The 143,373-nt window shown below is 46.3% G+C and overlaps 2 protein-coding genes and 1 pseudogene across 8 annotated transcripts; 2 read left to right on the top strand and 1 right to left on the bottom strand.

Moving 5' to 3' along the window:
• Positions 1–60,014: 60,014 nt before the first annotated feature.
• On the top strand, positions 60,015–64,662 carry LOC109697059 (large ribosomal subunit protein eL27-like; annotated as a pseudogene).
• A 284-nt stretch (positions 64,663–64,946) lies between these two features.
• Etv4 (ETS variant transcription factor 4) lies at positions 64,947–80,154 on the top strand. Of its 6 annotated transcripts, none has more exons than XM_074045499.1 (13): positions 64,947–65,152; positions 65,655–65,765; positions 65,953–66,046; positions 66,290–66,337; positions 73,201–73,254; positions 74,533–74,659; positions 75,239–75,382; positions 75,608–75,876; positions 78,058–78,129; positions 78,267–78,335; positions 78,499–78,671; positions 78,931–79,032; positions 79,296–80,154. In XM_074045499.1, exons 2-13 carry the CDS (start codon positions 65,706–65,708, stop codon positions 79,518–79,520), a joined length of 1,437 nt encoding a protein of 478 aa, XP_073901600.1. In that variant the 5' UTR covers positions 64,947–65,152; positions 65,655–65,705; the 3' UTR covers positions 79,521–80,154. The 6 variants fall into 6 exon arrangements, with proteins under 6 accessions (XP_073901600.1, XP_073901599.1, XP_073901595.1 ...); XM_074045498.1 differs by having other exon boundaries at positions 75,221–75,382; XM_074045493.1 differs by lacking the exon at positions 64,947–65,152 and adding an exon at positions 65,383–65,519 and having other exon boundaries at positions 75,221–75,382.
• Positions 80,155–83,356: 3,202 nt separating this feature from the next.
• Dhx8 (DEAH-box helicase 8) lies at positions 83,357–114,021 on the bottom strand. Of its 2 annotated transcripts, none has more exons than XM_020157692.2 (23): positions 113,787–114,021; positions 111,534–111,619; positions 110,928–111,000; positions 109,866–109,951; positions 108,587–108,696; positions 107,672–108,043; positions 106,891–107,035; positions 106,593–106,796; positions 105,676–105,763; positions 103,584–103,681; positions 102,677–102,824; positions 99,507–99,688; positions 97,747–97,941; positions 97,256–97,441; positions 96,935–97,145; positions 96,299–96,480; positions 93,947–94,087; positions 90,777–90,932; positions 87,778–87,915; positions 85,993–86,121; positions 85,611–85,807; positions 84,950–85,129; positions 83,357–84,019 (listed from the first exon to the last, which is right to left on the bottom strand). In XM_020157692.2, the coding sequence occupies exons 1-23, from the start codon at positions 113,932–113,934 to the stop codon at positions 83,800–83,802; spliced, it is 3,675 nt and encodes a 1,224-aa protein (XP_020013281.2). In that variant the 5' UTR covers positions 113,935–114,021; the 3' UTR covers positions 83,357–83,799. The 2 variants fall into 2 exon arrangements, with proteins under 2 accessions (XP_020013281.2, XP_073901593.1); XM_074045492.1 differs by having other exon boundaries at positions 107,672–108,037.
• Positions 114,022–143,373: the final 29,352 nt, after the last annotated feature.

The following is a 143,373-nucleotide window of genomic DNA, read 5'->3' as shown; positions in this document are numbered from 1 at the left end:
AGCCCAGCCAACAAAATTCTTTTTTGGAACTTTATGACCAAGTCTTTTTTTTTTTAAGTGGTGCTGGGGATCAAGTCTTGACCTTGTACAGGCCAAGCAAATGCTCTATCACTGAGCTATTCTCTAGCTTTTTTTTTTTTTTTTGCCCAAGCTTTAAACATGCACTTACCATATGATTCAGCAATTGCGAGGCAGGCTAGCAGTAGGGAAAGTTTGAGACTTCTATGTAGGTTGCCCAGGAACGGCCCAGATCACCCTCACCTAGCTGGGAACCACCATGCCCCTCCCCACTCATTGATTATTGGATGGAAATCACCTGGTTCCTCCTTTCCCATAGATTAGCTAAGTTTTAAAAGCACCTGAAAAAGAAAAGCACACTCTCTTTGCCAGCAGACTCCACCTACACCCCACCGGTGCTCCCCTTGGTATTTCCCTTCCCTAACTTTTAATAAATTCTGTTTTCACCCATGTGTCCTGCCATGGATTCTTCCCAGTGGAACAACTGCACTCCTGAGTGTCTGAGTGTCTACCTTAAAGAAATGAAAACTTACCTTCCCTCAAAAACCCATACGTGAATGGATAGTAGCTCTATTCCCAAATACCAAAGCCTGGGAACAACCCAGTGTTCCTCGGGAGATGAATGAATAAACAAACTGAGATGTCCACACAATGGCACACTATTCAACAAAAAAGAACAAACTGCTGATAAAAATCCTGCTTGGATAACATAACGCTCAAAGATATTATGCCGAGTGCAAGGAGCCAGTCTTAAAACCAACCACATATTGTATCCTTCCATTTACACGACACTGTCACAGAGAGAAAAGGACAGGGACAGAGAACAGATCAGTGCTGGCCAGCAGTAGTGACCGGGGAGGAGATGTACACAGGGGCAGTACCAGGTTATTCCCTGTGCTGATTATGGTGTGTTTACACGGATGGACACTGTTGAAATTCATAGAACTGTACACCAATGGGAAAAAAAAGAGCCAACTTTAATGTATGATTTTTAAAAAGAGAGGAGGCTGGGGATACAACTCAGGGGTACAGGGGTACAGGGCTTGCCTAGTGTGTGTGTGGCTCTGGGTTCCATCCCTAGCCCTGCAAAAACAAACCAAAAGAAGAAAGAGAAAGAGATGGCAAAAGAGGAAGGAAGTGAATGGCAAAATATTGACTGTTGTTGGGTGTACATTGTGGGCATAAGGGTATTTATTGTATCAGGCTTTCTGGTTTTTTGCACATTTGACATTTTTAAGAAGGAGGAGGAGGAAGAGAAAGAGGAGGAGGAGAAGGAAGAGGAGAGGAGGAAGAGAAGGGCTCCTGAAGAGCCCTAGGAAGCACCAGCCCCTTTTCCCCTGGGAGCAGCCACTCAGCTAGATCAGGGGAGGTGTGACCCTCTCCTCACATCTGAGCCCTCAAGAGAGACAAGTGCTTGCTCTGCTAGTCCCCACCAGGTGGCTCAGTGTCTTCGCCCACCTTCACTGGCCTGGGAACAGCAGGTCACATCAGAGACCCTGCAGATCTAGTCCCAACTTCTCCCACATTCACTCTGGAAACAAGACAAGTCACTTCAGGAATCCCTGTTGTGTGATGTGCTCCCCAGAACCCACTCAGCAGCTCTCCTCTGGGCCTTCCCTCTGTGGCACACTTGCAGCCCATTGGCCTTTGCCACCCTCTGTGGCTGCCTCCTCTGGAACAGGAAGGAAATCCCCTTGTTCTCATGAGAGAGGCTGTGGTCTGTGCTGGTTGGCAGAGGACAACACTTCTCTGCAGACTCTGGAAACCACCGCCTCAGTCATAGGCACTGATTGGCAGGCAGACTCCGCTTCCCCCACACCCACTAAGCCAGACTCCTTGGAAAGAGGCCCAGGAATCTGCAATCAAGCCAACTCTCCATACTGGTATCTAAGAACCCCTGGCCCAGGGCAGCCTAGAATTCTACCCCAGGTGAGAGATGCTCTCCTACACAGCCTGTGGGGCCTCTCCCTAACCCATGCAGGGCTCAGCCTAAGGAGAGATCAGAAAACTTTTCTGCCCGGGCTTGTGCATCACAGTCTTTGCGGCAGCTACTCAACCCTGCCCTTGTAGCACAAAAGCCACAGACAATATGTGAATGAGCAGGAGTGGCTGTGTTCCCATACACTTGATTTGTGGACACTAAAATGTTAAATTTCATATGATTTTCACATGTCATGAAATATTATTCTTTTGATTCTTGTAACCACTTAAAATATAAAAACCACTCTAAGAGACAGAAAGTGGGGTTGATTAGGACTGGGAGGATGAAGGAGGAGGAATAAAAGGTATGGAGTTTCTTCTTAGGATGATAAAATAGTCTAAAATTGGTCATGATGGTGGTCACACATACCTGTGATTATACTAAAGAACACTAAATTGCACACTTCAGGTGCGTTAATTATTTAAAAACAAGAACACTCTTTGTTCACAGACCATACACAGATGGCAGGTTGGATTTGGCTCATGAGCAAAAGCTGGTTGACCCCTAGCCTGAGAAGAAAAAATTTAGCATAACAATATTTAAGTGCTCTTCATAGTAAATTAGCAGTGATCTGAGGGTCATATCTAGGCCTGAGGGGGTAGGGACTAGGAGGGGCCACATGAGGACAGATCCAGCCCTATGCCAAAGAGCCTGGTAGGAAAGCAGGGGATCGGCTGATAGTCTAGGACAGGTGCTGTGGTTTGAATATGCTCCCCAAAGTTCATGTGTTGGAAACTTAATCCCCCAAGAAAAAGAAGAGGAGGGAAAAAAAAGGAGGAGGAGGAGGGACAGCCAAGCTGGCATGCTTCTGTAAGTGCTTGCACTCTTGCCTTTCTGCCTTCCACCATGGAGTGATGCACATGAGACCCTTACAGACGCACCCCCTTGACCTTGGATTCTCAGAACCATGAGTCAAATAAACGTCTACTGTTTAAAAATTAACCAGTCTTGGGTATTCGTTTACAGTACTATGAAATGGACTAAGACACCAGAGGTCAGCACGCTATGATCTACTGGCCAAATCTGATCCGTGGTATGTTTTCATAAGGCCCGTGAGACAAAAATGGCTTTCACAGATGCATATTTACAAAATGATAGGAACACAACCTTTGAACCCTTCGTGGTTTGGATAAGTGACCCCCAAAGGTCCATCTATTAAAGATTTGGTGTCTGGAATGGTGCTGTTGGGAGGGTGAAAACTTTAGGTCTACTGAGAGGTTCCTAGATCACTTGGGACATGGTCTTTAAGGAAATTATGGGACTCTGGCCTCTTATTCTTCCTTTTCCTTCCTCCTCATGAGGTGAGCAGTTTTGTTCCACCATGCGTTCCTGCCATGGTGTGCTTCCCTCGCCAGAGACCCCTGAGCAATGGGGCCATTTGATCTTGGAAAGGAAACCTCCAGAACCATGAGCCAAAACAAACTTCTTGTCTTTATAAGTTAATTGTTTGGAGTATTTTATTATAGTGATGGAAAGCTAATACAAACCTCAATTAAGCAAAATGCTACACCTCCAAAATAATTGTATTCTTCTCATTAACAGAACTGTATTACAAAAAATAAATTCTTTATTATTATGCTTTGAATTTTGTTGATTTGTGGAAATTTTTTTCTATTATTAGATAAGTTTATACATAATACTCGACTTTTCCCTTAGCCAACCAAGCCTAAAATATTTACCACTTGGCCTTTCTCAGGAAGAGCTTGGTTACCCATGGTCTAGCAATGGTGGTATTCCCTTTCAAGTGGCACCTGCCTGGAAATCCCATAGTAGGTCAAATCTGTCAAACACAATGGGGCAGAGGAGGCACAGCCAGGGCAGAGCTGAGGGAAGGTGCACAGAGGAACGGCTGACCCAGAAGCTGGTGGGAACAGCACCACCATGTTTCCTGAATATTCAATAGGCAGGGGGTTCTGAAGAGAGGAGGGGATCTGAATGGAGCTGTTACCGGTGGGCATTCTCCAAAGACCCTGATCAAGATGTCAGGTGCTTGGCATCCTGAATAAAGAGCTGGATAGAGACACACAGATTGCAAAGTAGCAGCAGGGTTTCACTGAGAGTGACAGAGAGTAAGTGAAAGTAGGAAGCACACTCCCCAAGGAAGAGTGGGGAACGGGTTCTGCGTGAGGTGGCTTGAGAGCAGCACCTGTGGCTCAGGAGCGCCAGAGCCTCTGTTTGGATGGATGTTTACTCACTACAAGGGTGAGGGGGTGGGGTACCTGGGGGGTACTTCGGAGTGGCTTGTGGTGATTGCACATGTGACTTTAATTAGGGGCACTTGTGTGCAAGCCCCAGCTCGGGTCCAGATGAAAATGCTATTTCAGAGGGGCATTTTGGGGCAGTTCAGAGTGAAGCTAGATCTGTTCCTCATGAGAGGATCTGAGAGGAGACCACCTGTTCCCCATGACGTGGTTTTAGTACTTTCCCTAAATTTCCTGCCTCAGAGCCACCTGAGGACAGGTAGTCAATTACTCTCTCACTGGGAAGTCAGCACCTGAGTTTCCACAGCATGCACAGCGTGGCACATGGTGGGTATTTAATAAACGATGAATGACTGAATGAGCTGGTGGACTTGGTTGACTGGACAGTAGACTTCTGATATATGTTCCCACCCTCTCTTCCGGCCTCTGGCAAATGTGAACAGCATTGCCCAAGCTGTGATCCTCAAGGTGTTAAAAGTGGGAAAAATGTGTTGAGAATAAATATATTTGGTGCGCTGCCTAGTGAATCTCTTCTTACCTGGAGAATTGCAGTCCATGAAAGGCCGAGAAGTCCTGTGCCACTAGCTGTTCAGAGGACAGGCGAGGTCAAGGTCTTCTAGGGCTCTTTCTCAGGTTTCTAGCCAATCTGCCTTAGTTGAGCCTTCTTCCATCCTCCAGAGTTTTTGGAGCTTCCCAATACCACTATTCGGGAAACTTCTGGGATTCCGCAGTGAGAACTGGATTGGTTCCCAGCTTGCCCCACGGACTATGCAAGATTGAGCTCTCTTCATTCCATTCAGTCCACCTCTCGCCTTTCCATATTCCTGTTGCTTGTTGTCGCCTCTGTCCCTGTGCTTGTGGGTTTATGCCTGTTTTTTTTTTTTTTTAATTACATTGTTTCACTGAGATCTGGGTTTGGAAAGGCATAGCTGGAAAGACTAGGAGATGGCAGATGAGAAAGGAGAGCTCGGGAGGAATGTCTGACTTCCCCGAAGCAAGGCAAGAGCCGTCTAGGGTGTGGGAATGGTCCATCCTTCAGGGAGCTTAGTGGGAGAGAGGCAAGTGGCTAACTGGGGGAAAACTGGTCAATGTACCTGACAGAAATAAGCAGAGGGGACCAGAGGATCCCCAAGGAGAATGGCCAGGACAGCGCCAAGGAGCCTGGCCTTGTTGAATTGTACTGAATAGTAAGGTGCCAAGAGGAGGTTGTGAGCACGGAGTCCAAGAGAAGGCAGTGAGGGGACAGGGAAGGCCTTGGTGCCACACAGGAGCCTGGGCTTACCCTGAGGTGCTGCAGAGCCCTGACAGGTGCCCTGGGGGAATTCTTGCTGGGTGGAGAATGGGCCCAAGAGGCCCAGCACTGGAGTCTGGGAAGTCAGTGAGGCAGTTCTGGCGAAGTCCAGTGGGAATCAATGAGCCTGCACTCAGGCAGCAGAGCATCCATGATGGATCACTGGGGGCAGAGTCAGGGAGGCAGAATCAGTGGCACATGGACCAGAGAGGAGAGGAGGGGAGAGGAGGTGGGCTCGCAGAAGTCTCCCAGCTTTCTAGCTCTCTTGGCTGCTGGGGAGGGGTGGGTTACCCTTTGGGCTCCCCCTCTCCTGCCCAAAGCCCCTGATGACCTCCCACCATGAAAGGAGAGTGTTAGCTCCCTCCTCCAACTGTTTTCAGGATCCCCTGCCCCCCAGGAAGAGAAGGAGAGACAGACGAGATGAAATCATGGAATAAAGGGGATTAGAGCCGCATTTCTTCCCTTCTCCACAATGGAAACTCACAGCTTGTTGGGAGACAGAGCTTTTGGGAGGGGCCCTTATGAGGTTATAGTTTTGAAACCGGAGCTGTCCTGAACAGCAGGGCAATGAGCAAGGGTCTTGATTTCCTTTCTTCTAAGCAGGCGCTCTTCTTGGTTGCCCTCAGAGTACAGCTCTCTCCACTAGGGTGACTGTTCTACTGAATTCCCAGCTGGCCTGTTTCCCCTTCCACCTGGCTGACCAGTTAGCCTGGGTACTCAAAGAGGTCACCTCATACCTGTAATCTCAGGTGGCTCATACCTGTAATCCCAGCTACCGGGAGGCAGAGACCAGGAGAATCATGGTTCAAAGCCAGCAGGGGGAAATAAATAAATAAATAACTTTGTGTGCTGGGTGCCTGTGACTCATACTTGTAATCCTATCTACTTGAGAGGATCATGGTTTGAGGTCAGCCTGGGCAAAATAGTTTGTGAAACCCCATCTCCAAAATAACCAGAGCAAAATGGACTGGAGGAGTGGTTCAAGTAGTAAAGCACCTGCTTTGCAAGCAAGAAGCCCTGAGTTCAAACCCCAGTCCCACAAAAAAAAAAAAAAAAAAAAGCAAGATCCTAACTACAAATAACAAGTTGGGTAGGGTGGTGCATGTCTGCAATTCCAGATAAAGAAGACTGCGTAGGTAGGAAGATTGTGGTCTGAGGCCAGCCCAGGCAAAAAGTAAAGAAAAATAGCTATCTGAAAAATAACTTAAAGCAAGAGGGTTTAGGGACATGGCTCAAGTGGTAGAGCACCTGTCTATTAAGTACAATGTCCTGAGTTCAAATCCTCCCCAAAATAAAAGAGGCTGGGGTCCCCGAAGCAGGATGGGGTCAGGGGAGTAGGAAGAGTCAGATATGGGTTGAAGGCTCTGATTTCATGTCCAAGTTCCACTTCTCAGCTACATAAACTCAGACAAGCACCTTAACCTCTGAGCCTCCAAATCTTCATTTGTAAGGGAAAATGATTACAGTTGTAGCTCTTCAACTGTGGTTTTACTTTCTGGGGTTTCATTTACCCACCGTCAACCATGATCCACAAAGATTAAGTAGAAAATTCCAGAAATAAATAATTTATAAGTTTTAACTTTTATCATAGTACATTGTTATTGTATTTTTATTTATTGCTGTTACTCTCTTACTGTGCCTAGTTTATGAATTGAACTGTCTCACTGACATGCATACAAGGGAAAAACACAGAGTGTTTGCTACCATCTACAACGTCAGGTACTCCCTGGGGTCTAAGAACGTCTCTTCCATGGACAAAGGGGAATTACTGTGCCGACTAAGGGAAATTGTGTCTATGGGGCATAGAATGGAATGTGGAAACCAGGAGGACCCTGACAATTGAAGAGCCTGGGGCAAGTGTACAGATGGAGACCTACGTAAATGTCTAAACACTTAGGAGCCAAAAGTCAAGTTTAACGACTTCTTAAGTGTTTTATCCTCTAACTTTGACAGCTAGTCTAGCACACTTGGAAGGCCAGGTTTGACTTTGGAGTTCCTGGACTCCTTGGAGTTCAGTTTTTAGCTCTTACCCATGGCCCATTTGCCTCTTCTCTTCCCACCCAACCTGCCCCATTCTGCATGACAAGGCTTCATGCAAATGTATGAAGAAGCTACACACACTCACACACACACACACTCACACACACACACACACACACACTGCAAACAGCTGTAGGCCCAGAGGTGCACACACTGGGAGAGATGGATTCTAGGAAAAAGCCCACACAGATCCTGGAAGAGGGCTCAGGGATACTGAGGAAATTCCAAGGGCCTAGGTACACCCAGAATGGCGTAGAGGGGATGCTGCTGCCTCAGGTGGGCATGGCCTCTTGGTCCTAAAGTCTCTGTGCCCCAGGGAAGGGCGCATGGCAGAAAGAAGACAGCATAGAACCTAAACTGAAGACTTGGATCAGGGCCCCTCTCGCCTACTGGGTCTCAGGCTGAGGGTTCCGTGCTAAGCTACAGAAGGAGAGTGAATAGGATGGATTATACTTTTCTCCCCAGGCTTCAGTGTTTCTTTCCTTACTCTCTGATTTCCACTCCTCACTATTATTTTTTCCTTAGGAAGAATTTGGGAATAATTTACATGCTGGAGGGCCAAAGAAGTGGGAGAGTAGATGTCTTTGGGGACAGAGGAACCAGGATGCCAGGAACTCTTGGGTCAGGTCCAAAGCCTCTTCAGGCCTGGGAGCTGCTAAGCCTCTCCCTTCCCACATCTCTGGAAGACTTAGGAAAATGTTATTTATTATCTGAAAACAGAGAATCCTTAGAGCCTTAAACAAGACCATGGCCAAAAACTGGGGGGCAGATGCTCCAAGTGCTCTCTAAGCACAATGAAAAATGCAGTGCTGGGCAAGGGGGCTTGGAGAGACAGTGACACCCATCTGGACAATCCAAGGCTCAGCTTAAAGCCACCATGTGCCATGCCCTCACACATCCAGGACCTGGTAAGGTCACAGAGAACCATGCACACAGGGCTAGGGCTAGGGCTGGGCCAAGAATCAAAAGCCAGGTAGGTGGGGCTGGCTGAAGGGGTGGTGAGTGTTCTGGGAGTAAAAGAATATTTAATCCCAGCTACCAGCTGTGTGAGCTGAGGTAAAGTCTTTCCCCTCTCTGAACCTCAATTGTTTCATCGGTAAAACAGGGTAACTCTGTGTTTTCTTCACAGAGTATTGGTGAAGACTTTTTGTTTTGGTGGTGGGGGGGTTTGAACTCAGGGCCTCACACTTGCTAAGAAGACACTCTACCACTTAAGCCACTCCAGCAGCCCTTTTCTTCTGATGGGTTTTTTCGAGATGGGGGTCTCACAAACTATTTGCCCAGGGCTGACTTCGAACTGAGATCCTGATCTCTGCCTTCCAAGTAGCTAGGATTATAGGAGTGAGTCACCTGGCAAGATTTAATTCTATAAAGTATTGTACCTGGAACATAGAAAGGAATCAATCAATGGTACCCTATGATTCTTACTATGATCACAAGGCCTGAAAGGTGTCCATGAGATGCTAGTTGAACTTTGACCTTCAGTAGGCCATGACCTGTCTATGAGCTTTGCTTTCCTCATCTAAGTATGCGAATTTAGTCATGTGAAGCATTTTGCTGTCAATGCCCAGAGTTCCCCTGCCACACATAGAAGCTGCAGAGCACTTGTTGGGGGCCTGATGACACTCTCACAATGATACATCCCCTTTAAGGGACCTCCGTTGTTCCGGATTGGGCAGGTGAGGAAACAGGAATCAGGAGGATTAGGAAATTTGCCCCAGGTCACCCAGGAGGACTAGGCAGGCTGGTTGGAAGTTTGTCCTCCTTACCTCTAAGCTTCCTCCTCCCTGTCCAGATATGGGCTGTGTCCCTGTTGGGGTCATCAGGCAGCTGCGTTGACTGAGGCCTCGGGTCAATCTGTCCACCTCACTGGAGTGGCTGTTTCCCACTCCAAACTGATCCCTGGTGTTTAGACTTTCTGACAGTGACACGGACCCTCCAGATCTGGATTTGAATGCATCTGTGGTAGGGAACACTGGCTTTTGACTAAAATGGTAAAATGACCATTCCTGAGACCATTTACCTCCCAGCCCAGGACACTGACCCATTTGTCTCATGGGGCCTTTGAAATCATGTGATGACACCCACAGCTCTGGGATTGCTATCCCATTTCACAGATGAGTAAACCCAGCTGTGGGCAGAGGAGTGGAGTAAGTTGCCTGGGAGTTTCACTAATTTCTAGCAGGGGGGCCAAAGCAGGATTTCTTTTTTTTTTTTCTTTTGGTGGTACTGGGGTTTGAACTCAGGGCCTCATGCTTGCTAGGCAGGCACTCGATCACTTAAGCCATTCCACCAGCCCCTGAAGCAGGATTTGAATCCACACTTTCAACATGCCGGCCTCTGTATCTCCGACAGCCTGGACCCGTTCTGGTGACAACATCCTTTGAGGGACCCCTGAGCCCCTGCCACTTGGGACATCACCATGAAGGGTGCAGACAGCTTCAGGCCATTTGGCCCAGTTACTCATTTGCTCTGCCTTTTGGCACTGATCTATAAAGTTACATTATGCATTCTTTTCCGAGTCATTTGTGGGCAGGAGAAGCCTCAAAATTCTGATGAACGGAGGCACCTGGCTCCCCAGGGACAATTTCTGAGTCCATCTCCTCACCTTGTTTATTTGCAAAATGGGAACACAGACTCAAATGGTGTATGTTTTACATTAAAGCAAATAAGAGCTTGTGGCATTTCTGTCTGCACTTGGGACATGTTTATACTGCTGGGCCCATTATGAACCTGTTTAATATCCTTCAAATTCGCTGAGTCCTTCCATCCCTGCAGCCAGGAAGTTGGTAATGTGCACACAGGGAAGAAATTTCCAGGCACTCAGGCCTGTAGGCAAATGAAGACTCTCTTTCTCTCTCTCTCTCTCTCTCTCACTCTCTTTCTTTTTGTTAAAAGGGGAAAGTCTGTTGCAAAAAAAATTAATAATAATAATTCCTGTTCAAAATTATTTTTCCAGTTATCCTTTCCTTATATGGAAATGGCAAGCCAGAAACTAGTGGCTCATGCCTATAATCCTAGCTACTTGAGAGGCTGAGATCAGGAGAATAAGGCCAGCCTGGGCAAATAGTTCTTGAGGTTCCATCTCCAAAATAACCAGAGCACGGCTGGCAGAGTGGCTCAAGTGGGAGAGCGCCTGCCTAGCAGGCATGAGGCTCTGAGTTCAAACCTCAGTACTGCCAAATAAATAAATAAATACATAACCAGAGCAAAATGGACTGGAGGTGTGGTTCAAGCAGTAAAGTAACTGCTTAGCAAGCACGAAGCCCTGAGATCAACGGAAGTCCCAACAAGAACAACAAAAATTGCATAGGTCCTAGAGGGATGGAGTGGGGGGGAGTAGCCCCTCAGGGGCTGAGAAACACATTTAGGTATTTGCCACCAAGAGTTCAAGGTCACCCAAAGGCTGCCTTAGTTGCTGGGGGCTTCTGGGAAGCCAGCATCAGCTTAATCCTACCGGGCTGGGAATGGGCTTCCCACAGCACTGTTGGCAGGAGCGGCTCCCTGCTTGTTGGCAGAACAGAGAGGTATTATTTTAAGGAGAAAAATGAGATTTCCATTATTGCTTGATTCCTCCTGCAGAAGTGCTGGTGCATCCCAGCCAGGGCGAAGCTGAGAGGCAGTGGTGCCAACTGAAGGGTGAGCTTACTGCACGAGGGAGTGTGCAGTAAGTAAGTAAGTGTGGAGGCAGAACCCTTGACCTCCCCTCACCTCCTTCATCATCTCTTTGCCTGTTATCTGAGCCCAATCCCATTGGTCTCTCTGTGTTCTTGCATCTCTGACCAAACACTCATTCCTTACCATATTATCTTGGCGGTGGATCAGAAAGCAAATGGGAAAATACCTGGCACATAGTAGATGTTCATTTAGTATTCCCTTCCTCCCTTCCTTCCTGTGGAATCAAAGGATATTGTATAATTAAGGAATTGTGAGACTCTGGGATTTACAAATGTCAAATTCCCACAGGACTCTGGGAAATATGGAGTCATAGGTCATTTGTTGGGCCTGTCATCAGATTACTGGCAATGGCCTAGGGATGCCACAAGTCACTCTGAACTAAACCCAGAATTAAGAAGAATTGCAGGGAACTTGGGGACCATTCCTGGTCTTTGACTATGGCCAGAAGCCCAGGTCAGAGGGCGGGAAGTAAGATGATGCTAATTGGAGAGAAGCAGCCTGAGCCGGGGACCAAGAAATTTGTACCAGTTGGAAAATCTACAAGGTGAGCGTGGAAAGTTGCAGGGCCCATGGAGTGAGTCATGTGTGGAAGGACACAGAGCTCTGGCATTTTGGCTGCCTTCAAACAAGGACCTGAAGCAAATCCTCAAGCCAACTGTGATTTTTCCATCCATGAATCACATAGGGGGTGTTATTAACAACAGGCCCCCTGGAAGCCTCCTATGGAGGAGCCAAATCCCTCTCTGTCTGTGTCAATGCAGAGGTACATATGCTAATCAGTACGTAAATATTGTAACATTTTACATTTTATCATTCTTTATTGTTATTGTTTCAAATTTCACAATCTCTACATTTCCAGCCTCCTAAGCAAGAACCCCAATCAGATGGCCTGAGGGCTGAGGTATCTCTGTGATATAAATTTGAGGGGTTTGGCTACTCTGACTAATCTTTGTAGTTCATGAAATCTTTTTTTGGCAGCACTGTGATTTGAACTCAGGACCTCATGCTTGCTAAGCAGGCACTCTAACCACTTGAGTCACTCTGTCAGCCCTTTTATTGTCATGGGTTTTTTCCAGATAAGGTCTCATGAACTATTTGCCCAGGGCTGGCTTGGAACCACGATCCTACTGATCTCTGCCTCCTGAGTAGCTACGATTATAGATGTGAGTTTACCAACGCCCAACGTAGTTCATGAATTTTTAAAAATCCATCCTGCCTCAGTTTTGCAAAGGAAAAACAAAAGGGATTTGGGCCCACACTTTGGTGAATGAGAGACAAAGGATGGACCAGAGGCCCTTAGGGGCTGGGGTAGGAATGGCACGCAAATGACCTTCCAGGGACTAAGGCACAGGCTAAGCTGCTAGAACAAATGAAAATACAGCACAGGAGACAATTCTGTTCATGCTCACATTCAGATCAGGGTTAGACCAATAACCCTGGCAAACTTAGAGCTCATGTGGCCATCAGATTTAGTCCATTGTGCTCTTTGTCATCCCTAAGAGTGTTTTCCTCATTCGCATATCCACTTCACCAACCAGGTAAGGCTATGTTCAACCCAAGCCAAGGAGGACAGAGGAGAGGAGGGGAAGCATATAGCTGTCATCAAAAGGTACCTGTGGCATTCAGCATCCTCCCATTAGCCACACTTAGTCACCCGGCCACATCCAACTTCAAAGGGGGCTAGGAATGTGGCCTGTAGTGGGTACCATGTATTCTACTAAATAAAACCTGGAGTGTTTTGTTACTGAAGAGAAGAGAGCAAAAGGGTAATAGGGACAGTTGTCACTTTCTGTATAACCACCAGAGAAAAGTGATATCAGTACCATAGCCACTTTCCTAGAGACTTTCGCTGGGGGAATAAAGGAAGTTCTGGACTTTGTTTAAGGAGGCTGTAGTAAGTTGTCTGCCCTTCACCCTCATTTATCTTGTGGCCTTGGGGTAGGAGAGCGGGGAATATATTCCCAATGCCAGTAACATTGGACTTGGTCATTTGGCCTGTGTTGGCCAAAAGGATGAGCAGAAGTGACAGCATGCCAATTCTAAGCCAAAGCCTAAAATGGTTTGCTATAGTGATGACATTATAGCACAGAACGCACTGTGGTCAGGGTCTGTGCCAGCTGCCCAGGGAAGGGGATGCTCACACAAGGCTGTGCAGAATGGGAGGACCAGGCAGCTTTCCTGTGCTTTGTTTTGCTCCCAGACCACACTCCCAGTCTGCCATTCCACCCAAAAACTTGAGGCCTCATCTCAAGTGAGTGATAGGCCACAGGAAGTGTAAAGAAGCAACTGTAAATCACAATTATCATCCTTCCACAATAACAACCAATGTACTTCCTAGGTGCTTCCAGAGAGAAAAGGCACATGGCCTGCCTTCAAGACATCAGTCCCCTGGGGACTGCCCTCAGTAAACAGCTAGTATTTCTCTCTGCAGGGTGATAGGCATGGACTTCTAACTGCTACTTTGGTCAATTTATTTTGCGTGTCAGTTTCTGGATCTGTAAAAGGGTGCTATGACCCCTTGTATCCATTCTTCCCTTCTTCTTTCAGCAAGAGATCCTAGAATTTCAGCCTAGCACACAGCAGCCCAATAGAGACTGCATTTCCCAGACTCCCTTGCAGCTAGATATGGTCATGTGACTGTTATACACAATGGGAAGTGAGCAGAAATGTCAATGGAATATTCTGGAACGGGAGTACTTTGCCCAGTCCCCTTTTGTTTTGTGACCACCTACAGAGACAGAATGGAGCCTTAGCCAAAATTTGACTCATATGTCAAGATAGATGATGTCACGCTCTCCCCAAAAGGATGTGAAAATGGTTATTTACTCACATAATGCAGCTGTCAGGCTTTCTAGAGGAAAGAACAGAGACTAACTTGAGGGTTTTATGGTGGGTGGGGATGGGCCGGGATGAGAGTTCCTATATGTGGTTGACATTTCCCGCTAGCACCAAATGAGGGCACACCCAGGATTTTCATCAGCTTGTCAGAATATGGGGTACAAAGGGAAAAAAGGGATGGGGTTTAAAACTGTCTACAAACACAAAAGTCAGAGCTTTTCCTGAAACCATTTCCTATCTGGAATGGGAATGCAGAAGTGGTAGGGAGCCATCTGGAACCGTGCAGACAAGAACACCGTTCTGTGAGTGGCTGAATGACAGACAAAGGGCAATGCTCTAGGGATTGATGCACAACAAGAGAGAAGGAGCCTGTGCCCCCATCACTTTGACTAACCCCGTCAAGCCTGAAGGCTTAGCTTTTGGACTGCTACTGAAAGGAAAAGTCAGCTCGCAGTCTGTGAAGGCAACCAAGCCTATGTTCTCATATGGAAGACCTATGCCCCAGGGTCCTGAAGCCCTAAGGAGAAAATGGCGGAGGGGCTTGATAAGGTACAAACTCATTCACCCATTTCTTCACTCGGCAAACTGGCACCTGCCATGTGCCTGGCCCTTCAGTTATCATAATTACTTAATATGGGGTCCAGAGCCATCTGCCCGGGTTCAAACCCTGACTCTGACTCTGCTGAGTCTTAGGAGTGTCAGCCAGTGATAAACATTCTCTGAGCCTCTGCTTCCTTAATTACCAGGTGGAGACAACAATGGAACCTCCATCCAAAATGTCACTCTGACTCCTAACATTCCATAGCACAGTGGGACAACTACGGCTGACAACAATGCATTGTACATTTCAAAATTAGCTTGGAGAGAGAACTTTTAGTGTTCCCCACACAAAGAAATAAATGTTCAAAGTGATAGATATGCCAACTACCCTGATCTGATATTACACATTCTACACACATATTGAAATGTCACACTGAACCCTATTCATAGGTACAATTGTTATGTAGGTTAAAAACAAAAAATATATCTTCCCTTGGATTTTGTTCTAGGCGAAAGCATGTATATGGGATTTTAAAATAAAATTAATAAGCTCCAAATGCCAGATTCGTGACTTACAGGACAAAGTGAAGTGAGAAAGACAGGGGAGATGACCAGCAGACCAAACTGTTAAGTTAAAATGAGTAACAATGGGGAGGAATGTGTTGTGCACATAAAATGAACCCACGGCATCTCCAGGGCCCTGCCCTGTTATCCAGTCAAGATTCTAGGGGAGCTGGCACGAGTGGTTCATACCTATAATCCTAGCTACTCAGGAGGCAGAGATCAGGAGAACTGCTGTTTGAATACAGACCCAGGCAGATAGTTCTTGTGGGCCTATCTCAAAAAAACCTTCACAAAAAAGAGCTGGTGGAGTGGCTCAAGTGGTACAGTGCTTGCCTAGCAAGCATGAAGCCCTGAGTTCAAACCCCAGTACCATCAAAAAATTAATAAATAAATCAAGATTTTTTTAGGGGGACTACTATGTGCTAAACCAAGGAGATCGCTGTGAATGAGACTTACTCTCTGCTGGAGGGAAGCTTGTGGTCTGGCAGGGATCATAAGTGAGCCTAAAGGTGAGTCTAGTCCAAGGGCCTGGACTCTGTGGAGGGCACCTCCCCCAGCTAGACAGCCAGCTTAATGCTAGAAGTCATGTTGAGTCCTCAGGTCTGAATGATGGCTACTCACTGTTCTACTGTCCAGGAGAGCCTGAACCCCACCCCTGACCTAGGGCCCTGTTGCCCACTCAGGAGGGGCCCAAACAGCCTGCCTTGCCCTGCACTTGCTCACTGTCATACCAAGTTAACCAGGTTAAGTCCCAACTCAGCCACATCCCAACTGTGCGACCTGAGCAAATCACTTCACCTCTTCTAGCCTGGATTTTCCCGCCAGTAAGATGTGATACTTGTTAGGAATAAATGACACCTGCCCAGCCTATCACAGGGGCTCCACAAGGGCTGCTTCTGCTAGATACCTGCAGCTCACACCTGCAATCCTAGCTACGTAGAGGCTGAGACTGGGATGGTGGAGGTTAAAGCCCAGCCTGGGCAAATAGTTCACAAAACTTCATCTCCAAAAAAATAACTGGAGCAAAATGGGCTGGAAGTGTGGCTGAAGTGGTAGAGGGCCTGCTTTGTAAGCACCTGCTTTGCAAGTGCAAGGCCCTGTGTTCAAGCCCCAGTCCTACCAAAAAAACCCAAAACAACAACAAAAAACACACAAGGGCTGCTTCCTCCCTCTTTTTGCCACTTTATAAATTGATTCTTTTTCTGTGTGTGTGGTACTGGGGTTTGAACTCAGGGCCCTCACCTTGAGCCACTCCACCAGCCCTTTTTTGTGAAGGGTTTTTTTTTGAGATAGGGTCTCGAGAATTATTCGTCCAGGCCGGCTTCGAACCATGATCCTCCTGATTGCTGCTTCCTGAGTGGCTAGGATTACAGGCGTGGCCAACAATGCTGGCTGACTCTTATTTTTAAAAAGAATTAAATCCTGCCAGGCAGTGGTGGCTCACGCCTATAATCCTAGCTATTCAGGAGGCAGAGATCTGGAGGATCTCGGTTCTAAGTCAGCCCAGGGCAGATAGTTTGGGAGACCCTATCCTGAAAATAGCCACCACACAAAATGGCTGGCAGAATGGCTCACGTGGTAGATAGAGTGCCTGTGGCTTCTATCTCACTCTCTCTTCCTCGGTCTCAAAACCTGCAGTCTAGCTGCCACGTTGTGAGTTGATGTCTTTGGCTAACAACCACAGAGTGAGCTTCAAAGCAGATTTTCCTCCCTGGTAGGGTTTTAAGATGACCCCAGGCCTCGGTGCACTCTTGGGGTTCCTAAGCAGAGGACTCAGCTAAGGCACACCCAGATTCCTGACCCATAGGAACCATGAGATAAAAAATGCTTGGGATTTTTTAAGCTACTAAGTGTTGGGATAATTTGTTACACAGCAGTTAATAACTAATACATGGCCTGACATCTCATTCCTTCAGCCTCCATTTATTTCCGGAACCTTCCCCGTCCTTTCTCTGGCCATATGCCAATAGATCAATGTTGCTCCTAAAATATGGTGCCTAGAATGGATCACAACACTCTAGACGTGGTCATGCAACAAGAGCTATTTCCTCTTGTGTGATGGACACTGTCCATTATTCCTGCTCAAGAGTCCATTATCATTTCAGTGGACGCTTCTCACCGATAATTAACTTTGACCTTGTGGTTGACTGAAACCTTCCATATCCCATGAACTGCAAGGAAAGCCTAGCCACTCACTGTTGTGGACTTGTGTCAGCGATTTTTTAAAGGCAAACGTACTTTACAGTAGCTTTAGAAAATAGTCATTGTCGGTCCTGGCCAGGTGAGGATCCTGCAGATTCAATTATGTATTCATTCCTCCCCACTATTCTGAGCCATCAGTGTATGTGGTTATTTTACCAGTGGTGTTTCATAGGCTCTCATCTTACTCTCAGTGCAACCCTACAAAGCAGTCACTGTTTACAAAGAAACTGAGGCTCAGAGAGGAGAAATCATTTTAGTTTATGCCAAGGGCAATTTTCTTTTTTGGCAGTACCAGAGTTTGAACTCAGAGCCGTACGCTTGCTAGGCAGGCACTCTACCAATTGGGTCACTCACCCAGCCCTTTTTGCTTCAGTTATTTCTCACAAAGGGTTTGAGAAATATTTATGCCCCAGTCAGCCTGGACTGACTGGGACGCTCCTATGGATACTTCGTTTGTAGCCCAGATGACAGACATGAGCCACTGCACTCCGTTCTAAGGAAACGCTTTTTAAAGGCTGGTGGAGTGGCTCAAGTCGTAGAGTTCCACCCTGAGTTCAAAACTGCCAACATATATGTATATATTGAGGCTGGAATCAGCGTGTGAATTTTTGCTGTGGTAATTATAATAATCAGACACAACCAGAAAGTATACCTGTGACTCAGGGCAAATACCTTACATACTCTGAGGCTCCATTTCTCATCTTTAAAATGACATCCATTTCACAGAGCTTGGGGAAGATTTGACAGGTGCACATACATAGCATTCAGGCTAAGCATGGTGGCTCATGACTGTAATCCCATCTACTTGAGAGGTGACGATCAGGAGGATTGCAGTTCAAAGCCAGCCTGGGCAAAAAGTTTTAATTTTTGAGACTCCATCTCAATGAATAGCTGCATCTGGTGGTATGTGCCTGTCAACCCAGCTACTCAGGGAAGCATAAATAGGATGGTCAAGATCCAGGCTGGCCTGAGGAATAAATCAAGACTGTAGCTTAGAAATAACCAAAGCAAAAAAGGCTGGTGGTGTGGCTCAGAAGGTACAGCACCTGCCTAGCAAGTGGGAGACCCTGAGTTCAACCTTCAGTTCTGCCAAAAAGCAAAAGGAGAGGATATTCTTAAGAGGACAGAGGGATGCAGTGCAGTGGTAAAGTCCAGGCTTAACATGTGTGAGGCACTGGGTTGGATCCGTGAAGAATTCTTAGCAAACTCGTGTAAGGCAAGTGATAAAATCAGGTGACAGGAAATCATAGAGATGTAGTCAAAAGATCTCAGGTTTAAAGTCGAGCCTTGCCTCCCACTCCTTCTATAAATTTGGTGCAAGTGTCTGCTCAGCTCACAGTGTAATTGTGAAGGGCAGGAAGAGAGTGAAATGCAGGGTATTCACACTGGTTATTCTCATTACCAGACCCTAGGCTGTGGCCTACTAGTGTCACTGTTGTACCACTTATTTCCTTGGGACAAATTCAAAATCCTTTCTCCACCTCTTTCTGCAGTTGTCAGATCCAAGAAAAGCAGGTAGCAATAAATCCCACAGCAGCTGAGGCCTAGGATGGAGTCATGGCAGCCTCCCGCTGGGAGCTGCCTGCTGTGGTGCCCACTGCTTCTTCTAGCTGAGGCTCCTTTGTGCCAGAATTATGTCACTGGGCGGAACAGGTCCTCAGCAGTGGGAAGGGATGGTTGTGGTTGGCAGCGGGGAGGACTGGTCCAAATGCAGAATAACAGGCTTGTCCTGGAGTTGCTTACAAACAGTCCAGAAAGTTCTCACGAGAGTGCCTGGGTCACATGTCACAGTGAGTCAGGGGGGGCCTCAGCCCTGGAATCTGCTGTATGAGAAAAAATATGTGAATGAGAATAAGAGGCAGACCAGAGAAAGAGACAGGATACAGGACGGGGGCTCACCTCTGCACGGATTTCAGAACACCCTGAAGTCCCCGAACTGTGTGCAATATTTTGTGTATGTAATTTAGGTGTCAGTTAAGATATTCATTCTGAGTTCAAATAAAATCCATGCCCACCCATTCCATGTGCCACCACCTGCCAAAGGTTCCACAGGGATTCTGGCTAATGACTGTCCTGGCTCCACTACCTTCCAACGTAACTCAGTTTGTGTGTCATCTTGCCTCCTGTAGGTACAGAACATATTCCAATGCTCTAAGTAGACCCAGATAGAAATCAGGCCCTCTTCTTTGACTTCAATGACAATAAATTAAACATTTTAAAAATCAGTTAGCCACGGTGATGCACACCTGTAATCTTGGCACTCAGGAAGGTGAGGCAGGAGGATCACAAGTGCCAGGCCAGACTGGCTGCATAGCAAGACCCTATCTCAAAAAATAAAAAATAAGTCACTCATATGTTTTAGACTTGACTAAATGTTCAAGGACCCGCAAGATAGACTATTCATTTTGTTGTTGATGTCATTGTATTTGTGTGTGTGTGTGTGTGTGTGTGTATGTGTGTGAGATCTCCCCAGTGTGTTCTTTTCACTAACTGGTAAAAACAGAAAACTAACTCCCTTTCTCCAGTTCAATTCTTTGTTTCTGGAAGTATTGCCATATACAGAATCCCAGCCCACGCAGCCTCAGGGGTGGGGGTTAGTACCTGACCCAGACCTGGCCCAATCCAATTAAAGTCATTCCCCTCTCCCTTTCTCCCCTGGGGGCTGGTGTGAGGCAAACCCAGGCTGCTGGGCCAACTGTCTTCCCAACTATGTGGAAGAGGCCTCTCCTCAGGGGAAGAGAATGAAGCCACAACCAAAAGAAGTCAAGCCAAGAGACACATGGAGACAAGAAGAGATGTCCTTTGAGTCCAAACATGAGACCCAAACGTGAGAGCTGCCACCTTGTGAATGGTGCCCCCTGGAGTCATACCACTCAGTGAGACCCTGGCTCCGCTGGCCACTTCTCAGTTAGATGTGCCAATGTCTTTCAGCTTTCCTGACTCCTTTTTTTAAAAGAAAGAAGTTGAAATTCAACCACTCACTCCCAAAAGATGGCACACACAAGGGATTTCCATCTACTCCGACCCACTGGCCCTTTTGTTCTAGCCAAGGCTGTAGCACAGTTTTTGGTACTGAAGTCAGGGGGGAGGGGCCAGCTTCCATGTCTAGTCAGCAAGAACAGAACTCCAGCCGTATCTGCAGAGTAGCAGGGTGGTCCAGAGCGAACCGTTTTCTTCTTACAAAGAGCTGTATAGTCCAACTCATCAAGTCATTTTTCTCAAACAAAGGCAGTTTCTTTCCCAAAAGGGATTTGGTTGCTCAAATAGTTACATTTTCACAGTACGTACATGTTGGGCAGGCCTAATCCTAAAATAAAACATGCTCCAAATCACCCTAGTGCCTGTGGTTCACACCCGTAATCCTAGATACTCAGGAGGCAGACATCAGGAGGATCAAGGTTTGAGGCCAGCCCGGGCAAATAGTTTGAGAGACCCTATCTTAAAAATACCCAACACACAAAAAAAGGGCTGGCAAAGTGGATCAAGTGGTAAAGCGCCTGCCTAGCCTGAGGCCCTGAGATCAAACCCCAGTGCCACCAAAAAGAAAAAGAAAAAAGTTCAAAATTCAAAACTTTTGAGTCCCAACATGACATCACAAGTGTAAAATTCCACATCATAAAACATTGTTTCATGCACAAAATTATTTAAAATATTGTATAAAATTGCTTTCAGGCTATGCATATAAGATGCAAATGAAACCTAAATAAATTTCATGTTTAGATTTGAGTCCCACCCCCAAGATTATCTCACTGAGATAATCTCACTAGGGATACACAAATATTCCAGAATCAGGAAAAATCCAAAACACTTCTGGTCGCAAGCATTTCAGATAAAGGAAACTCAATCTGTATATATATATATATTTTTTTTTTCCTATGTGTATTTTTCCAGGCAGAGGATGGGCAGCTTTCATCAGATTCTGAGTTCCAAGACTCAGAAAACAGATAGAAAAAAGAAAGATGGGAGAAGGGAGGAGCCAAGTTTCCTGCACTACTCAAGGAGCAGTTGCCAGATAGGAATCAGAGCCAGAAGCTAAAGGGCAGATCACAGACCGTTCCAGCCAGAAAAGTCCTCAGAGGGTTTTGAGTACTTTCAGCCTCAGCACCTTTTGTTCAAACAAAATCTTAGAGGAAAACCCAGCCTGTAAATTAGACAAAAGGAGCCAGACACTGGTGGCTCACTGCTGTAATCCTAGCTACTTGGGAGGTTGAGATCGGAAGGATCACAGTTCAAAGTCAGTCTGAGCAAATAGTTCAAGAGACCCCCATTTCCAAAATAACCAGAGAGAAATGGACTGGAACAGTGGTTCAAGGGGAAGAATGCCTACTTTGCAAGTGCAAAGCCTTGAGTTCAAATCCCAGTCCCACCAAAAAAAGAAAAAAAGAGGCAGGAAATCTTGGCCCTCAAAGACTCCTGAGAGGACCAGAGGAGGGCTTTATGAGATCCTTAAGACTCCTCAGTGTGCCCTTTGGAAAATCCCTGATCTAGATGCTTCAACTCATTTTACAGATGGGAAAACTTAGGCCCATGAAGAAGTGACTTGTTCATGTTGGTAATTGTGATGCCATGGGACCAGAATACAAGACTCCCAGGCTCCAAGTCTCTTGTGCTCTTCTCTGCCTGGAAAAAGGTGAAAACTACATTTTCTGCCCCCAAAAGCCCAGGATACTCAATCCCGTTCACAGCCCACACACAAGGGCCTACTTCCAGAGCCACAAAACAGTCCTCACACCAGTTCCATGACCCTGCTGGCCTTATTAGGCAGGACACTGAGACTCATCTCCTTCACCCAAGACAGAGTTCAGAGGAGGAGCTGGAAGACTCCTTCTCCTTCAGCTGGCAGCACACACCAGCCTGTGTCTCCTCCATCAGGGCCTGAGGAGGAGCCAGTGTGACCCTGGGGCCCCAGGGAGCAAGATCTGCCCGGGGGCAGAGTCCCAAGATGTCTCACTTTACAAGGATGGAATTTCACGACTTGTGTATTTTAATTAAATTTTTATTTTTATGGAATCTTAGCAAAATTCCCTCTACTCCTGCAGCCTGCTCCTTGTTATTAAAAACCTTGACAAGATGAAGGGAAAAAATGTCCGAGTGACCAAAATGAGGCCATATTTTAGAAAAGATCTGACCATACTGCACACTTGAAACCTGCTCCCCGTCTTCCGATGCTGGTTCTGCCCCCGTGACCTCACAGATCAGATTTTAAGTCCATGGCTTATTGCTTTCTGAGCCTCCTGGGGCTTATAGGATTATTCTGGATTTAATCCTTTAATAATTTTTCCTCCCTCCTGTCTGAGGTCTGGGTTTCCAGCTAAAATCAGGCTGGGTGAAATAGCTGGCTTGCAATCCTAAAGGACCCCTTTGCAGACCTTTGTTACTGTCAGAAGATTAGGAGTGGCTCTACCAAAACCTGACCACTTATAGAACTTGTAAAGATAAAATTTAAAGTCTTTGTTTTAAAGCTCTGGTTAGAGCAAGAGGTAGCAGGTGCCACGCCCTATACCTGGAGCCTCACATTATCCCTTTGTTCCCCACCCAGACTTGGAAGGGAAGGCTATTTTCTTCAATTTACAGGAAAAGAAACTGAGGCTCAAAGACAGCAAATAGCTCAGCTTCAGTTTGCTCCAGTGATAAAAAGCAGAACCAGGCTTTGAACCCTCTCCCACTGGGCTCTGGAGTCCCTGCTCTCTGAGCCAAAACAGCTGCCTGCCTCTTCCCTGCTCCACCCCAGCCTGGGATCCCTTTTAGTTGCCAGTTTCAGACAGGGATAACTCCAAGCAACCCCAGCAGCAATGCCCTGACTGATCTCCCTCACCAACACAGTCTTCGAGAAAGCTGCAGGTGTCATCTGATTCAAAGTACCCTGGTCAACCACGCACAGCGCTGGTTGGCTGGAAAGAGAGGGAAAGGAACAAAAGATACACTGGGCTGGTGCAGGAAGCAAACCCATGGTAGTGAAGTCGAGGCCATGTGAAAGAACCAGAGCAGTGGGCCTCTGCAGCCAGCACACAGGTGGCCACATGTGGACTTCGCCTTTAAGCAGATGGGTTGAATGTTGACCAGCCAAGAAGGAACGAAGGGAGGGCTGAGGATGGGAGGCACCATGAGCAAAAACATGGAGCACCAAAGATGCTACAGAAGGGGCAGGGCAGCTACAAAGATGATTAAGAGTAGGATGTGGTCAAGCACCAATGGCCTAGCTACTTGGGAGGGGGAGATTGGGAGGATCAAAGTTTGAGGCCAGCTCAGGCGAATAGTTCTCCAGTCCCTATCTCCAAAAGAACCACAGGGAAAAATTAAAAAAAAAAAAAAAAAGGGTTAGAGGAGTATCTTAAGTGGTAGAGCACCTGCTTTGCAAGTGTGAAGCCCCAAGTTCAAACCCCAGTCTCATCCCTCGCACAAAAAAAGCTGTGGGATGTGTCAAATGACAAAAGTATAATTACAACAAATTTAGTTATAGATCAAATTGGCTTTTTTTTTTTTTTTTTTTTTTTGGCAGTACTGGGGTTTGAACTCGGCCTTGTGCTTGCTAAGCAGGTGATCTACCACTTGAGCCACCACCAGCCCTTTTGGCTTTAGTTATTTTTTAAATGGGGTCTCAAGTTTGTGCCCCAGCAAACCTGAACCACAATCCTATTTATTCATCCCATGTGGGTGGAATGAAAGGCATGCACCACCATGCCCAACTTTTTTTCTTTTTGGTGGTAGTAGGATTTGAACTCAGGCCTCACACTTGCCAGGTAGGCGCTCTACTGCTTGAGCCACTTCACCAACCCACATCTGGCTTCAAATTGGCTTTTATTCATGATTCAGCCTTGGTTCTATAAAATAAATGGGAGATCTCTCTGGACAGGAATAGAAGAGTGGGCTTTGTAAGATAGGAGCAGGGACTAGAACAGAAAAAAAATGGATTAGTTAGTATCAGTTAACTTCAGACTACTTTTTTATAACACTTAAAGCAAAGGGAATTTCCTTTTTACACTAACTCCGATAGACTATAAACTCCTGTTTTCAGGAAAAGCTGATCATTTTTTGAAATCTATCTGCCTCTTTAAAGCTTCAGTTTGATTATGCAGTACTTAGCTTGAGTGACTCCATTTTGTTTGGGCTGGTCAGTTGGAGCCTAGTGCAGGAGCTCAGTATGAATAACAGCCCCCCATAATTTTTGTCTAATAGATGTGTCCTCTAAGAGTTCATAGTTTGGGCAGAAGGTGAGATCTCACCCAACTGTGTGGCTAAAGCATTTCGTAGCAGGAAAGGAGGTTGGGGCTCAGACCTAACTCAAGGGAAAGGCCAGGTCCCTCAGGGTCATCATTGGGCATCTCTTGGAAGAAAATCAAATTGAACTCCAGAGTCCCCATTCCTGCTCTGGCACCTCTAATTGGCAGCTGAATCAATGATCCTCCCATTTCAGATTTCTGGGAGACTTGTGTGGAGGCAGAGGGTGGGGGGTTGCACTCATTCACCTTGATGGAGGTGATCCCAGCTCATGGCCCCATAAACCTGCCAAACCAGTCCTTCTGCCCAGCAGCCCCCTCTGGAAGACAGCAGCTGTGCCTCCTCCCTTAACTGAGCTCTGCAGTCAGCCAGTCTCTTCTGTATCCACAATTCATTCAATCAACAAACCTCCAGTGAGCAGTTTCACTGTGCCAGGTACTTTGCCATGCCAGCAGGACAGAAAAATGGAAAGGACAATCCCAGCTGTCCCAGTGGGAGGGGACAACAAATAAACCTGTAATTATAAATCAGAAGGATGCATTCTATCAAGGGAGGTGGTCACAGAGGGCTGTAGCAGCCTCCCATCTTATTAGAAATGCACATTTGCAGGCCCTGCTTCAGACCAATTGATTCAGAAACTGGGAGCAGGCCCAGCAATCTGTATTTCTGTATTTTAACAAATGCTCCAGGTGCTTTTTTTGTTTTTTTTTTTTTTTTTTTGCGTTTTTTAGTGGTACTGTGGTTTGAACTCAGAATCTCACTCTTGCTAAGCAGGTTCTCTACCATTTGAGCCACTCTGCCAGACTTTTTTTTTTTTTTTTTTTTTTGGTGTTGGGTAGTTTTGAGATAGGGTCTTCAAAACTCTTTGCCCAGGCTGTCCTCCAACCTCGATCTTCCTGATCTCTGCTTCCCAAGTAGCTGGGATTACAGGAGTGAGCCACTGGTGCCCAACTTCCAGGCACTTCTGATGCCAGCTAATGTCTGAGAATCAATGAATTATAGGAACCCAGAGGAGAGAGTGGTCCTTAATCCTGAATGGGAAGATCAGAGAAGGCTTCCTGGAAGAAGATACTCCTGCAATGAATGAGGAGCCAGAGAAGAGTTCACACAACGTCTCAGAATACACAGAGGTTGAGGGAATTTCAAAAGTTACAGAGGTATAGTGAGTACCCTGGCAGATGAGAGGCTAGAGATGAGGAGGGAGCTGGGGAAAAGAAAGAATCAATGATGTCAGAATTTCTAAGGAAGGAAGGAGAGAGTGTGTGGGTGCTCGGTAGACCCCACTACAGTAAACAGCTCTGCCTGAGCCAGGCAAGACAGATCCCCCAGCTTCCCAGGGGCCAGGAAGCCCCCCACCTCGCCTCCGCAGCTCCTCAGCTTGGTTAACCAAAGCGCATGCATGACCTCATGTGTTATGGCTGAGAAGGCGCGGGGGAGACCAGATCCGGTGTTTGTATTGAAATTAATTGGAGGCTCGTGGATGATGGAGGCTTTAAGGAATGCACAGGCCCCCCAATGTGATCCCTCAAACAATGGTGTCACTTACGACCACCACGGCCCCCAGTGGCCTGTATCTGCACGTCCACAGCTCTTCTGGATGAAATAATAATCGTAGACAGATACAAAGATTTAAAATATGAAGCAGATACTGCAGGGGCTTTCAATGCAGAGGACTCAGGCAAGCTCCCCCCTCCCCTAAAATAGCTATTTTTAGCCTAGGAAGCAGAGCCCCATTTTACCAGGGCAGCTTGTCAATCAGGAAAATCCCACTGCTCACCCCCAGCCCTGATTTATGGTGATTCAGAGGGGAGATGCTGCCAGGAACCGGCCAGGGCCAGGAAAATTTCATCTGTCTGGAATCCGACAGGAAAAAAGAGGCCTGGAAATTTCAGAGGAAGCTGAGCTCTGCGCCGTCACAGCGCCTCTGTTTGTGTCCGCTCAGCTGGCTCCTGTTAGCAGTTAAGGGTCCGCGGAGGAAAAGCGTCAGGCCAGGTTTTTCCATCTCTCCAGAACCTTGAGCTTGATCCCCAAGCAGCAGCTGCTTCTGCGACCTCTGACTCCAAACAACAGGAGCCTTCTGCAGGTTTTCCCCAAGTCCCTAAGCTCCCCAACCTGGGGCTATTTCTTAAATCAACATCTTTGTTTTGTTCTCTTTTCTCTTACTAGGAAAAATGACAGCAAAGTGGTTCTATCTTTTTGGTTGTTTGTTTAATCAGACATTTAACACACTCAAGAAGCAGGGTTCAATGAGAAAACTAATAAATTCAATTTTGTTTTAATTTCCTCCCCTGGAATGGCCCAGCTCCCCCCAAGGTGGCCTTCTCACCCATCCTCCCCAAGATGGAGCACCGGGATCCCTAACCTCCAAACCTGATGTTATGGGTGCTGCACTGAGACCAGGGATTAGAGCTCTGCTCAAAACCTTGGTGCATGGCAGATCCTAAAGGAGGAGACAGGATGGTGACAGAGTTCAGGACGCATCACCCCAAAATCTGGACCCAGTATTCATAAAAGAATTCTCTGACCTTTCTTCAATCAGGTCCTAAGACCCTCACGCCAATGAAAAAAAAAATTTACTTATTTATATATTAATTTATTCCCCTGCTGGGCACGGGACCCCAGGCCTCAAGCTGCCAGGCAAGCGCTGAACCACTAAACTACATCCAAGACCCTATTACCTTATTATATCCCTGTTGCCCAGACAAGAGAGTCTAAACACAGGCCTTGCTCTGCTGCTCCCAACTAATTATGCAGCATTACATCGCATGACATACTTCTGCATGACTGTCCCCTCTCACCAAATCTTAGCACAAATAGACATTTTTCCTGTTACTTTGGGTTTTCATTTCGTTTATGACATATCTCACGTCACATTAAACCTATTCACTAAATCTGCATGTGTTTCTCTTAATCCATGCATGAAGTGTTCCGGCCATTAACACTGCAATGAGTAAAGAAAAGATTTTCTTCCTCTTTCCATTCATTCATTTACTCGGTGCCTATTTCATGCCAGGCCCTGCACTGGGGACTGGGGACTGGGACGATACAAAGCAGGCACAACCTGCCCTCAAGGGGCTCACAGTGTGGCTGGGACTCACAGCCCAGTGAATGAATGACTGTACTGTAGAGGAACAAGTGGAATAACTGCGGTAGGCAGAGAAGAGTCTGGAAGCAGAGAGGACTCAGAGGGACACAATGGGCGGGGAGGCATCGGAGCAAAGGAACTGTGAGTGCAAAGACAGAAAAGCAGAAAGAAAGGCGACACACGCACCGCACACCATGATGAATCTGGGGAGACTGGAACAGAGGATCCTGGGCAGGGTCGGCTCAGAAAGGCAGTTTGTTTTGTTACAGAAAAAATGATTCAGGCTGGGGTTGTAGGTCAAGTGGTAGAGTGCCTGCCTAGCAAGTGTGAAACCCTGAGTTCAAATCCCAGTACCGCAAAAAAAAAAAAGAGAGAGAGAGAGAAAAAAAAAATTTGTGACATTGTTAAAGATGGTAAAGGGGCCTACGTTGGGGGGGCCGGCTACTCTACTGAGGGGTTTGCAATGGAGAGGGATCGGGCTCAACTCCAACTACCACAAGGACAAGTGCCAGATTTATAGCCAAAGAGCAGGGTGGGTCAGCAGATGGAAAATAACTCATCAGAAACATCAAGGCAAGGGGGATTCTGGTGAATGCAGGTCAGGGTGACAAGATGTCAAGGGGGGAGAAGGAAATGGAGATTTGAGCAGACATCAAGGGTGGGGGATTTTTGCTAAACTGACCCAGCAGGACTCTTGCTACAACTGAACTAAATGGTCCAAGCACAAAGTCCAAGGTCAAGGCTTGGTCACAAAGGAAGAGCCTGACTCAAGTTTGGTCAAGGAGAGAACATGCTGGACTGGCAGAGTGGCTCAAGTGGTAAAAGGCCTGCCTAGCAAGTGTGAGGCCCTGAGTTCAAGCCCCAGCACTGCCAAAAAAAAAAAAAAAAAAGAGAGAGAGAGACTATGTCAGTTCTGGGCACAGGACTTTGTGCGGAGGGCACTGGAATATTTAGCCAGGAAACACAGAGACAAGGTGTGCACTTTATCTACGGGCCCCTAGTGGAAACTGGGGTGCAAAGGTGTGAGGCTGGGGGCAGGGGACCAGTCAGAAGAGAGAGCAGGGGCAGCTAAGCAAGACATTAGGAATGGTGGACAGACAGGGTCTAGAAGACAGGCAGAATCCCAATTTTGTGACTTCTGGTGGTGGCTCATCACAGCTGTCCAACAAAGAACTAGAATGGGAGACCTAATTTCCTAAAGAAGACAAACCAAAGCCTCAAGCCACAGTCCTAGAGGGCACAAAGTGACCAGGCTACAGCTACTTCATCTAGTCTGCTTGAAGCTGTGGTCAGCTAGGCATGCAGGGAAGGTGAGCCCCAAGGGTCCAGTGCTGGTCTGCAGCCTCCCATCTTGGTCTATAAGTACACTGGGTGAAGGCGCTGAGAGACCAGTGAGGTGCTTGCCTTGGGCACACAATTTAAGGGGGTGCCCCAAAACTCAGAAGGCAAGGTAGATACTATCTTAAGTTGGGAGGGGGCGGTACTGGGGGAGTTGAACTCAGGGCTTTGAGCCTAACACAATTATTTAAAATTTAAAATTAATGCAAAAATCCACAATGGTCAAAATATCAAATAAAGCAAGATCCAGTCCTGTCCTCCACACTGACTTGTCCATGTCACCATAATCTCAGCCTCAGTCCACTAGAACATTATTTTGAAAAAAATAAAACAGGCAGCTGTACTGGGAGTGGGGCTCAAATGTAGAGCAAATTTGAGGCCCTGAGTTCAACACACAGTATCACACACTCACACACACTCACACACTCACACACACACACATACACACACACACACTCACACACGGGAAGTAGTTTATTGATTTTTTTTTTGTGTTAAATTTTATTTATTGCTGAGATCAAACCAGGGTTTCAAGCATTCTACTAAGTGCCTGCCACTGAGCCACACACTCACCACTAAATTTTATTTATTTATTTTTTTGGCATGACTGGGGTTTGAACTCAGAGCTTCATGCTCTCAAAGAAGGTGTTCTACCCCTTGAGCCACACCTCCAGTCCATTTTGTCCTGGTTATTTTGGAGATGGGATCTCGTGAACTATTTGACTGGGCTGGCCTCAAACCTGATTCTCTTGTGATCTCAGCCTCCCAAGTAGCTCAGTTTATAGGCATGAGCCTCCGGCGCCAAACTCTAAATTTTACTTAACTTACTGAGTTTTTTGGGTGCTCCTTACATTTTGAACCTATGGAGAGCTCCTTACTCCCCTCACCTGAAATCAGGTCCTGCAAAAGAGGCCCAGTTCTGGAATACAAACCGCAGAGAGAAGAACAACAGGCTGTAAAGAACACAACCTGCACATGTGAATTCAGTTGTAGGTTACAAGAGCTCCATGCCCACTGGTCAGCAGTCCCTAACAAGGGGCCCCACAGAAACTGGAGCCCCATCCCATGCAACCTCGGATGCTACCTCACACTTGTGCAGAGGTGTTTAAACTTCCCAAGCTCTGTGGCTTCATCTGTAACATGGAGAAAGGAGTGTTTATTTGATGGTTTTCATGCCAAATAAATGTAAGTTGGCCCAAACGCCAGGACCTTTGCACAACCAATTCACCAATGCCTGGCACCGTTCTGAGGAAACATTGATAAAATAGGATGTGAGCTGTCTATTCCCAACATATATGCCCACAGATTAGACAGATCAGACCAAGGGACCAAGATTTATTCATTTGTGCATTCATTTATTCTTGCAAAAATAAGCATCCACTAACTACCTACACCTGCCAGACACGGCCAGGCATTGGTTGAGTGAGACATGTTGAAGATATTACAAACTGGTAGAGTGAGACAGACATGGAAAAAAAAAACTGTGATACAGAGTGATGTGTGCTCCTTTGAGATGAAGGATCGCAGGGCTTCAGAATGGACAACCATTTAGCCGATAGTAGGGAGAGGTTTTGCAGAGCCTTGAGTTCTGTACAAGTAGAATTGTGCCAGTCAGAGGGACTAGCACTTTTCAGACAAGGACCAGTGTGTGCTAAGCCAGGATGTGAAGAAAGGTCAGTGGTTAGAGGCCAGGAGCCAAGTGTACAACTGAAGGGGGCAGGGTGAGATGAATCCAGCACAGACTACAAATGGCCTCCCTTTCTGACAAGATAAAAATTTGGATTTTATTCTGCTGGCAATGGAGAGACTCTGGAAGCTTTTAGGCAGAAAATGGCATGTGTGATCTGTTTTTAGAAAGAGAATATAGCAGTCATGGACAAGAGAGATTGAAGTCAGAAGGGTCTGGAGGTAGAAAAGCCAGTTGAGATATTTTGCAATAATGCAACAAGAAATGATAAAGGGCCAGGCACAGGTGGCTCACAGCTGTAATCCTAGCTACTTCAGAGGCTGAGATTGGGAGGATCACCACTTGAGGCCAGACGAGGCAAATAGTTCATGATACCCCATATCCAAAGTAACTGGAGTAAAATGGAATGGCTCAAGTGGTAGAGCACCTGCTTTGGAAGCACAAAGCCCAGTCCCACCAAAAAAAGAAAGAAAGAAATGATAATGGCCTGAGCCAAGGCAGTGGTGGTGGGGATGGAGGGCAGGGATGGAGTGCAAAGAGATTTCTGCTAAGAAGCTACGCAACCTGGCAGTGAGGAGCTGTGAAAAAGACAGATGGTCTATAATAAAAGGTAGTTTGGCTCTGTCTTTTGTAAGAACACCTCTTTTGTCATGTAATGCCCTGCTGTCTTTTGTCCCCACCAACAAGAAGACCTTCACCAGATGCAGTCCCTCAACCTTAGACTTCCCAGTGGCTGTGCATGGTGGTGCAAACCTATAATCCCAGCTACTTGGGAGGCAGAGGTGGGAGAGTCTTTTCTTAAGGTCAGCCAGGGCAAAAAAGTTAGCAAGACCCCACCTCAAATAAGCCAGGCATGGTGGTACACATCTGTAATCCCAGTTATACAGGACAGAAAGGTAGGAGGATAGTGGTCTGAGGCTGACCACAGGTCAAAATCTGAAAAACAACTAAAGCAAAATGGGATGGGGGTTGGCTCAAGTAGTAGGCCATTTGCCTAGTACACAGAAAGCACTGAGTTCAAAACCCCAGCACTGGGAGAAAAAAAAAACCAAACACCGTGAGCTGAGTAAGCCTTTATGTTTTATACATTTCCCAGTCTGTGGTGTTTGATTATAGCAACAGAAATTGGATGAAGACATCACGGACTATCACATCCTTCTCCATGGAATGCTGGGAAGAGGACTGAGGAATCCGTAGGAGGTGAGCCATGGAGGCATAAGTGTGGCTAGCTAGCTCCTTCAAGATGTTCTGGGAGAGGAGGAAAGGACCGCCTGTGGGATAGGCTGTAGCCAGACCTGAGTAAATTTACCAAGTGAGACTTGGGTCTGGGATTGGGATGGAGAGGAGAGACCATGGGGAAAGAAGTCAAGCACAGGAGCACCACACTCACACCCCAGCCCAGGATTCAACATTCATTTTCCGAGGTGGTGCCCGAGTCCCAGTCAGCCCCAAACCTGTCTCAGCCACAATCCAGCAGAAGGGCAGCAGCCCTCGCCCTGCCTTCCCCTGACATCTGCTCTGCAGCTCTGATCTCGGCCACCCAGGCTCCTTTGCTCTGTTTTTTCTTGCACAGCACTTTGGCATCTCATCCTCAGCCTCACAGAATCCCTCAGCTACCGTCCTAGCAACCACCAGTCCAGCCTGTTACCCAGAGGAGATTCAAGACACGGAACTAGTTCAAGACAAGGCTTTGGATCATTAGTTAGTTGAAGTTAAGGGAGATCAAATTAGGCCATCCCACATTCTGCTTTGTTTTTTTTATTTGCAGTACTGGGGTTTGAACTGCTTGTTCAGCAGTTGCTCTACAGCTTTAGCCACTCCTCCATCCCTTTTTGCTTCCGTTATTTTTGAAGATAGGCTGGACTAGCTCATGATCTCCTATTTTATGCTTCCCATCGTAGCTGGGACGACAGGCATGCCCCACCATGCCCAGATATCAGTTGAGATGGGGTCTTGCTAACTTTTTGCCTGGCCTCGCCTCAAACCTCAGTCCTCTAAATCTCAGCCTCCCCAGTAGGTAGGATTACAAGCTTGTTCGCATATTTTGAGGTAACTGTTCAGTCGCCACAGGCCCAGAAAAAGTCGTCCTTCCGCAGGGGAGACTTGTGGGTGTGGTAGATTCAAACACCCCACCAACCCCAATTTGCCTAGGAAAGACCTTTCCATAGGAAGAGACTTGGGGACTGACAGCTGACCCAAAGATGACCACAGGTGGTCTCACCGGGACATTTCTGTACATAGTAAGACCACCTTTGCTCACAGTCGTCACTGACTCCAGGAGCCTCGAGCCCCTATTTCTTCCTCTAGCTCAAAATGCTATCTAAGCTTCAACCATCGGCCCCTTCCTGGAGTCTCACACTTTGTGCCCGGCTCCCAGGTTCCTGTCCACTAATGCATACTAATCTGTCTGTTGCCAGTATATTTCACAGACTGAAATTATCAAACCTTCAGATGAAAAGCTGAAAAGTGGAAACTTCTCCACAGGATCAAGTGCTCACCCCTGCTCCAACCACTGGGACAGTAAGTGGGGACCCAGGAACTCAGGACACCACCCCCGTGTAGCCCAGCACTTCCTACAGAGGCTGGGTGTGCAGGCAGGTGGCCCAAAAACACATCTAGCATGATAAACCTTTGATCCTTCCTAAACCAACTGCCTGTTTGATGTGCTGTGGATGAGGGCAAAACAGGGGACACCAAGTGACAAGGTTTCAAATCACCACTCAAGGCTTCTTCAACCAGGGACCACCTATTAAGAACCTTTGCCATTCTTATGGAAAAGACCAGGAAGTGCTGGGCACCCTTGGCTCACGCCTGTAATCCTAGCCACTCAAGAGTCAGAGATCAGGAGGATCGCAGTAAAAGCCAGTGTGGACAAATAGTTTGAGAGACCCTATCTTGAAAATTCCCAACACAAAACAGGGCTAGTGGAATGGTCCAAGCAGTAGAGCGCTCCCCCTTACTGTGCTGTGCCCAGGGCCCCCTGCTGCGTTTGACTTCGTGAGACTTCTGCAGACCTCTTCCTCCAGTAAGTGCAAGACCTGGGGGCACCTGGGCTTGGAAGCCTGAGGGTGTGCCCTGGACCTCTGGCCTCAGGCCTATGCAGCAGGGTGTCCTGTCCCCAGCAGGGTGGGCTTCTCTAGCCTCAGCTGCTCCCTGTCCTCCAAGTCTGTCAGCCCAGCTCCTCACTGAGACAGACAGCCTGCGGAGGGCTCTCCCAGAAGTCACTGGCTATCCTTCCAAAAGTAACTCCAAAACCAAATTCCAAATGCCTTACCTCCCACTGCCACCCCCCTCCACCCCAGCCTGCCCACCTCTTGGAGCAACGAGAGTTAGAAGGCAGCAAGAGCGGAAGATGACATCAGCAGACATTGTTCTGAAACCTGCACCAGAAGGGGAGCTGGTCTATGGAGAGGGCCAAGGAGCAGGGACCTTAAGTGACCCCTCACCCCACCTGCATTCCGGCTTCTTTCTCCTCTAGCCTTTTGGGGCCTCCAAAGACTTAGCTCCACAGGAAGATCCTGTCTTCCTTCGAGCAGGTTGGAATGTTCGCCTCTGTTATTAACAGAATATCTGGTAACATTTTAATTGAAAATTTAACTCTAATGACTCCAGTTTACCAGGAATGCAAGCAAAACCAAAAGCAACTGTGATGCTGCAAATAGATACACACAAGAGGAGACAAGAAGGAGACAAAGGCTGAGAGCCCACTGAAGCAGAAACCTAGGCCACCCAAGCACCAGGGCTGCTTCCCAGGGGATCCAGGCTACTACCTGGAGGGCCATCTACCCCCGTAGATCCTCCCCTAAAGTACTTCCTTTCCCACCCTCCATCTGCTTTTCCCAGCACCCTGCTGGCCCAGTGATCCCTGCTCCTGCTCAAATCAAATCTGTGGGCAGCAGATTGTAAAGTCATGAATACTGAAGATGAGCTGAAATTTGTCCTTTCAAAATGGTGCTTTGCTTCCTGAAAAGCACGTAGCTCAGCCTGAGGAGTGCAAGAAACAAGCAGAGTGACTATTAGAAGTTACCAGAATATTTAGCTCTGAGAACCTTTCTGTATTCTTCCTTGTGGAACTGGGGTTTGAACTCAGGGCTTTGTTCTTGCAAAGCTGGTGCTCTATCACTAAGCCACACCTCCAGTCCATTTTATTCTGGTTATTTGGAGGTGTGTGGGGGGAGTGGATCTTACAAACTATTTGCTTAGGCTGGCCTCAAACTGTGATCTTTCTGATCTCAGCCTCCCAAGTAGCTGGAATTCCAGGTGAGAACCTTTAGTCTTACACAAAAACAACTCAGATGGGTTATTAAGAAGAAAGTAACACTAACATGATTTTATTTATTTATTTGTTTGTGTATTTATTTATTGTGGTGCTGGGGATGGAACCCAGGGCCTCAGGAATGCTAGGCGAGCGCTCTACCACTGAGTTACATCCCCAACCTGCTGTGTGAATTTTTAAATAAAGCGTCTTTGTTAAAATCATGTGTGCTGAACACACTGTGGCAGCCAGGATCAGATCTGGAACAGACAAAAAGAATCTTGATGGGAAACAAGTGAAATTGTAAATGAAGACTGAGAAGTCACTAGTGAAGTTTTTCAGTTCTTTTGTTTTGTTTTGAGGTACTGGGGTTTGAACTCAGGGCCTACACCTTAAGCCACTCCACCAGCCATTTTTTGTGATGGGTTTTTTCCGAGATAGAGTCTAGCTGACCTATTTTCCCAGCGTGGCTGTGAACCATGAGCCTCCTGCTCGCTGCCTCCTGAGTAGCTGTAATTCAGGCCTGAGCCACCGGCCCCCAGCAAGTTTTCAGTTTTGACCAAAATGCCATGGTTGTGTAAGATGTCAGTGTGAAGGCAACCTGGGTAAAGGGTATGTGTACTATCCATAGACCTAAAATTATTACAGAATTAAAAGTTTATTTTCGCCAGGTGCCAGTGGCAAAACTACTTGGGAAGCTAAGATAGGGAAGATGCAGTTTTGAGGCCAGCCCAGGAAAATAGCTCATGAAACCCCCATCTTCAAGATAACCAGAATATAATGGAGAGGAGGTGTGACTTGAGAGGTAAAACATCTGCTTTGCAAGTGTGAAGCCCTGAGTTCAAATCCCAGTCCCACTTAAAAAAATTCGTGTGACAGCTCAGGCTTCTGCTCCTCTCCACCCCATAGACACACTCTCTGGTGTCACAAGTCCATGATTTTCTCCATCAGGGTGCCTTGTGTGGCAACCACTGGGAGCTCCACAAACACAAGCTGGGACCAGAGTTGTGGGGTCCTGGGCAGGTCTGAGCCCTGTCCAACACAAGGTAATCAGCTGCAGAACTGCACACAACACAGACCAAAGCCCTGGGACCATAGATCATTCCAGATCTGCAGGTCATTTGTTCGTTCAGTAAGTAATGGTCATGGTACATCCCAGCAGCGTGCTAGCCACCCTGAGAATGGGGATGTGGGAAAGAGTGGTGCTGGTTCAGAGATGCATAAGGAGGACCGGAGTGCGGCTCAGCAGGTGGGGTGCAGGCAGGTGTTTCATCCCCAGCACTGCACACACTCAAAAACAAACAAACTCATAAGACCCAGAGTAACACAGTCTCCTCCACTAAGGAAACAGTAATAGGGACAGATGACAATGCCAGGCAGGGACTGCAGGAGGAGGGCATGCATAAATCCTGCCCAAGTGGATCAGGGAAGACTTCACAGAGGAGGTGGCATCAGCAATAGCAACAGTTGTTTCCTGTGACTCAAAAATAGCTCTGGCTCACAAAGCTCAAAGGAGTTTCTGAGAAGGGAGGGGCATATGCATGTGCTCTGCAAATATCAAGAGCTTAGGTATCATAAAACCACCATCACCATCTCCATCACAATGCTGGTCCAGTGGGAGACTGAGTCCCTTAGTGGGCCCAGGATGAGGAGAGAAGAGCCGGGAGGAGGCAGCTGCCTTCTTTCCCCATACCTCCAGCCCAGTCCGCAGGGCCACTGGGGCAGGGGCTTGTTGACACAGCTGGAGAAGAAAGGTTTTGTCCCACCTCATTAATCACTTCGGCACAGGCACTCAGAGGCAGGGACGCCCCAGGGGCACTGGGTTTGCTCTCACGGGGGCTCCTGGAGCAGTGAGAGAGTCCCAACCACAGGTCCAGGGGCAGCCCTGAAGAGGCAGGGTAGCATGGAGGGAGGCTGCCCCAGGCCCTAGGGACCTGCAGGCTGGGGGATTTCTCAGCCAGGATGTTTGTCCACAGAGCAGCAGTCTTCCTGCCCAGAGGTGAAAACACTTCCAGCAGCGCTGGTAACCCCCTAACACGCAGGTCCCCAAGAGGAATTTTTTTTCTTTTTCATTTAGCCAAACCATGCAGTTCTTGATGCTCCCTAAACCCTGCCCAGGGTGTTCCCGTGTGTGTGTGTGTGTGTGTGTGTGTGTGTGTGTTCCTGAGGAAGAAGCCATCAAGGGTCACCAGGCTTTGCTGAGAACAGAGAAGAGCCATGACTTTGCTCTGAATGCAGGAAAGGAGAGGATGGGAAGGATGAGGACGCTGCAGAGCTATTTCTTCATCACTGTTTGTTACTCATGCCACGATCACTTATTGAGCACCTACTGTGTGCCTGGCACTGTTGTAGCTGCCTGGAATACAGCAAAGAGCAGAAAGAAGTTCCACTCCCTGAACCCCACTTAGAGGGGCAGAGGAGGGAAAACAGTACATTCCCAGAGTGGTCAGGAAGTCCAATGCCTTGAGCCCAGCCCTGGCCCTCCCTGGCCATCCTCTTCCTCTCTGTGCCACCCTCGCCCCCAAGATCTGAACCTGGAAACTGGAGGGTGGGAGGGAGCTGGAGGGAGTGGGGACTTCCTGGAGCCCCTGTCTGTGCAGAGGTACAGCAGGCAGGCAGCTCTGGGCAACTCCTGTTGAGTTTAATCTTAAACCCTTCAGATTAGCAGGTGGCCATGTGGCCCTGGGACTACTGTGCTCTCTCTCTGCCACTGGGGAGGAGGTGCCCTCTGCCTGTCCCTCTCCCACTTCCTTACTCCTTTTGCCCCCTCCTGCCTTCTTTTATTCTTCCCTCCTTTTCTTCTCCTCCCTCCTTCCCTCTCCCCATCCCGTTTTCTCTCCCACTTCCCCCCACTTCCTGTCTTACATTTTCCTGTCCAGGAATCAGACCCCAGATAGTACCTAGGAAGTCTGCGGCCTTGCCTAATAGAACTGTAATAGTCCTCAGGGAGGTGCAATAATGACATCCTCCTTAAATAAAAGGACTTAATGGAGATTTCCCAAATTTGAAAACCACATTTCTACTAGCAACCTACTCAACGAGTAACTGCTCCGGAAAGGAACCAGGGAAGCTGCAGTGGGGAGCAGGCAACCAGGGAAGAGACACAGAGATGGACAAAGAATGTTCTGTCTAGCAGGGACTTTCCCTGGCAGGACAAAGAACTGGCTCAGGTCACAAACCACAGAGGTGAGACATTTCAGTCTCTCCCACTCTAGCTGGCCATTTCCCAAAAGCAGAAGATCAGAGTCAGCAAGTCCTGCGTGATCGTGGCTGAATCGCTTCACCTCTCTGAACCTCAGCCTTCTCAGCTGTGAGCTGGGTATAAATCTCCCAATGTCACCCAAGAAGGGTGAGGGCATTAGCACTTATCTACTTCCCAACATGGAGCAAAACAGCCAAATCAGCAGGGCCTCCTTAACAAATAAAGTGAGTCAGGGGTCCATCTGATCCTGTGAAAGAGCAGCAGACCACGTTAGCCCACCCATTCACCCTGGACTTAAGAAATACCAGCCAGCTAGGGTGGCACGTGCCTGTAATCCCAGCATTCTGGAGGCCGATGCAAAAGGATCGTGAGTTCCAGGCCAGCCTGGGCTAGGAAGACCCTGTCTCAAAAGGAGAGAAAGAGAGAGGAAGGGAGACGGAGAAAGAGAGAACACCAATTGCTGGGTGGGAGTGGCTGTCATGGTTTTCTCATTGCCTCTGACACTAGGATGCTAATAAGCCCTAAAGGAGGTGCAGGATATATAGCTAAAACCTCGATGACTCTGGGACCCACAATTCATATCGGGTAATCATATAAACCTTCTGGGGACCCATTGGCCCCTCTAAAAACAGAGATGCTAAGACTCTCAAGCCCCGGTGTCCTTGCCCCTGCCCCACGCCAAAGATGCGCTGTTGGAAAGTGTGTCCGTGATATGTGGAGCTTTCAGATCGAGGACACAGCCCTGTCGCCAGCTGGCTGTGTCCAGCTGTGATTTTGGACAAAGTTCCTCCCCTCCCTGGCCCGCCATCTCTTCCATCTCATGGTACTAGGTGGTCTCTAAAAGGATTCACATTCTAAGTAAGATTTAAACTACAGTGAAATTCTTCCACTTCAGATGCTGTGTGCTTGACAACACTGCCACCTGCAGGCCGCAACGACAACTCCTTGTGGTCAAAGCCCACTGACGCTTTCCAGGATCACTAACTCTGTTCAGCCCTCCCTATTCAAGAAGAGACACATTCCTATCAGTTTGGTACCTCAGTTTTGTTTTGTTCTACTTTTTAATCCCTTCCAGCTGGGTACCAATAACTCACGCCTGTAATCCTAGCTACTTGGGAGGCTGAGATCCAGATGATCAAGGATCAAGGCTAGCCCTGGGCAAATAGTTCAGGAGACCCTCGTCTTCAAAACAACCAGAGCAAAATGGACTGGAGGTGTGGTTCAAGTGGTAGATCACCTGCGTTGCAAGTGCAAAGCCCTGAGGTCAAACCCCAGTCCCAACAAAAGAAAAAAAATCCCTTTCAAGTCTGGAGGAGTGGTTCAAATGGTAAAGCACCTGTCTAGCAAGCGAGAAGCTCTGAGTTCAAGCTCCATATTGTCTAAATAAATAATTAATTAATTTAAAAAACACTCTCAGGCTGGGGGTGCAGCTCAGTGGAAGAGAGCTTGCCTTGCATGTTCCAAGCTCTCAGATCCCCAGCACCAGGGAAAAACAGCAAAAATCACTCCCAGCTTATAATATAGGATTCATTTTTGCAAATGAGACCCTGTCTTGGAAGGAAAAAGAACTGCTTCAAACCTCTACAAAGTTCCTGCTCTGTGCCAGTTACCATGGTAAATGCATCAGGCTGTATAATGTGTAATGTAGACCCTGGACTCTCTACAGGATAACGTGCATTGTCTCATTTGGTCCTGAAAATAACTCTGAGAGGGAGACAATATTGGCCCGAATTTTACAGATGAGAAAACTAAGTTTCAGAGAGGTGAAGTGACTTACCCAGTGTCACCCAGCTAGGACAGTGAGATCACCCTGAAACTCCAAGAAAGCTCACTTGATTCCAAAGCTCAGGCTTCCCCTAGAAATGAATTTTTCTCAGACATGTTAGACTTCATCTTCACAGGCCTTTGCTGAGTTGAAGGGAGAGAGGCACAGAGAAAGATTGAGAGAGAGAGAGAGAGAGAGAGAGAGAGAGAGATAGGTCTGAGGCCTTACTGCTGGGATGGGAGTGGATGGAACCTCACCTGAGGCTCGGCCCACCAGGCTGAGTTAGAGCACAGCAGGAGTTCCTGGGATACACAGCCAATCTGGGCTACATAGTAAGACTGTGTCTCAAAAATCCAAAAAGATAAGAAAATACCACACTCTTGCTGGGGGTGGGAGAGAGGAGTATCATGGTTGTCCTGAATGTTTTCTGAAATGTCAGAGAGAAACCACTAGATCCTTTAAAAGTCATGAACCATGATTCAAAGGAATCAGAAACTCTTTTCATATGTTTGTGGCATTTTTTTTTTTTGTCAGTTTTTTCTGTCACCATGACCATCCTGAAGTGGAGAACAAAGACAGAGGCCCATTCAGTTCTCATACTCTCAGAAAAGTAATTCCCCTCTTGATGAATTCCTGTGCCATGGGAACAGGATAAACCCAGCTCCAAAAAATTACAATTTTAAGAAATTGCCTATGGCTTATTTCCAGGAACACTCAAGAACATCTTTCACAATCTCCACCAAATTTAACCACTCCCTTGCCCTAATAACGTCTAAGGGTAAGTCACCGTTTTACCCTAGCTACTCAGGAGGCAGAGATAGGGAGGATCTCAGTTCGAAGCCATCCCCAGGCAAATAGTTCTTGAGACCCTATCTCAAAAAACTCATCACAAAAAAGGGCTGGTGGAGTGGCTCAAGTGGCAAGAGAGGCTGCCTAGCAGTATGAGGCCCTAAATTCAAACACCCGTACTGTAAAAAAGAAAGCCTAAGAGTAAAATAGCAAAAATAATAACACAAAGGATGCATAGAATGTTATCCAGCAAAAGCTTCTGTCCAGAGGCAAGTGAAGGGATGAAAGGAGCAAGGGCCTAGCCAAGGCTTTGCTCCCTGCCGCCCTCTGCCCCATGCCAGTCTCTGTTGGCTCACCCCAGTTCCATAGCAAACACCCCCAACACTGCTACATTTACTCATAATACATCAGCACACCCAAATTCCTTTATCAAAGCCATTGTTGATAGAATGGTAACATTCTACAGCAGTGGCCTCAGGCTCAACAGCTATACACACAGACACAAGCTACACAACTTGGAGCTGGTGGTGACAACTGATGTGCTGTCCGGGGCTGTGAGGGGCCATGCAGCCTTCCCAAAACCAGTTCCTAAGCATGGCTGTCCTGCCTGAGTGCTCTCAAAATTTTCTAGGTTCAACACAGCTTCACCAGGAAACCCACCAGTCCACCACAAAATCCCTTGTCCTCCCACCTTACTGGATGACAGAGAGCTTGAGACACTGCTGAAGCAGTGTGCACCCTGAGGGAATGTCATTATGCCATGACTCTACCTTGTCCTTGGTTTCTTAGGGGCAGTTTTCCTTCCTTGTCAACCCCAGAGGAAGGAAGCCGAAGCTGGCAGGGTGGTGTCAGGAGGCCTGGCCTAAGTGGAGGTATTGTCTTCTGGCTTCTAACACTACTACTGATAGAGCAGAGACCTCCAGATTCTTTGGGGGTGGGGGGCAGGGAGCTGTCATCTCTAGGCAGCACCCCAGACAGAGCCTCGGATTCCCCACCTGCTGTCCACCTAGTGAGGACCACATGCATCCAAAGTGCTGCTTTGAACAACTAAGCAGCACAAAGAACTCAACCTGCCATGCTCAGTGCCATGTGAGGACCCCAAGGCCAAGCCATGCTACAGAAGCTGCGGGCTCTGCTGGCAATGAGTTGGGACCGAGGCAACTCTCGGCCTCGATAGGGTTAAAAACCAGCTCTTGGCTCTGTGGCTCAGTTCCAAGGGTCTCCGTTAACACCAGCGGTCTCCTGATATCTCACTCTCTTTAATAGATTTTTCCCATTGACGGCTCGGTTTATTGACTATCATTTCCTTTTCTGCAGGGGAGCTATTTTCTGGGTCACTGATCCAACCAACTTAAAAGGGACTGCATTGATTAGGTTTTATTGGTGGTGACTTGCACAGAGATGGGCTGAGTTGCTCCTACCTGCTAACAGCTCCTTTGTTTCCCCCTCTCAGCCTCCACCCACTCTGTTGACTTATGGGAAGGACAAAGTTGGAGCACTTTATAGACTGATGCAGAACTTCTGGATGAGTTGCCTCAAGCTCTCTGCAGCATTTGGGTAAAGTCCATTAAAAAAGAAGAGGAAGAAACAAAGAAAGGGGGGGGAGGGAAGGAAAGAAGGAAGGAGGGAAAGAAGGAAGGAAGGAAGGAAGGAAGGAAGGAAGGAAGAGGATCCAGGAGCTGGTGACTCACACCTGTAGTCCTAGCTACTCAGGAGACAGAGATCAGGAGGATCGCAGTTCAAAGCCAGTCTGGGCAAATAGTTGCTGAGATCCTATCTCGAAAAAACCCATCAAAAAAAGGGTTGGTAGAGTGGCACAAGTGATAGAGCTCCTGCCTAGCCAAGTGTGAGGCCCTGAGTTCAAAGCCCAGTACCACCAAAAACAAAACCCAGAGGAACTAATGTTAACAGAGCTGGAATAAAGATAGAAACAAATCCAGAAAGTCACCCCTTCTTTTACTGATCATGGTAAATGATACCTTAATAACATCTACGGGCTGCAACCCTCTTGAATTTATTATTCACTTGATGCTCACAACTCTCCTACCTCATGGACAAGACACCAGAGACCCAGAGAAGAAACCTGCCCTAAACTGTGATTTATACAATTAGGTAGTGGCTTTCTGACTCCAGAGTCACCATCCTTCTTTGCTGAAAGTGCCAGGGATACCAAGAAGGATGAGGCAAGTTTATCTTTAATGTAAGCATGAGATTATGTGTGTGCAGGGCGTTTGTCACTAATACACAAAGAAGGAGAAGCAAAAGAACTGGAGAGACCCCAGAGGCACCTAGCCACCCCTCCCCCAACTTACAGATAGAAAAAAGTGAGTTCCAGAGAAGTGAAATAATGTACCCAAGGTCAAAGAACATACATACACTCGTGCATTCATTCAACGTGCCAAGTACTTACACTTGTTCTCAATAGAGCTTAAGAGGGTAGTGAGTATTCAGAAATAGCCAGTTGCCGGCAGGAACACTCATCCATACAGAGATAGCATCTGCCCCAGTGCTTTCAGACTTCTGTAATCTGGGGCACTGATCTGACTCTTTTCCTCCCTCACTCTCCCGCTCCAGCCTGTTACCACATGCAGAGTAGCCATCACCAGCCAGGACCTAAAGTATCAAGGTCAATACACACACACACACACACACACACACACACACACACACACACACACACACACTTTGTCTTGGTCCCACATTGGCATCTTCTACAGTCCCACTGTTCTCCTTCATCCTGTGCTATTTGAGACTCAGGTAGAACTTGAGTAAAAGGACAAGACTACCCAGAGTCCATCTGAAAGCAAAGTGCCAAGGTGTGCAGAATCTGAACCAACTGCTGGAATCCAGTTCTGCCATGAGTTGGGGGTGGCGCGTTTATATGGGTGAATATTTGTGTGACGATTTTAACCCACAAGAGACTTGATGGTGAGGAGCCATTCATAGCTGTAGAGTTCATCCTGTCCATTCTCTTGGTTTTTGTTTTGCTTTGCTTTGCTTTGTTTTGATGGGATGGGATTTGAACTCAGGGCTTTGTGCTTACAAAGCAGGGGCTGTATCACTTGAGGCACACTTCCAATCAGTTTTGCTATGGCTATTTTGGAGAAGGGGTCTCTCAATTTGTCTGGGCTGGCCTCAAACCATGATCCTTCAGATCTCAGCCTCCCAAGTATCAAGGATTGCCTGTGTCTGGCCATTCCTTTTTCCTTGTGCACTCCTTCATTCATTCAGCAGGATTCTACTGGCCCAGCATCTCCTCCATGGCAAGCATTGTCCTAGGACCCAGTGATTCAGAGAAGAACAAGACAGTCTTACGGAGGTGAAACACATGTGCAAAGAATCACAGTGCAATAATCCAGCTACTCGGGAGGAGGAAGTAGAAGGATCGAGGTCCAACGCTGGCCCGGGTAAAAGTGAAAAACTCTATCTGAAAAATCAACTAAAGCAAAGGCGGCTGGGGATGGGGCTCAACTGGCAGCCTCAGTACTGTCAAAACTAAAGAAAAAAGCTACAGCTCAGTTTAGTGAGTACTACAGTCAAGGTACAGAGGATGGGAGAGATGGAATGTGGGTCCAGGCACCCCATAAACTGAAAGCTGAGCTGAGGACATCACTTGGAAAAATATGGGTGGCCAGGTGGGCCAAGGGTGACAGAAGCATGTAGGGACATGGCCTTTTTTCTAAACTAGAACAGTAAGTTCAAGGGAGGGAAGGAGGAGCCCCCAGAGGTGGGCAGAGGGTGGGACTTAGGGAGCACAGGCAGCAGGGGTCCAAGCAAGTTACCTCGGGTAGAAGCAGATAAAGGTTTTTTTTTTTTTTTTTTTTTCAAATGTGGCCCAAAAGACCAGCTCTTTCTCACAGAAAGGCCCTACAGAGAGGTCAGTATCCTTTGGGCCTCCCTAGCTCCAGGCCCAAGTGTGAGAGCTCGCTCTTAGTCCCTGGGGGAGTTCTCCCCTGCAACAGCAAAATCACTGCATTTCAACCTGCTTTGTCCCTCTCTCTCCCTTTCACTCTCACCGCCAAGCCCTTGTAATGCAAAACTTGTGTCTTGCTACCTGTGAATGAGAGAATTAATCATCCTGGTTAAATAAATTAAATGAATGTCTTCTAGGCAGGAAGCTTGGCACATTTCAAAGAGAATTCCAGCAAACCCTCCAGATGCAAATAGAGGGCCTGAGATCCACCCAAGTGAACAAGGCTAAAGGGTTGGCCAGTTACCAGAACCCGTTTTTTCTGCATTCATCTGCCGCAAAGGACAAGCATTGCCTGGTGCCAGTGACACACGCATGTAATCCCTGGGAGGCAGAGATCAAGAGGATTGTGGTTCAAAGCCAGTCTGGGCAAATAGTTTGTGAGATCCTATCTGAAAATATCCAACACAAAAAGGGCTGGTAGAGTGGCTCAAGTGGTAGAGTATCTGCCTAGCAAGCGTGAGGTCCTGAGTTCAAACCCCAGTACCACAAAAAAAAAAAAAGACATGCACTGCAAAACACACAAAGGCTGCTGACTGGGGAACAGCTGTCAGTGTTACCTCAGAGATTAGTTCCAGCATGTCCACCATGCTCCATGCTCCAGGTTCCCTGGAAAAACCCAAACCCAAATTCCAAAAGGAAAGGGAAGTTTCTGGGTCCTGTTTTGAAGTAGTCCATGCACACAATCATACACGATCACAGTCATATCTCTTGCACATACATGCACACCTCACATACACACATATATACCACCACACCAGGTACACACATTCACAATCACAGCCACTTATGCACACATACATCTCACACCACACATTCACTCAAAACTTATCCACCTGGCTGTGGGAATAGCTCAAGTGGTAGAGCACTTGCCTAGTAAACAAAAGGCCCTGGGTTCAATCCCCAGCACCACAGAAAAACAACACACACACTCATCCATACACAAAACTCTCACACACGCACACATCTCCCTCTCACAAACACATTTATACATGCCCCACTCACACATGGACACTCACACATGCACACAACATCTCACACACACACACCTCACGTACACCTCACATATGCACTCACCCCCACACACGAACTCACATACTCACACATTCTTCTGTGCTCCAGGGATGCAAAACTAGCACCTTCTATGTTAGGAAGAAGGGTGCACTTGGGCAAGAGAACTTTCCATCGCACATACAAGGCGTTTCAGGAGTCCTTTTTGTTTTTGTTGTTGACACAGGGTGTTGCCATGTAGCCCAGGCTGATCTGGAACTCACTAGGTAGCATAACTTGTAATCCTCCTGCCTCAGCTGCCCAAGGGTTTGGGGTGACGTTAGCTCTACCTTCCTGTTCCCAAAAAAATGGGACTCCAAGATGTCTTTGGAGTTTTTTTTAATTAGTTTTGTTTTGCAGTGCTGGGGATCAAACCCAGGGCCTTGTGCACGTTAAAGAAGCACTCTGCCATTGAGTTACACCTCAGCCCCCAAACTATTTTTAATGTTTGTTAGACTAGAACACCTGTCCAGACATGTGCACCATGCAGCTCCAATGCCTTCTCACAGAGAACATTCTAGGATCAAGGGACAGAATATTTCTTCAGTCCCGGAAGGCCTGACTAGGGTAACTACTCTCCTGGCTCTTTCACTTTCTCTGGATTTCAACTTTATGTAAATGGAACCAGAAGTTCACTGATGCCCACAGTGAAATTCACATAAAGAAATTCATCATGCAAGCTGGGTGCTGATGGCTCAGACCTGTCATCTTAGATACTCAGGAGGCAGAGATCAGGAGGATCACGGTTCGAAGCCAGCCTGGGCAAATAGTTCGTGAGGCCTATCTTGATAAAACCCATCTCAAAAAAAAGGGCTGGTGGAGTGGCTTAAGATGTAGGCCCTGAGTTCAAACCCCAGTATCACAAAAAAAAAAAAAATCATCACACTGGACTGGAGGCGTGGCTCAAGTTGTAGAGAACCTGCTTTGCAAGCGTGAAGCCCTGAGTTCAAACCCAGTCCAACCGATAAAAGAAAAAAAAAGTGGTACCAAGAAATTCATCATACTGATGCTGTAAGATAAAAGGAGACCAGGAAATAGGTATAGAGGAGTATCTGTGGCTCTGTACAAACCAAGGATTACAAAAGATTTTGAAGAGTAAGGATTCACTCCACTGATACAAGGTATCCCCTGTCCCCCACCTGGAATGAAGCCAGAGTCCTTGCTGTGAGGCATGGTTTCCTTCCTGCACATTTGTCCAAATTGGTGAACCCAGACTCAGGAGATGCGGGTCCCACGCGGCAGCTAACTCCCAGGGACCCAGGGTGAGCCACCTTGCCCTGCACCCCTGCCTCCTCTTCGGCACCATGGGGAGTAAAAACATCTGAGCTCACTCAGCTGTGTGCCATCTGCTCTGATTTGTTTCATCCTCTAGACCAGAGCTCAGCCAAGTCTGGCCCTGCACACAGCCTGCAAGCTAAGAACAGCTGGCCTCTTGCCTTCAATCCTAGCTACTCAGGAGGCTGAGATCAGGAAGGTCACGGTTCAAGGCCAGCCTGGGCAAATAGTTCGAGTGACCCCCCCCCCCATCTCCAAAATGAGCAAAATGGATTGGAAGTGTGGCTCAAGTGGTAGAGTGCCTGCTTTGTAAACATGAAGCCCTGAGTTCAAACCCCAGTCCTGCCCCCCACAAAAATCATTCTTACATTTTTTTAAAACATAATTTAAATTAAAAGAATTATACTGCAGAGTGCCGGTGGCTCATGCTACTCAGGAGGCAGAGATCAGGAGGATCAAGGTTTGAACGCAACCCTTGGCAAATAGTTGGCAAAACCCTATCTTGAAAAATCCCATCACAAAAAAGGGCTAGTGGATAGAATGGCTCAAGGTGTAGGCCCTGAGTTCAAGCCACAGTACTACACAAAACAAAACAAAAACCCACAAATAATACTATGAGTCACCTGAAAAATGTATGAAATTCAAATGTCCGTGTCCATAAATAAAGTACCTTTGGATCACTGTCATCCTTGTTCATTTACTGCTATGGCAGTAAATGACATATGCAGTAGCTGTGACAGAGACCTGATGGCCCAAAGCCTGAAATACTTTCTGGCCTTTTACAGAAAAAGTTTGAAAGGTGCTCTCCTCCTCCCTCCCCTTTGGCACTCTTTATATTATCCTGGTGACTGAAATGCACAAAGGATAAGTGACTTGCCAGGGGACTGGGAGAGGCAGGCTGGCTCAGGTCCACTCACTCTGGGGAACTGCACCCCACGTGAAGCTGTAAGGCAGTGGCCTGGCATGGATTTACAAGCTGCCTCCCTCACCTCCCACCAGGCATCAGTGGCAGAATCTACTCATCCCCTAGACCAAAATGCTTAACTCGCCCACCACTGCCACAACTTCCTGATGTGATTAACAAGTGATTTTCTACAGACTTCTACCTTGGAGGCAGAGGCTTTAGTTAGCCACTCATGGTACCATGAGTGGCCTGGTACCATGATTGGTCCATGCAGAGCCTGCCCTTGGTTTCAGTCATTCATTCACACATTCATTCATTCCCTGATCACCACACCCTTTTTTGGTAAAATAGTGTCCTTCTGTTTGCTGAGTTCTTGAAGACTAAGTAGTTATTTATGTGCAAGTGAGTTTCTTTATTTACAGAAGTGGCATTGTGTCATATATCTCTTTGCTTCCTACTCTTTTTTTTTTTTTTTGGCAACACTGGGGTTTGAACTCAGGGCCTCATGCTTGCTAGACAGGTGCTCAAACACTTGAGTCACTCTGCCAGCCCCTTTTGTTTGTGATAGATTTTTCGAGATAGAGTCTCGAGACTATTTGGCTGGGCTGGCTTTGAACTGCGTTTCTCCTGATCTCTGCCTCCTAGCAGCTAGGATTATAGGTGTGAGCCATGGGAACCTGGCTGCTTTGTACTCTCACACTGAGTTACAACATGCACGCAGCTAAGTGGTTAACATGCACGGCCTTCCATATAAAACACCATGATTTTTACCTATATACAGGTGGTCCTTTGTATTCATGGGTTCCACATCATAGATTCAACCAACCACAGAATGAAAACATTTAACAAAAAAAATTGTGTCTAGTGGCTCATGCCTGTAATTCTAGCTACTTGGGAGGCTGAGATCAGGAAGATCATGGTTTGAGGCCAGTACAGGCAAATATTTTGTGTGACTCCATCTACAAAAATAACCCAAGTAAAATGGACTGGAGATGCGCTCTCAGGAAGTAGAGTGACTGCTTTGCAAGCATGAAGCCCTGAGTTCAAACTCCAGTCCCACTTAAAAAAAAAAGTTTATTTTTCAAAAAAATCTTGTGACTGTTCTGGCCTCCTCTCCACCCCATAGACACACTCTCTGGTGTCACAAGTCCATGATTTTCTCCATCAGGGTGCCTTGTGTGGCAACCACTGGGAGCTCCACAAACACAAGCTGGGACCAGAGTTGTGGGGTCCTGGGCAGGTCTGAGCCCGGTCCAACACAAGGTAATCAGCTGCAGAACTACACACAACACAGACCAAAGCCCTGGTACCATAGATCATTCCAGATCTGCAGGTCATTTGTTCGTTCAGTAAGTAATGGTCATGGTACATCCCAGCAGCGTGCTAGCCACCCTGAGAATGGGGATGTGGGAAAGAGTGGTGCTGGTTCAGAGATGCATAAGGAGGACCGGGGTGCTGCTCAGCAGCAGAGGACTTACCTAGCATGTGCAAGGTGGGGGTTTCATCCCCAGCACCGCACACACTCAAAAACAAACAAACTCATAAGACCCAGAGTAACAGCCCAGGCAAATAGTTCTTGAGACGCCCCCCTCAATCTCCAAAATAACCAGAGCAAAATTGACTGGAGGTGTAGCCCAAGAAGTAGCTCAAAGAGTTCACTCTTTGCAAGAGTGAAGCCCTGAGTTCAAACCCCAGTCCCACCCCCAAAAAAATCAGTCTGTACTGAACATATACAGTTTTTTCTCATTATTCCCTAAACAACAATTTACGTTGCATTAGATATTGTAAGTAATCTGGAGATGATATACAGAATGTGCCTAAGTGCTCTGCAAATAATGCACCATTTCGCATACAGGATTTGAGCATCCATGGATTTTTGGGACTCTGGAACCAACCTCAAGGGACAACTGTATACACCTGTGTAATCACTGCCCAGACAAAAAAATATAGAGCATATCTCTTATTGAAGTTGTTTCCTTTGTGCCCCTTCCCAGTCAATAAACTACTCCCTGCCCCTGCAGATGTCATCACTGTTCCAGCTTCTGTCACCAGCCATTGGCTGAGCTTGTTCTTGAATTCCACCTACACCACATCGTACACTGTGGGTCCTGGTTCATGTCTTGCTTCTCTCTCTCAACTCTTTTTTTTTTTTTTTTTGGTGGCACTGGGGTTTGAACTGAGGATCCCATACTTGCTAAACAGGCACTCTTACTGCTTGAGCCACTCCACCAACCCTTTTTGGGGTTGGGTATATTCAAGATAGGGTCTGGTCCACTATTTGCCTGGTGCTGGCTTGGAATCTCAATCCTCTTAATCTCCTAAGTAGCTAGGATTATAGGCATAAACTACCAGCACCTGATTTTTGCTCCCTTCTTATGAGAAATTCCTCCCTTGTAGTTGTGGGTGGCCATAGTTTTTTTCTTTTTTTTTTTTTTTTACTGCTGTGAAGCACTAAGTTTTTAAGATCTGCCCACGTGGCTCTATGTACAACCAGTCTGTTGCTTCTTGCTTCTGCCTGATGTTCCTTGGGGCATCCATCTGCCCATTTTACCTTCTGCCCTTCAGGGGAAGAATACCCCAACACCTCCAGCTACCGTGATCGCCCTTAGCCATGTCCCCTTATGCACCTGTGCATATACTTCACATATGGGAAATGCAGGGGTACAAGATGTGGGCAGGCTGAAATTGACGAACTTTTCCAAGTCTACCAAAGCAGAATAATTGCTCTCTGGTCTTCCTTCCCTGACCCCATGCCCCCGCCACCCCTCACCGATGCTCCCCCTCCAGGAAAACCTTTCAGCTCCTCCTCCGTGTCCTCTTGCAGGACCCAGCTAAGCGCTTAGCTTCCTGAATGTCGCTGTCTCCGTGGCCGACTGCGCCATCCTGCCGCATTGTAACAAGATGATAATCAATGAACTGCTAACTCTATTGCAATAAAGGAGACAGCCCAACCTTATATAATTCTTTTTAATTGTTTTCTCACATTACAAGGGTTTTTTTTTTTTTTTGCTAAACTTATTCCACCATAAGTTATGTCGTTTAATTTCTCAAAGTGCTAATAATTTAATTGCTTCCTTCCTGCAGACAAAGTGCCTGCGCTGTCCTCCTTCCCCGGCACAGAGATTATAAAACTGAGCTGGCAGGAATACCTAAGAGGGGAGTCTTTTGGGCGGCAGGGTTTGATGGGAAGCAGCTTTCTCAGAAGTCAGTATGTGGGACTGGGAACCTGGCTTGGGATTTCAAAGGGGTATGAGGCTGCCCACTAGCTCCAGGGGGTTTATGATAATCACAGGGAAGGGGGAAGAGAAGGAGCTGGGATCAGAGAGTCTGGATGAGGTAGGGGATAGGAGAACACAGAGCTTCCCTTCCAGAAAGGCTCTCAGGGAAGCTAAGATCCATCTACAGCAGCTGGGACTCAGACCAAACTCCAGGGATGTTCCTGATAGTCAGGACTCTGGGGTGATATCTGATCATAATGGCCAGAATTTAGTGAACCCTTGCTGACAGTCTGGGCTCCCATAAATCATTTCGTTTTATCTTCACACCCACCTCTCTGAGTGAGGTCCTATTATTGCCATTTTACAGATGAAGAAACTGAGGCAAAAAAAGTTAATTTGCTCAAGTCCCCAGAGTTTGTTGGTGAGAGCAAGAATTTAGGTCCAGGGAGTTGGCCTCCAGAGCCTGTATTTTCATCTGCCATGCACTAAATCCTCTGCCATCTCTGGGTTGAACATGCCCTCAAATTTATGTGTCAAGAAGGAAAAACATAGGCTTGTGGACAGGACCCGGATGAGCTGTACTTGAAGGCAGTGCCCTCCTCCCTCCTGCCAAGGTCAGATCCCATCAGAACTGCCCTACCTGCCTAGTAACTCCCATTGTCTCTAGGAGAGAGTCCAAGCTCTTCATTAAGCCTAGTCTTCTTCTTCTTCTTCTTATTATTATTTTTTTGGTGGTACTGAGGCTTGAGCTCAGGGCCTCACTCTTGCTAGGTAGGTGCTCTACCACTTGAGCCATTCTGCCAGCCCTTTTTTGTGTTGAGTTTTTTTGAGACAGGGTCCCATGAACTATTTGGTTGGCTGGCTTTGAACTGAGATCCTCCTGATCTCTGCTTTCTGAGTAGCTAGGATTACAGCTGTGAGTCACGGGCGCCCAGCTAAGCCTGGTCTTCAAGGTGCTCACACTCCCCAGCCCCACCCTCAATACCCCTCCCTGCTTTCCCAGGTGGAGCTCCTCTCTCAAACCTCCCAGGATATTCAGAGCACACCTCTCTCAGACCTGGCCTGCAGTACTGCTGGCCTGATCTTGCTGTCCATACTAGCTCAGTGACGTAGGGAAAGTTCCTTAGCTTCTTTGAGCATATGATGTGGAATAAGTGAGTAACAAGTGTCAAATGTCTGCCCTGGTACATGGTGAGTACTGCAAGAAAGCTTTGCTGTTATTTTTGGTTATCGTCCCCATCTCTTAACAGTATCTGGCTTGTCATAGTTGCTTAGTAAAGAAATGGAGAAAATAACTAATTAATTATCCCCTCTCCTGGGCTCAGGAATGCTGCTGTTTGATCAAGTTAGGATTCCATTAGCTTTGGGTTTCCTAGAAGGTTAGGTCCAATCACTCCACATAAATTAACACCCTATCCTCACCCCACCTCACCCTAGAGAGCAGCGGGGAGCAGAGGGCATTCTGCAGTAGCAGCCAGCAGGCACAAACCCTTGTCCAGAATGTCCTGCCTTTCAACATGAGGACCAGAGCTCTGTCACCAGCAGTTCCTCACTTTTCTACTTCCCTCTCTCAGGCTCTAGTTGTCATCTGCTACAGGGAACCAAGAGTTCCCAGCTGGCACCCTGCCTCCTTGCCCTGCCCTGCCAACTCCCCTGGATGATGGTGTCTAAGACAGACCTTGACCTCTTCTCAGTCCATTGAGTCCAATGACACAATGTCAAGAGCAGTAGACAATCAGAGGCTTTAGAATGCAGATGTCATTCCTGGCTGTGTGAACTTGGGCAAGTCACTTAACCTTTCTGAGCCCTCAGGTTAGGGGACAATAATATAGAGGGCTGAGTGAGACTCATGATGCAAGGTTGCAGTCTGTTCCCATGAGCTCCTTCCCAGCGACCACTGCCTGTCCTAGGAGAGCGCATAGGGCAGAGTAGGAGATGACGGCCTTGAAGTCCCCAGCATCTGAGATCCTGAGGGAACCATGGAAGAAGGTGCTACAGAGCCATTACCAACACTCTGGCTGTGGAAAGATGGACGGCTTGGAAGACTTGGCCAGACATCTCCCTACCATGGGACAAGTCACCACGAGTGTGGCTTGGGGCTGTTTCCTCCTCACGTGTAGCTGCTGAAATTGGGTTAGATCAAAAAGCTCTGAGCCGAGAAAGTAAACATTGCAACTCCCAGAGGTGACCAGGAGGACTCACAGTCACCAAGGCCCCTGCCCTACACCCAGGGAGATCCTTAGAGCCGGCAGAACACACACATATCGGTGGCTCCTCAGCACGACGCCATTGCCTGAAGTCTCTGACCTTGGCAGAGAGTAGCAGAGACCAAGAGCAGAGCAGGCTCCATGAACTTGGAACCCCAGTGCTAAGGAGAACTCCAGCTCCAGCTAGGAGTCCCCTGGGCCCAAAGTAGCAATGCCTCCCTGGGGAGTGGTTTCCACCTCCCTCCTACAGACATACTTCTCCCCCTCCCAGTTTCTCCTGGTGCTTCCAGCTTGAGTTATGAAAAATGTTAATAGTAAATATTCTGCTGCCAGTCCCCCTACCTCCCCCACTAAACAGGAACTGTGTGGCAGGTGGAGGCCTGTTTTACAGCCCTGTGGACAACCCCTTCCCCCAGTCCCCACTCATTCATTCCTTCAGTCACAAATATTTATTAAGTAGCAATGGAGGTGCTAAGGACCCAGGCTGGAGGCCTGAGGCTCATCTGTTCAGGGTGTCAGCTGTTGAATCTCTAAACTGGACCCCTGACTGATCTCCCAGGCTCCTAAATGTGAAATTTCCCCCACTCCACCTCAGAAAGGAGCAATGGTCCCACTAGGGCTGGGGCCTGGGGCCCTTGAGCTAAAAGAGAAACTTCCAAGGCAAGCATCTCAAGGATTTCCAAGAAAATTTTAATTTCTCATAGTTTTTGTGTCTCCTAAACTTCTTTTCATTTTTTTCCCCCAATCATTGAAAAATATAAGATCTGGGACAGACTTGGTAGAGCGCTTGCCCAGCATTCAAGAAGCCCTGGCTGGGTCCAACCCCAACACCATGGAAGGAAGGGAGGGAGGGAGGAAGGAAGGAAAGGAGGAAGGAAAGGAGAGAGAGAGGAAGGGAGGGAGGGAGGAAGGGAGTGAATGAGGGAGGGAAAATTGTAAGAACGCTCTATAGTTTATTGGCCATACATATACTGGCACTTGGTTGGACTTGGCCCACAGGCCATAGTTCTCTGAGCCCACTTTCAAGGCTCCAGTCCTTCTATATCTCCCCCAGTAGGGTCTCCCAGCTCCCAACTTAGTTCTGGGGGCTGCTGATTCAGCTTCAGCAGTTTGCAAAGCCCTGTTTCAGGACCAGCCTGCATGCTACAGGGGAACAGAAAAGGGTAAGTAAGGCACTCAGCCTGTTGTTTCCCCATACCACTCCGAGGAACTGCTAATCCAACGGGAGGATCCAAGACAGGTGTACCAAGGATGCTGGATTCTAATAAAGTTTGGGGAAAACCAGCCTCATGAGAGAGACCTGACCTTTCCCAGTGAACAAACAAGTTCTGGACAACCTGCTTTGAGAAAGTGGGAGAGGCTGGCTCCTTGGGAGAATGACTCCAGCAGGAAATGGTCCTAGACATGGGCTGAAAGCAGCAGGAACGCTGGCCACCAGTGGCTCAGACCTGTAAACCAAGCTGCTCAGGAGGTAGAGATCAGGAGGGTCGCGGTTCAAAGCCAGCTTGAGCAAATAGTTCGAGAGACCCTATCTCGAAAATGGGCTGAGGGAGTGGCTCAATGTGTAGGCCCTGAGTTCAAGTTCCAGTTCTGCAAAAAAAAAAAAAAAAAAAAAGAAGAAGAAGAAGCAGGAATTCCAGGACTGACACATCACCCTTCACTGTTTCCTTGGATGAAAATGGCCCTCTGGCTTTTGCACAAAAACTTTGAAGACTGGGGCTGGGGATGCGGCTCAGTGGTAGAATGCTTGCCTGGCATATGTGAGGCCCTAGGTTTGATCCTTAGCACTGCAAAAAACCAAAAATGAAAAAGCACACAAAAACCATGAGGATTTACACACACACACACACAGGGTCATCACCGCCAAATAATGAACTCCCTGGGATGGGGTCAGGGGCCTTGCTCAGGTCTCAGCCTCAGGACCCTTAGCACACAGAGCGTATCCTGCCAAATGCTTGCTGAGACTGGATTGAAGTTGGGGACAGGGAAGAGGATGAGGGACTTCTGATGGAAATTGGATCAAATAGATTAAATTGTTCCTTCTATTTTGTCCAGCTCTCCAGGCCCCAGAAAGACATTTCCCAAGGAAGGTGACAGCTGTTTTGGGCACAACCTCAGAGCCCCTTAGAGGGAACTCCTAATTCCAGAGGAATTGCTGCTGTCTTCTGACTTCTTGGAAACAAGTGAAGCAATCACTTTTTTTTTTTTTTTTTTTTTGGTGGATCTGGGGTTTGAACTCAGGGCTTCATGCTTGCAAAGCAGGTGCTCTACTGCTTGAGTCACACCTCTAGTCCATTTTGCTCTGGTCATTTTGGAGATGGGGTCTTGTGAACTATTTGCCTGGGCTGGCCTTGATCCTCCAGATCTCAGCCTCCCAAGTAGCTAAGATTACATGCGTGAGCCCCTAGCACCCAGCAAAGCAATGACTTTTATAAGCCGTGCATGTGCGCGCCCACAATCCTCCCTCCTCTGATGGCCACCTTCTGCCTCTTAACAGGATCTCTACTTTTCTGCTGAGGAAGGTGGGGCCCCTTGTACCTAGAAGCTTAGACATCCCAAGAGCCACTGCCCTTAAACTGGCATACCTGGAACCATGGCTGAGCAGCTCTTGATGTTTCTTCGAGAAACCCTCATGCAGGAGAAGCTGGAGAGGGCTAGTACAGGGGTCCATATGGTCAGGATGGCTGAAAAGAGCCCCCACCCCACCCACCTGCCTTCTTCTCACTCTGGAGAAGAAGGAATGGTCTTCCTGAGAGGAGTTCCTAGGCTTCTGGGGCTCCAGCCCCCTAGTCCTCCAATCCTCCATACCTGTGTGTGTGGATGCCTTTGACCCTACAGATAGCCCAGAAGATCTGATGTCCCCTACGAACATCAGCCCATGCACCGAGGTGAGAGAGACAGAAGGTGGAGGAGGCAGTAGAGTGAGGGTGTGCCAGGTAGAGGGCTCAATCAGAGATCTTGCACTTCTGTGGGAGGGGGCACATGCGCACATAGGAAAAGACTGAAGAGACTCATTGAACCTATAGTTCTAGCTGCTCAGGAGGCTACAGTGGAAGGATCCCTTGAGCCCACAAGTTCAAGACCAGCCTGGGCAACATAGCAAGACTGTTTCTGGCTAGCAGTGTGGCTCAAGCAGTAAGAGCACCTGCTTAGCTATGTGTGAGGCCCTGAGTTCAAACCCCAGTGCTGCCACAAAAAAAAATAAAATAAAAATAAGCTGATGACTGGATGCTTCTATATTAAAAACAACAACAAAAAAAGACTTTCTTTTCTTTTCTTTTTTTGGCAGTACTGGGGCTAGAACTTAAGGACTATACTTTGGCCCTTTTTTGTGTAGGTTTTTTTGAAATAGGGTCTCATGAACTATTTGTCCAGGCTGGCTTCAAACCTCGATCCTCCAGATTTCTGCATGCTGAGTAGCTAGGATTATAGGTACCACTGGTGTCCAGCAGCAAGACTCTGTTTCTAAAAAAATAAAAACAAAATTAAAAAACCAAAAGGGGCTTGTTTCCATTAATCAACATTTAGTACACATTAGCCCTAATACAGCACTTGCCTAATTTGTGAGAGGCCCATCCCCAGCACTGCAAAAATAATAATAAATAAATAAAATGTCACTGCAAAGCATTATACGATTTTTTGCTGTTATTTTTCAGGTAGCATCTTGTGCCCATGGCTGGCCTCTGACCATGATCCTCCTACCTAAAGCCTCTTGCACACCCACTTTTATTGGGGTCTCCCAAACTTTTTGCCCAGGCTGGTCTTGAGCCATGATCCTCCTGATCTCACCTCCCCAAGGAGCTGGGATTAAGGTGTGAGCCACCACCCCTGTTGTGACTTTTGAATTTAGTACATGTGGATGTCTTGCCTATTCAATAAACATTTCACATTTACAACCTTTTTTTAAAGAAAACGTAGTGTACAATTTATAGCTTCTGATTTCAACTCTGCAGACACAGCTGGGACAAGAAAAACAAAGGTCTGATGACTAGAAGGGCCAAGAAGAAAAACAGAGAACCAAATACAACTTAAAATCTCACCAAATGATCATGGAATAAGGATCTAGCCTGAGAAGTCATACAGGGTCAGAGAAGCCACAGGAAGGGAACTGGTAAGAAGTGAGGGGTAGTTAGGCACCGATGGCTGCCACCTGTAATCCTAGCTACTCAGGAGACAGAGATTAGGAGGATTGTCATTCAAAGTCAGTCCAAGCAAATAGTTCGTGAGACCCTATCTCAAAAAAAAAACAACACAAATCAGAGATGGCAGAGTGGCTCAAGTGGTAGAGCACCTGCCTAGCAAGTGAAAGACATGTAAGACCCTGAATTCAAACCCTACCACCACCACCAAAAAAAAAAAAAAAAAAGGAGTGATTGGTATCTCTGGGAAAGTAGAGGAGGGGGATCCAGAAGCCCAGCCCTCCCAGCAGGAGTTTACATGGTAGGGGAGGATCTCTTAAAAAAAGAGGAAGAGAACCTGGCAATTCCTGGCTTGTGAAGCTGAAGGTGGCACAATGGAGAATAAACCCCTGTGGCTCTCTCTGCTTCAGGTGGTCATACATCACAGGGACTTCAAGGTCCTTTCCCCACCTGAGCCTGGACAAATCTGTAAGGTGCCTCACAGTTCTAATATTCTTGGGTTTGATGGCTGCAGCATAAAACAGATTAGTTTTGGAGTAGTAAAAACCAAACTGAAAACCAGATTTATCATTTTAATTAAATATACTTTACATTCTCAATTTCTAAAGAGCAAAATGCTTCCCCACAATCAGTTTTCCCTTTGTGGGAGATATTCATAATATTCTCAGTTTTAGAAAATGCCAATCTACCCCCTAAGAAGATGCACAATTAACAAGACCCTAACAGAAAAGAAACACAAAAAGAAAATGTCAAAGAGGGAGGTCAGGACGCCTGAGACCTGGCAATCAGGCTGGTAAGAACAACATATAAGCCGGGTGCCATTGGCTCACGCCTGTAATCCTAGCTACTTGGAAGGGTGATATCAGGAGGATCATGGTTTGAGGCCAGCTCAAGCAAATAGTTTGCAAGACTTCCCATCTCTAAAATAACCAGAGCAAAAATGGACTGGAAGTGTGGCTCAAGCAGTAGAGCACCTGCTTTGCAAGTGCAAAGCCCTGAGTTCAACCAGCTTGCAGAGGAGCACTGCGTCCGCCCCGCCCACTGCCCACAGCCCCAGCTACTTAGGAGGCAGAGATGCAGCCAGGAGTTGGAGGCCAGCCTGAGCAACAAAACAAGACCCCACTACTGAAAAAAAATGAAGTTTTTTTTTGTTCTGTTTCGTTTTTAAAGAACAACTTGGCTATTGTCTCTATTCAGCTCAGAAGCCACTATCCCTGGAGCTGGAGTCAGAGACATGGACTCAAGGTCTGGAAGTTGAAGTTTGGTCTCCCTTCCCATTCAGAATGGGGTAAGGCTAACTGCTCTCTGGATTTTACAGTTTGTTTTGTTTTGGACGGTACTGGGGTTTGAACTCAGGGCCTCATGCTTGCCAGGCAGGTGCTCTACCACTTGAGCTACTCCGGCAGCCCTCTCTGGACTTTTGAGTGCTCAGCTATGAAGTGGAATTATAGACACTGGCTTTGCAGAATGCAAAGGTATCTGGAAAGGCTTAGAACAACAAGGTGCAAAGTTCACATGCAAAAACCGTATTTCGGAACCTCAAGTTGGGATCCAAAATGCCTCAGTCCCCATCTGGTTAAGTATTGCGCCCTCTCCACATGCATCTCCCTGATGTCCCTCCTTTCTACACCCTCTTCTCCACTCAGGTCCTCATCCAGGAGCCTCACTCCCAGGACTCTGCTTTGTGGTCCCAGCTTGTAAATTAACCACTGTGGGTGTAAATTACCAGATAAATCTGGGCTGTGGTCGCTGGCCAGTAGGACAGATGAGAATCAACAGGAGAAATAAATCCACAGTAGCAACTTCCTGAGTTGCAGCAAAGCCCTCAAAACCTCAGAAATAACCGCAATCCCCCGCCAAAGATTTCAGGAATTGTTGGGTCCCCAGGCTTCTGCCAGTCTTTGAGTTTCCTGCTCCTGCCTGAGCGGGCTGGGGGTCTACTCAGTTGCCCATTATTACTAATAACAGAGCAAATATAGACTCTCTGAGAGCTGGGGAGAGACTTAAATGAAGTAAACGATGCTTGATCATTCAGAGAGAAACTGCCTTCCCTCCGCAGAGTCCCGCCCAGCCCAGCACCAGCTGCAGCCCCTCATAATTCAAGTCCGCACTTAATTAAAAAGGGGAGCATCCTGGAGTCTGCCCAACTGGCTCCGATTCCATTCTAATCAGTCAGGCTGCTGACATTTGTTCGTTTATCTCGCTTTGACAGAAAGGGAAAAATTCAAAAGAAAAAAACAATTTTCTATCCTGTAGCTTTCAGAGAGAGCCCGCCCTTGAGCTCTGCAGAGTTAAAATCTAAACTAACCTGGGAGACAGAACAGTATGAAAAAGGTTTTGCGTTTTCAGGGGAGTCCTGAGCTGCTGCAGGCAGCAAATGTAGAAGGCTGGAGTCACCAGCATCTTCTAAAAATAAAAGTTGCCATTCCTCAGATCACCCCTGGGTCTCTGGTTTCCCAGCATGGGGCTCAACCTCCTCTGAGAGAGCATTCCAGATAAAAGGAGGGTACATTCATTCAGCTTCTTCGTTCTGCTGTGGACCTGCTGATTGCTGTCGAAATGGGCAAGTTCACGAACCCTGGGAAAGTGGTGCTGCTCCTAGCTGGACACTACTGCGGACACAAAGCTGTCATCGTGAAGAACATTGATGATGGCACCTCAGACCACCCCTACAGCCATGCTCTGGTGGCTGGAATTGACCGCTATCCCCCAAAATGACAGCTGCAATGGGCAAGAAGAAAATCGCCAAGAGGTCAAAGATCAAGTCTTTTGTGAAAGTTTGTAACTACAATCACCTTATGCCCACAAGGTGCTCTGTGGACATCCCCTTGGACAAGACTGTTGTCAACAAGAATGTCTTCAGAGACCCAGCTCTTAAATGCAAAGCCAAAAGGGAGGCCCAGGTCAAATTCAAGGACAATACGAGACTGGCAAGGACAAGTTATTCTTCAGAAGCTTCAGTTTTAAATGTGTTTTGTTGTTCCCATCATTAAAAATAATAATAATAATAATAATAATAAAAGGCTTCTTACTAGGTTTCTGACAAGTTCTGTATACAGTTCTCCAAAAGGTGACACCCCTGCCAAAGAATCCTGAAATCAGCCCCTTTCTGGGATTCATTTGGTCCCCACAGAAGTCCTTGTGTTCATCACTCTATTCCTGGGAATATCACAACTGTCACACACTGATGGGGGTCTCTCCAGGGACCCAGAAGCCCCCATTTCAGGTTGCTGATTGCTGTCAGTCAGACTCCCCGTTTCTCCCAAGGTTCTTGAAGACATGCTATCCTTGCATCACTCAAGAGAAAGAAAATCTCCTCATCTGTAAGATTTCTCTCAAAGACTACTCTTCTCCACCAAGGAGCCTCCAGGAATTAAGCAAGATATCAGTATTACCTGTACCCTTCTTCTTTGATTCAACGTGCTCCCAGATGACTGGCTGGAAGACCCCTTACTCTGTGGGATCTCAACAGAGACCTTACCAGGTACTCAGGAGGTGGAGATTGGAAGGCTCACAGTTTGAGGCCAGCCTAGGCAAAAAGTTAGCAAGACTCAATTCCAATAAACAAGCTGGGAGCTGTGTGGGAGGCACAGGTAGGAGGATTGCTATCCAAAGCTGGCCCTGGGTGAAAACATGAGACCTTGTGTGAAAAATAACTAAAGCAAAAAGGGCTGGGGTCAAGTGCTTGCCTAGCAAGCACAAGGCCCTGAGTTCAAACCCCAGTATTTCAGAGATGAGAGAGAGAGAGATAAGGGAGAGAGAGAGAGACAGAGGGGGTGGGGGAGAGAGAGAGAGAGAGAGAGAGAGAGAGAGAGAGAGAGAGAGAGACAGAGGTGGGGGGTGGGGAGAGAGAGAGAGAGACAGAGAGTTCAGGCTAAGTGGGAGGTGGAATGGAAACAGAGAAGCAGTTTCTTTACCTGCTCCGAAGCACATTGTTCCAAAGCAGTGGTGCCTTTCCAACCATGCTTAAGGTAATACGAATTGGCAAGATAATCAGCAAAGACATCAGGATAAAAGATACTGGGACATGGTGGCAGAGTGGCTCAAGTGACAGAGCGCCTGCTTAGCAAGCTTGAGGCCCTAAGTTCAAACCTCAATACCACCCCCCCCAAAAAAAAAATACTGGGGCAGTGGCTGACAGATGGGGGCAGAAGAATTACAGATCTACTATGATGACCTTGATAAAAGCTACAGGACCCTCTCTCTCTTCAGAAAAATAAACACAAACACACACACACAATGATGCACGCAGTTAGTTTCAGGGCACGCAGTCATGGACTCAGTTTCAGAAGCCCAGTAGTTTAGAGAAAATAGTGTAAAAGTGGGACAATGAGAAAGGACAGAAGGAAGTCCAATTTTTTTTTTTTTTTTTTTTTTTGATGGGACCGGGGTTTGAACTCAGAATTTCACACTTGCAAAGCAGGCTCTCTACTGCTGGAGCCACAACGCACTAGTCCATTTTGCTCTGGTTATTTTGGAGATGGGGGTCTCATGAACTATTTGCCCAGACTGGCCTCAAACCCTGATCCTCTTGATCTCAGCCTCCCAAGTAGCTAGGATTTCCAGCATGAGCCACTGCACCTGGCATTTTTATTTTATTTTTTTTTAGTGGTCCTGTGACTGATTAGCCCTGGGAGTGGGGGGAGGGCGGGGAGGAAACTCCAGGCTTCCCCACCCCCACCAGCTGCCTGGCTTACTACCCCTGATGACAACTGTAGTCTGGGAGACACTCAAGGACACCACTTGGTACTACTTATCTCAACCAATGGCTTTACTTAGTTGTCTCCACAGGTCATCCTCTAGGTTCCCTCTTTATGTCTGTGAGACTCTTGGCTCTTCCATACCCTGAGGAAACCAGGCCCTGAAGACATTTCTGTCTGTCCGTCCCGTCCACCCCCCCCCTTGCAAAAGCCAGTCAGGCCACCCATAGAATGTCCCCAGATAACCCGGACCCCTGCCACTCATTCTCTAAAGCCTGCTTCTCTGAGGGCTTCTGAGCCACCTCATTTGTCTGATCCAGGCACATTAAGGAGCTTCCTCTCTTATCCCAGTACTCTGATCTTCCAGCTCCCTGAGCAAGCCACACACTGGCTTTGTATGAAGATCTGCATATCTAAACCCCACATTTACATTTTATAATTTATACTCCTGTGAAACGTCTGAGTCCAGCTCCCAATCACTGGAACAAAGAAAGCATTTACCTGTGCAACCCCCACCAAGTGTGTTGGAGGGTGCCAGGAAGCATGCTGTGTCCGGGAGGGGACTTCAAGACTCCTGCATCAGGGTATGTCCATGAGTAGCACGGGCTCAGGTGTGTCCTCTATCTGGCCTGTTGTGTGTTCCCTCAAAATGTCTGCATGCCTATGAGTCCATTTTGAGTGTCATCAGTCTGGTGTGTGGACCCTAGGAAGGGTAAACAAGGAAATCGAGGATGACTTAACCTCACGGGATCGCTGGAAGGTTGCAGGAGCTAATACAGGTTTTGCACTTAGAGCAGAGCATGCACACGCAGAGCTCTCTACAAATGGTAAATGTCAGTTACTGCGATGGGATTCCCAACAGAAACCTCCAGCATCTCTCTCCTTCCTCTACCCAACTACCTCACGCCATGCAAGAAGCTTGAATGCTCTGCTTGGCTATGTCACTGCTCCGAGTCTGGGCACTGAATCAGAGGCCAGAGACAACAGTGGTACGTTCTCTCACTTAGTCTACTGGCTGAGGCTAGTCTGTCTCTGCCAGACCATGGGAGGAGGCACCTAGGGAGGGGGCACTCACTTGCCAGAGCCCTCCATAGAAATGAAAGAACTCAGAACCGGACAGACACCCCTAGACAGGCCCCAACTGGAGTGCCCAGTGCCCACTCAGGGACCCACTGGAATTTTCATTGTCATGGAGACCACATCAGACCTGCCTTCCTGGAAGAGCCATCTGTCCTCCTCCCCCACTTCTCCTGCCTCAGGACTTACACTCCTCCCTAAACTGGTTCCATCCGGCCCAAAGCTGGGATTTGCTTGGGCTTGTCTCACCTTCCTTGGGCAGGGCTCCTACACAGCTCCTTTACTTTGCTCTTTATTGTATCTATTCACCCGACAAGTATGGATTTCCTGCAACCCTTCATGAGCATGAAAAAGGCTCAGGGGGGACTTACAGAGACAAATGAGACCTCCTCCTGGTCCAGGAGAGCTCCTCCAGCTAGGGATGTCTATACCACAAAGTCACATGAATGAAACGCAGCCATACCAAAGATATGGGCAACAATGCTTAAGAAACTAATTTAAGCTGTCAAGGAAAACTTCCCGGAGGAAAGGGACTAGATGACGTGAGCTTTAAAGAACATTTCAGCATAGAAGAGAGGGGACTTTATTTTTATTAGCCAAGCTGATCTTGAGGGAAGAGAACCCTAAGCAGGTGTGGGGGTGGTGGTGGTGGTTGATGTTTTCATCCCACTTCTAACCCAGACAGGCTAGAAGAGCCCACCTGTAGCATTTCCTTCTCGGAACCATCACTGCCTCATCTGGAAAGTGATTTAGATGGATTTTGAAAGCAGCCCCTACTGGCCTGGGGTTCCAGCCATTTCTTCTGTTGAATCACAACAAGAAAAACTGAAACTCATTTTGCCCCTAGTTCGTCAGGTCTCCGGGGATTTGCTCCCTATTGTTCTAAACTTGCTTCCAGATTAGAGGGGAGATGGCTGAGAGAGGTGCTCTTTCAGAAGTCATCCATCCTGGGGTTTCTAGTTTCTACAGGTAATCAGTAGAAAGTGGGTCACAAAACAGCTGTGCAAAGTACAGACCCTTGAGGAAAAGCATGGATTCCATGCCAGTTTACAGTTATTGAGCACCTATTAGGTATCCATTGTTGTCACATAACTTAATTCATTTAATCCTAGCCTGAGCGGACCGCACAGAAGACCTACAGGGATTTACGGATGTAAACTCCAGTGGTACCGTCTAGCTGAGTGACCTCAGGAGAGTACTGGACCCTCTCTGAGCTTTCATTTTGAAGATCTGTAAGATGGAATGAAATGAGCACGTGGAATCTGAGCGCTTCATAAATGCTAGGTATAATTGTTCCTCTGGGCGCACAACCCTTTCGGCTCCCCCCAGAGCCCACACACAGACATGTTCACACTCCCACGTCCACACAGATGAACAGAGACGTGTGCCAACGGCAGCCGGAGCTCGCGGCTCCTCAGACCCAAGGCTAACGCCGAGCCGGGTCGCGAAGCTGCGGAGTCCTAAGCTTCTCTCTTTTCTCTCGGTTCTTTATGAATGAACTCCGGCCGCGAGAAGTTTTTTTTTTTTTTTTTATGAATGGGAACATAAGATGTGAATGAAGTCGAGAGCCAGCCCCTACATTCTGATTGGCTGCTACCGCTGGGAAACTCCGCCCCCAGACTCGGCTGGACGAGTCTCCGGATTGGCGGGCGTGCCCGGCCCTGGGGTTTCATTCACAAAAGTCAATGAAACAAAGGGAACGGGTGGGGGGAGAGAGATCCGAGACCGAAGCAAAGGAAATGCACCAATCAGCTGCTCCCCCGGGCTCACAACTGTCTGCAGCGCCGGGAAAACAAGCCGGTGCGCTGGGGACCTGGAGCCGGGGCCGCCTCGCTCCGGCCTAGCCCCGCTGCCCTTGGTGTCGTCCCCCGGGCATGCTCAGCTTCCCCCGCGGGTCCAGCACAGACGCTCCGGCCTCAGGTGAGGCTGCGGAGAGGGAGGAAGGGAGAGTGACTGATTCCCCGCTTCGCCTCCTACACACCACACTCTCTTCTCACCGCCCGCCTCCGCAGATTCCAGGGCACAGGGTGGGAGGCGTCGGGATTTGGGGCTGGAGGGGGCGTGCGAATGGTGTGCACTTAGCCCGCTCCTGCGCGCGCGCACACACACGCGCGCACACACACACACACACGCACACACGTGTCTTATGTAACCAAGCCCGGGCTGAGAGGGCTGCAGAAAGCAGAAAGAGCGATCCCGGCTCCCGGGAGCAGGTGGGACCTCCCTTGGCGGGATCGGAGTGGTGGTGGCTCACGGCCCCACAGGCGGAAAGCTCCTCGTTGTCCCAGTGAGTCGGAGAAGTTTCGCTGTCGGACCCGAAACCTCAGGACTGCCCTCTCCCCGCCCCCCTCCCGCACCTCCTCCCGCCCCCCCGCAGCTCTCCCAGGACGGAGTGCGAACACAGCCTCCCCCCACCCCCCAGGTCTGTGCCCCCGCGCGGGGCCCCGGCCGAGTGGCCGCAGGGAGCGGCCGGATGGAGCGGAGGATGAAAGGCGGATACTTGGACCAGCAAGTGCCCTACACCTTCTGCAGCGTGAGCGCCGCGCCGGCCTCCACGCCCGCCCCCGCCCTGCACCCGCCCCTAGTCACCCGCCAGCCCCCTCCCCGCGGCCTCGGCCGGGTCTGAGCGGCCGGGTCCCTGAGTCACCCCGGTACCCCAACCCCGCCCCCCAGACTAGGCGCCTCAGGGTGACTCGGGGGCATTCTCCCCCTTCTCGCAGAAATCTCCCGGAAATGGGAGCTTGCGCGAAGCGCTGATGGTCCCGCAGGGGAAGCTCGTGGACCCGGGCTCCCTACCGCCTTCCGACTCCGAAGGTAAAGAACTCGAGACAAATCGCGACCCTCTCCCCACCCCACCCGCACACCCGGAGGGCAGATCCTGGAACGCTCACCACCCCCCACTCCACTCCCGTTTCCCAAAAAGACGCCTTCCAAGGGACTGGCCATTCTTTTCGGCTCCTTATCCCCAGTGGGGAGGAGAGGTCACAACGGCGGCTCGCTAGGGCTCCCTCTCATCATATTCTCCGCCTCACCACCGATTCCATTTTCACTCCTCAGATCTCTTCCAGGATCTAAGTCACTTACAGGAGACATGGCTCGCTGAAGGTGAGTAATTCTGCCTTTTTTTATTGAGGGAAAGGAGCGCTAGTATTGGAACCTAGCCCACTTCCTCTGTCCCCTTCCTTGCCTCCAAGAGTTCTCAAAAGCCCCCTCCCCAAGTTCGCAGGCACTCCTCTCTCCCCAGAGCCCAGCGTGGACACTTATATTGATATTTATTTTCTCTGCCCTGAGCCAGGCTTGTGTAACTAGGCCTGGGGATGAATCAGACCATTGTGTGGGGTATTTGCTTATTTGAATGGAACTTGGCCTCAAGCCCGTTTTCCTCGTTGAAATTTTCATTTGCAAAGTTTGCTTGGCAGGAGACTGAGGTCAAGGTGCTTGTTGGGGTGTTGGGATGTTGGGAGGGGTAGGCAGTGAAGGACAGGAGATGAAACCGAGCAATTATTTGATACCTATCTTCAGCACTTGCCAACGTATTGGTTCTTATCCCCTTGGTTTCTGTTCCTCTCAACTCCAGCGGCCAATTTACTGTCTAAGCCAAAAGAACAACAAAAGTTTCAATAATTCTTTTCTTGGCACTTTGGCAGAGGAGCCAGGCTCCCCAAATAGCCTTGATTATAATTCTAATAGCAACTGGTCCTTTCTCCATCCCTCCCATACCTCCACCCCCAGGCAAATCCCCCTCTTCCTGCATGCTGGGCCAGAATGGGTCAGTGGCTGGTCCTGGTCTGGGTGGGGCAGTGTGCTCGGGTTGAATTCATTGGTGTGTTTTGGTGGAGCCAGAGGGTGTTGCTGGTGGGGCTGCAGGTGGGAGGTGTTTTAGACAGTCCCTGAGAGGAAAGGGTTAACACCCCCATCTTAGCTAACACCTTCTTTATTTTAACATTCTGAAAACCAAGAAACAAAAACACTAGGAACCCCTTCTTGAAGGCTCTTCTTTTCCTTAGGGTCCCTGCCATGCCTCTACCCTTTAAAAAATTCCAATTTTAAAAGTTCAAATCCACCTCCCCCAGAATCTACTATAGAAGCTTGGGGTAGAAGAAAAAAGACCCCTGACTAGATCCACGGAATGAGACTAACGAGGTCTGTCTTGGCTATGATGTCTCCAAAATATATTATATCGACAGAATGACTTATTTAGCAAAGAGCATGCCCTGGAGAAATTTTGTGGAATTAAGGTTGACAGGCTGCCTGGGTGCTGGAGGGGTCTGGGTTCTGGAGTATTGTGCACATCTTCCCTGACCGCACACCTTGTCCAGCTCCAAATTACATACCGGCAGAGCTTTGCCTGGTCAACCCAACCCCCCCTCCAGGCTCTGGAGCTGGGTTGGAGCTGAAGAACTCGAGGTGTCAGTTTCCACAAGCTCTCAAAGACTTCCTTTGCCACCACCTGATTTCTGATTTCAGTCTGGCTTGCCAGGCTCCTTTCCTTGTCTATCCTCTGAGGGTCCTCACAGTGAACAACTCCCAGGATGTGATCTAGGGTAGGCGCAGGATGGCATTTTGGTAGAAGTCAGTCCATTTGTGCCTGGGTTTGGGATGGGAGGGGGAGGAAAATGTTCTCATCTCTCAACCTTTGAAGCTCCACCCCTTGGTGGTAGGTCTAGAGATGGTACGCATGTCTGTATGCATGTGGCAGTGTGACTGTGCGTGTGTGTGTGTGTGTGTGTGTGTGTGTGTGTGTGTGTGTGTGTTACATGCTGCTGCCTTGGGAGTCCCTGTACATTTAAATCCAGTGGGTGGGGAGGTGGGGGTGGGGAATGCAAGGCGGAGGGGGGCTGGGATCTCCTTGGTTCCCTCTCCTTCCTTCTGAGGGAGCAGCTCAGGTTCCCAGCTGGCGATGGATGGCCAGGCCTGAGGGGGGGATGCTGAGGCCACTCGCTCCTTCTCACTCTCTCTGCGGAGACAGATGCAGCTGCCGGGGCCCTGTCCCCCTGCACCATCCCAGCACCACCCCAGCCTCCTCTCCTGCCTCTTCCCGCCAGGTCAGTGTCCCCTGCAGCCCAGGGGAAGCTTTGGGGTGGCAGGGAGGGACTAGCATCTTTGGAAACTTGCCAGTGATGGGGCGCATCAAGAGAAATGGGGGCCAGAGCCCAACCCCCCTCCCTCAGCTGGGTTTCTTCCTAAAGCCCCAATTTGGAGAGAAGCAGAAGCCATTCCTTGTAGTGTGGGTGGGGCTGTGAAGAATTCAGGGGATGACCAGGTTGGACCCGAGCAGGGATAGAGGGATAGAGATGCGGATGTGGTTGCGAGTTCAGCCGCGGCTGGTCCAGCATTGAGGGTGAGTGTTGCTGGAGCTCTTTAGTGGCAGCTTAGACATTTTGGGGGTTGAGATTTTTCTAAGCGGAGGGGGATGAAGTGAGGCTAGGAGGGAGTGTCTGGTTTCTGGATGCCTGGGATCTGTTGAGGTGCTAAAGAAAGGATGCCACAGGGAAACCCAGGTTCAGGCAGGCTGATTCCAAGATCTGTCTGATTATGGTAAAAGGTGTGCTGGGTTTGATTGAAGGTTCTTTTCCAGGCTTGTCAGGAACCTTCAGAAGCCCTTGGGGACAATGACTTTGTGAACTGTTTGGTAGTAAGGAACATTGACTCTAGGCCATGTCTACATCCTTTGTATGAGGCTGGGGTCTGTAAATTCTCAGAAGCTTTGTGGATCTTGCAGGGTTCTTGATCTCTGTGATGCTGCATGTAAAATTATTTTGGGGGTGCACCATACCTGAAGATATGGGGGCTTTCTAGGAAAAGAACAATCCATGACTTTGATCAGAACCTGAAGGGATGGGTCTGTGCTCCCCTTTTCCCAAGAATCACTGCTACCAAACCCTCCTCCCAGGGCTTCCACCTCCTAGACCCCTTGACTTCTCCCTGCCTCATCCATAAGTCCAAAAAGAATACCGCGTGTGGAACGTGTGCATGGAGGACACTTTCATCTGTGTGTTGTGGCGTTGCCACAAGAGTAAAGTACAAGGAATTAGGGTGTGAGCTTATGTAAATGCACACTGGTGCCTCTGAGTGTCTGTGGGGATTGCAGTTAATCCCCTCCCCACTCTTTCCTAGCTCAATGCTTCCTCCATCTTTCTGTCTCCTCCCCTTCCAGAAGAAGGCTCATGGAGACAAATGTCCCCTCCACAGATACAGAACTGGTTCCTTCCAGCTTACAGGCTGTCAGGGTGGGGGTGGGGTGAGGTGAGAGGCCAGTGGAGACACAATGGAGCAGAAGCCTCCAGCCCTTCCACCTAATCATTGCTCCCCTTCACCCTCCCCAAGGTGATGAGGCATTTCGGGGTCCTTGAGTGGCTAATTCATGGTGGGGTTTGGTGCTTGACTATTACCTTCCAATTTTCTGGACCCCATGGGGAGGCCCTCAAGCCCCTCCTCTACTTTTAGGGACTCCCTATTGGAGGAACAGTCCTTAAAATTCTCTCTCTCTCTCTCTCTGGCTTAGCACTTTCCCTTCCCCCCTCCCTAGTCATCTGCCAGGTCTCCAGGCAGATCAACCCCTCCTTAGCGCCACAGAACTGGGGGCAGACTCTGGCACACTGGCTCCGGCAGCTAAAACATAGCCAAGTCAACAAACAGAGTAGTGTACACTCAAGACCAAACATGGTAATTAAAAAACCTCCTGCTCTCCAGGAACTCAATGCTGCAGGTTACTGTTCTGATTTCTATCCTTGTTGACGGTCTCTGGATGACTGAGGGCCCTCTCCTACCGTTTTGGGAGAATGCCAGTGTTTTGGTGGGGGATGCACCAAGTAGACTGAGGTTTACTCCTGGCTTCAGGAGGAGGGTGGTGCCACCTTTTTTGGGGTGTGATCTGGGGGCTGGGAAAGGCCTTCTCTGAAAGGTTCTGGTTAAACTTTCAGGCTGCAGGCAGAAGGAAAGGCCAGATGACCACCCTCCAGGGGTCTCTGCTCTCTAGCCCAATGACATCAACAGGAGATGCCTCCTGCCCATTACCTCAATGGAAACTGAGAGTTAATGAGGCCTCAAGAGGGGCTGCAGAGTGTGTCAGCCACCCCCAAGTCCTGTACCTCTCTTGCCCTCGGACCCTGCTTGCCTAAGAGCAGGGCGGAAATTGTTCTCACCCTGCTCCCATCACCCCCTTCCTGCTGCATTTGGGGTATCACCTACGAATGGTCCAAAGGTCTGCACCCTGAGCAGCTAGCAGATTTGCATCCTTCCCTTTATTCAGTACTTTCCAAATGATCCTGTCCTTAAGGGGCTGCCCAGAGCACTGGTTACAAATGGGGGTATCCAGGCCACCTTTGGCCTGTAGAATTAGACTCTCCAGGACAAAGGACTGGGAACCAGTGTTTCTAACAAAGCCCAGCTGACCTGAGTCAGGCCGTCTTTGTGTTGTAGGTGGACTTCTTGAAAAGACGTGTGTAAGCCGGGTTTTTGTGTGTTTTTGCAAAGGGATTTCATGTGCCATTTGATCACTCTGGAATTGTATCATCTTGACCTGTCACAGTTTGATTGCTGGTGACTTTTATTCTTAAAATCCCTCATCCTGCTCTCTTTGTCATGAAATCAACTATCTAAACCAGGTGTGGTAGTACACATCTGTAATCCCAGCACTCAGGAGGCAGAGGCAGGAGGATTGAACATTCAAAGCCCGCCTGGGTTATGTAGTAAGACCCTGTCTTTAAAAAAAAAAAACAAAAACACAAAACCTAGGACTGGGGATGTAAATGTGCAAGGCCCTGGGTTTGATCTCCAGCACCACAGTAAAAACAAATACAGCTGGGCGCCATGGCTCATGCCTGTAATTCCAGCTACTCAGGAAGCAGAGGTCAGGAAGATCGAGGTTCAAAGCCAGCCCAGGTAAATAGTTCACAAGACCCTACTTGAAAATACCCCAAAACCGTCACAAAAATAGGGCTGGTGGAGTGGCTCAAGGTGAGGGCCCTGAGTTCAAGCCCCAGTACTGCAAAAATAAATAAAGTATTTCTTGTAAGATGTACCTCCCCCACCGCCACCTCTAGTGTGACCTGATGTGTGGCGCGAGAGAGCTGCAGGGTGAGGGAAGGGCTGGCTTGGTTAGCATTTCTTCCCTTTTTGCTCCTAGGCCCGAAATGGTGGCTCATGCTAGTCTGGGGACAGAGGTCAGTGTGTGCTTCCTCGCTTACTCATAGTGAACAAATAATGTGTTGACTTGTCTACTCTGAGCCAGATCCTGCTCTGGATGCTGCTAGAGAATCAGGTGAACAAGACTGCTAAAGATCTCGCCCTGGTGGATCTTAACTTCCTGGCGGAGGAGAGGGATAAGAAAAATGTGAAATACAGTAATAAGACAAGTTAAGTAACAATGTGTGCTAGGGAAAAAATAAAGCATGAGCCAGAGAGCCAGGAAGAGCCACTTTTCAGAGAATTCCACCCTGATGGCCAGAACAAAGCAGGCAAGGGTCTGGGGAAGAAGGACTGAGCTTCGTAGGGGTGAGGGCTAGAAAGGAGACCAGGGTGCTGGGGAGTGACAGGTAGGAAGAGGCCACTCAGAGAGGTGAGGAGGACCAGAGTATGTGGGGCTTTAGAGGCCAAGGGTCAGAGTTTGGATTTCACCTTTTAAGCAAGAGAGAAATGATTCAATGTCTGTGGTAAAAAGATCACTCTGACGACTGTGCAGAAAATGCCGGCCTGTACACAGGAGGTTAGAGTAGAAACAAGCCATTCTGATAAGAAGCAGTGGTGAATTCCAAGTCAGAAATCACATGGAGCCTTGACCCGGGAGGATGGAGAAGAGAGGGTTGTGGACTTGTATTCTCTGGGGTGTGGAGTGGTCTTTGGCCATCTGCTTTCAGGCCTCACCAACCATTCTGAATTCCGAGCATCCTTACGCATGAGTTTCTACATTGTCCAGTCTTAGAGCCATCTCCAGGAATGAGAGCCTGGCCTCCTTGAGCTGTAGAGTCCATTGCCTCGTCCTGGGCCCACTTTCTTCCTGAACTATCAGGAAGTTCTTGGTGTCTAACCTTCTTCTTGCTGTAATCCATTTTTTTTTTTTCAGGACTTCATGCTTGCTGGCAGGCATACTACCAGATCTTGTGTTTGTGTTGGGTATTTTTGAGATAGGGTCTTGCAAACTATTTGCCTGGTGTGGCTTCGAGCCTCCTGATCTCTGCCTCCTGAGTAGCTAGGATTACAGGCCTGAACCCACCAATGCCCAGCTAATTTTTTTGTCTTAGAGAAGGGCAAAAATATTAGGGTCCAAGGGGTTACTCCACCTGGGAAGCCCACTGCTGGGGAGACCAAGAGGAGAACTAGAAAAGAGTCTGATGTCCCCAGTGAGTTGCTGTTTTCTTGCCATTCCCAAACCCAGTTCCTTCCACTCTGGGGGTGTTCTTCTGACTTCCAGGCCTGGGAAGCCCTCCCACATCAAAGGATGAAACTCAGTATCTCCAACCTCCTTTCCCATTGTCACCTGCTTTCATCTCTCTTGACCCTGCCTCTTTCCTCCATCCCGTCTTCTTTCCCAGGCTCTAGAACTCTTGGGCATCTAAAAATCACCTGGGAAGTTGTTTGAAATGCAGATTCCTAGGTTCACCCCAGATTCAGAATTTCCAAGTCCACAGGAACCCACATCTTGGAACTCCTGCCCATCCCAGATGTGACTCTGCTGTGAGCTCTGAGGGAACTTAGTTAAACTCTGAAGGGCAGGTCTGATTGCACTTCAGAAAAAATGGAGGTAATAGAGACAAAGCTAGGAAAAGACTGGAATCTGCTCAGACAGGTTCTGAGAGTCTTTTCGCAGATGGAGGACACTAGGACCTGAGGTGGAGTTGCCCTCAGTCTCATGAAGTCTCTAGTCCTCTCCTAGGCTGGTGCTAATCTGCAGGGTGACCATGATGGTGTCTCCAAGGGGCTGCTACCCAGGACCCAACCCCAGACTCACCTCTGACCTCTCTCTGCAGCTCAGGTACCAGACAGCGATGAGCAATTTGTTCCTGATTTCCATTCAGAAAACTGTGAGTAGAGGGCCCTGGATAAAGGGAATTGGCTGGGGGAAGAGGGGAAGAGGGTTTCCAGTGAATCATGGGGTAGAGATCAGCTTGTCTCCTAAAGAAAGGATCAAGGGGCTGGTGGAATGGTTTAAGTGGTAGAGCACCTGCCTAGTGAGCACAAGGCTCTGAGTTCAAACCCCAGCACCACCTAAATTTGTAAATAAATAAATAAACCCCAGCACCAAATACATAAAATGGAGGGTGAAAGTCAGGGTTCCCCTATTCTTGGGTTTAGACTCAAAGACCAGGGCAGCAAATGAGAGATGAAGCCCTTGGTTCAAATCTGGGGCTTGCCCTGTCTTAGCTGTGTGACTTTGGAACAGACACTTTCTCTTTCCATCCTTTATCCCAATTGAGGGGCTTGGGCCCAGTTCTACTGTTCTTTCATTTTCATGCAATTCAGGTGATTTTGCTCCCCAGGAGATGTGTGGCAATGGCTGGAGACATTCTTGGTTTGGATGCAAATGACACAGTGGGTGGAGACCAACAGTGATGTTAAAAACATCCCATGGTACTCAGGACCGTCCCCCTACACGCACGCACACGCACATGCACACACACATACAAATAGTATTTGGTCCCTGTCAGTAGTGTCACATCGATGCTTGGATGTCAGATAATTTGCTCTCTCAGCTGTCTTCACCAAGGAGATGAAACAAGACACGAAGAATGGAAAACAGCAGATAACAAAACCTTCTATTCTAGGGCATCTGACTGCACTGCAGGAAGCCAGGAACTCACTCATTCTGGGGCTCAGCCTCCAGGCTGGACTTTGAGAAGCCAGCAGGGGCCACTGGGAAGGCCAGTGTTCTCCACAGATAATTAGGAGCACGTGCATAATGTTATTCAGATGACATTCAAGTGGGGTAATATCCAGCTTTAAGCAGAAAAAGATTCTTTTTAGCCCCAAGGAAGAAACCATGCACCTCCCTTGGAATTTTCAAGGGCACTCAGGAAAACCGAAAGCCCTAAGTTGGAGGTGTACACTCCTATGAAGGTGTTTTCTGGGATTGGGGTTTGCATTAAATGCTGGACTTTCAGTTCCTTTGGTTAATATCAGCCATTAGTCTGATGTATGAAACTAGATACAATGTACAGAGGCCAAATGTTCTTGAAGTGTTTTGACTATGGATCTCAGAGAACTGAGACCAAGAGAGGGGACCTTAGAGAGCAGGTGTCAAAGCCCTGCCTGCCCCTTTTGTGACAGTCTGGCCTTGCTCTTGCCCCACCCCAACCCCACAGTAGCTTTCCATAGCCCCACCACCAGGATCAAGAAGGAGCCCCAGAGTCCCCGCACAGAGCCGGTCCTGTCCTGCAGCAGGAAGCCGCCACCCCCCTACCACCATGGCGAGCAGTGCCTTTATTCTAGGTGAGTCCCAGTCCAGGTGTGCCTGGTGAAGTGTCGGGGGACAGATGAGGCAGGTGCACTCCCAATGGGGGGTAGGGAGACACCCATGAGCTGAGGCAGCAGTGGAGATGTAAGCTAGACAACAATAAGGATTCACCAGCTCCTGTCAGGGAGCAACACAGCTGAGGATTTCTCTAAGTAGGCAGGATGGACCATGCAGGGGACCCTCTGGGACATGTGTTAAGGCCAGAGCTCAGTATGGCCTTGCTGTGTCACCCAAAATACTTGCTCTGGGCTGGGAAGAGGTTCTCAAGATGATGCCCAGTTTCAGGTAGTGGCACAGGCCTGTAACCTACCAGTCAGGAGACTGAGGCAAGAGGATCGTGAGTTCAAGGCCAATCTGGGCTACATAATGAAACCCTGTCACAAAAAAAGAAAAGAAAAAAAGAAATTCACTTGGATCTGAGTCCAAACCTCTATCCATCCTCTAATCCCTGTAGCCTTACTTCCCTGGGTAGGAGGGATCAAAGATGCTCACCTAGCTTCTCTGCCCCCTCATCCCCATCTCCCCCTCAACTCCAGTGCCTATGACTCCTCCAGACAAATTGCCATCAAGTCCCCTGCCCCTGGTGCCCCTGGACAGTCACCCCTGCAGCCCTTTCCCAGGGCAGAACAACGGAGTTTCCTGAGATCCTCTAGCACCTCCCAGCCCCACCCTGGCCATGGGTACCTCGGGGAGCATAGGTAAGGAGACAAATCACTGCACTTGGGGGCCCAGGCCTGGCCTCGATTCCTGAGTTCTCTATTGAGACCTGGCATGGGGGGTGGGGAAGAAGGTGTATCAAGGCCCTCCCCCGCCCCACCCACATACATATTCCAGAGCTCACTTGACAAGCTTGGGAGTGGCAGGCTTACGGAAGGGCTAATGTAGAATTCTCTTCTCTTCCTTCTCCATCCAACCACATCCAGCTCCGTCTTCCAGCAGCCCCTGGACATGTGCCACTCCTTCACATCATCTCAGGGAGGGGGCCGGGAACCCCTCCCAGCCCCCTACCAACACCAGCTGTCGGAGCCCTGCCCACCCTACCCCCAGCAGAGCTTCAAGCAGGAGTACCACGACCCCCTGTATGAACAGGCCGGCCAGCCAGCTGTGGGCCAGGGTGGGGTCAGTGGGCACAGGTTCCCAGGGGCGGGGGTGGTGATCAAACAGGAGCGGACGGACTTCGCCTACGACACAGGTAAGAGACTGTTCCTGGGGAGGGCTCAGAGATTTTGTGGGTTTGCTAAAGTGAATAGCTCAGTGAAGCCTAGAAGGTGTCCCCCACAAGGTTTTATCTCACCATCATGTTTTCAGTTCATAATCCCACCTACCCATTCACTTTTTTTATATATTTAAAAGAATTGTCATTTTCCAATCAGGAAACATTCAGATAACAAGATAAAGGATACATAGTACTTTGGCCTCAGGGTAGCTTATGACAATAGGAAGGTTAAGGCATTTATTACTGCTTAACATTCACTTGAGGTTTTTTGTTTGTGTTTGGCGGTACTATGGTTTAAATTTAGGGCCTTGTGCTTGCTAGGCAGATACTCTACCACTTAAGCCATGTCCCCAGCCCATTATTTGGGATTTTAATTACCTACTAAGACAAAAGTATTGTGCCCCGAACATTAATTTATGGAGTTGGAGGATACCAAGATGAATGGAATGTGTCATTGGTCCCTGTCCCCCAAAAAAGCTTAAAAATGTAAAAGGATGAAAGGACTGGCAGAGTGGCTGCCTAGCAAGCATGAGGCCCTGAGTTCAAACCCCAGTGCTGCCCAAAAAAAACAACAAAAAATCTCTTGCCTGGCACCTGTAATCCTAGCTACTAAGGAGGCAGAGATCAGGAGGATCGAAGTTCGCAGCCAGGCGAAAAAAGGCTGGTGGAGTAGCTCAAGGTGTAGGCCCTGAGTTCAAACCTCAGCATCGCAAAAAAAAAAAAGGATGAACTTGAAGATACAGCTCTAGTTTCAGTAGGAAAGCAGGGTTATATGTGGTTTCCACATCCCACTACTCTTGCCTAAAAGCTCGGTACCTAGGGACCACTTTAAATTCTGGTCCCACTTGGCTGTTGACAGGAGCGAGCTGCGCTCAGCCAAGTTCATAAACAGCTATAGTTCAAAGCCCTGAGCAAGGAGGGAAGGCCATTTCCAGAGACTGCTGCCTTCTCTTCTTTCCTCCTTCTTGTTACATTGTTATTAGCCTGGAATCTGAGTTTATCTGCAACTTTTTCATTAGCAAAATAAAGCCAGAGATTAGCGTGGGCTCAGAGCTGGCTGGAGCTTTAGAATTTCTCTTTTCCTGGTGCCACAGCTTTTCAGGAGCAGGGGTTGAACCACAAACCCTGAAGCTCCCCAAGTGAGAACCGGATGGGTGCTCCCATCCTCAAACCTGGGCCATAAACCTGAGCCTGGCCTGGCTGTGAGGTGGCTGAGTGGGAGGAGGCGGGAGACTGTCTTGCTGCTAACCTTCAAAGGCTGTGGACCGGAGGGGATTGTGTTACATGCCCTTGAACTCCTGCCCCTCCCCCCTCAGCTTTCCCTGAATGGAGTCAGGAATTCCATTCACAAAATGGAGGAATGAATGAACCCACCCTCCCACCTACTCCCGGAGGTGTCAAATTTCAGCATCTCATTCATAGGTGGGAGTGGAGGCGAGGGGCGGGAAGGGGTTGGAACTTGAATGGTGGCTACCCACAGCCGCCTTCCCTTAGGTGGAGCTGGGAGGTTTCAGACCTATGGAATGGAATGAAATGGAGTGGAATGTGCTGTTAGACCTGAGGAAACACAGCCTGGTGCCCACTGCCCCTTCCCCAGATGTGCTTGGTAGTGCTTGCGTGCTCCCTCTCTCTTTCTCATATACATACACACACACCTCTTCCCCAGATGTGCTTGGTGGTGCTTGCGTGCTCTCGTGCGCACACACACACACACACACACACACACACACACACACACACGGCTGGGAACCTGACCTGCTGACCGGACATCTGCTCTGAGGGATTCTTAGGCGTGGACACCAAACCCTTTCCCCGGAGGTTCATCTCACCCCCTTCTCCGCTGAACTCACAGGAAACAGCTGTTCCCTGGAATCTTGGGCTCTGTGGAACAGCTTGCCCAGCCCCAGTTGCTGCATGCATGCCCTCTGTGCAGCCCTCAAGCTGAGGGGCTCAAGCCCCCCCCAGCCCCTCCCACCCCCTACCCCGCCTACCACCACCCCTGGGTGAACTTCCCCTGGGATTTGGTGGTGGGCAGGCAACTGGGAAAAGGACTGTCAGCGGAAAGCAGGCTGGCAGGAAGAACTTGAATACGTGTAGGGCTTCCTTGTCCCCAACCCTGCTCAGCCACCTATAACGTCAGCCTTTCTTCCTCTGCAGATGTCTCTGGATGTGCATCGATGTACCTCCACTCAGAGGGCTTCGGGCCCTCCCCGGGTGATGGGGCCATGGGTAAGGTCCCCTCTTTCCCTCCCCAAGTCCTCCAAGTTGGGGGTAGGGAGCCTTGCCATGGGGGAGGGTCTCCCTAGCCAGGAGTCCCTCTGGACTCTGGGGTGTCATATCAGTCAATCCTCAACTTCTTCCACAAGGCTATGGCTATGAGAAATCCCTGCGACCATTCCCAGATGATGTCTGCGTTGTCCCTGAGAAATTTGAAGGTCAGAGAGGTGACTTCATGGGAGGGTCAGGGTCTTATTCTCCCACCCTACCCCCCACTGTGTCCCTACAGGATCACATTACCTTTCATTTGTTTTGAGGGGTCAGGAAAGGGTCTGGGGAAGACGTTCCCCACACATGCACCTCCTAATTCCATGTCCCCAGGAGACATCAAGCAGGAAGGGGTTGGAGCATTCCGAGAGGGACCGCCCTACCAGCGCCGGGGTGCCTTGCAGTTGTGGCAGTTTCTGGTGGCCCTACTGGATGACCCGACCAATGCGCATTTCATTGCCTGGACAGGCCGGGGAATGGAGTTCAAACTAATTGAGCCTGAGGAGGTGGGTTTCAGATTTCCCCACCTCTCCTTACCCACAACTCTGGAGCTTGGAGATGAATGAACCTGGGTGACAGTAGTATGTACCTTCGTCATTGTCCTTGCTCTGCCTGACCTGCATTCTTGCCAAGCCTGAGTCTATATTAGTTGCAGGGCTGGCTTAATTCTTTGCACCAATAATCTCAAGTGCTTTTTCTGACCTGCCCTCCATGTGTCCTCTGAGGTAGCATCTCCACCCTAAAACTTGTCTCTTTGGTCAACAGGTCGCCAGGCTCTGGGGCATCCAGAAGAACCGGCCGGCCATGAATTATGACAAGCTGAGCCGCTCACTGAGATACTATTACGAGAAAGGCATCATGCAGAAGGTCGGGGCTAGAGGGCCAAAGATGGGGACAGGGACAATGGCTGTGGAAGGGGACAAGGGCGGGGCAAGGAGAACATTTCTCAGAAGTTTGTAGGAGCAGAAAACGAACTTGTCAGAGGGGAGTAAACAAGGACCATGAAAGGAGCAGACTTTGCCAGGGAACCAGCCTGGGAGGGAAAGGTCCCATGCTTCTGCCTGGACCCAGAGAAGGGCTGCATCCCCCAGTTGGGGGCGTGGGCTGACCCAGCCCCTCTCTCTCCATAGGTGGCTGGTGAGCGTTACGTGTACAAGTTTGTGTGTGAGCCTGAAGCCCTGTTCTCTCTGGCCTTCCCGGACAATCAGCGTCCAGCTCTGAAGGCTGAGTTTGACCGGCCAGTCAGTGAGGAGGACACAGTCCCTTTGTCCCACTTGGATGAGAGCCCTGCCTACCTCCCAGAGCTGGCTGGCCCTGCCCAGCCCTTTGGCCCCAAGGGTGGCTACTCTTACTAGCCACCAGGGCTTACCCCTGGCCATAGATGGGTGCTGTCCTGTGTACATATCGAGGAATTTGGTGTTGGGGAACCCCCACTCTGAAACCCACAGATGTCTCTGGGGTAGACCCCCACTGTCCCATCAGTTGCCTTTGCCCAGACTCAGCCATTCACTCCAGTCTTTGGGAAGGAAAAGCAGAGAAAAGGCAAGTCTAAGGTGGGGTCTCAGAAGCTCCCCTGGTGTTTCACCTTTGTCCCCAGGAGGTCAGCTCAGCCCCTGACTAGGTTCTGCTTGAAGGCCCGAGCCCCACTCCAAGTTTGTTCTGTGCTGGGGACAGAGAATGGGGTTTCCCAGTTCTCCCACTGTGGGAGACAGAAGCCTAGACTCTGCACTCCACCCCAAGCTATGGCCCTAAAGGACTGGGTTGTCCGTTCTTGGTGCTCTGTGCTCTCAGAGGCAGGAGCAGGTGGAAGGAAGCTGGGATTGGGTGTTGGGTGGAAGCGGGGAAGGACAGGGTCCTACTCCTAGGTGCCCTTTGCCTCTCCTCTGCCTTTTTCTAGGACCACCCAGGCCTGGGATTTCACTTCCACCTCATCTGCCAGACCTTAATAAAGGCCCCTGCCTCTCCTGTTTGCTCTGCTGTCTCTTCTTTGCTGCCTTGGTGCAAGGACCTGGGGTGAAAAGAGCTCTGGCCTTGGGGGAAAATGACTGGATTTGGGGGCCCAGCATTGGCCCTTTCCTTACAGATTCAGGGGGATAAAAATTCACTTCTGAATTGACTTTGTTCTGAAAATTTGACTTCTGGTACCTGCTTTCCCCCCTCGTTTATGTGAGGACCCAGAAATAATAGACAAAGGGTACTTTGTAAATTAGATTGGGGTTCCTTGGCCACCATTAGCATGGTCCCTGAAGTGCAGCCTTCCTCTCTCTGGGACTTCAAGGAGATACTTGGACTAGAGCTACCATGACCAGAGTTGCTCCCGTGACTAGGCCGCCCTGTGTGTCCACCATGTGTCCCCCAACTGTTTATCTTCCCTTCTGGCCCAGTGGGGCTGGAGACAAGTGTTTGTCTAGAAAGTGGACCGAAGGAGAAAGATGCCAAGGGAAGCAGGTGGGGTGGGGAGGGGCAGGTAGAGCAGGCCCTGGATAGGCCAGTGAAGGAGAATTAAGTCTTCAGGGCAAGGGACAGTGGAAAGGCAGATTCTTGTCCAAATCTGAGAGATCAGAGTCCAGGGGATGGGTAGAAAAGTGACACCCAGAGGCAGTGTGGCTGAGAAGGTAGGAGGGGGCAGAATAGATTTATCTATAGTCAACCTGTGTACAAACAGCTTCCTGGAGAGGGCTAAGGTGAAAACAGGAGACTCCTGCTCAATGGAACAACAGCCGTGCTGAAGCCACACGATTCAGCTCTGGTAATATCTGAACTGTTTCAGCCAGCAGCCTCTGGCCAGTACTAATTAGGACCATGGAGCCTCGGCAGGAAGGGAAATTTCCTAACCACTACCCACAAAAAAAGAAAAAAATGACATTTTTCTTAGAAACACAAAACATCAGTGTACTGACAATTCAAAGCAAGAGACAGAAAATCAATTCTAAAACAAGTTTTAAATGTATGTAATATAGTTAATGTGTGTATATATACACACATATAATTTAGTTCTGCACTAAAGCCAGGCTATCATGGTGGGAAGAAGGTACAAAAAATCATGTGGAAACCCTGAGGGCAGGGTCCATGCACTTGAGAGAAGGAGTTAAATAAGCAGTGTCCAGGGAAAGGGTTCCGCAGGTTAAGCCATCTGCCCCCTGTCCTCTGAACTGTTAACAAGCTGCTCAGAACTCTAAATCCTCAAATGTGGAGGGGCATTAACCTGACAGCTACAGCAGCCACTGCGAGGAAATGACTGATAGAGGGGTAGTTAACACCAAATGGTGTTCCAATGGATGGAGAAAACCTAGACCAAGAAGCCTGACCCTGCAGCAGAGCTTGCATGTGCCCCAGGATGGCTCCCAAGTGCACAAATGCAAGTAGAAACCCAGCACATGTGCCGGGCAGGAAACTCGAGCTAAGCTCCCGTTGAATTAGGGTGAATACTACACTCTGATGGCCAAGATCCTAGCTGTGTGTACATGAGACCCACACCCTGCTGAACTGTCACTCAGTCCTGGGAAAAACTGGCTTAAGGAACAGAAACAAGAGCTTCATTATGTGAGAACTATAGCCCAGCTCCCGTTCCAAATCCGGACAGGATCCCTCTTTCCTTCCCCCTCAGAGCAGCCTCCACTCTGTCAACATGGCTTTTTTTTTTTTTTTCAGTACTGGGGTTTGAACTCAGGGCTTACACCTTGAGCCACTCCACCAGCCTTTTTGTGTGTGTGTGTGTGTGTGATGGGTTCTTTCAAGAGAAAGAGAGAGAGAGAGTGTGTGTGTGTGTGTTGGGTTTTTTCGTGATAGGGTCTCACAGAGTTTGTCCAGGGCTAGCTTTGTGATCCTCCATCTCTGCCTCCTAAGTAGGTAGGATTACAAGTGGCAACATGGCTATTCTGAAGGACAGTCAGAAGGTCAGATTCCAGCCACACTGTCATAGTAGGGAAGTGACACTAGCTCTGGGGTAAACATGGACAAGGAATACCCACAGTTGGAGCCTTCTTGCTCACCTAAGGCAGAAGGACTACCAGCAATGCTGCCCTTTCCCTTGGCCTATTAAATTAAACCTTTTTCAAACTCAGCTTAAAATCCCAACCTTTCTGCTCAGGCACCAACAGTGTCTGTGTGCTAGGCACACAGCTGGGACAGGCTGAGCTGCCTCAGTCCAAGGCAGCTCCAGAACAGGGAGATCCAGACTGGAATGAAGACAGGAGCTAGGTGCTGGGCCCATTTTCTTTTCAGTTTCATCTGGTAGTCCCTGTTTTGTCTTTCCCTACAAGATGACATGTAACAGTGCCTTGCCCTTGATTGCTGGCCTTGGCTCACTGAGGAGCATCCTCCAACAGAACTGAGAGGCCCTCACTCAGCTTAATGTAAGGGTCAGGGATCTGCAGTCAGCATGCTCCCTGGCCTATATTCCTCTCCCTTGGAATCTCTGAATTGCATCTTTCCAGTGCTTTCTTTGTTGCCAGTGACAACACATATTCCTTTATCTCTAGAAGGTAGTATAGTCTTTTTCAGTGTCTAGCAGGCAATCCTGTAGTAGTTCTATTTGCCTAATTTCAAAACTTCCTAACATGGGGGGAGGCAGTGGGAGTAATGTCATAAAACAGCATATAGCCAATCTGCCAGCTGGCTTGTAGGCCCCACAGCCCAGCCCAACAGGACTCACTGATTTCTCTCCAGGTAAGGAACCGCCTTAGTTGCTTTAAGAGGAACACTCAGAGATAGCCACTCCCCAAACACAGAGTCCCAGAGCACAACGTTGGACAACACTAACTGGCTCTGGGCAGGTTTTCTGCTTTCTGCTTGTGGTGGGGGAGGGGAGGCTTTGACCCTAAAATCCCTTTGTTCAAGTCCTTTTAGGACCTCAAAGGGAAATAAAATAAAAGTTGTGTCACTACTTAGCATGTTTCAAAAGGAAATGGGACACACTGCATACTGAATGTGGCAGGCGGAGGCAGGGAGAGGGAAAGAGAGGCTTTTATGTTCGTGTGTAGCATATGTAACCATCAGGCACCAGACTGAAACGCTATTCAGTAACACTGAAGGGTTCATCATGAGGGCATCCACTGGCAGAGCTGGGTGAGCTTCTCCAGTGCTGACACAAGATTGGAGATCTGGGCTATATACCATGTTCAAGCCCAAAGACGGAGGCCAGGCCAATATTCTGAACTTTCAGTTTAAAAGAAACAGTCACTAAAACCCATTCTTGTTTCCTTGAGAAAATAAATATTTTTCAGGTGGTTAAGCTGAAGTTCAGGCTGGGGAGAGGGCAGAAAATGGGGCCAATACTGTAGATGAGTGCTATGGTTCTCTTCTCCAGTCAGGGCATCAGGGCCCTCACTACATCTGTGTCATATATATGGTCACTCACTCCCCTTTCCCATCCCAGGGATACCCAAGCTGCCCCTTTCTTAAAGATGATACAATTTGTTCCCATGTTATCTATAAGCCTCCACTGGTCCCAAGACTTACAGTGGAGGCAGGCTTAAATTCCTGTTTTCTATCTTACAGTCACATTTAGAAAATGTCCAATTAAGCCATGCAGTCACAGGATAGCTGTATGTTCAGAACCAGCTTTTTATCAGTAAGAGGAAGTCCAAGCCCTGGGCCACTGCTGCAGGACAGGCAAGTGGACAAGCTTGCCTTTCAGCGTCGCCGGAAGGCCCGGGATATTCTCCAGGCATTCGGCTCTTCATAGCGGTTGTACAGGGGTTCAAGACGCTGCTGTTTCTTCTGTTTGCTTAGCTTGGTTGGGTCAGAGACCTTGAAGAAGGCTGGGGCAAACTCCACAAGCCACCGAGGGTCAATGGTGGTGACTTCACGCATATACTCCTTTGTGGTCAGCACCAGCTCATGGTACACTACCCTAAGGGCAACAGAAATAGGACTTAAACCTTGGATCAGGTTCCATTCCACAGCCAACCTGGTCCCCTGTGGACCTCAGCTGAGTGAACATTTTTCCCTCTCACCTTACCTGCCTGACCCTTAGGACAACTATGGTCTGTTTAAGACAGTCACATCCCAATAGTAAGAGCTACACCCTCTAACACAAGGAAGCTTGCAGGGAAATGTTTTAGTCCTGGCTCTGGCTTAAACTAGTTAAAGGACATGGAGCCAGACCGTCGTTTCTCAGGAACTGTTTCTTGCTCTGAGAAGTAAGAGGGTAGTTTTTCAGATGATTTCCACAGAATTCTAGAGTCCTGAAGAGGACTCAAAGCTATCATGAAGGGACAGCAAAGGCCAGGCAGGCCCAGCTTCAACCCACTTTCTACTGTGAAAGGAAGCAGTGGTTTTAAGTTAGTTTTATATTAGAGTTATCCCTAAGAGTCCCAATCTTTTTTTACATGCTACTTGAATTATTTTTTTTTTAATTATTTATTTATTTTTGCAGTACTGGGGCTTGAACTCAGGACTACACCTTGAGCACTCCACCAGTCCTTTTTTGTAAGTTTTTTTTTTTGAGATGGACTCTCGCAAACTGTTTGCCCAGGCTGGCCTGAAACCATGATCCTCCTGATCTCTACTTCCTGAGTAGCTAGGATTACAGACGTGACCCACTGGCCCCCGGCTTCTACTTAAAATTTTTAAATCATCTCACTAGACAATTTCTAATATCCTTTCCTAGCTCTCACCCCTACTAAAAGAGTGTGACATTGTATCAGGTTTGTGTGCTCTGGAAATATAAGCAATGTTAGAAGAGGAAGTACTAAGGATGGTGGAAACACAAGCACGACATGCCAGGAATTTTTAGGTTCTCTGCTCAGAAGACCCCCTAGGCCCAGGACCTTCCACCTACCATTCCGGCTGTCTGTTGAAAAGAGCACTGGAAGGGTGGATATAGACCACCTGCTGGTCAATCAGAGTCCGGTAACCCTCCTGTGGGTCTTTCTTGGCAGCATTACGGAAGAACCCACTGCATATGGCCTTCTGTACTCGGACCGTGGACTTGCCACAGGAGACCACATCCAGCTTGTGTCTATCATGAGAATAAGAGTAAAGACATGAACCTGTTCCACTCTCAGGGAAGCTATCTTCCAGATTGACAGTGCCCAATGCCTCTATCTTGAGGCCCTCAGAGTAGACATCAGGGTCTTCCTTCCAGCCTTAAGTGCATTACAGGGGTTGCTCTATACAGTGGATAAGATGGAGGCACTAAAAGCCAGACACTTCAGTTAGGCAAGAATTCAACGCCAGACTGACAATGTTCCGGAGGCTTGTAAACAAAGCATTTTTCAACTAACAAATCATCTTCCTCTTAGGCACTTTCTGAAGTGATTCTTAGCCGCATCTGTACCTGAGGAGAAGGACTATAACAAAGATGGAAATGCTGGAGGAAAAGGATCCTGGGAGGAGCAAGAATATAGGTGCCTACAGCTTCATAGGTACATGCAGAGGTGAAGACATGACACTCAAGGAGGTTCAACCCAAACAGGGAAGTTGCTACATTCCCGGCTTACCTATCCATTATGCCTAGCATCTGCTTCCGAATGTCCTGGGCCCGGCGCAGGGAGCGAGCCTGGATGAAGTTTTCATAGCACCATGGGTTGGAGAATTTGTTGTTCTTCCACGAGTTGTACACTGCCAGAAGGGTGAGATGGTCTCCTTCAGTCTGGTGGAATTTAGCCTTCTTCTGATCTGCAAGGGCTTGCTTATCCTGCCAAGCAGTGCAACAGATCAGAAATGCCAGAAATGGCAGATCATTCCCCACCTAACAGCTACTAAATGAACATCCTAGAGAACCCTATGAGGCCTTGTCAAAAGTGCCCCACTCTAAGCATCACAGTGGCAACAGGCTGATTTCACCATACCCCTGTCTGAGCATGAGGCTGAACTCCCTACCTTGGGCCTGTAGAAGACATTCTGCACAGACAGCATGGACACGATTGTCAGCATTTCCTCACTGCAGCCCAAATGCACAGACATGATGAGCATTTTGCAGAGCATTGGCTCCAGAGGGAACTCTGCCATCTAGAGGAAGAAAAAGAAACTGCACTGCATTCCTGTGGAAAACGTGGACTGGCCAGGGCAAGACACGGGTCAAAGGGGCAACAGACCATAGATGTTCCTTGTCATCATGATGATGAGGGGTACCTCTCTCCTCCAGAAAAATTCTATTTTCTTCCCTGAATAAACCCCAATGTTCTTAAGTGGCTAAGAACATAACTACTGCCAGACATGGTGTAATCACAGCACTGAGGAGGTGAAGGGAAAAGGATCATGAGTTTGAGGCCAGCCTGGACTACACAGCAAGTTCCAGGTCCAACTGGGCTACATAGTGAGACCTAAGACCTTTTCTAAAAGGAAAAAAAAAGCTAGTGGTGGCAGCTACTCCATAGGATAGGAGGTCTAGGCCAGTCTGGGCAAAGTTAGCAGGAGACCCTATCATTTTGTTTGTTTGTTTGTTTGTTTTGGTGTATTGGGGTTTGAATTCAGGACTTCATACTTGCTAGGAAGATGCTCTACCATGTGAGCCACTCTGCCAGCCCTTTTTTGTGTTGGGTATTTTTTTTTTTCTTTGGTAGTACTGAGGTTTGAACTCAGGGCCTTCACCTTGAGCCTCTCCACCAGCCTTTTTTTTGTGAGGGGTTTTTTTTGAGATAGGGTCTCACAAACTATTTGCCCAGGCTAGGTTCAAACCACGATTCTCCTGATTGCTGCCTCCTGAGTAGCTAGCAGGCGTGAGCCACCAGCACACAGCTGTGTTGGGTATTTTTGAGATAGGGTCTCATAAACTAAGTATTTGCCCAGGCTGGCTTCAAACCTCAATCTTTCTGGAGGAATATGGATGGAACTGAAAATTATCATGTTAAGTGAAATAAGCCAGACTGAGCAAGACAAATATTGCATATTCTCTCTCATTACGGATTCTAGACCTAAAAAAAAAAAAGTAAAAAAGCGGGGACTAGTAGGAGGTGGGACCTAGCAGGAAGGACAGACTGAAAGGAGAGGGGTGAGGATGAAGGGTGTGTGTGTGTGTGTGAATATTATGTAAACACTTCATACACATGTATAAAAACAGAATAATGAAACTCATTAAAAATTGTTTTAGGGCTTGGGGTTGTGGCTCAAATGGTAAAGCACTTGCCTCACAAGTACAAGGCTCTGAGCTCAAACCCCAGCACCCATCCCAAAAATAACAATAGAGGGATAAATCTGATCAGAGTACACTATATGCATGTACGGAAACATCACAATGAAACCCATTTGTATAATTAATATATGCTAAGAGAAAAAACGTAAATAAAACATTATTTACGTTTTTAAAAAAAGCCAAAAATAAATTAATAAAATAAAGACTAGACTAATATATCCTGAATAAAACGAACTGTGAATAAAAGCTCATTTTTCTATAAAGAAGAAATATTTCAAATGGTAGTAGAATATTTAGGTCAAAAAAAACCCATCTAGCCAAGGGAGCACATCTATAATCTTGGCATTCGTGAGGCAAGGGGAATCAAGAGTTCTAGGCTAGTCTGTGCTACATATTGAGATCCTGTCTCAAAAACAGAAAGCATCTAGAATCCCATTCAAAGCTTCTCCAGGACTTCAAAGCTTACATATGCAGAACAGAAGAAGGGGGAAGGAATCGTCTCAAAAGTACCACAAATTGTATCAGTCCCTTACCCTTCGACCCAGGCGAGTGAGCAGGCCCTCATCATCCAGAGCCCCCAGTGTGTACAGCTGCTCCATGGCTGTGATCAAGGTTTCCATGGGCGGAGCATCCATGAAGTCAAAGGAGAGCAGGTCATTGATGCCCATGGCCTAGAGCAGAGAAGAAAGCAAGTGATGGCAAGACTAGCCTTGCCAGTGTTAACACGGAGGGGACTTGTCACTTCAGTGAGCGCCACCAGTGAAAGCAGCAGTAATCTCCAGACTAAGCCACACAAATGCAGACTATTCAAAAGCATTGAAACTTCTAAAAACATTGCCTCAAGGGCTGGGGACATGGCTCAAGGGGTAGAACACCTGCCTAGCAAGCACAAGCCACTAATTTCAAACCCCAGTACTGTAAAAACAAACAAACAACAACAAAACCCCTCACAATGACAGCATATACAACTCAACAAAAAGAGAAATACCCTAACTAAAAAAATGGCTAAGGACTTAAATAGAGATTTCACCAAAGAAGACATATATATGACCAAAAAGCTGTATTTTCCCAGTAAGTAGGGAAATTGCAAATAAAACCACAATAAGGTGCTTGAGAAGTAGCTCAGTGATAAGAGTACTAGCCTACCATGGACAAGGAAGGCCCTGGGTTCAATCCCCAGCGCTGCAAAAATAAACAAACAAAAACAGAGTAAGACATTACCTACACTAGTAGGGCTTTAATTAAAAATAAGACAAAACAGAAAATAAGTGTTGATAAGGCAAGGAGAGATAGGCAATCTCTTAAGATTGCTGGTAGGAATGTAAAATGGTGCAGTAGCTATAGAAAGCAAGCTGGTGGTTTTAAAAGTTAAACATAGAATTACCAAATGACCCAGCCATTATACCTCTAGGAATATACCCAGAATTGAAAGCAGGGTCTCAAACAGATATTTTTATACTAAAGTTCACAGTAACATTACTCACTACACCCAAAAGGTGGGAACACTCTAAATAACCATCAACAGATGGACGGGGAAAAAATGTGGTATATACTGCAATAGAATATTATTCACTCTTAAAAAATGAAATTCTGGCATATATTACATGTAAAAGCCTTGAAAGCATTATGCCAAGTGAGATAAGCCAGATACTAAAGGACAAATACTGTATGATTCCACTTATATGTGATACATAGAATAGGCAAATTTATAGATCCAGAATGTAGAGCAGTGATTACTGAAGGCTGATGGAAAGAAAGGGGAGTTGTTCAATGAGTACAATTTCTGTTTGAGATGATGAAAAGGATAGTGGTGTTTGTTGTACAGCATTGTGAATGTATTTTAAAAAGGTTATAATGAGCCAAGTCCTGGTGGCTCACACCTGTATCTAGTTACTTGGGAGGTTGAGATCAGCCCAGGCAAATACTCCTCAAGACCCCATCTCCAAAATAACCAGAGCAGAAAGGATTGAAGGTGTGGCTCAAGCAGAGATGAGAGCATCTATCTATTTTGCAAGCATGAAACCCTGAGTTCAAACCTCAGTTCCATCAAAAATAAAAAAGGTTACAGCAGCTGGGCTCCAGCACTTTGGAGGTAGAGGCAGGAAGATTTTCAGTTTGAGGCCAGTCTGGGTTACATAGCCTTGCCTTTCTCCTCACCAAAAAAAAAAAAAAGATTATAATGGCAGTATAGCTCAATAGCCAACACCAAAAAAAAAAAAGAAGAAGAGGTTACAATAGTAAATTTTTACAAGAATATATATTTTAAAATAATAACAACAAACACCACTACTACTACTACGCCACTTTGCCCTGTCTCTTGCACACATCACTCTACTGCACATCGGTGAAATACCAGGTCCTTACCACGTTAGGCAGTAGGGACATAAAGATCACTCAGTATGGCCCTTGCTCTCAAGAGTTCATAATGGGTGAGAATTCGTTCACAAAACCACAACACAGTGTGATCGACCTGCCTGGCACAGAACAGGTGGTCAATGCATTTGTCAGCTAATCTGATGAATAAGGAGTGACTAAATGTATAAAGGGTGATGTGGTAGGACCTAAGCTTTTTATTTCTTTCTCACAAAGTGATTGTGACCATAAACACAGCAGGTGTTCAATAAATGTTTACTGCGTGAATAATAACTGTGAGGAATTATGTTAGCAATCATTAAGCCCTGTGCCAAGAGCCTTCACCTGCATTATTCCACTCATCTTTATATCAGATGCTGTTAGCAGTTCCTTTTTTTGCGACAAGATCACAAAGCAGAGGGCACAGCAAATAAACCTGCCCAAGGTCACACAGCCCAGAGCAAAAGTCTGAGCACAGATGCCACTCTGCTGGCACGACAGAGCTGGGAGCAGGCTTTTTTCCTGAAGTTCTGTTTCAGCCTCTCTTACAGGGAATGAATAATAAATGACAAGAGAGCACTCTGCACCAGTAAAGTGCCAGGGCTCCAGGGCAGTATTGGCATCAGGGGAAAAGCCATCAGCTGGGAAGTTACTCATTCAGCTCCCCTGCCAAAAGAGAATGAACATCCTCACTGGGGACCTGAGAGGAAGAGCAATGATTTAGAAGGAAAACCAACCCTCCCAGAGGGCCAATCTAAAATCCATTCTGACAGTTCCCTTGCAAAATTTTTGGGCAGGGAGTTTTTCCCTCTTTCTGAAAAAGCAGAATAGACTCTGAAAGCTACCGTGGCTAGGGATAAGTGTGTTTGTTCCACCGTTTGGTACTGACTATATTTTTCTAATTTCTTTTTAGAAAGTGCTCCTAACTAAAACCTATTACACCCAAATATCCTGCTGGTAATTATGGTAAGAAACAAATGTGTGTTCACAGCAGATATGCCAACTTCACCCCAGACCTGCCGTGGGGAGACTGTTATCACGGCCACTGCATTTCACTCAAAGGGACGGGTTCTATGAGGTTACTCAAGTATTTAACAAGGTTCATACAGCTGAGATTCATTTATGAAAACCATGGATTAGACTGTTCCACAACCCATTCTAACAAGACAGTGATTTCTACCTTGAGGGACAGCACTGTGCTCGCTAAGTTGGTTCTCTGGATTTCCGGCACATTGGTGGTCAACATTTCATCTCGGTAGGCACGCTCCGTGTACAGCCTGTAACACTTCCCTGGGCCAGTTCTCCCAGCTCTGCCAGCTCGTTGCTTAGCTTGAGCCTAGAGGGTGGGCATATGAAAGCAACATAGCTGTTAAACACTGCTTAACAGCTTTACCCAGGAAATCTGTTGTGGAGGGGCACTTAGCAACTAGCAAAATCAGAAACAGAGTTTTTTCACTTCCTTTAGGACTATTTCTAAGACTACCAATGCTGTACACTCAGCACTTCAGGGAAGTTTGTTCAAGGGAGGCAAATACAAGTAAAGTGACAGGAAGAAATAGAGAAAGCATTAAAAAATGACAAACACCATCACCACAGTTATGAGCAAAAATGTAAATGAACTAAATAAATTATGTCAATCACACCAATGATGACTTTGTAGCCATTTTTAAAATCGAGTTTACAGCATTCCATGACAGAAGAAAATAACTCACATCTCACATTAAGTGAAAAGAGCAAGTTACAAAATAATACCAATACTAATTTCATAAAGCTTTTTATATGCATATGTAAACTACAGAATGAGATGAGTGGAGAAAATACCCTAAAATGTTAACAGTGGCTAACTCTGAGGGTGCCTTGAAGATGAGTTCTATTTTCTTCTTCTCTGTGGTACTGAGGTTTGAATTCAGGGTCTACATCTTGAGTCACTCCACCAGTCCTTTTTTATGATGGGTTTTTTTGAGATACGGTCTCAAGAACTATTTGCCTGGGCTGGCTTTGAACTGCGATCCTCCTGATCTCTGCCTCCTGAGTGGCTAGGATTACAGGTGTGGTCCACCAGCACCCGGCTGAGATCTATTTTCTCGAAGATAGTACTCTGGGGCTGGCAGACTTGCTCAAGTGGTAAGAGTGCCTGCCTAGCAGGAGTGTGGCCTGAGTTTAAACGCCAGTACCACAAAAAAAAAAAAAAAAAAAAAAAAGAAAAAAAAAGGCCATTTTCTGAAAAACCATTTGTTGTACAAATACCAATATTTATAAAGTGTTACACCAGCTCCAAAGAACAGAGCACAACAGGACAAGGAACCACACAAATCTGGCTAGCACTCACACAGTGGCAGGACTTCACAGCATTACACAGACGCCTCTCCAAATCAGGAAAGACAAGTGTCACAGATTTTTTGATCACTGCAAGAGTTGCACACTGTCCCAAGAAGTTGTACAGAGCACACGTGCTCAAGCCAGACTGTCTAGGCTCAAATCCTGGCTCTATCAGCTTCCCTTAATCTTTTAGTGCCCCAGTCCTCTCATCTGTGAAATGAGAATGGTATCTACCACACAGACTGCTGTGAGAATGCACTGAGTTCATGTACATCTAGGACAGTACCTGGAACTTAGTAAATACCTTTTAAGTGTCAGCTATTATTACCCAAGTTTCAAAATAAAAATAGCTTTGTGTTTTCTACAGCTTACAAAAGTAATACATGTCTGTTGCAAAAGATTAAAACAATACATAAAAATATAAAGAAAAAATTTTTACATCACCCATCAGCACAAAAACCAGCAATACCAATCAGAAAAAAAAACTTGGCTAGCTAATGCTTACCTACATGCTTTCAGTGTGGGGCATGCCTCTTCATGTCTACTTTGTGGGAAATTCATGTCATGTAGTTTTGTTTTATTTTATTTATTTATTTTGGGCAGTACTGGGGTTTGAACTGGGGCCTCACATTTGCTAGGCTTGCTAGGCAGGAGCTCTACCACTTGAGTCACTCCATCTGTCCTTTTTTGTATTGAGTATTTTCAAGATAGGGTCTTGCAAACTATTTGCCTGGGCTGGCTTCTAATTGCAATCTTCCTGATTTCTGCCTCCTGAGTAGCTAGAATTATAGGCATGAGCCACCAGTTTCTAGTTTGTTTTTGTTTGTTTGTTTGTTTTGCAGTACTGGGGTTTGAACTCAGGGCCTACACTTTGAGCCACTCCACCAGCCATTATTCGTGAAGGGTTTAAGATACAGTCTCAAGAACTATTTGCCTGGGCTGGCTTCAAACCATGATCCTCCTAATCTCTGCATGAGTTGCTAGGATTACAGGCATGAGCTACTGGCACCCGGTTGGCTAATTTATTTATTTATTTATTTTAATTTTTACTTTATTCATATGTGCATACAATGTTTTGATTTATTTTTTTGAGACAGGGTCTCACTGTGTAGCCAGGCTGGCCTTGAACATTCAGTCCTCCCACGTTAGCCTCCTGAGTGCTGAGATTATAGGCAAGTGCCACTGTGCCCAGCATGCCATGTATTTTTAAACAAAATTTGATTATACCATTCACACTACTTTGTAGCTCATTTTCAAATAATACAAAACAGTTACATGTTTATGTTATTAAATATAAATACAGCAGCAGTTATGCCACATAATATTCTATTGCATGAATACATCATATTTTATTAAATTACTTCCTTTTTGGTGCTCATTTAGAATCTTCCCCAGGTTTCTTCCAACATAAACAATGCTTTAATGAACACCCTTTACCATTCCTTTGGATAGGTATTCAATCATTTTTAACTTTCAGATATTTTCCTAGACGTGAAATAAGGTTAAAAAGATAAACTTTTAAATTTTGCATACATTGTCACCTAACTTAACTGCCCCTCATAAAGGTGAGCAGGTAATTCATTTTTTAATATGATTCAGGTAGATTCCATAATTACCAGAGAAATAGTAATTATCTCATGAATAACTAGTATCTCAGCTATCCGTGGCTAAATATAATACTTAAAAAAAAATGTTCTTTCCACCTACATTGGGTAGTCTAGGGTGCTGGGATCTAAACTTTTTCTTTTTTTCTTGTGTGTTGGGGATGAAACCAGGGCCTCCCACGTGCTAGACAATCACTGAGCAACAACCCCAGCCCCAAACTTCTTATTTTTTTAAGTTTAAATTGTATGGACCATTTTAATTTTGAAATACTCTAAGACTACAAATTCACAGTATGAAACCTTCACTTAATCCACTAAGGCTCATCTTTGAAAACAGTTAAAGGTTCAAAACAGAGAACTATAAAAAATTTCAGAAAGGCTTTTCTCACCAGAATTTTCAGGAAGCCATTGATAGAAGCCACCATACCTGAGAAATAGGTGTCACCACAAGCTGGTCAATCCCTGTCTTAGAATTGTAAACTTTCTGCTTCACGAATCCAGGGTCTACTACATAGTAGATTCCATCAATGGTCAGTGATGTCTCTGCGATGTTGGTGGCAATCACGACCTACAGGCAAGAAGGGCACAGATGATGTGAGCTGAAGTGTAAAACAGGACTTCTGAACTCAGATATTTTTCCAAGGGAGCATGCAGTTAACTCCCTCTCTAGAAAGCATTTCATCCCAGTTCAGCCTCCCATGGGCAGAGGAGGGTTACCTTCATCTGAAGGGTTAGGTTGGAGAGGGGTGGTACTTGAGAGAAGTAGAATAGGAAAGAGCTAAGGCCAAACAAAACCAATCTCACTTGATATAAATGGCTACATATCTCATTGTCTAGATCCAATGCAGATTACCACAATTTTAATTTTTTAGCTCCCTGGGAAAGCAGAGATTTCCCGGCATCACATGTGCCAGTGCAAAATGAGATTTTTCCTGTTTTCCTACCGAGACATCTGGACTAGAAAATGGGCCATTCGTATATGTGGAACAAGAGGGAGATTTTTTTATTCCTGATCATAAAATAAGGCGACAGAGGGATTTCACGGTTTGTGTGTGTGCAGCAGTATATGTGATCTAGAATATTATTACTCTCAGCTTGGCTCTGCCACTGTTTTTCCACCCAGAGGCTCAGCTCATAAAACACAACTGCTTGAAAAAAATCATTGCTAGGAGATAACAAAATATCTCACATCATGCCAGCATCTTACTGGTCCTGAAAGCCTTCTACCCGCCACAGAGCTGCAGAGGCCCTGCTTAGAAACAAGTCAGACCATCAGGAAGAGAACACAGGAAGAACTCGCCATCTGTCCCCCCAACCTGCTCCTGCCTCCTCAGCACCACATTCCAACCAGTTGCCCAAGTCAGAGACCTAGGAATTATGCCTGACTTTTCCCTTCTCCCCTCTACCTCCACCCACCATGACACATCCATGTGAGCTCTTTAGTGTTTGATAGAATCCGTCTGTCTCCACTCCTAGGTACATACCCAAGACAAACACACGTCCACATAAAAATGGTAAACAAATGTTCACAGCAGCATTATTCATGGTAAGCCCGAAAGTGAAAGCAACCTCAATGTCTATCAAGTGATGAACAGTAAACAAAATGTGGTACATCCATATAACACAACAGTATTCAAAGCTGCCCTCCACCATTGGATGAACAGCAAAAAGGGAACTGCCAGATAAGGCCCCTTCACCTTGGACTCCTTCATCCCTGAACTACAAGAAATAAATTTCTCATCTTTATAAATTACCCAGTCTCAAATATTCCATGACAGCAGCACAAAATGGACTAAGACACATGGTATATAAATTATGTCTCAATAAAGCTCATTTAAAAGAACCTGGGGCTAGGATACAGCTCAGTGGTAAAACCTCAATACCACACAGTCCCTTTTCACCCCCAAAATGTGTCCTTTGCACACATACTATACATTCAGCTTTAGCAACTAGAAGTAATGCAGCTCCCTGAACTGGTCCTGCTTGCTCACCTCCAGGCTACCACAGGCACCTCTGTCTCCTCAGATCCCAGGTCTCCCTGCCCTTCACCAATTCTTTAGAACCAGCTTGAATCTGTACTTGCTCTAAGAAGACTTGGTGCTCCCACTTTGGGCATCAGAGTGACAATAGCACTTTCACAGTATGTTGAAGGTCTACCAGTGGATGTCCCCACAACAGATAGAGGCCCATCTGTGCACTGCTGCCCCAGTGTCTAGCCAAGCTTGGTAGATCTCAAAAAATATTTATTAAATATATTTGAGGTGATGCAAGTGCTAGTGGCTCACACCTGTAATCCTGGCTACTTGGAAGGGTAAGATTAGGAGGATCATGGTTCAAGGCCAGCAGGACAAATAGTTTTCGATACCCCAATCTCTGAAATAACCAGAGCAATGGACCAGAAGTGTGTTTCAAGAGGTAGAGTGCCTACTTTGCAAATGTAAAGCCCTGAGTTCAAACCCCAGTCCCACCACCAGAAAAAAAAAAAGTTTGACGTGATGGATATGCTAATTACTCTGATCTGATCATTACACATTGTATATTTATGTCAAAACATCACACTATATCCCATAAATATGAAAAAAAATCATCAAATGAAGGAACAGCAGAAGAGCAAAAGTTACATATAGGACCCTAGTTCTTAAACAAACTGGCTGGACCAGACTCTAGAACGTAACACACAAGATTTACCTATATACCTTAAACAATCTCCACTACGGCAGGCTACATACCACATGATTTCAGGGAACATGGGAGCAGCTTTATTTTAGTCCAATGTTACCTTTCTGCTGCCAGGAGGAGCTGGGTCAAAGATTCGGGTCTGCATCTCACTAGGAAGAGCAGAGTACACTGGGAGGATAATTAACTCTGGAACATCAGGTCCCAGGGATTTCATTCTTTCATACAGGATTTCACAGGCAGTATCGATCTCTTCCTGACCAGTCAAGAAGACCAAGATGTCACCTATAAAGCAGAGAATGAAGCATTAATTTATTGTGTGTGTAAGAGACAGTCTATGTTATCCAGGATGGCCCTAAACGTCTGAGCTCAAGCAACCCTCCTGCTCCAGCCTTTCAAACAGCTGGGACTATCGGTGTGCATTGCCACATCTGGCTTGTGTGCTTTATACAAAGGCTGTAGCAACATTAATAGACCTCCAAGAAAATACACATCCATTTTGTGACCTCTAAATAAACCAAGAAGTTAACATCTATCATGTTTAAATAGGTGCATTTAAATCTGCGCACCATTTCGTATATTTTCATTACCATCATTTCAAACATGCAATCTGGAGACTTATTTACAAAGAGACCAGTATTTAAAAAGCATTTTTTCAAAAGACCAGCAAATAAGATACCCATAATAGGAATTTTGGCCTGAAACAAAAATAAAAACAAAACTCCCTTTTGCCCCACACCTGGTGGTTCTGTTAAGTGGATCTGCATGACTGTGATCAGGCTGGCATCCAGATAATCTGTCTCAGGTTCCTTTGTGTACAGTATTTCCACTGGGTATGTTCGACCTGGGATGGTGAATATGGGAGCTTCATAGAAGTACTGAGAAAACTTCACTGCATCCAAGGTGGCTGAGGTGACGATCAGTTTCATGTCCTGCCGTTTTTGAACTGTCTAAAAGGGAAATGTAATGTGGGTTACCCAAGAAGGCACAGAAGACCCTCAAATTCTATCCCGAGACCAGCTTCTAACAGGGAAAAGGTCACTAAAGACCACCTAGCTACCTTCTTCAACAATCCAAAGAGCACATCAGTGTGAATCGTCCTCTCATGCGCCTCATCCAACATGATGATGGCATACTGAGTGAGGTCGGGGTCAATCAGGCACTCCCTGAGCAACATGCCGTCTGTCATGTACTTGATGACAGTTTCGGGGCTGGTGCAGTCCTCAAATCGAATGGTGTAGCCCACCTAAAGCAGAACAGAGTGGAAAACTGAACACATAAATGTCTCCTTTGAGCAATCTCCAGGCAGAATTTCCATGTAGTCACACTGGGTTGAAATACTCTTGATAGGAATTTGGCCATGATTACAGTGATTTCCTCAGTAAAGACTGCCTTGGACTTGACCCTGAACAGATCAGTGATAATAACAAGTCTCTCTCCCTCAGGAGGAAGCTGAAAAAAGGTATCATCATTCTTGTTTTACAGATGAAGGGGCTGGGCCTTTTTTACTATTTTTCTGGCATTTCCAGAGCAGCTTCCCTATCCACCTACCTCTTGACCTAAGCAACAACCAAACTCCTCTGACACTCTTTTGGCCACGGACATGGCTGCCACTCTTCTGGGCTGAGTACACCCAATCTTGCCTCTGGAAGTGTAGCCTGCCTCTGCCAGGTACTGGGTGATCTGCGTTGTCTTCCCCGATCCTGTCTCTCCAATAACAATTAGGATCTGATTGTCATGCACAGCCTGAAACCAACAAAATATAAACACAGTCATTAAAATTTGTTATACATTACGCTGGAGTAAAATAACTAATGCTTATGTTCTAACACAAAATGAGAAAAGTTAATGAATTCAACAGTGGTACTGGAGGCATGGCCCAAGTGGTAGAGGGCTTGACTAGCAAGGGCGAGGCCTTGAGTTCAATCCCCAGTACTGCCAAGAAAAAGAATTCAACAGTAAATTTAAAAGATCTATGTAAAGTGTTTCTTCCCACTGCCACTCCCAAATCTCTAAGTTCTCTCCCCTGAAACTTATCTATGTCTCATTTCTACGCTATTTGTAGTAACAAAGGATCATATCCAACATATATGTATGTCTATTAATACAAGACTAGTTAAATAAATATTTCCACATAACAAATCACTAAAAAGGCATTTTTAAAAAAAGAAGGCCAGGCGCCAGTGGTTCATGCCTATAATCCTAGCTACTCAGAAGGCAGAGATCAGGAGGATTGAGGTTTGAAGCCAGCTGGGCAAAAAATTCTCAAGACCCTATCTTGAATAACCCTTCACAAAAATAGGGCTGGTGGGGAGTGGCTCTAGGTGAAGGCCCTGAGTTCAAGTCCCAGTACTGTAAAAAAAAAAAAAAAAAAAAAAGGAGGCTAGGGATATAGCTCAGTGCTTCGTAGAGCACTTGACTAGCATGGATAAGCCCTGGGATGGATTTCTAGTACTGAAAAAAAAAAAAGAAAGGAACAATCTCTGAGATAAATCAGTAAGTGGAAAAAAATAAGGCTTAGCAGTATATATAATTTGCTGTAATATACAAACATACTGTACATATACACATCCTTGTATCTGCTTGTATACATATAAGATATTGTTGAAAGCATTCTCTGGATGCAAATGACTTGGTTACCTCAAGGAAGGTTTGATGGTCTTAGAAGCAAAACTCTAGAAGGTGGAAATAAGTAGCTGAAGCCAAGTCCTTGCTTAAATGGGTTCATCTCCTCAATACCCCCATTTTTAATCACTGACCAGAGCTGTTGGTTCATGTGACACAGTAATACTCTGCTCCACTTTAACTCTTGAGCTATGCCTCCAGCCCCATACACCTGTCTTTAAAAAGTACTTAGAGCCAAGTGCCTTGGCTTGTGCCTGTAATCCCAAATACTTGGGAAATGGAGATCAGGACTATCTCAAGACCAGCCAGGACAAAAAGCTAGCAAGACCCCATCTTAATCAATAAACCAGGTGTGCTGGTCCACACCTGCAATGCCAGCTACTTGGTAGGCCATAGGTAGGAGGATATGACACCCTACCTAAAAAATAACTGAAAAGCAAAAAAGGTCTGGACATGTGGCTCAAGTGCCTGCCTAGCAAGCATAGGCCCTAAGTTCAAATCCCAGCATCACTAAAATAAAAACAAAAAAAGTATTTGGAGATATTTTGTTTTTTCTTTATTCCTTTTGGAAGACCCACTTCAAATATGCACAGGCTTGCCAGCTACCTCGATTTTTAAAATGTTATTCCTATAGGAAAACACCCCTATTTCATCCCTTCCCCAATACATCACAGATGGTTTCCCACCTGGACCAGCTGCTCCTTCAGTTTGTAGATGGGCAGGCTCTCCCTCTGCTCAAGGATTGACATCTGGGTCTTTTTCCCATAGGAAGCTTTGTTGCCCCCAAAGGCATGCTTCTTCCACTCAGGAATGTCATTGGGCATCATCCCGATTCCCCTCATGTTGGCAGCAATCTGCCTGCCTTCCGCTGGAAAGGAAGACAGGCAATGAGTACTATCCTCAAGTGGTCTCACAACACACCAGGGGAAACAAGGAGATGGCGAGTGGGCTCCACACATGTGGCATCTCAGTTCACCTGGTACTTGACCAATGGTACTCAGGGAAACAGATTCATGTGAATGGAAGGGGGACTGGGGACAGAGAGGAAAGAGATCCTAACAAGTGGTGCTTCATATTTGTGATGCCTGAAACAGAAAAAAGGAATGTTAGTTGAGAAGTGAAGACCTGATCATCTGGTCCTGGATGTTGTTTTTTGTTTGTTTGTTTTTTAAATAACTGTTTTATTGATGTAATTCATATACTATGTCACCCTTATCAGTGGTTTGTGTTATAGTCACAATAAAAGTTGTACAACCACCACCACTCTCTAATTTTAGAATGTTTTTATCACCCTAAAAAAGAAAAGTCTTCTTTTTCTTCCCCGGGCAACAACCAATCTATTTTCTGTCTCTATGTACTGACTTCTGAACACTTCATACAGTAGGTGGAGTTTTTGTGTCTGGCTTCTTTCACTTGGCTTAATGTTTTCAAGGTTAACCCTGGAATCTGTAGCTTGAGCAAGAAGAAAAAGAATGAACAGAACTTTAGTCTCTCTCTAGATTATGCAAATATATTATAAATTTGATAGCAAAAGCCAGCTATAAAAATATACTACAGCCTACTGACCAAATAAGTGAGCTTTGGAAGAGGTCAAAGGGAAATCATGGGGAGCCTTTCACTCAGGGAGGAAAGAGAAGGGGCGTCTACTGAGGAAATGGAGGATTATTTATTTAAACAAAGAATGAGCATTGCTGTCTGGCACCAGTGGCTCACTTCCGTAAACCTAGCTATTCAGGAGGCAGAGATCAGGAAGATTGAGGTTCGAAGCCAGCCCAGGCAAGTAGTTAGCAAGATCATATCTCAAAAAAAACCCATCACAAAAAAGGGCCAGTGTTGTGGGTCAAAGTGTTGTGGTACTGAGTTCAAACCCCAGTACCACAAAAAACAAAAACAACAACAAAAAAATGAGTACTTTCAACCTTCTGATGTCAACCTAGTATTCTGAGTATGTACTACATGCAGTCAAACTGCTACACAAGCTAACTCAATTCTCAAAATTCCATCTCCAGCCCAAACCTCTCTCTTGAGCTCTTATACTCAATTACATACCTGACACCTCAACTGAGATGTCTTCTAACTGCCTGAGACACAAGTCCAGAACTGAATTCACAATCTTTCTCCACAAACCTATTTCTCCTCCAGAGTCATATCACCACGGTGCTCATATCGGAAACCTGGAAGTCACCTTTGGCCACTTTCACTACTCCTGTCCTCCATACTCAACACATCACATTTCTCAAGGACATCCCTCCTCTATGCTTCCTCCATGTTCAAGCCACCATCCGCTATCCTCTTATTACAAAAGTCTCCTAGTTCAGCGTATATATCTAGCGTATATATCTACTCTTGTCCCCATTGAACTCATTCTACAGGGCACCCTGAATGATCCTTTGGAAATGCAATTCTGATCCTACCATTCCCCCTTTAAAAACACTGTTTTTTCTCTTTCTTTCATTTTTTTCTTTTTGTTGTTGCTATGTTTTGTTTTGCATTAGGGTCTTGCTACATATCCCAGGCTGACCTTGAACTCTCAACCTTCTTGCCTCAGTCCCGAGTGCTGAGATTACACATCTGCTACAATACTCAGTCTAGGACATTTCATTTTGAGTACTTTTCAACATTTCCCAGTTTACTGAGGATTGAGTCCAGATCCTATAATGCCATCTAAAAAGTTCTGGCCTAATGATCCCACCACTCTGCCTTGTTGCAGATTATACTCCAGTCACACAGGAATCCTATAAGGTTTTCTTTCCCACCCCAGGCTATTCCTCTGCATCCAATATACTTCCCAACATACTTCCCAACCCCCTTTGAAAGATTAAGTCCTATTTGTCCTTCATATCTGTCTGTTTCCACAGGGAAGTGATTCCCCCTAGCCGAGAATAATACTTCTTTGTATAGCACTGATTAGAAAATAATTCATTACGTGGTAATTATCTGATTAATGTCCATCTCCCCAACTAAGCTATAAGCCTCCTAAGAGCAGGGATCACGTCTGTTTAATTCACAGCTGTATCCCTCACTGACTAACACATATTAACAAGTATTTGTTATGACTATGTCCAATAGTTAATATCTATAGCCCTAAGAATGATAAGAAAAGGAAGGGATTTTTTGTTTCATTTTTGCAGTACTGGGGTTTGAACTCAGGGCCTTCACCTTAAGCCACTCTGCCAGCCCTTTTTTGTGATGGGTTTTTTCGAGATAGGGTCTCCTGAACTATTTGCCCAGGGCTGGCTTTGAACCACATTCCTAGAAGCCTCCTGAGTGGATTACAGGCATGAGCTACCAGTGTCTGTCTAAAAATGAAGTTTTTAAAGATGCATTATCTTTCTATTGTTGTTTTGCCATACCAGGAATTGATCCCAGGCCCTTGAACATGCTAGGCAAGTACTCTCCCACTTCAGCCCCTGTATTATCTTTAGAATAAAACTTTAAAAGTTATTTGCAAGAAAAACAGTCACTCTAATTATTTTACCAGGGTTACTGAAACATTTGGTTTTTGTTTGTTTTGTTTTATTTTTGTTTTTTTTGGCAGTACTGGGGCTTGAACTCAGGGCCTTATGCTTGCTAGGCCCTCTAATATTTGAGCCATTGTGCCAACCCTAAACCATCTGTTTTCAGTATATGTTTAAAAAATAAAATAATCAGGGGTAAGGTTGTATATGTAGGGATGTATATGCTGGGCTCCATCCCCAGCACTCCCTCCCACCAAAAAAAAAAAAAAAAAGACAAACATGCTCTAACAAAAGAACAAAATGGAAGCTAAATTTTCAGTGTGTGCTGGCAGTGTCACATCAATATACATGAAGGCTCAGATTTCTTAAAAAGGTCCACATCCCTCTGAAAGTCCTACCATCAGGCAAAGGATCAACCCAGTGTTTGTTGAGTCCCATGGGAATCGAATCCATCTCAGCTTCCCGCTGGGCCTGCTTGAGCTCCCGCCTCTCCTTGGCCAAGGCACTCTGCATCATGGCTGCTTGGGAGAGGGAGCCATCTGGGTTCTAGAGCAACAGAGGGAAAAGCAACATGCATTAAATAAATGCCCAAGAAATAAAAGGAGGATTGTTAAACAACTGAACCTAAAACCTAGAATAAAGTTAACAACGTACCAGACTGCATGAAAGAAATGGATAAACTATAGTATGTACAGATAAAAAGCACTGAAGAAAATCCTAAGAACTTAATTAAGACCCATATGGACACTCAGAGATTTCAGCTCCACCTGAAAACGCAATCACCTAGAGATGGATGTGCTTCCTTAAGGGCTAGAAGATTCCCAGTCACTAACAATGGCAAGCAGCCATGAGATGGACACGGGAAGAAGACTACAGAGGACTGCAGGCGTGGATTATGAGCATTATGCAGTGGCTCGGCCGACAGACCTTTAAGACCACTCTTTTCCACACCTAAAGTTTTATAACTGTTGTATGGATTCTGGCTTGCAGTCTCCCTGCAGCTCTGCACCAGTTCTATTGATTTTTATGGGGACCAGCCACAATTATGAAGTGAGCCCCTGAAAACTGCCTTGGAGTCTGCAAGATAATGATTCAAGCCTTACGGAACCTAGACAAAGCAATAATGGTAGCACTCCTATTTATCTCTGCTTTCTACCAAAACACACTAAATGAACACAAAAATTAAACAGCAAAAGAACTAGGTCAATCTCCATTTTAAAACAAAAATATTCTAAACCCTAGACTTAAAAAACCTGACCAAGTACTTGAAGAAAAACATCCAGGATACGTTCCAGTAGTTCTTACCTTTACAATTTTAATGGGGCTCATGTCCATGCTTTGCTTGGTGTGCCCTCTCAGAAATGGAGGCTCTTCCTCAACCAGTTCAATCTCAAGGTCCTCATCTGAACATCCAACGAAAAGAAAAATTAGCCATAAACGGAAAAGGGAAATGACTAGTCATTTTCACCAAAAACAACCAATTTCTATGAACATCAATAACTTTATCAAAAGGTGTAACAGCTGGCAGTGTGGCTCAAGTGACAGAGCACCTGTCTAGCAAGCCGGAGGCCCCAAGTTCAAACCCAGAACCACCAAAAAAAAAAAAAAAAAGGAAAGAAAAGAACAGCAATGCAAATGAAACTCTAATCCAGGTGACAGCTCTTTCTCTTCTGGCTCCTCAGCCATTCCTAGGGCATTTGTGCTCCAGACCAAGAACCAATTGGAGCTGCTTTCAAAAGAAGCTAAGCCCGTGGAAAAAGACTATTCAGACTTTCTAAATGGCATTTGCTGCCTAACTTCATGGTGGAAAAATTCTTAACCCATAATAGATTGGCAAAAAAATTTAATTATTGGACAATTAATAGTCTTCTTCATAATGATTAATGAGACTGGCCACAGGGGCTCACGCCTGTTATCCCAGCTATTCAGGAGATGGAGACCAGGAGTATCACAACTTGAGGCCAGCCTAGGAGAAGAATTATCAAGACCCCTTCTCAACCAATAGCTGGGCATCGTGGTGCACACCTGTCATCTCAGCTACATGGGAAGCGTAAATAGGAAGACTGCAATCCAAGCCAGCCTGGGCAAAAATGTGAGACCCTATCTCAAAAATGACTAAAGCAAAAAGGACTGGGTCATGGCTCACGTGATAAGAATACTGGCCTAGCAAGCACAAGGCCCTGAGCTGAAACTCCAGCACCACCAAAAAAAAAAAAAAACCAGAAACAACCCATATATCCATCAAAAGTAAAATGGAAGCTGGAGGAGTGGCTCAAGCAGTAACAGCATCTGCCTAGCAAGCATGAGGCCCTCAGTTCAAACCCCAGTGCTGCCAAAAAAAAGTAAAATGGAAAAACTGGATATGATGCTACATGCCTATAAACCTAGCACTCAGAATGCTGAGGCAGGATGATCATGAGTTCAAGACCAGCCTAGGCTATACGCTCTGACTCAAAAAAAAAGTAAAATGGGACTGGGTGCTGGTGACTCATGCCTGTAATCCTAGATACTCTGGAGGAAGAGATCAGGAGGATCATGGTTAGCAATAGTTAGCAAGATCCATTCTCAAAAACAACCTATCACGAAAAAGCCTGGTGGAGTGGCTCAAGGTGTAGGCCCTGAGTTCAAATCCCATTACTGAAAAAAAAAAGAAGAGTAAAATGGGTTACAGTAAACTTATATACAAATACTCTCTAGCAATAAAAGTGAATAAAATACAACTATAAATGTCAATATAGACAAATATCAAAAGGATGATGATGAGTCAAAAAAGCAAATGAGTTACATTCAAAAGCAGACTAAACAGTACAATGTTTAGAAATAGACATGTAGATAATAAAACTCCTAGGAAAATCAAGTGAATGATTAACACAAAATTTAGAATGGTGGTTACTCCTTTGAGGAAAGAGGAAGCTTTAATTAATGGGTGGGGCACACAGGGGCTTCAGAGGGCTGATAAAATTCTACTTCTTAAGTTGGGTACTAGGAACACAGGTGCACACTTATTGCTATATAAATTACATATACAAAGATGTGGATTTATTTCAGTTTCAAAAAATCATTAATAGGCTGAGTTAGTAGCTGTTTATAGAGCAACTCAGAATAATTTAGGTGGATTCAGGGCTTACTAATTACTAGATTAGGAGACCATATTTACTCCTCGAAATAAAACAACTTTTTATATTCTGTAAACTTATTATAAGAAACAAGTGTAAAAAATACATAAACACTTGTCAGGCAAATGACCTCTGTGCTTCTATCAAGAGATGAGTGGTGAGACCCAAGGAAGAAATGATTAATAGCCACTGGGTTCAAATACAAACAGACCAGTCTACTGACTCAACTTGCCAATTATCCTCCCAGCCCATTATCCTGCTCAATGCAAGCCATAGGTTACCTTCTTCATCATCCACCTTAGGGAGAATGCCGGTCTCTTCATCGAAGTCCGGAAACTCTTCTTTGGAGAGGACATTGGCAGCAATCATCTAGCCAAAGGATAGAAGACAGAATATGTAACTTGCTAGGATCAAAACTCTTCTAGGAGGTAATTCCAGAGATTTCATGCAGGAAATCAAGATTTTTTTCCTCTTCTGACCCAGGACATCAAAGCCTCAAATGACACATATTCTATCCATGGGGAGCTGTCCCCATAAGAATTACTTGTGTCTTTCTTATTTCCATAGCACTATTATGTGATATGTAACCCTTCACAATTATTTTTTAACTCTGTCTCCTCCACTGGACTCTGATTTCCTAGGTGAAAGAATCGTAAAATATTTGTCTTCTAGACCTAGCAATAAAAGCACCTGACTAATGTTTACTGAAGGATAATGAAAACAATAACAAAAATTAAGTAGAAATTACCACATGCCAGGCACTAACCTAAGAGTTTTAACTATGTTCCCTTGTTTAATTCCCACACCACCACCACTAGCCCTATTTGACAGATGAGGATACTGACCCATGAAGAGGTAAAAATAACTTGGCTCAGGCCTATACTCCTAGCTACTTGGGAGGATAAGAGATCAGAAGGATCACAGGTCAAGCCAGCCTAGACAAACAGTTTGTGAGACCCCATCTCCAAAATAACCAGAACAAAATGGACTGGAGGCATGGCTCAAGTGGTAGAGAGCCTGCTTTGCAAGAGTGTGAAGCCCTGAGTTCAAATCTTAGTCCCACCAAAAATTAAGTAATAGCTTGGCTCAAAACCACACAACTAGAAATCATCCAGACCACCATGTCTAGGGCCCACACTCCTAACCACCATGTTACATACTAAATGGCTCTGTGGCTGTGAAAGTTAATAGCTCCAACCTGTTTGATCTCCCACTTTTCTGGGTCAGAGATGCGAGTAAGGCGCTTGCGCTCCAGAGAGTCATCTTCTACTTCTGGGGCATTGACGAGGGACAGGTGAGTAGGCCTATCTGGATTCCTCATTGAGGTCTCCTCATTGGTCTCCCCAACCAGATTTCGTCGTCGATTTGGATTTAGGTCTTCTCCAGTCTCTTGATCAACATCCTAGGGCACAAAAACAAGGGAACTCTCTCTCTTGCTGTCTTCTTACAGTCCCCATGGCCATGAGACATGGAAACAGGATGGACATCTCACTTACCTTCATGCTCAGACTGGTCTTGGTCCCAGTGAAGGACAGCACTTTGACCTTGACCCTCTGACCTTTGCTCACCACATCAGCCACATTGGCCACTCGGCCTTCCCGCCGGAGCTCAGAGATGTGCACCAGGCCTTCCCACCGCTTCCTGAGGGAGAATCAGACACATCAGGAGTGTGTGTAAAAGTCTATCTTCCCAAACCAATTTCTACCCTTATTGGAAATGAACAAAAGAAAATGGTCTTTTCATGCCTGTAATCCCGGCACATGGGAAGCACTGGCAGGAGGATCCCAAGTTTGAAGCCAGCATAGGTTACACAGTGAGACTCTTGACTCAAAAAAGAAAGTTAGAAGAAAATGGTCTTAGGCACACAAGGTAAGTACCAAGAAGGTGGTCAAACAGAGTATTAGTATTACCATCCTCCCAAAAAAAAGATACTGTAGGAGGGATGGGAGAGATAGAAATTCTCATCCGTACCAATCAGCAAAGGGCAGATCTCCTGAAAGCAAAGGAAGGAATAAACAGCTCCGGGACATTAAGTAAATAACGACAAGGACTGGGGTATAGCTCACTGGCACAGAACTTGCCTAGTATGCTCAAGGCCCTAGGTCTGAACCCCCAGTACTGCCAAAAAACAAATAAACAAAAAAGTAAATTTCTAAGAACCTAGCATAGCTGATTTAATTAAAGTCTCATTAATCATAACTTTTTAGAATGTGAAAATGCCCAGGAGTAAAAGACATTCTGTCATCACTGGTGTGAAAGCAGAGTACTAACCATTACCTTAGTCCCTCCAGCTGCACAAAGCATCCAAACTGCATGATGCTGGTAACTTTGCCATTATAAATGTCCCCAATGGCAGGCTCTTCAGGGGGAGGGCGGTCCACATGCTTATCCCGCCATCTGTCCAGGTTCCTTTCTCCATACTTGTCCCGGTCCTTCCAGTCTTTGAGGGGACTCTGACTCCGGCTCCTGGACCGATATCTAGACTTCCCTTTATTCCTCTCTCGGGTCCTGGAATGCGACCGGGAGCGGGATCGGTGTCTCCGTTTGTGGTCTCTGCCCCTGTCTCTGTCTCGCTCTCTATCACGGTCACGGTCTCGGTCTCGGTCTCGTTCTCTGCTCCGACTCCGCTTTTTCTTCTTTGTCCTGTCCCTAACAAATCAATAAGTACCTGTTTGAAAAAGAAATCAGCCCGATTTCATCTTTGCATCCCCAAGTACCCAGCATAATGCCATGTACATGGCAGATGCCCACTAAGTGCTGAACTAGAGTTTCAATCATTACAACATCCCTGCAGACCAATAAAAGACCAGGCCACAAATGTATTTAGCTTTTGTTTTTTGTTTTTTTTTTTTTGCAGTACTGGGGACTCACACTTGCTAGGCAGGCACTTTACCACTTGAGCTACTCTGCCAGCCTTAGCCTTTTTTTTTCCTGGTACTGGGGCTTGAACTCAAGGCCTCTACCACTTGAGCCACATCCCCAAACCCTTATTTAGCCTCTTTTAACTCTAATTTCTATTGAGCATTTGCTGCATAAATACTCTTGTCAGGGAGCAATGAAAATACATTCAAGGATATGGAATGTGGCCAGTCTAGATTCTACAAACTTGCCCTATATTTTGCTTGACTGGTCCACAAAATTCAACTATCTTAGTAACCTAAACTTCCAAAGGACAGGGCACTAGGGACAAACCGGTGCTCAGCATCTCTTTGTTTCTCTTGGCCTGCTGCACTGGGCATTAAAGCTTCCAGTTCTTTCAAGACATCCACAGCAACCTTCACATCATCTTCATCCAACATGGTCTGCAGGGACAGAAGTCGGCAAAGTTAGAAGGAAAGAGGGGAGAAAACTAAATCTGACCGCCCCTACATCACTAAACACTTGTGAAGGAAGAAGAGAGACTTCCAACATGATATGAGTTAGAGGCAGAAGGAATGGGTAAAGGCTCTTAAGAGTCATTTCCACATGTGCCAAATCCCCTTTGTCCTTGATATAACCCTACAGAAAACAACCAGATGCTAATCATTCCTCCCATGAAAGTACGCAAGACAGTGATGCTTGTAACTAGAAATCAGATGCTAAAAGTTTTAAAACACAACCTTCCTTCTATACTCTCTTTCCTGTTTCCCCCTGCCTTACTATCTGCTATGACATATACTATTGGCCCTCTGTAACCACAGGTTCTGCAGCTCTGGATTCAACCAACTGCATCTGTACAGACTTTTCTTCTTGACATTACTACCTAAGCAATACACCGCTAAGTAAAATGTTGTATTATATAATCTAGAAATTACTCAAAGTATGAGAGGATAAATGTAAATTATATGAACTATCACACCATTTTATATAATAAGGAACCAGAGCATCCAAAAACTTAGTATCTGGGGGGAGGAGGTCCTGGAACCAATCCCCTGCTGATACCAAGGGACAACTATACTCGCTTATTAGCTTATTGCCTGTCTCTTCCCCCTAGACTACTTACATGTTTTTTCCTGCTCTCCACCCCAAAACTAGGATATAATCTACAAAAAGGCAGAAACTCTGTTCTGTTCACTGTTATTTACCTCATACTTGGAACAATGCTTGGCATACAGCAAGTACTCAATAAATACTTGCAAAAGTGAAATTTAAAAATCCAAACACCTCAAAAATTACACCTTCTAAAGCAAAAAAAGACACATAATTTCACACATTAGGCATCTGCTCCAGAACTGTAGGTTATTGCATCCCTATTTCATACCCTAATCACTGCTTCCCACAGTTCCCAAGCTCATTTCCCTTCAGTATCATTCTCTGAGTCCTTTAACATTATTCTATACACAGCATGTACTCAGGGAATGATCACACACTTTCACTTTGAAAAACATGTTACAACTAAGACAAGCTAAAATTCATAAAATCACTAATGAGACAAAGAGAAGGAGAGTAGGACACACACTTATAGTAGACAGTCTCAAAATGGTAGCAGTACCCGAACAGAAGGGTTGTCTGGCTGGCAAAGGACTGGGAAGAGTTCTTTCAGCTTTTCTTTTTCGGTTTTTGGTTTAACAACTGGATCTTATTTCATTAAAGAACATGAAAGGGTTAAAAAAAAGATATATAATATTACTACTGGTTAACAAAATAACTTCAACATGAGATTTGCATCAAAATGAAAAAGAACACAGCATTTTGCTACATACAAATCATGTAACTACTATAAACACAATTTACTTTTGTAAACAGGCTGCAAAATCTTCAAACTCTCTAGGAGTAGAGAAGGGAGGGGGTGATCAATACTTATTTGGTTTTGTCTCATAATTTAAATTTTGTCTTAAGTCATCTGAAAAATTTTACTAGCGTATTTACTTGCTCAGCAGCTGCTGAGAGGAAAACAAACACAACTTACAGTATGTTCACAATTTAAATCATTCTAATACTTTTTTTTAGTGTGGTACTGGGGTTTGAACTCAGGACCTCATGCTTGCTAGGTGAGCACTCTACCATTTGAGACACTCTGCCAGCCAAATATCACAGGACAGGCCAACAATCTAGCTGACCTGTTTGTTTGCTTTTCTTGTAGTACTGGGGTTTGAACTCGGGGTTTCGAGCTTGCAAACAGGTTCTCTACCACTTGAGCTGCACCTCCAGTCCCAATATGAACTTTTTTTTTTTTATTTGCAGTACTGGGGTTTGAACTCAGGGCCTACACCTTGAGCCACTCCACCAGCCCTTTCTTGTGAAGGGTTTTTTCAAGATAAGGTACCGTGAACTATTTGCCCAGGCTGGCTTCAAACTGCAATCTTCCTTGTCTCTGCCTCCTTAGTAGCTAGGATTATAAGTGTGACCCACCAGTGCCTGGCTTGAACCTTTTTTTTTTTTTTTTAATACATATCACTGATAAGTATAATTTCATGTTACAGGGCTTTTTTTTGGTGGGTCTGGGGTTTGAACTCATGACTTTATGCCTGCAAAGTAGGCACTCCATTACTTGAGCCACACCTCTAGTACCTAAACCACTCTAGAGGCTAGCTCAGTGGGGAGTTCTGCTCACCTTTGCTAGTAGAAGGCTTTGCTGGAGGCCGCATGGTTTGTATGAGACGCAGCAGATTACTAGTAAGGGAATCCTTTGAAAAGAAACACAGAACAAAAATTGTCAGCTCCTGGATCATTGACTAAATACACTTAGAAAAAAAAGGCAAAGAATGTCCTTCAGGGACAGGTGATTATACACTTGAATTTAGCTGACTAGAACAAATGAAGTATAGAATGTCAACCTGGTATGGCATGAAGCTAGCACAGTACCTTTACAGGAAGCTGATATTGAGGACTCTTTAGGGGAAAGTTATTTAGTTACCCTCAACCATTTTATTTCCTATCACTTAGAACTACCTCCAAAACCTACACTCTTGTTTCTGAATTCCTGATTCACAGGACAAGAATGTATATGTCAACAGAGACTTAATGACGAAAATCCTACTGCATTTTCCGAGAAAGGTGTCACAGGAAATTCGGTTCCCTCACTACCGCTTCATGGCATGAGAACATTACACATTAAATGGCTTATTTAACTGGTATGTACAACTGTCTCCTTCTGACAGTCAAATCCTGTATTAAATTCAACAGTGATGTTAAAACACAAAGTCTCAGATATACATACCGTGAATTCTGCACCATTTTTGACCAGAGAAGCCTTAAAAGTATCAAAGGTGGTATTTTTCTCAGCAAGACTGATCACAAATTCAGCTGCAAATGAGAAAAGGAGTTAAGAATAGAGACTTGAGGGACAAACTACTTTCGAGTATTTTGAAAACAAAACTAGTTAGGTTATTCAACTGCCATAAAAACCAAAGACTACCATCTAGTAAGCGTAAAGAAAGAAAATTTAAGGCTGGTGGAATGGCTCAAGTGGTAGAGCATCTGCCTAGCAAGTGTGAGACCCTGAGTTCAAACCCCAGTACCACACACACAAAAAAAAAAGTTAAAAAAAGATAATTTAATGTCTGAGATTATCCATGTACATTCTAGTGGAAATTTTTTTCCCAGGGGAGTGGTTTAGCAGTACTGGAGTTTGAACTCAGCCTTGTACTAGTTGGGTAAGCACTCTATCACTCAACCCTTGTTCTAGTTCTAGTGAGTTTTTATAAAGGTGTGACCACAGAACAGCACAACAAGCCTTTGAGTGCATTCAAATTGGGAAGGCCTATTTGCCCCAGATCATCATACCCTCTTCGCACAAAATTATGAGCGGTGCACACTTTCACATAGACTCTAAAGGTGCCAATGTACACACAGACACACATACAGACATCAGAATGCTTTCTGCAGGTTCAGGAAGGTCAGACCTCATTTATACGTGAAAGCCAGGCAGCTACTAAATGGTGCCATCTCCAAGCTGATGGAAAACTTAACTGTCTCTCAGATTTTTCCCTAGGAACCCACCTAGCTTTTTTTTTTTCAGCAAAGAAATGCATTTTATCATAAAATGTATGAAACAATAAACCTCACACTGTGAGTTCCAAGGGAATTTTTTTTTTTTTTTTGTGGTACTGGGGTTCAAACTCCAGTTCATTTCATTTGGATGGTAATCCTAAATACATAAATAACATGGAAGATCCGGATAACTTGTACCACCACACCATTTCCATGCTGGAATCTGTCTTTATCTTTTTGGTGACATTAATTGACATAGCTTATACATAATAACAAGTCAATAATGCCAAAGGCCAATATTTTTTGGACAGTACTATCTGTCAAGTACTATGCTAAGTACTTTACATGTGTCATCCCCAAGGTCTTCACAATAATCCTCCTAAGTAGGTGCCACTATTGTCCTGGTGTTTACGACACTACCCTAAGCAGTAATATGCTAGTGCTTAAAGTTTCCGATTTGGGAAATTCAGGTTAGGGATGCTCAACCTGTACAAGCCAGGCATTCAAACTGGCACACCTTGACTGGAAGGCAAGACAAAAGTGAACTGAAACATACTGGCTGCAGGGCATCTTTCTAGGTGCTATATGCTAACTCTGCAAACACCACCTTACCATCCCACCTCACAGATGAGAAAAACAGCTTCACAGAAACTGAACTAACTTACCTGAAGTCACAAATCTGATCTCCCTGATTTTTTTGGTGGTGCTGAACTACACCTCCAGTCCTCTCTGACCTCTCTTACCACATGCCCCTCCCCTCGATTCCTCCATTACATATCCACTACATATCCATTTAGAACACAGAAGGATAGGATGGCACTTTCTCATTCATCTTCCCACCACTAGTCTGGCAGCCCACCTGCATCTACAGCACAGAAGCACCCTGTACCTATGGAAAACAACCCCTCCACGCATGCCTTTTATTCCTATTCATCTCCTCACTTACACAAAAACTCCACCTGCCTGTGTGCGGCCTTAGCTCTGGGTCCCTAGCCTTTTTCAATTTGCTTGGGTTCCGTGGACATAGTTTGCCCCCAAACATCTCACGACTGGTGTTTCAGAGACAGTCAAGAAAACACAAATATTCAAGAACACAATCACAGATGTGACTCAAAGTGGTATAAGACCTATAAATAAAGAGCTGACCATAATATCTGACACCTAGCAAACACCCAATAAATATCAGCCAGAATTATCACCTTTGCAGCGGCAGTTGCTGCTATAATTAAACTGTTTAATCACTCAGGACTGAAAAACAAAAATCAAGCAGATAGCCGCCGCAGCCTGCCTTGGCAGCTCTGGGAAATAGTTTCTAACAGCTCGGCCTGGCGGGTTCTCAAGCAGAGACCACGACCGCAGGCCCAAGTCTCTATGACAGCTTCACTCAGACCCACAGTCGGCCCGCATCAACCAACCATCTTCCTCCTCCGGTTCCCCTCACCCCCTAACCCAGAGGCTGCAGGGACAGACTCGGGCTCACCTAGATCCTTGTCGTTGATCCCCAAGTGATTGTCAAGCTCGGTGCAAACCTTCGACACCAAAGACAAATACTCGAGTTTAGCGAGTTCTTCCGCGGGGCCTGGCTCCGAGCCGATGAGGACTCCCGAGGAGACCACGGCCACAGCCATGGCTACAGCTTCCCCTCCGCCTCCTTCCGTACCACAAGCTCTAGAACCTTTCACTTCCGGGTCGGCGCACGACTCTTTTGTTTACGGTAAATTGAAAACTGTGGGAACTTCTCCCGACGCAAGTGGATGGATCATAGAGATCAGGCCGGAAGTTCTTAGAGAAGGGACGGCAAGAGTGGGCTGCTCTGCACGCCAAACGGCGCCCTCTACAGGCGAGTGGACTCTTCCACCCTCAGGCCCCTCACATTCACTTTTAGCACGCTCCCACATTACGTCAGCAGAGGGCGACGGGGGCCTACGCAAGGAGCGTCAGGAGACGGCGGCAAACAGCCGCGCCTGCGCTGTAGGAGTCTTGTAAAAGTCACCCGAACGCATCTGAAAAAGGAACTCGCTTGTGGATCGCTGTATGCCCAGGCCTCCCTCTTCGTGTGTCCTGATTTCCTATCTCAAGCGACTGTAAACCAGAGGACGATGAATTCTAGTTCTGTCATTAATGCCTCTCATTTTTCAGATGGGGAAACTGACTCTTCTACAATAGCTGGGTGACCCTGGGCAAGTTCCTCTCGCGGTCCTTAAATTCCTCCCCTGTAATCTGGAATAGTGCGGCTCTTAACTGGGTTAGGGAGGACTAAGTGAAATAGCTCTGCAAGGAGCCTGACACCCAGTAGGCACAGCACAAATGGCAGTGGCTGTTATTTCTCTAGGCTTAGACAGTGGTCCCAGTGAAGCTGGTCTCAGCACAGACCCCCTCAGTCTGGACCACAGAGCCACCTGCCTCCTTTCTTGTGAAAATACCCAAATATTATTTTTCTTCTTGCTAATACCCTTAGTCCTCTCAGGACTTGTTCCCCCAAATACCAGCTGGGCTGTGAACCTCAGACCATAAGCGTCTCAGGCTGGTCCCTTTTCTCCCTGTGGAGGCCCTAAGGTAGGGAGAGGCTTTTCCCACACCACAGTACTCTACCGTGACAAATAAAGAAACAGAAGCACCCCAAATCGAACAGCCCACTAACCAAAGGAGAAGGAAATCAGCCCTTTCCCCCTGCTTCGGCTGCATTGCAGGCTGTACCTGTGGACTAAAGAATAGCAAGCAGGTGGAGGAAAACCTGAGCCATGGTTTTGCTGCTTCAAGATTCCATGTTCCAGATTTCTAAGGAATCAGTGCTGTACCCTCTGAGCTCTTGGTTCTCCACCCCTTTCTTGTCCTCCTTTTCCCCATGAATGGAATGGAAAACTCTGTACTCTATTCAACATACTCTACTTGCCAGCTGGGAGTTAGGATTTCAGGGGTTTATTCACTTGACTTCCTTTCTCTGTGCCTATTTGCTTTGAAAAAGTAATAGTTCTATTCATCTGTACTCTGACATTTAACTAGAAGGGGAAACAGGTCTTGTTTTAAAAGCTTTTGTCAAGCCTGGCACTGGTGGCTCATGCCTGTAATCCTAGCTTCTCAGGAGGCAGAGATCAGGAGGATCACTGTTCAAAGCCAGCCCAGGCAAGTAGTTCTCGAGACCCTATCTTCAAAAAAAGCCATCACAAAAAAGGGGCTGGTGGAGTGGCTCAAAGTGTAGGCCCTGAGTTCACGCCTCAGTACTAAAAAAAAAAAAAAAAAAAGTAGCATTAGTGGTAGTAGTGATGGCATCAGTAAATACTTTAAGAGATTTTAGAATTGTTTGGGAATTATTGAACATATGTTTCAATAGTAAACATTAACAGCAAAAGTTATTACATTTATTTCATATGCCATTAACTGCACATTTTCTGAAGTGACAGTTTTATGTGATACCACATATTTCCTATAACACCAAGGAATTTTTTTCAAATGAAAGGAAAACAAATAAATAGATAACTTCATAGCTTAAACATAGGCACCCATGGAACCCTCCTACTCTCTTTCCCCATAAGAGATATGGAATCAAATGCAGTTCAGAAATAAATGTAGAGCTGGGGGAATAACTCAAGTGGCCCTGAGTTAAATCTCCAGTACTTAAAAAAAAAAAAAAAGTGAGTGTAGGGCCAGGAATGGCGGTATGTACCTGTAATCCTGGCACTGGGGAGTCTGAGGCAGGAAGTTCAAAAGTTCTAGGACAGGACTGGTGATGTGGCTCAAATGGTAGAGTGCCTGCCTGGCAAGGCTGAAACCTGAAACCCTGAGTTTAAACCCCCTGTTCTGTCAAAAAAAAAAAAAAAAAAAAGAAAAAGTGAATGTGGGCTAGGATGAAGTTCAGTGGTAGAATACCGGCCTAGTATGTACAAGGCTCTGGGTTTGATCCCCAGCACTGCAAGAAAACAAAACAAATAACAACAAAAAGTGAATAGAGAGCTGGGGTCATAGGTCAATGATAGCGCACATGCTTAGCATGTGAGAGACCCTGGGCTCAATGCCCAATACCAACATTTTTTTAAAAAGTGAATGTAGGTCTGTCTGGGGGTGTGGCTCAAGTGGTAGGGTACCTGCCTAACAAGTGCGAGGCCCTGAGTTCAAACACCAGTACTGCCAAGAAAAAAAAAGTTAATGTAGCTGGTGTGGTGCCACATGCCTGTAATCCCAGCACTAAGGAGGTAGAGGTGAAAGGATCTCAAGTTCGAAGCCAGTATGACCTACATAGCCAGGCTGAATTTCAAGCCAGCCTAGGATACATATCAAGATCCTATCTGGGTTAAAAAAAAAAAAGTGAATGTATTTTAATTGTCATTGGATAGAATTTTTTCATGATACTGGGATCTAAACTCAGGGCCTATACCTTGAGCCACTCCACCAGCCCTTTTCTGTAATGGGTTTTTTTCAAGAGAGGGTCTTTTTGCCTGGGCTGGCTTTGAACCATGATCCTCCTGATCTCTGCCTCCTGAGTAGCTAGGATTACAGGTGTGAGCCACCAGCACCCAGCCTAGAATATTTTTATTTTAAAATATATCAGAAAATTGCTCATGATTATTGTATAGCTTTTCTTGGACAGTCTCTATGTGGCCTTTTAGCATAGTTATTGATAGTTCCCAGTAAATAACTCACAGCAGCACACACAAAAATTTTTAAATAGAGTTGGGATGTAGCTTGCTTTTAGACCACTTGCCTTGAATGCTTGAAGTCCTGGATTCCATCCCCAGCACATAAAAAAAAAAAATTAAATAGCTTATTCCTGGTCACTACTCACACAACCATTCATGATGGATAATAAATTATTTTCTTCCACCATCCTTGTAGTAACAAAGGTATTGCTTTTATTTGTTTCTCTCTCTTGAGACTTGAACCCAGGTCCTTATGCTTATGTGTCCTACCACTGAGCTGGACCCCCAGCCACAAAGGCATTGCTTTTATGCCTGTTACCTCTAGTTCTCGTGTTCTTTCTGCTCTGTCACAGAGACTAGTCCCAGCTGTGGGACTGGGAGGAGATGGTAGAAAGCACTGAAGCTCTTAGCAGCTCCAGATTCGATGGGAGCAGGGAGGAAAAACCTAAGTCTTTGTATCTGAAAAGAAGCATCCTCAGGAAAGTTGGTGAGAAAAATCACAGGGCTTCTTGATACCAAAACAAAATAGTTTTGCTGTAACCAAGACAGCCTTGGCTTTTTCTGCTGGGGTGAAACTGCGCCCTCAAGGGAAACACCTCTTCTCTGGAAGGTGAAGCAGAATGGTTTGCTTCTAAGTGTGTGACTGTGACCTAACAGTCATTTCCCTTACAGCAGGGAGACTTCAGAAAAAATGGCCCCGCCCAATTGGAAAGCCTGTGAAGTGTCCTAAAGACACTGGCAAGAATGGCCTGAACCCTTTCATCTGATGTCCTCGATGCTAAAGGTCAGGACTCCAGAGAAATGAACCACCCCTCATTTGTCACTCTGACTTTTCACCCAAATTCTTCTGCAAATTGGAAAACATTTTTCACATTTGTATTGAATATCTACTCTGTGCCTAAGCACTTTGGTATGTTCTGGAAAGGATCATGAGAGGTCTGAAAGATAGTGGAAAACATCACAAAAGAACTAGAATGTTCTAAATGCCACACTCAGCCAAGGGAGTTCTTGGCAGAGCTGTGTTCATAACTCAAGTCTCTCTGTTGCCTAAACATGAGGGCAGGTGATTGGAAGGCAAAAACACCAAGCAGGTCTGTTCCCTGTCATCTGAAGGCAGTGGGGGAAGGCGGAGGCAGCACCAGGCCAGGGCCTGGGCAATTTATCCTGTTGTAATCAGTTATTTGTCTGTCTTATCTTCTAATGACCAACCACAGCCTCACTTTTGTGCATAACATCCCTGACCTAAAATTCCCTCTCTTCTTAGGCCATCAACCTGCCAGCAGTAATAATGGATGCTTTTGGGCTCTAAATCTTACAAGGCTTTATAGTTTTAGGCAAAAAACATTTCTATTCAGCAGGCATTTTCTTTTTCACTTTTTTGGTACTGGGGCTTGAACTCAGGGCATTCACCTTGAGCCACTCCACCAGCCCTAGCTTTCACCTTTTAAGGGACCCAGATTCAGAATCTAGTTGGTATTTGTTACACTTAATTTGTTTTTCTTTTGTTTTTAAATTTTTTAAATTAACATTAAAAGTATAGTTGCAAGTGACAAGTTACATTTTCTCTCTCTCTCTCTTTCTCTCTCTCTAACAATATTTATCTGTCATGTCTGGGAACTGGGTGTTTTTGTGGCCTCTGGTTTCTGCTTGAGGTAATTCTTTGGAAACTTCTAAGGCTTTCCTTTCCTCAGGAGAGATGCAAAAAACCAAGCCACACCAAGAGTGAGTTCATGGAAAGAGGGGAGAAAAAAAGAGGACCCAAGTTCTGTTGACATTCTATTTGTGAGCCAAGCCTGTAAGCAGCTATAGGGGACCCCCAAAACAAGGGTTATTTGTTTATTTATTTATTTAGGTACTGAGGACGGAACCCAGGGCCTTGCCTATGCTGAATACATGCATGGGGCTGGGAGTGTCCCAAAAGTCATAAACTGCAGACTCTTGCCACTAAACACAGAAAGGCTGCTCCTCCAGGAACTCCCATTTTCCCCCAGGCAAAGGAGAAGAGCTACCCCCACCCCTAAATGAGAGTACCTTGACTGCCAGCCACGGCTCCCCCGCCCGAGGCTTGGGTAAAACAGCCTTGGGGGTAGAAACAGCTCCTGCCCTTGTGCCAGAGTGGCTGCCTCTCCTTTTGGGATTACAGTCATTGTGGTGATTTATGCCACCAGAGTGAAAATTAGCAATCTGGTGAGGTAATCTGGGTGAGTCCACTCCACCCAGCTGAGCTGCCAAATAAAGCCAGCACACGGGGCAATTAGGAGGCCAAGCCAGCGGCCCTCAGCATGCCATGTGGCAGAGAGGGACAGGGTTGGTTAATAACGATCACAAGTCCTTAACGAGCGTCCTGTTAGCCTCACTTTAGTGTGTGAGACTGAGCTGTCCATAAACACCAACCTGTGGTTTATTTAGCCTTTCAAACAAAGTAATTTGTTCCAGGTTCTTTTGACTTTTTTTCTTTTTTTCTTTTTAAACTGCAAATTAGCTGAGGAAGAGAGAAGGGTAAAACTCTGTTGGTCACATGAGCCTGTGTGGAGCAAAGATTTTTTTTTTTCTTAGTCATATATTTGCTGTTATGTGACCCAGAAAGACTCATCTTTCCAAACTCCCACAGCCTACTCTCAAATTTTGGTGTCAGTCGGATTTATGTTAAAAATTGAAAAGATATAGAAGTTCAAATTTTTTTTTCTGGAAGTGCTGGGGTTTGAACTCAGGGACTAACACTTGTTAGGCAGGTGCTCTACCACTTGAGCCACTCCACCAGCCCTATTTTGTGTTGGGTATTTTTCAAATAGGGGTCTAGAGAACTATTTGCCCAGGCTGGCTTCGAACCTCTATCCTTATCTGTCTCCTGAGTAGCTAGAATTACAAGTGTCTGGCTAGAAGTCCAACTGATCAATCTTCCTCAACATTGGCACATGCAGAAGCCCCCAAATAGTCCAAATTATCCCCACGGACTTGACCTCATAGAGCTTCACATGTGCCAAGGGTTGATTAGGGTCACACTCTCAGCTACATGGAAATTTGGATGCAACTGCAGTATTTGCCCCCTCACTTTTCATAGACTTTCAGAGTTAAAAAAGATTTAAGAGTGAGCATAATTAAACCCACACATTAACTTTTATCATTGAGATTATTCTACTTCCAGATCTTGATCTATGAAAGTCTTTCTTTTCTCTACCATTGAATCTCCTTTTAATTTTCCTGCTCTCCCGAAGGCTTTCATCTACCCTCTTCTCTCCAATCCATCAGCATTCTTAATTTCACTCATATTTCTTCCTGGTCATGCACAGCCATCTTGAAAATTACTCACAAATGCCAAGGAATTCTTTCCTCTGTTGTCTTGTTTGTTTTTTGGTACAGAGTCTACTATATACCCCAGGTGGCCTCAAACTTGCCATCCTCCTGCCTCTACTTCCTGAGTGCTGAAATCACAGGTGTGCACACCTGGATGCCCTCCATTTTTTTTTTTTTTTTTTTTTTTTGGTTCTAGTTTGGTGTTGGGCACAGGCTCTACCATTGAAGTACAGACCCACCCCTCACCATTGTCTTCCTACTGTCTCTAACCCTATCGGCTCCTCTAGTCCTTTTTCTCCCTTCTGACCACACTGCTGGGTATTGCTGGACAAAGTCCCAAGGTCATGTTGGTTTGACCTAGTACATTTTCACAATCTCAAGTTTTGCCTCTTTTTATTTTGGGGGGGCAGGGTGCATGGAGGTACTGGAGTTTGAACTCAGAGCTTTACACTTGCTAGGCAAGCAGTTTCTTAATGATGGCTTTCCATACAGTGTGACCTAAGACTTCTCAACTCTCCTGAAGACCAAACCCTCATCACACTCATTCCCAGAAGCCCTTGCCTCCTACTTGTAGGGAAAATGGAGGCCATTCAAGACTCCCCCACCCTACCTTCACCTGCATGTCAGAATTAGTCCATATCTATACCCAACTTCTTTCCTGTCTCTGGGATGTATCTCTTCTCACCAAAGGTCATTCTCTCATCCCCTTCCACTGACGACTCCTCTTAGCTCTCCTGTCCTTGCTCTTGTTCTCTCTTTATTCTCTACCCTAGTCAAACAAGCATACTCAATATCCCACCAACTTAAAAATAGGAAATCTTTTCTCACTCAACCAACTGCCCTCTCCTGATACACCCAGAATTCAGACTGTATACCCAAGCTCTTCCCTACCCCACCTCCAACTGATCCCCTCAATGCTTGATCATTTGCTTCTACATTTATGATGCACTCACTCATTCAATAGGCTCTTATAGAGAACCCACTGTGAGCTAGTAATTGCTGAATATCCCCTCTCAGACAGTTTTCCAGTTATCTTCAATCCAGTGGTTCTCTCTTTCTCTTTTTCTCTTTTTTTTTTTTCCTTGTAGTATTAGGGCTTGAACTCAGGGCCTACACCTTGAGTCACTCCACCAACCCTTTTTTTGGTAATGGTTTTTTCAAGATAGGGTCTCTTAAACTATTTGCCTGGGCTGGCTTCGTACCTTGTTCCTACTGATATCTGAATCCTGAGTAGCTGGGATTACAGGCGTGAGCCACTGGCACCCAGCACTAATCCAGTGGTTCTCAAACCTTGCTTATTTGGTCTGAGTGTGACCTGGATATCCAGCTTTTTTTAAAGCTCCCTGGGTAATTCTCATATGTGGCAAAATTTGGGAACCACTGTTCTAATCTTCTAATGTAACATTTCTCAACCTTGGCACTATTGACATTTGGAGTCAGAATCATTCTTTGTGGCTGAGGTTTTTCCCTTGCACAATGTAGTGTTTACCAGCATCCCTGGCCTCTTGGTGACAACCAAAAATATCTTCAGGCATTGCCAAATGTCCCCTGTAGGCAAAATTACTCCTGGTTGAAGACCACTGCTCTTATGCCTTTAATTCTCATCTTCTTTGAGCTGTCTAGCATCCCGCAATCGCGATTTCAGAAGACTCCCTTCAGTTGGCTTTCACAAAACTGTGCTCTATAACAATAGGAGGATATACTGGTATTCAAAAAGTGTTTGTAAAGCTAAGCATGGTGGTACACACCTATAATCCCAGCATTCTGGAGGCTGAGGCAGGAGGATTTCGAGTTCCTGGACTACGTGGCAGTGCTCTGTCTAAAACAAATTGTAGAATACACCTAAAAGTTGCTCTGCTCCCCTCTCATTGGCCACTTACCTGCCAGGGAGACTAGAAAGGTAATCTTTATTGTATGCAGCCATGTGTTTAGCTAGACAGGGGTTCTAGTCCCATAGGACTTACAGGTTATACCTTTTCCCATATTTTCCTAGCCACGGACTAGAAGTACAGATTTGGTAGTGAGCAGTCATCTTGGGCCATGTGAGCATTGCCCTGGCTTGATAGGTTTAAAAAAAAATAGAAGGACCCTACATCTCTGACTTCCCAAAGCCAGCATACCAGCTCTAGACTGCATACCCCGAATTACGTGAGAGGCAAAGAAAGACTCTTGTGTATGATCTAAGCCACCGTTACTTGAGTCACTATTTTACCTGCTGAGCCTCCACCTTTATCAGTAGAAATCCAGTCAGGGTCAACTACCACTTCCCAAAACTCAGATCTCTCTCCACAGTCCCTGCTATTCTACCAACCTCCAAGCCTACATCTTGGCTACCTGTTGGCTGCTCCAGCTAGAAAGATTTTTTTTTTCCAGTGCAGGGAATCAAACCCAGAGCCTCACACATGCTAGGCAAGTGCTATGCCACTGAGCCACACTCCCAGACCAGTTCAGTATATTTAAAACCAAAGTCAGTTTTTCTCCACACTAACACTTCATGCTATTTTCCCAAATGCTGCTTAAAACACAACCCAATGTCAAAATTACTTGGACTTCAGCTCTACACTGCTTCCCTCCCATATGACCCTTTTTTGTTTGTTTGTTTGTGGTACTAGAACTTGAACTCAGGGCCTATACCTTGAGCCACTCTACCAGACCTACTTTGTGAAGGGTTTTTTGACATAGGGTTTCATGAAACTATTTGCCTGGGGTGACTTTGAACTGCAATCCTCCTGATCTCTGCCTCCTGAATAGCTAGGATTACAGGCATGAGCCACCGACACCTGGCTCCATTAATCCAATTAATTAATCATATTAATTACCATATCCCATATACATCAGCCAAACCAGAGCACTGCCACTTCCCACTCCTAAATACGCCTTATGCTTCCAGACCCATTGCAAATTCTGTACTTACTTCTATTGAGAGTCCCTACCCAGAAGGCCCTTTTCTTTCAAGGCATGTTTGAGTCATCTCTCAGAAGTCTGTCTCAAAGCCTTGCACGTGGTAGGCACACAAATATTTTTCAAATTGAAAATCCCATGGTTTGCCCAAAGTCACGTTGTTAGTTCAGCTGTTCTGTCATGAGAGACTTACATTCGGATGCTATAAGCTGTATTTCCTCCTTTTTATTGTGCTGACAATGTTATAAGGACATGGACTGCTTAGGAAAAAGTAGTGATTTGAGAAATTCTAAACTACAATTTAGATAACTGTTCTGCTATTTTGAGTCTTTGGCATAGCACGCCATATAATTGCAGCCATGTGTCTGTGAAATACAAGGTAAATAACATAAGCATTTTGTGTATTTTTACAGACTAGATGTGACTCTTCAAACATGCTGTAGTTTGCTTGATTCTTAAGGGCCAGGAAAGCATTAAGAACACTGAGATAGATTTCAAATTGAGTTCCAGGCTAGCCTGTGCTATGTAGTAAGACCCCTATGTAAAAAAAAAAAAGCCGATGGCTCATCCTGCAATCCTAAATACTTGGGAGGCTGAGATGGGGAGGATCATGGTTCCAGACCAGCCCAAGCAAGCCGTTCTCAAGAGCCCATCTCCAAAATAACCAGAGCAAAATGGACTGGAGGCATGGCTAAAGCAGTAGAGCGCCTGCTTTGTGAGCGTAAAGCCCTGAGTTCAAACCATAGTCCCAACCAAAAAAAAAAAGAAAAAATTTCAAATTGAGCTTTTCAGGCCAAATTGAGAATCATCATGAAATTCTGTGGGTCAATTTTAAACAATCAGAGGACACCACAGCCAACGTTTGAGGCTGTGGAAGTTTTTATAGTGGAAGTTTGGAATGTCTATAGCCAATCTTGTTTTCGTGCTCACAAATTTTTTTAAAATTTTAAATTATTGTAGAACTGGGGATTGAACTCAGGACCTCACGTTTGCTTAAAAAAAAAAAAAATACACTGCTGCTGGTGGAGTGGCTCAAGAGGCAGAGCACCTGCCTAGTAAGTGTGAGGCCCTGAGTTCAAACCACAGTGCTGTCAAAAAAAAAAGTGCTCCATACCCCCAGCCCTTCTGACTAGCTATTATTATTATTATTATTTTAGAGACAGCTATGTTGTCCAGACTGAAATTAAACTCCCAGCTCAAGGGATCATTCTGCCTTCCACTGCATCTGGCTCCTCATGCTTGATTTTTTTTTTTAACAGAGTTTTTTTTTTTTTTTTTTTCTTTTTTGGTTCTGGGATTGAACCCAGGGCCTCACGCATGCTAGGCAAGCACTGTGCCACTAAGCTACATCCCAGCCCAAGAATCATTTGATTTTTGTTTTTTTCCTGGAAGTACTGGGGTTTGAACTCAGGGCTTGAACTTGGGGTTTGAACTGCTTGCTAGGCAGGTGCTCTACCACTTGAGCCACTCTACCTTTTACAGAGTTTTGAACCATAGGAAAAACAGAGTGAATCAGTATTTATTGAAAACCTATTTAGGCACATGTCTAGATACTGTTACCATTCTTAAACCACAACCCTGGATGGTAGGTAGGAACTGCAAGAAGATACAGGGAGGGGGAAGACAGGCCACAGGGCCATTTGGCCAGATCACTAATGATGGGGCCTCAATTTTGGCTGCTTCTCCGAAGGAAATTTGAGCAGGGTACATTTAAACTTTGAACTGTGTCCTTCAACCCTTTCTAAAAGCCATATTGCTCCCAATTGCTATGGCATGACCTAGTCATTCACAGCTACCTGTAAATGCCAGCTGGATCTGTGATCGAGAACTTCCCCCTTGGCTGCTTAGCAAACATTGCTCAATTTATTGTCACTCCCACTTACAAAGACATTCCTTCAGAACACAGGAAAACATGTTCATTGTGTATCACCCAGCTATTTCTGTAAATATGAAAGACTGATTAATTGTACATTCTTCCATGTTATAAATTGCATATACAACTATTTTTACTTTTGTTTTTGTGTTTTTGACAGTACTGGGGTCTGAACTCAGGACTTTATGCTTGCTAGGCAGGCACTCTAGCACTTGAGCCACTACACCAGCCCTACTTTTAATATATTGGTTTATTAGAGGTTTAAATTCTTGATTTATAAAAAAAACTTTTAAGTTTTCTATATTTTACTTTCCCTTTTATTACTCTGGATTACATAAAAAAGAAAAATTTCACATTCAGCTATATTCTCATATGCCTAGTGTTTTTGTCTTTGTCAGTTCTATAAAATAAGTCTTCAGATAAGTTTGTGTTTTTCATTTACCATTTGAAAAGTACTACTTCATTAAACACTGAATTCCAGAATTTGCATCTTGCTTGGGAAATGATTTAAATATAAAATTAACTGGTTTTCATGCTTTTAGTGTGTGAAAACAGATACTGCATGTCACCAAATCTCTTTTTGGTAATAAATTAAAAGTTATTGGGAGGAGGTGATGCAGATGGTAGAGTACCTCCTTAGCAAGCTGAGGCCCTTGAGTTCAAATCCCAGCACCACCAAAAACTGCCAAATGCAGTTTTTCCCTCCTGTAATCCCATCACTCAGGAGGCTGAGGAGGCAGAAGGATTGTTTGAACCCAGGAGTTACAGATCAGCCTAGGGAACATAGTGAGATCCTATCTCAAAAAAAGAAAAAGTTTTCCGGTTAGTCTCATTATTTTTCAGCCCCTAGTTCTATCTTAATCTAAAGGATTAAGGATAAAGGTGTGAAAATGTGAAAGCTGTGTTCCTTATTATGGTTCCACTGTGGGACTAATGATACCATTCGATGAGGGAGGTGGGGAGGCAGACAGCAGGACCGTTTAGCCAAACCACAATGATGGGCCTTGAATTCAAACTTTCTACAACCTTTGCTTCCACCCTTCCAAGCCTGTCTTTCAGTATGTACCACCCACTGGTATGAGCTGTCCCATTTTACATTTGAGGGAACAGGCTCAGAGAGGCGAAGTAACTTCCTAAAATGAGACTGCCAGGCTCCAGGGAATTTCCTGTCTCTGGGAATGGCACCCATGGGCTCCTCTTTGCTACAGGACTCTCCCACTCTCCCCCTAGCCCACCTGCCATCGTTGATTGGTCTAGAACCAGGCAACACACCCAAGTTAAGCCAGAGTTCTACTCCAGGATTTTTGAAATTAGAAGAGATGAGGACTTCTCTGAGAGTAAAGCTATGAACCATGGGAACCAGAGCTACCAGAAGCCATGATCCCCTCTCTGGGGAAAAAGCTGGATGGAAAGAATAACATAGAAAGGTGGGTGGGAAGGAGGAAAAGTGGAAGAGAGAGGGGGAGAGGGAGGGTGACAAGGAGAAGAAAGGAGGAGGAGGGGAAAGGGAAGGGAAAGGGGAAGAAGAAGAAGAGGAAGGAGGGGAAGGAAGAGGAGGGAGGGGAAAAGGGAGGAAGGGGGAAGGGGAAGAAGAACAACAACAACCGGGCATGGCTATAATCCTAGCTACTCAGGAGGCGGAGATCAGGAAGATCACCGTTTGAAGCCAGTCTGGGCAAGTAGTTCAAAAGACCCTATGTTGTAACAACCAATCACAAAAAAGGGCTGGTGGAGTGGCTCAAGGTAAAGGCTCTGAGTTCAAGCCCCACTTCCACAAACAAAAAGAAAAAAAAAAAAAGAAGAGAAAGAAGAAGGGAGAAGGGAGAGAGTGCGTTTAATTCCCTCATTCCAGTTGTCCCTGATTCTAGATGCCCGGGACCCTTCCACCAAATCCCCTTTTTGTTCAAGCTATTCTTTTTTTTTTTTTTTCAAGTTGTAAAGATCTGAAGTTTAATCTCTAATATGGCCAAAAAAGCAAAGCAGCATTAAAACAAACAAAAAACCCTAAGACCTCTAGACCAGCAGAGCACAAGGCTAAGGGAATAAGAAGCACACATTTTGCTCATGGATCACCAAGGATAATAGCAAATGGGAGAGTTTCCATTTCACTCCCTTGAGTCTAGGCACGCTTTGAAATGCGAACCTCCTCCTGATCTCTGCCTCCTGAGTAGCTAGGATTACAGGCATGAGCCACTGGCGCCCAGCTGATGTACCATCAGTAGCTAACACATGGAAGTGTCCATCAATGGATAAATGGATAAAGAAAAATGTGCTATCACAATGGGAAACTATTCAGTCACGAAAAGGAAGAAAAATTTTTTGACAACATGGATGAACCTGGTGGACATCATAAGCCAGGCACAGAAAATACTGCATAATCTCACTTACACTGTATATGGAATCAAACTGTGTAATTCAAGCTGGGTACTGGTAGCTCACACCTGTAATCCTAACTCCATTTTCCTCTGGTTATTTTGGAGATGGGGTCTTGGGAGCTATTTTCCTAGGAAAGCTGAGATGGGGAAGACTGCAGTTCAAAGCCAGCTTGGGGGAAAAGTTCTCAAAATCCCATCTCCAAAAATAGGCAGACAAAAATGGGCTGTTTTGTGTGACCGAAGTGTGGCGTGCCTGCTTTGCAAATGTAAAGCCCTGAGTTCAAATCCCAGTCCTACTAAAAGAAAAAAAGTCTAATTCAGGGGCACACAACTGTAATCCTAGCTACCCTGGAGGCAGAGGGAGGAGCATGACAGTCTCAGGCCAGCCAGGCAAAAGTGTGAGAACCTATCTGAAAAACAGACTATAAGCAAAAGGACTGGGACATGGCTCAAGTGGTATGTATAGGGCTTGCCTATTAAGCTCAAGGCTCTGAGTTTAATCCCCGCTACCACCAAAAAATGTCTAGCTCTCACAAGTAGAGTAATAGTTAGCAGAGGCAGAGAAAGGAGGATTCAGAATAAGGAGGTTTTGCTCAAAGGGTAGAAAGTTTTATTGAGGTAACAGAAATAGTTTCAGAAACCTGTCACACAGCATGGTGACTATAATTAACAATGTATTGTATCCAGGCATTGGTGGCTCAGGCCTGTAATCCTAGCAACTTGGAAGACTGAGATCAGCAGGATCACAGTTCAAATCTAGCCTAGACAAATAGTTTGTGATGTTCAAGCCATTCTTTATCCAACAAGTAACTGGCAGGGCAAGGAAAGCCCAACTCCCGTGTCCATGCAGTTTGTGCTGCAGGAGACCAAGTTCACCGGGTTAATCACATCTTGCCTCTGACAACATAGGAGTGAGCAGGCCAAAAGCACCAAACCCTGCCCTTCCACTTCACGTGACTCACGCCCATTTCAGCGTTAACCTCCTGCAGTGTGGGAAGCTGGTATTCCAACCGATGTGTGACACCTGCTGACACGTGCACCTAGGGCGCATGAGTTCAGAAGGAAAAGCTATACTCCCAGCTGTGTGACAGTCCGTGTGGACTTGGATGGGACATGGTGAATAATCAGTCTCATGAGGCCACACCCAGGCCAACTTGTACAGACTTGGAAGGATGAGGGGGAGAGCAGTGGAGGTACAAAATCTGAAAGAGACCTCTGTATGGTTATATAATGTGCAGCTTCTAAAGACCTTTCCACATGGGATTTTGTTTCTATTTTTTCTTTTCTTTTTTTTTTTGGGGGGGTGGGGGAGGTACTAGGACTTGAACTCAGGGCCTCACACTTACTAGGCTTGCTAGACAGGCACTCTACCACTTGAGCCACTCCACCAACCCTTTTTTAATGATTTTTTTTTTCAAGATAGGGTCTCTCAAACTATTTGCCTGGGCTGGCTTTGAACCTCGATCCTCCTGAGTGGCTAGGATTATAGGCATGAACCACCTGTACCTGGCTGCTATCTTGTTTCAAATTCCATGGCAACCCTGGAGGGATAAAGAGCAGGTACCTACATTTTACAGGAAAGAAAACCAAAAAGACACTTATCACCAGAGGCATAGCAGGTACTCAGCAAATTTCTTCTTTCATTCTGTGAGCTACCAATACTCAGTGACCACTGATGAATAAACAAATATGTCCATGGCATGAAGGAGCAGAGGAGGCACTTAAACTTGGTTTGGCTTGGCTGGTGCACACTATAGTATGTTATACCCAAAACTGTGAGCTTTTCAAACCTTGTCATCAATTCATGTACTGCAAATTCAGAGACCTTAATCTCTCATGCTCTCTCTCTCTCTGTTTTTGTTTGTTTGTTTGTTGGGGTTTTTTTTTTTTTTTTTGTCATACTGGGGCTTGAACTCAGGGCCTACACCTTGAGCCACTCCACCAGCCCTTTTTTTGTAAAGGGTTTTTTCAAGATAAGTTCTCACAAACTATTTGCCTGGGCTGGCTTTGAACCATGATCCTCCTGATCTCTGCCTTCTGACTAGCTAGGATTACAGGCACAAGCCTGGCCTCTCAAGCTCTCATGCCTTCCAGCCCTGCAGAAAGTTCTTCAAACAAATGCTTGCTGGCTGGCGAAGTGGTTCAAATGATAGAGCGCCTGCTTAGCAAGTGCAAGGCCTTGAGTTCAAACCCCAGTACCTCAAATAAATGCTTGCTTGCCCTAAAAAGTATTTGATCTTCTAGCATTGAAAGGTCTTGCTTCTCAAGCAAGCTGTATCAGAAACCTATGACTCAGTCACAGAAAAGTTTAAGAAGAAAAGAGTGATTATAGCAGGAGCTATCAAATGACTTATGGATTGGACACACAGACCAAATCTCCTTTTGCTACTGTCTATAGGATGTGACACTAATTCAAGAAGACAGCAGGACATTCCATTGCTAAAACTCATGGAGGAAAAACTCTGCCCTTCTATTAGCTGGCAATCCCAGCAGTAGAAAATGTGATTTCTCCTGCTAGGTGCATGGGGATGATTCAGGCCTGTCATCACTTTATTCCCTTGTACCAGAAGGATATCAGAAATTAGAGAATAGAAATGTAGGCAGCGGCGTTGCTGTCACTTGGGATCTCCCCCAGCTGAAGCCCTTCCTGAGCCTTGGAGAGGCATCTGTCCCTGATTCCCCTGGCGCTTGACAGACCCTTCTGTTTTCTGGTTTTGAAGGCGCTCAGCCAAATTGGGGTTCCAATACCAAAGAGGCTAGAAACCACGCTCCAGCTGGCTTTCCAGCATGACTTTCACAGATACTCTCTTACCTAGAGGATGGCTTAATGCCCAGTTATCCAACCCAAAACCAGGGATCCCTCTCATGGGAAACCTGTCAATACTGGCAGAAGCTCCTGTGGCTCCTCTTGTCTGACCAGAGTCGCATTTATGCCTGCCTGACTGTCACTGTAGTACTGGGAGCCCAACTTTGTGTGCCCCTCCCCTTCCAATGTCCCCAGAGAAAACCTAGTTTGGGTACTCCTGGATTTCCAGAAGGAAGGAACAAATTCAAGCACACCATCACAAAAAGAAATGAGTACAAAGATTTTTTTTTTTTTTTTTTGGTGGAACTGGAGTTTGAACTCAGGACTTCGAGCTTGCAAAGCAGGCGCCCTACGGCTTGAGCCACATCTCTTGAGTGCAGATTTTTAATTGCAGATCCTGGGCAGGGAAGAGCAACATGAGCGTGAGGACAGCCCTCCACCCAGGGTCATCCCAGGTAGGAATGAGGAGTCAGGCACACAGAACAGTGTATGTAAGAGAACAGGATTTGGGTAACTTTAAACTCAAGGACAAATACCTATGGTTCATTTAAAGGAAGTGGTGGGAAAGGCAGGGAGTCCAGTCTGCTAGGAGAGACCTTTAAGACCTTATCTCCGACTACAGGCTTGATCACTTGTGTGCAGGTGCTCCACTTTCACTGCCTAGTCAGCAACCTTTGCTGCGTTCTTCTTTTACACCTGGGCAGGTCAAATGAGCTGGGTGCAAATCTCTAACTTAAATCCATATTGGACAATCTGAGTTCTGGCTAGGTTCCAACAAGCCCCAATCTTGAGATAGAAGACTAATCTCTATGTGCAGATGATTTGCTCCTTTGGAGGACTCCCCCAGGACAGCCAAGACTAATTAGGGACCTCCTGAGCTTTGGGAAAAATAAGAACTCAAGTTAATCCTGGATCTCAGGGTGGTTCCAGGTATTTGATCATTCAGGGAGGCAATGAAGCAAAGCCTCATTGAGCGTTTAACATGGCTGAGTTCTGTGGGAGATTCGAGATGGGATTTATAATCCGCAAAGGAAAGCAAACACATTCATTGACTAGACATTCTTAAGAAGGACCGGTACTGAAAAAGACGGGAAAGATTTTCAAGCAGGGCCTCAAGACAGTGGGAGGCTGGATTGTAAAAGTATAGGTCCTGCTAGTTTGCTGAACTCTGTGCAGAGAATGTCTGATACTGGCCAAAACCACCAAGAGACCGACTCAGAACTTACAAGGCCAAGCTGATCGTTGATAAGGAGGGTGAAGCCTCCCGGTGCGAGGAGGACTCCAGGCGGAACTCACCCAGTGTAATCACGCATGTGCCGAGACCAGCCATCCACACCGCGCACCTTACTGGGTGGAGATCTCAGCTTAAAAGAGGAATTCACAGGGGTCCGGGAGATCAGCAGTTGTCTTAAACTTTTAGCTCTCAGTATTTGGAAATATCCTGTCTGTGTGTGTGTGTGTGTGTGTGTGTGTGTGTGTGTGTGTTGGTACTGGGGTTTTGAACTTGAGCCATGCCTCCAGCATTTTTTGGTTTAGTTATTTTTCAGATAGGGTCTCAAACCTTTTGCTTTGGCAGAATCAGACAGTGATCCACTTAAGCCTACCTCATAGCTGGAATCACAGGCTTGAACCACCATGCCTGGCTTTTTTCTTTTTTTCAGTAATGGGGTTGGAACTCAGGGCCTACAACTTGAACCACCCCACCAGCCCTTTTTTGTGAAGGGTTTTTTTGAGATAGGGTCTCACAGAACTATCTGCCCGGACTGGCTTCAAAACCGAGATCCTCCTGATCTCTGCCTCCTGAATAGTTTAGGATTACAGGCATGACCACCAGCGCCCAGCTCATAGTACTATTTTTAAAGGAATGATTTTTGTGGAACACTCCAAAGGATGCCATTTGTCACCCTTGGTACAAACACCAGGACAAATGAGAATTAACGACAAGCACTTGAGGGTGACATTTGAATAATACACCAAGCTGCATAAAATGAGACCAGCTGTTCCGGAGGGCCTAAGTCTCTCCTGAAGCATGGGGCACCCCAAGGACAGTCATTTCCGTGTTTTCTCATTAACATCCAAATGTGTGGCGAGTCACACAGATACCTGACACTTGCCAACTCACAAACAACAGCCATACAGCAACTCTGCACAGAGAGGTTACTGACTGCAGGAACAATGCTTGGATGAGTAAAAGGAGAGGTTGGTACTTGGACCTTGTCCTGATTCTCACCTCCAGTGTGAGAAGACCCTAGAGCTGGAAAAAGTGCCTCTTCCTGTGGGATTCCTGGAAAAATGACAAGTAGGAGACATTTTGAAACAACTGTGTGAGCCAAGGACAGGCCTAAGCCTACACCCCGCCTTCTGACCCTTTCTCAAATAATCCCTTTGTGAGGCAGGCGGCTTCCTAGAGAGCTTGTTTAGAGATCCTAGCAGGGGAGAGCAGCTAACTTGGCCAAAGATGGGTCCTCCTCTCTCAGGGAAGATCATCCTCTTCACCCAGTCCGAAGCTCCAGGAGACTGGAGGGACACTCATGGAGCAGTGAGGCAGGAAGGGGACACCTGTCTAGTCAACCAGACAAGCAGATCAGGGGACTCAACCCTGGCAATCCATGCAGTGACACATGTCACAACCAGATCACCCACACTTTTTTTTTTCTTTTTTGTACTGGGGTTCATTTCTTACTTGTTTTTCGGAATGGTTTAAACAACCAAAATGTATTCACTTATAGATCTGGAAGCTTGAAGTCTAATATGGTATTTACAGGGCTGGTGCTGTCATTTACATTCATTCATTAGGGATGTGTAATATTGAAATATTAATTCCAGAGTTAAGAAAAACAGTTTAAAAGCTAAGTACCTTAAAAGCTTTAAATAAATTATGTGCTCTAGTAAATTTGCAAAATGATATATAATTTTTAGAGATAAATATATAAAAGTTGGAGAATTTTAATTACTAGTTTAGTTTTTAAACTTTATATTATTGTTGCACTGGGGGTGCACTGTGACATTTACAAAAGTGCTTACAATGTATCATAGTAGAATTCACCCCTCCTTCATTCTCCTGTATCCCTCCCTCTCCCCACTCCTGGAAGTCTCATCAGGCCTCACGTTTCCATTTTCATACATGAGTACATAATATTCCACCATATTCACCCTCCCACACCCTTTCCTTATGTTCTCCCCCCACCACTACTGGTACCAATACCCAGATCAGTGCCAGGAGTTGAAACTCAGCTCCTCACACTTGCTAGGCAGGTGCTGTGCGAAGCAGGCTGCTTGATACAACAAGGATTCTCCTAACTTCACCTCTCTGAACCTCAACTTTGCTCTCTGTAAAATGGGGTAATAGCAGTGCTAAGTCATGGTGGCCTGAGGATTCCATGAGTTGACCTCGGGAAAGCGATGAGACAGAACTTTCACAAGATTCACAGCTGTCCTCGCCTGCCCCTCAGCTAGCCCTTTGCCAAATCCATTCTCGCAGTCTTATTTATTATTCACATGGAACTGTTTTCCTTGGCTCCTGTTTTTTTTTGTCCCATCCACCGAATTCTTCCATATATTACCTAGTTTAATAGCAAGGTCCTAACAAGGTCATTTTCACAGCCCCCTATCTTACTAGCAATCAGCAAACAGGAACCTGCACAATCAAGAGGTAATTATGGCTTTATTTACAAAACAGCTGACCTTGAAAAGCTGTCTTTGAGAGGCCAAGGTGATCAGCCCTCTTGGGTTGCCTGAGGCTGAGGACATGGGATTTTCAGTGCCAAAATCTGGGAAGTCCTGAGCAAATCAGGGCAGGATGGCCACCATAGGCAGAAGAAGGTGATGTGAGTTCTGGATCCTGGATTCAAATTCTGACTCTACTACTTCCTTGCTGTGCAACCTTGGACAAGTCACTTACCCTCTCTCATCCTTTGTTTTCTCATCTGTAGAATGGAGATAAAAATATCTACACAAGTTCAAGGCCAGCCCTGGACTACATAGTGAGACCCTGTTTTAAAAACTAAGTGCCTACATAGGATTATTGAGAGGATAAAAGGAGTTAATAAATGTAAACAACTCAGAGAGTGGCTGACACATAGTACATGGATGATACATGTCACCTACTATTATTGATTCAAAGTTTCCTAACATCAAAGCACAAGGCAAACATAGAATAAAATCCGTTGACCAGACACAATTTACCTAGATCTTGAACTGAATTTTGTTTGTTATAGTACTTCTCCTTTTGCTGGAACTACACAAGCAGAACAAGCCAATATTTTGTTCCCCATAACTGGAAGGTCCCAGCCTTGTCAGGGTGTTACCATAGTTTTCGTCCAAATCCCCTAGATACTCTCAAGTATATGGTCATTGATGCTGAATGGAACCACTCCAAGCAAGCCCCTTGATTCTGAATCAAGAAACATCCAAACTGGGCATGGCGCGCGTGCTGGAAATCCCGGAGGAGGAGGAGGCAGGCAAACATGAGTTTGAGGTCAGCCTGAGCTACACAGCAAGACCTGCTCCCCCTGTCCTCCTAAAGAAGAAAAAACAGAAAAGGAATCATCCAAAACCACCTTTACTACGCTGTTCTAAGATCATGGATCAGGATAATGTAGAAAACAAACCCAAGTTCAAAACACAAGGACAATATAGAAGACATTCAAATACAAAGATGTTTCTTTATTTTGTTGGGACTGGGGTTTGCACTCAGGACCTCAGGCTTGCAAAGCAGGCACACTTGAGCCATACCTCCAGTTCAGTTTGCTCTGGTTCTTTTGGAGATGGGATCTTGAAAACTATTTGCCTGCCTGGCCTCAAACCACAATCGTCCCCATCTCAGCCTCCCTAGTGGCTAGGATTGCAGGTGTGAGCCACTGGTACCCAGCCAAAGACCAGGAAACTCCATTACTCTGAACCTCTTCTCTCCCAAACACTGGAGTTTTCCAAGTTGTTCTTGCACTGGAGAAGTTAGAGCTAAGTGATGTATTTGTACCACAAAGATAAAAGACGCTAGGGGTTGAACTGTACCCATCCACTAAAAAAAAAAGAGCTTGCAGTCTTAACTCAAAGTACCTATACTTGCTGGGCTGGCATTCTTACAGCTCGAGCCACTCTGCCAGCCCCATAGTACCTATAAATGACCTTGTTTGGAAAAAGATCTTTGCCAATGATCAAGTTAAGATAAATCATTAGGGTGGGCCCTACTCCAATATGAATGGTTTCTTATTAAAAGGAAATTTTAGGATGTGGTGTCGTATAGTGGTGCATATCTGTAATCCCAGCTACTTAGGAGGCAGAGACAGGCGGATCACAGTCTGAGACTGGCCTGTGTAAAAAGTGTGAGACTCTATCTAAAACAAACTAAACTAAAAATGGCACAGGCATAGTTCAAGTGGTAAGGTGCTTGCCCAGCCAGTGCAAGGACCTTTCGAATTGGGAAAATGCCCCGAGAAGCTAGAGGCAGAGATGTGCATGGTAAATCTATAAGCCAAAGAACACCAGGTCGCCAGTAGCCCGCCAGAAGCTACGAGAGAAACATGGAGCAGACTTTCCATCACAGCCCACAAGGGAAACGAACCTTACTGACTATTTGCTCTTAAAACTCCAGCCTCCAGAACTGTGAGCCATAAATTCCTTTCGTGTAAGCCACCTATGGTGGGTTCTTTGTGACTGTAGCCCCGGCAAACTAATACGAGTGAATAAAATCCTTTAGGACCTGCCACATGCCAAGCACGTTACTGGGATAGTTTCTGCTATGTGCAGAACTCCACGCTGGGCATGATGGACAGGTCCTGTCCCCAAAAAGAGATAAGGCATGCCCTACCATAAATCCAAGGTGTTATCAGGGAAGGCTTCCTGGAAGAGGTGAACCTTAAATAATAAGTAAGACATAGACTCATGGAGATGAGAAAAGGGACAGAGGCTGGTGGAATGGTCCAAGTGGTAGAGTGCCTGCGTAGCAAGTGTGAGGCCCTGAGTTCAAACCCCAGTACCACCAAAAAAGAAAGAAAAAGAAATGGGGGGGGGGGTGGCCCAAATAATGATTATACATGTAAGTAAATGTAAAAATGATAAAATAAAATTTTTAAAAAAGAGAGAGAAAAAAAAGGAACAGTCCAGGAGCAGGAAAAGAACAGGCAGGGCTGGGGGCAAAGTTCAAGTGATAGGGTGCTGCCTAGCAAACCTGAGGCCCTGAGTTCACAAATCCCAGTACTGCAAAAAAAAAAAAAAAAAAAAAAAATCAGGGTAAGTGTCTCCAATACCATCTGGCCCATTTATTTTTATTATTATTATTTTTTGTTCTCAAATGTTTTATTTTTTTTTCTTTTATTCACATGTGCATTCATTGTTTGGGCCATTTCTACCCCCCTCCCCGTCCCCCTCCTCCTAGCCCATTTAGTATCCCTTCTAGATTGCCATGCATTGTGGCTGTGGCTCGCCCCTGTAATCCCAGCTATTTAGCTGAGATCAGGAGGATCACATTTCAAGGCCAGCATTGGCAAATAGTTCAAAAAGACCCCATCTCCAAAATAACCAGACCAAAATGGACTGGAGGTGTGGTTCAAGTGGTAGTGCTGCTTTGCAAGCACAAAACCCTGAGTTCAAACCTGAGTCCTAGCAAACAAAAAAAGGACAGGCAGGTGAGGTGTCTGAGACAGCATGGAAAGAGCAGGAATTGCTGCCGTTGGGACTTGCGCAGTCATGGTCTACCCGGAGGGAAGTGGAGGCGCAGATGTCTGGAGAAGTGGATTGGGCAGAGATCTTCCAGGGCACTGAAAACTGAGCAAATAAGAAAGAACCAGAGACTAGAACCCAACTGAATCAAGAAACACCCACACAAGGCACAAGAACGCCCTGGAGCCCTCCATGATGCTTAAATTCCTTTTGTGTTTTGTTTCTGCATTTTCTTTCTTTCTTTTATGCCTTTATTGAGGCAAAACGTATATGAGAGCTCCCTAGCACAATGTCTGGCACACAGTAGGTGGTCAACAGAAACAGAAGCTAATTTTCTTTTTCTGGCAGCACTTAGGTTTGAACTCAGGGCCTCATGCTTGCTAGGCAGGGACTCTACCACTTGAGCCCCTCCACCCGTGCATAATTTTCTTAAATTTTAGACAAAGAAGCCCTCTGAGCCATGCTTCCATACAGGAAATGGTCCTGGATTAATGGACCTTGTTCTACCACAACTGCAGTCTATCCGTGTATGAGAAGTTCCCCTTGAAGAAGGTATTTTCTGTAACCTGGATGCATCTGTCTGTGACAAACAGTCCCTGTTTATTCCCTCAACGAATTCTGAGACTTGTTTATGTGTCAGGTGCTCTTCTGAAGGCACTGATTGCAGGCATGGGAAAAGGATGGAAGTGACTCTGCTCCCATAGATCTTCCCACATAGCCAGGTAGAAAGATGCCAAACAAAGTCAAATATGTAAACAGGACGGTGTTTGACAGCAAGAAGGGCTAAGGGAAATACACAGGAGGGTGAGTCACTCGCTCAGGCTGTAGTACCAAGGATGAGCAGGTGCTAGGTGCCAGAGCAAATGTTGGCAGACAGCCCTGCCACTAAACTTGATATTCCAGATCCTAGAGGTGATAGAGGTGTGGGGGGAGGGAGCAGTGGAGGTGGATCCTATTTTAGAAGCACCAGTCAGGGGAAGCCTCTTTAAGGAAGGGACTTTAGCTGAAGGGAAGGTCTCTCCAAGACTCTGGCAAGAATATTGGCATATACAAAGGTCCTGAGACAGGAAGGCAGTTTCCAGGAAGAGGATGGAGGTCAGTGGAGTGAAGCAAAGCTGGAGGGAATCGACATTTTCTGGAAAAATCTACCAGTTTCCAAACCTCCAAACTGTGGTTGGCCAGGGAATTCCTGAGGCATAGGGCGCAGGAATGGTGGTAAGGTTTACACCTCCTTCTTCTACTCAACCACTTCCTATGCCAGGACAGACCCTGAAAGGGACACATCAGCTTCTAATCCCAAACTCCCAGAGAAGTGAGCCGAGGAGACACTGGTGTGCTGCCACTAGGCCAGGAGCTGGACACTTCACTCCATTGGAGGCTTCCTCTGCTGGCTGCTTTACCTCTCAGTTTCAGAAGGGAGACTCAACATCTGTGCTGTAATGGCTATAGGATATTTATTATTTTATCTATTTCAGTGCTGGGGATGGAGCCCAGGACCTCACACATGCTACCCAAGCTCTCTGCTACTGAGCCACACTCCCAGCCCATAATAGTACCATATTTTTCCAGCATGAAGTGCCAGCCGCCTCTCCCGTCCCTGCTTCATTAGAGGGCAGGGTTGATTCCTGCCCCACCCCACCCCATCCCCGGGAGTGGAACACCGTGAGACCTGTGAGATGATGGGGTTTGATCTCTAGCACCAGGTCCATTTGTTTTCTCCACTGAGGGAATGGATTTCCTTCCACCCCACGCAGCCTAGACAAACCTATTTTCTTTCCTCTGAGTGTGAAGGTGTCAGCAGACAACTGGTAAAGACCGAGCAGCTGGCAGCCTTTCTTCACAAGTAATTTACACTGGAATTCAACTTTGGAAGTTTTTTCTTTTCTTTTTTTTTTTTTTGTTTGTTTGGAGTTTACTTGTGTGTGTGATGGGAGGGAGGGTGAGACAGGGTATCACTGATTATTCCAGGCTGGCTTCAAACTCACAATCCTCCTGCCTCAGCCTCTTGGGTGCTGGAGTGATAGGCAAGTGCTACCACTCCGGCTGGAAGTTATTCTTTTATTTATTTATTTAGTGGTATTGGGGCTTGAATGCAGGGACTTCACCAAAAGCCACTCCACCAGCCCTATTTTTGCAAAGGGTTTTTCAAGATAGGGGCTCAAGAAACTATTTACCTGGGCTGGCTTTGAACCTCCATCCTCCTGATCTCTGCTTCCTGAGTAGATAGGATTATAGGCGTGAGCCACCCGGCACCCAGCTGGAAGTTATTCTTAATTTGTAGCTCTCAACAAAACTCACTGTTCTTCACCATAAGGGGCCCCTGTCTAGAGGTCAAAGAAGTCCCTCTCTCTCCACCTCCCTCCCCGTCCCCCCCAACAGACCTCACAAACTCATTTGCCACCTTTCTATTTACTTCAAAGGGGGATGGGTAGGTCAGGACCTTCACTGCAAGCTCACACCCTCCTCTGGCTGAGAACAAGCCTGCCTCCTTCGCCCCAGGGCCCAGCACTTCCTCTGCTCCCCAGCCACTTCTGGGAAGGCTCTTCCCTCTGAATGCTGAGAAACTGGCTTCACTTCTTAGATTGCCACAACTCCCATTCTTCTCAGACTGGAGGTGCCAAGGGAAGAGCTTGGGGGAGGTCCCATCTTCAATTAGGTTGTCAGCTGTCTCCTTTCTAGAAGCTGATGAAGTCAGTATTTGCCATTTGAGAGACTTATACATAGAGAAATGGGGAATCCAGTCGGGGGCAGGCAGGGACCCCAGTTCCCAGTCCTGGGAAGAGACAGCGAGGGTCACCAAGAAGTGGCTTTGAGAGGCTTCAGTCACCCCTGTAATCAGCCAGCCCTGCCCCCTGGTTTTGATGGGCACTATTGGTTGATATGAACTGTTTCCCACTGTCGTGTAAAGGGCAAGCTGTGCCTCCTCCACCTTCCATGTTGTCCCCCTCCCACTCCCACCCAAGCCCTCCTGAATAGAAAATCATCATCGTCATCCTCATCCTCATCCGGAAACCACTCCAGACATTTCGCCATCCACACTTTCAACTCCCAAATCACTTTCACTTATAGAACACTTCATAATTCATAAATCCCTTCCCTATAAATTATTCATTTGAATTCTATGACTAAGTCATAAGGTAATAATTATGTATTTTAATTTTGTTTTGTTTTGAGTTGTGTTTTTGAGACAGGATCTTGCTTTGTAGCCCAGGCTGGCCTTGAACTCATGATCCTTCTGCCTCAGCCTCCTGAGTGCTGGGATTACAGCCTTGCACTACCATGCCCCACTAGTTAGAGGTTACTGCAGAGGAAATTGGTGTTCAGAGTTTAAATAACTTGCTCAAGGTCCTCCAGCTAGCACAGGAATTGATAAAACAGAGATCTTGACCCAAGCATCCCTGATTCCTAGCTCAGAAGGCTAACATGGTATCCCCTCTGCTCCTGTAACCTCGGGTCCTCCTCCACCTTCACCTCTGTGGTTCACGGAGACCACAGGCACTATGTTATCCGGGTAAGATATGGAACTGGCTTCCCCACTGGAGGCAGGGGAGCATGCGCTCAGTGACAGCCTTGTTATAATGATTAAATCGTCCTATGCTGGTGACAGATTGGAAGACTGGGAGGCAGGTGGATGAGGAATTGAGCTATCCTCTGGGATAGCCCAGCCAATGTGAGCCATCCATCACCAGGGGCTGGCATGGTCTGCCGGGGTCCTCCAGTACCTCCTGGGACAAGGTGTTTGGGGGGGCCTGATGAACCAGATGTTATCTCCAGCCATTTGCATCGGAAATTCCTCATTTCCTGGCATGGATTGATGGAGGCAGCATGGACAGCTGGCATAATGGGATTGGCACTTTCAGTTCCTTTCTGACCCCCATTTAGGGCAGCCTCAGGGGGGAAGATCCTCAAAGGTTAAATGACTTTAGATGACAGGAAGAACACGATTAGGCAACCTGGCTACTAAAGTGTATCTATGTCCCAAACATCCTGTCCCCTCAGGACAGAAATGGGGGCACATTTATGCTAAGAAATCATTTGGTGTTTATCTTACCTGCAATTCATATGTAATTGGGTAGCCTGTATTTTAATTTGCTAAATCATTTATTTAAATTTGCTAAATCTTGACACCCTTTTCTAACACTGTTTATAAGGGCAAAAGTTTGGAAATAACCTAACCAACCACCAATTGTGAAGTTAATAATGCTAAATCAAAACAATAGAAAAGCCGGGCACCGGTGCTCACGCTTATAATCCTAGCTACTCAGAGATCAGGAGGATCTAGGTTCAAAGCCACCCTGGGCAAATAGTTCTCAGGAGATCTTAACTTGAAAAAAACCCATCATAAAAAAGGGCTGCTGGAGTGGCTCAAGGTGTAGCACCTGAGTTCAAACCCAGTCCAGGGGTGGGAGTTGGTGGTGGTGGAAGCCAATGGGGAAGGTGTTACCAAAGAACAGTGAGGTTGAACTACAGGGTTGTTAATGGCACACGGTATTTCCAGATCTCGTTCCTTGGGCTCTGGCGTGGAAGACTCCTAGCAGAACACATGGGTGTAGAGGAAGAAAAGTTTTGTTAAGGGGGATTACCAGCTCTGCCAGGTGAGAGGAGGCGCACATGAGAAAAAAGGGCCCGGGTCTTTTGTTAGGTTGTTTTTATACCACCTTGAACTTAGAGGTGGAGAATGAATATGTGATTACCTGGCCTCTCTGACCCGTGGGCCAGGGGGAGGAGCTCTTTGAGTCAGGAGGGGGAGCAGTCCCCAACTTTCCCTAACCCTAACCTGCCTCAGGGTCACATATCTACATGAATCATGGAATTAGGTCTATGATGCATAGTTAGGTGGAAAGAAGAAGGTTCAAAAGGATGTGTAATTTATCCCACCCTCTGATAATGGAAAAGTAATATTGGGACTCCCTGTAGAAGGTGCCCAGGGATGGGTAGCAGTGCTTGCTGTGACGAAGGGGAAAAAGAAATGTAGGGATCATAGGAGAACCCAATATTCACCCTCTGTATCTCCCAACTTTTTAAATATATCCATAGATTGCTTATTTTTAAACAATTTGTCTGGGTGTTTTCAGACACCTTGACTATTGGGGCCCTAAGACTCTTGGACAGAGTCTCCATAGCCTTCTATAGAATCTTCAACAGACAGGATTCCAAGATGACCTTGAAGCAGAAGAAAGATAGGATGACCTTGAAGGGTCACCCAACCCCCCCCTTTCTTTTTTGGCAGTACTGGGGTTTAATTCAAGGCTTCATGCTTGCTAGGTAGGCACTCTACCACTCGAGCCACTTTGCAGCCCTTTTTTTTTTTGGATGTGTGTTGGGTTTTTTCAAGATAGGGTCCCACAAACTATTTGCCCAGGCAGGCTTTGAAATGTGGTCCTCCTGAGCTCTGCCTCCCCAGTAGCTAGGATTGTAGGTGTGAGCCACTGGTGCCTGACTTTATCTAAACTCTTAAAGAGCTGGGGGATATGCTGGGTGCCAGTGGCCCACACCTGTAACCCTAGCTAGGTGGGAGGCTGAGATCAGGAGGATCACAATTCAAGGCCAACCTGGGCAAAGAGTTCATGAGACCCCATCTCCACAATAACCAGAACAAAATGGACTGGAAGTGTGACTCAAGCAGTAAAGTGTCTGCTTTGTAAGCATGAAGCTCTGAGTTCAAACCCCATTCCCACCAAAAAAAAAAAAAAAAGACCCTAGGGTGTAGATGATGGCACACACTCAGGACTGGCTATAGAATTTTTAGGGCCCGGTAAAAAAAACCTGTGGTTCCCTGCTTACAAATTATTGAGAATGTCAACACAGAGGCAGCAGTACATTAAATCAAAGGCAGGGTCTTTGCTGACCTGCTCCACTATGCAGGTCACACGTCTGTGGAACCGGCCCTGTACCCAGGTGGCCCATCCTGCAGAAACAGGCAGTTTTGCTGGAAAGAAAACATCCCAGCTCAACAAAGCATGGACACCCCAGCTGCTGGCTGATCACCGCACACAAGGACACCCCCGGCTCTGGTCACAGGGTCAGCACAGAAACCAGAGCAAAAATAATAAACATAAATCAAAGCCCACCATGTTAATAAGTGGGCCCACAGGGTCAGTGTGGCAGGCAGGACGTTAGGATTCAGACAGCTTTAGAATCTGCCTGGACAAATTACACAAACTGCAGTCAGAGGCACCCCAAAGTTTACCCAAAACATCACGCCTGGCTCATTTGACGCTCATTTCCCCAGCAGTAAATTATTAACTGAACAAGCTTGAGCTGGAAGAGCTGCTGTTCCAACACAGGCCTGAAGTCTGCAAGGAAAGTCGCTCAATAATTCGCACCGCAGTGACCCAGTGCGGAGTCCACTGAGCACTGGCACCGGCCGCAGGGGAAGACTCCCCCAGGCAGTGTCCTACTTCCTTTTGGATTGGAACACAAAGTTCCCTCCACCCTGCAGCCTGAGAGCAGCAGCCCATAACCCAAAGGTCACTGACCTCATAAAACCAAGGACACCAGAGGGGCCATGGAGGACGAGAAGG

This window comes from Castor canadensis, chromosome 11 (genome assembly GCF_047511655.1).
Source record: "Castor canadensis chromosome 11, mCasCan1.hap1v2, whole genome shotgun sequence".
In the NCBI taxonomy this organism is placed as follows: Eukaryota; Metazoa; Chordata; class Mammalia; order Rodentia; family Castoridae; genus Castor; species Castor canadensis.
Note: the sequence above shows the minus strand (reverse complement) of the source record. Positions and strands in the feature narration are given on the sequence as shown.

What these genes read in the sequence shown, in the direction of transcription:
- Etv4 (XM_074045498.1), top strand. Translation starts at nt 65,706, where the DNA reads ATGGAGCGGAGGATGAAAGGCGGATACTTGGACCAGCAAGTGCCCTAC. An exon ending in GGGTACCTCGGGGAGCATAG is followed by an intron (nt 75,383 to 75,607) that starts GTAAGGAGACAA and finishes AACCACATCCAG; the next exon opens with CTCCGTCTTCCAGCAGCCCC. An exon ending in AGAAAGGCATCATGCAGAAG is followed by an intron (nt 79,033 to 79,295) that starts GTCGGGGCTAGA and finishes CTCTCTCCATAG; the next exon opens with GTGGCTGGTGAGCGTTACGT.
- Dhx8 (XM_020157692.2), bottom strand. Translation starts at nt 113,934, where the DNA reads ATGGCTGTGGCCGTGGTCTCCTCGGGAGTCCTCATCGGCTCGGAGCCA. An exon ending in GATCAACGACAAGGATCTAG is followed by an intron (nt 111,620 to 113,786) that starts GTGAGCCCGAGT and finishes TCTCATTTGCAG; the next exon opens with CTGAATTTGTGATCAGTCTT. An exon ending in GCACAGTGCTGTCCCTCAAG is followed by an intron (nt 87,916 to 90,776) that starts GTAGAAATCACT and finishes TCTCTGCTCTAG; the next exon opens with GCCATGGGCATCAATGACCT.